Below are 144,179 nucleotides of genomic sequence, written 5' to 3' on the forward strand. Positions count from 1 at the left end.
TAATTTCTTTTTGCAGTACTGGGGATTGAGCTCAGGGACTCCTTGCTAGGCAGGCACTCTACTGCTTGAGCCATGCTCCCAGCCCCGTATATAAATTGATGAACAAAAATTGTTTATAGTGTACATGATGTTTGATACATGTCTACTTTGCAGAATGGCAAAATCAAGCTAATTAACATATGCATTACTTCCCAGGCTTACTTTGTTTTTGTAGTGAGAACAGAAAATCTACTCTTGGCAATCTTCAAGTATAAAATACAGTTATTAGCTATAGTTACTATGACATACTAGTAATAGCTTAGTGTCTTCTTGTTAAGAATTTTTAAAAAACAACTGTAATTATACAGTTTTGTTTCCAAAACCTTTCCCTCAATGCAACGTTTGCATTTTCCAATTTTATTAAAACCAACTTTATTTCATTTTGTGGTACTGAGAATGGAGCCCAGGGCCTCAACTCATGCTAGGCAAGTTCTCTACCACTGAACTATACCCCAGCCCTAAGCACATAACTTTTAATAACCATTCAATATTCCAGTGTAGAAATTGAACATGGAACCCCAGTTCCTCCATTTGGGGACATTTGAGTTCAATTTTTTTCACTTGAGCAAACTATTTAAAATAACCTCAGAGCAAATGCTTTCTATAAAGTGAGGCGTCCTTTGAAATACAAACAGCCACTCCCAGACCCAGTTCGTTTTTATAAGTTTGAGTTCTCATTTATTGGAGTTGGGCACTGCTTAAACACTTGGAGTTTACTTTTGAAGACTGGGGATTGTTTGAGGTTTCCTACAAATGTAAGTTTAAAAAAAACACCACCACAAAATTATTGCTTAAAGTGTTTTTCTGTGACTTTCCACAGTGTATCAACACCATATGTATCAGATTCAGTGACAGGAGTGAGTTAATTTCCTTCCCACTGAGCAAAGAAGAGAAACTTGAAAGGAATGGGTGTCTACTAGGATAGGAATTAGGATTGGGACACAGTGGGAGAAGGGGACTAAGCATCAGGAAAGTTAAGAAAAATTACAGGCAGTGCTGTGAAAAATGGGCAGGAAGAGGAAATTTGAAAGAGAGAGAGGGAGAGAGAGAGAGAGAGAGAGAGAGAGAGTGTGTGTGTGTGTGTGTGTGTGTGTGATGGGGGGAGGGGTCAGTATTAAATAGGGTAGTTAGGGCACTTGTTAAGAAAGTGACAGTTAAGCAAACACTTGGTTGGTTTTGTCTGCCTGGAACATCTGAATATAAGAGGGAAGCATGTTCCAGGCAGACAAAACCGACCGTTGTTAAGGCTCTGGAAATTAGAGTGTACCTGAAGAACAGAAGGGAAGCTCATGTTGACAGAGAGGAGGCAAGCCGATTGCTGAAATGAACAATGTCTAGAAGCTGGCCAAGGTAGTGCATGCCTATAATCCCAGCATTTGGAAGGCTGAGGCAGGAAGATTGAAAGTTTGAGGCCAGCCTGGGCTACATAGCGAGAGCCTGTCTATAAATAAATAAACAAACATATGCATACATAAATACATAAAAGACTAGATACGTGATTCCAAAGCAAGATGTTAGTAAGTATGAACAAGGCTCCACCCAGACTGCAAGTTGAGTTGGAAAGAAGTTATCAGCTGAAGATACATCTAGGCCTGCTTCCTGAAACTTGGGCTTCAGAAGGGAAGGGAGGGGAGAGAAGAAGAAGGAAGGGTTCTAAGGGGCTGTAGAATGGAATCAGGGCCTCAAACTGCCCTGAAATCATTATGCAGGCTTGTAGGTTTCCGGAAGATGAGAAACTTGTCTTGAGACTACTGAAGACTAGTCATATCCTGGGATGCTTAAGTGGAAAGAAAAAAATCTGCATTTTCTGTTGACATGTTCTAAATGCCAACTTCTGGGGCAAAATGCTCAAAGACACTTCTTTATCCCTAAAATCCACTATTTTTTCCTATAGGGTTTGTGTTTATTTTCTAGTGCTGATACATCAAATCACTACAAACTTGGTAGCTTAAAACCATACAAATTTATTAATTTAATCTTTTTTTTGTTGGACTGGGGTTGACTCAGGGTCTCATGCTTACAAAGCAGACGTTCCACCGCTTGAGCCATGCCTCCAGTCCAAAACCATACAAATTTATTAGCATATTATTTTCGAAGCTTGAAGTCCTAAAATGCAGGTGCCAGCAGGGCTGCATTCCTTTTGGAGGCTCTGTGGGAGAATCCTTTCCTTTGCCTTTTCTAGTTTGTATAGGCTGCCTGCAGTCTTTGGCTTGTAGCCACTTCTTCCATCTTCCAAGGGAGCAGTGGCTGGTGCAGACTGTCTCACACAAAAGTATTTTGACCTCTGCTTCCATCATCACATCTCTGTCTCTAACTGACTGCCTCTTCCTTCTTTTACTTATAAGGACCCTTGTGATTACATTAGGCCTCCTGGAGAATGTAGTATAATTTCCCTATTTTAAAGCAAGATGGTAGCAACCTTAGTTCTCCCTTTTACTGGAGATTAGGATATGGGCACCTTTGGTAGGAACATTGTTTTGCCTGCCAAACCAGGTAACTCCTGGATAAGGGTAGAGGATCTGTCTCTACTATTATTTTTGTTGTTTTGTCATGCTGGGAATGGAACCCAGGGCCTCTCACATAGAAGATTCTTCAACTGTGCTACACATCTAACCTTTTACTAGTCAAAAGTCAGCTGGGTGCTGGTGGCCTACACATATAATCCTAGGTACTTGGGAAGAAAATGTCTTATAGAGTTCCAGAGGAAAAAAGCAGAAACAGTAGTTTGAAATTAGAGGCTGGGTGCTGGTGGCTCATAGCTGTAATCCTAGCTACTTGGGAAGTTGAGATTGGGAGGATCGCAGTTCAAGGCCAGCCTAGGCAAATAGTTTGTGAGACCCCCCATCTCCAAAATAACCAGAGCAAAATGGACTAGAGTTGTGGCTCAAGCAGTAGAGAGCCTGCTTTGCAAGTGCGAAGCCATAAGTTCAAACTCGGTAGGAGGAGGAGGAGGAGAAAGAGGAGGAGGAGGAAGAAGAAGAAGAAATTACATGAGCTACCAGCACCCAGCCTCTAATTTCAAAGTACGCTTTCTACTTTTTTCCTCTGGAACTCTATAAGACATTTTCTTCCCTCTTCCTTAAGCTTGCCTATAGGTATTTGAAAATGGTTGCACTTCTAAGACCTCTTCTCCAGTCTGTTCATGGCCCCACGGGAAGATTTTCTAGAATTTTGCCATTCTGGTATCCTTTCCAGAGGCTGTCTACTTTGTTAATGTTCCTCAGCAACTGTGGAACCTAAAAGGGGATATAAAACTGGCTGAGTCCACAGGGATACCACTGCCATTGATTTGACCGTTCCACCTAAGTGGCTCCTGCTTGCACTTTGCACCTTTTTTGAAGAGTCACACTATTGACGCACATTGAGTTTGTCAGTAATCAAATCTGAAGATCTTTCTCCTCATGAGCTTTGGTAAGTATAATCTCTTCCATCTTGATTTGTAAAGCAGATTTTTTTTTTGTAGAAAAAACACCCCTAAAACCACACTTTATCTCTTTTCAGTTTCACTTTTTTTTTTTTTTATGGTACTGGGGTTTGACTCAGGGCCTCACACTTGCTAGGCATGTTGCTTTACCACTTGAGCTACTCTGCCAGCCCAACCTCACTGGTTTGAATCCACTATTCAGTACAATTCCAGATAAATAGAAATATTGATGCATTTAAATCTGAACCATGAGACTAGCCTGTGCTCCTAATTTTGATCATTTAATTTTTCCAATTTATGATCATTTAATTTTCAGAAAAATGTCCATTTCCTTGAAAATGTAATTCTCTAGCTAGGCACAGTGGTACATGACTGCAACCCCACCACTCAGGGGTCAGAGGCAAAAGGATCCAGAGTTCAAGGTCAGTCTGCGATATTAACCAAGTTCCAGGCCAGCAGACCAACCTCAGCTATGTAATGAGACCTTGTCCCAAACAGCAACAACAAAGCTAGGTGTGGTAGCACAGGTCTATAATGCCAGCTACAAGGGAGGTGTAAGTAGAAGAATCATGGTCTAAGGCCAACCCTGAGCAAAAAGTGTGAGACCCTATCCCAAAAAATAACTAAAAACAAAAACAAATGGGAGCTGTGGCTCAAGTGTTTGAGTACCTGCTTAGCAAGTGCACAGGCCCTGAGTTCAAACTCCAGTACTGCAAAAAAAAACAAATAAACAAAACTTTCCCAACAAAAAATCCGTCAAACAAAATCCAAGACTGTAATTGTTATTTTCTTTTCCATACTTATTCTCACTTCTAGCACATTGGAAACGTCATTGAAATCATCAGTGTAGCCTAAGAAAATCTTGCTTTGTTCTGTTCTTTAGAGCAGAGAAGCATAATTGTTTTCCCCATATCTGACCATATCAGTTACAGGACAATTTTCTGTCAAAAGTAAAAAGAAGATTCTGTCAAAAGTTAAAAAAATATTTTTAAGCAAGTAAAAGAAAAAAACAGAATTTTGCAGATTTAAGTTCATTTAGACTAAAGCTTCTCAAAATATCATGAACAGACTACAAATATCTTTATCACTTAGCTATTTCCTAAAAATGTGGATTGCTGGGCCCTAGACCTTTATATTTTTCTGGTAGTGGGGATCAGAAATCATTTTGTGTAAACTACAGATGGTTTTTGTGGATGCCAGAGTGTAATAAATCTGTCTTAGCACCTCAACACAGTGATCTGTAACAGTGTCTCATCCTGGGCTATACATAAAATCACCTGGAGACCGCTTAAAAATTCTATCAAACCACATCTGGTATTGAGTCAGAATCTTGGGGCTGGGGGCCCTGGCATCTGCTTGTTTAAAAACATTCCCTAGCTAATTCTAACATGTAACCATTATGAAGAAACATTAATTTATGTGTTCTACAATAGAGATTTGAGTATTAAATGTAACACTCAAATCTCATAAAAATCTTTCAGCTCATAAAACACCACATTATTTGCTTTCCATCCTTGTGAGGGTTGACCCCACATGCCTCTTGTTCAGCACTAAGAGTTCCAATACCAACTGCCATCATTATTCTCCAGCCTAGGAAGGTTGGAGGACTGCTATGTGCATGGCTTAGTGCTAGGCATTGCTGGCAGCACTAGGGAAAATAAAACTAGTCAAAGGGATGGTCCTCAAGGAAACCAGTTTAGTTGGAGAGGCAAAGGCACCTGGGAGAAGCCAGAGTAAAAAGTTACACAAAAGCACATTGTAATGAGGTCCCAAACTACAGAACACCTGTGAAATGCTAGTTTGGAAGTTCACAGCAGACTAGGAGGTTGGTGAGGTTTGCAGTGGTCAGGAAGAGATTCCTTGGCAAGTAGGGTTTCAGCTGCTTCTTGAAAACTTTTCAGGATTTGAACTGGTGGTGGAACAAATGAGCAGCTTCCAGGATGAAGCTTGTTGTATTAATTCAGATGACTTAAAATGCAAGTAACAGAGTTCCTCAATTAGCAGTGACTTAAATTTAAACAGATGTTTATTATCCCACTTATCTTTCTTTTTTAGGAGGTCCTGGAGTTTGTACTCAGGGCTTCATGCTTGCTAGGCAGATGTTGTATCTCTTGAGCCACATCCCCAGCCCTTATATCCCACTTATCTTAGTGTGCTTGGACTGCTATAACAAAACACCATGAACCGGGTAGTTTAAACAACAAATATTTATTTCTTAGAGCTCTGGAAGCTGGAAGTCCATGATCAAGGTGCTGGTACATTTGGTGTCTGGTGAGAGTTCTCTGCCTTGTTTACAGATGGTTGCCTTCTGCTGTGTACTCAGTTGTGGAGAGAAACAGGGCTTCACTGCAACCTAACTACCTTCCAAATGCTCCAGTTTTGAGTACCATCACATTGAAATGAGGCTTCCATATATGAATTATGGGAGGATATGAATGGTCAGCCCATAGAACCACTTAACAAAGGTTTTTGTAGCAACTCAACAGCATCATCAATACTTTTGTTTTTGCTCTAACATCCTCAGTGCAATAGTTATTTCTCTTCTTTTGGTTGTAGGATGGGTGCCACAGCTCCAAACATCACATCCTAATTCTAATATGTCAAGCAAGTGATTTATGGAGATCTTTTCCATATTTGTCTCTGAAAAGGAGAGAAAAACAATCTTTCCCAGAAGCTCCGAGAGAGTCTTCATGTCTCATTAACCAGAAAGTCAATTGGTCATCCTTTATATCTATCTCTAACAAAATTTTCAAGATCGGCTTAAGATAATTGTGATTCATCTTTTGGGGCAGAATACATCGTCACCTGTAACATAATCAAGGTTCTGTTGCTAAGGGAATAGGGAGAATTTCTGGTAAGCCACAAGCTGTAGCTGCTACAGATGTAATGTGAATGAATAACTATGCAGCAATAAGGACACCAGTCAAGTTAGAGCAGGGAATATGTAATGCAAAAATAAGATTGGCTTGTGTGTTAGTCACTTTTGTCACTGCGACCAAGTACCTCACATAAACAACTTGAAGGAGGAAAGATTTATTTTAGCTCTTGATTTCAGTCCTGGGTCATTTGACTCCATGTTTCTGGGTCTGTGTTGAGGCGGTACATCATGGCAGAAGGGTGTGGTGGAGGAAAGTGGCTATGTTGTCAGATTTTTTGTTGCTGTGACAAATACCTGAGAAAAACATTTTAAAGGAGGAAAGATTTGTTTTGGCTCATGGTTACGATGTTTCTGTCCATGGTTGATTGACTCCATTGGTTTGGGCCTTAGGTGAGGCAGAATATCATGGCTGTGGGAGCATTTGGTGGAGGAGGCTACTCACTTCATAGCAACCAGGATGCAGAGAGAGCAGACAGCATGCCTGTGCTGGTGGTTTTCACCCTCTTCCACTTTTGTTCCATCTGGGCCTCCAGCCTATTGGATGGTGATACTCACAATTAAGGCAGGTCTTCTCTCAGTTGCTGTCCCACATGCCAATCATCTCTGGAAACACCCTCACAGCTACACCAGAAGTGTACTTGAATAATCTTCTAGGTGTCTCTCAAGCCAATCAAATTGTCATACAGATTAACCATCACAGCTGTTCATCTCATGGCAGCCAGGAAGCAGAGACAGAGCAGAAGAGACTGGGGACAAGCTATACCCTCCAGGGTATACCTCCCTCCCAGTGACCTACTTCCTCCAATCAGGCCCCACCTTTTAATTTCCATCGCCTTCCCATAATGCCAGCGTGTTTAGGATGGTTTGGAATCGAGGATACCAGGTAGATGATGAGGGCTTTGTCTAGGGTGGGAGTAGAATCTTCAGGATGGGACTCAAGAGAAACAATAGAAGAAAAAAATCAACAGAAGTTGGTGAGTGGCTATTTTGGGATATGGAGGAGCTGAATTAAAGATAACATCAAGATTTCTAGACTCAGTGATTGGGAGAATAGTGGGAACAAAGAAAATTGAGAGAACTTTTGGCTTGGAAAAAGGAGAAATAATGAGTTTAGTTTAAGTGATACTAAATTTGAGATCTCTGTGAGCCCATCAATGGGCAGATGGATTTTCAGACATTAGAAATAACACCTTGTGCCACAAGCTTCTCACAATAGTGTAATGGTTAGGAACAGCAACAGGAGGAATAGACTGCCATGGTTTGAAGTCTGACTTGGCTCCACCACTTACTAGGCATGTGACCATGGGTAAGTTACTCTCTGTGTTTTATTCTGCCATTGATAAGGTGAATGTACTCCTGTGAGAGGAGTAATACATGTAAAAGTCTTATAATAGTCTCTGGCATATAGGAGGTGCTAGTTATTATCATCATTTGGGTATCACCAGTTTAGAGATGATCCTAGCACCCAGCCATGAATGTACTCTTTGGGTGTTCTCATTTGAGTTGCAGTTGTTTAAGCAGAACCCACCAGAATTTTTCATTATAAAACAAGCCCATGTGGCAAACTCAGAAAGAACCCAGGATTATATATTGTTGTCACTGAAAGTGACCTTGGCTAAATTCTAGCTCAGCATTTCTTTTAATTTTTTATCCACAGGGTCTTTTGTTCCAATGAAATTTCACAGAAAAACCCACTATCTAAAACAGAGGAAACTTGAGCCATTTTGCCTGTGGTGGAGTGAAAGGCAGGGTACCTTGCCCATATATCTCTTTTTTTCTCCTCTTTTATTAGCATATATAAATTGAACAAAATAATGGGTTTCATTGTGAAATTTTCATACCTGTGTATAACATACTTTGATCATATTCACCACCCTCTCTTTTTTGGCATTTTTGCTAGTTTGAGATAAAGATAGCTACACAAGAGTTTCCTTGTGTTGTTTCCATGCATATGTGTATTACAACCCCAATTGTTTCATCTCTCAGTCCTCTTCACTCCCCATTACCCTCTCTTATCCACTCAATCTCTTCCTCATCCCCTCTGACGTCATATTCCTTAATCCAAGGACTCCATGGAGCATACTTTGAGAAACACTGATGTAAGCACTTTAGCCACTACCTGAAGAAAGAGAGCTTCAAAGAGATCAAGTGGTCTGAAGAGGCCACCAGGTGAGTAGTGGCTCTCTAATTGAGAGCAGTTACCAGCTCCCCTGAAAAGAGAACTCTTGTACATGTTGGTGGGAATGTAAATTAGTACAGCCATTATGGAGAACAGAATAGAAGTTCCTCAAAGATTAAAAATACTACCATATGATCCAGCAATCCTTGGGTATAATCCAAAGGAAACAAAATCAACGTACCAAAGAGATGCCTACATGCCCATGTTCATTGCAGCACTACTCACAGTAATCAAGATATGGAATCAATAAATGTGACATATAAATGGATAAAGAAAATGTGGTACATATAAACCATGGAATACTATTCAGCTGTGAAAAAGAAAAGAATCCTGTCATTTGTGACAATATGGATTGAACTGGAGAACATTATGCTAATGAAATAATCTGACACGGAAAAACATGTGCCACATGATCTCACTTAATATTGTGGAAGCAAAATTGTTGATCTCAAATAGAGTTAATAGTGATTATTAGAGGCTAGGAAGAGTAGGGAGATAGATGGGTTGAATAATGAGTACCAAAACACGGGTAGGTGGAATAAGTTCTAGTGTTCTATAGCACAGTAGGGTGACTATAGTAACAACAGCCTATCACATATTTTCTGAAGAACTAGAAGACAGGAGTCCGAAAGCTCCAAATACAAAGTAATGACAAGGAGATGCACACATTAATTATCCTGATTTGATCAGTACACATTGTTTAAACATACCGAAATATCACACTATATCCCCAAAATATGTACAATTATTATGCTAATCAAAAACAATTTTAAGGTATAAGGAGATAGAAATGCTAATAACCTTGACTTGATCAGTATACATTATATAGGTATAAAGTTATCACACTACATCCCTTAAATATGTATTTGTCAACTAAGAAAGAAAAAAGGACCGGGTGCATACTTGTAATCCCAACACTAGGGAAGTTAAGGCAGGAGGATTACAAGTTCTAGGTCAGCCTGGGAAAAGTTACTGAAACACTATCCTTGAAACAAAACTAAACAACAAAAGACCTGAGGACTGTGGTTTAAGTGATGATCTACATGTAACAGTACAGTGAAGCCTCATCAGGCCTGTGAGATCCATCTGTTAAATTTTATCTTGATGGCTGGTGTCTCCATTCTTATTCACAAATCTTCAGGTGGGTGTGTCTCTCCTTGGAATTTATTTCAAATCTCAGAAACCACTGTGTCTGGGCAGAAAGGATTGGAAAATCTGACCTGGAAAGGGATGGAATCAAGTGAGTTGCATTTATTTTTCTTTTGTGTATGTGTGCATGATAATGCTTCCTTAATATATTAAATACTATATATCTTGCCACTAACTCAGAATTCTACCATAGTGAGGAATATGAATAATATTTCAAGTTATTGGCAGTAGATCCATTATGTAAAAATACCCACAATTCTATTGCTAGCAAATTACAAGTACTGAAAATATTGTTTTGGTTTGTTTTCTACATTAATAGTTGAAGGACTACTAAACTTTAGTTAGAGGTTGCAAACTGAAAAATGTAATCTTTTCCCATATATCTTCATAAAATTCTAAATTCTATGTCTGGACACCAGATTAAAAACCCCTGAATTTAAGGGTAAAAGAAATTCCATAGACAACTATTTGACATAGGAAAACAAATTAATGATGTGTAGTTTATAGCAATTTGTCAAATATTATAGTATATTTTTTAGAGAATAAATGATTCTTTTTGCAGATTTTTGAGGTATACTTGACAAACAACATTGTATACACTTAAGGTGTACGACATGATGTCTTAATGGCATACTTTTATTAACTCCTATTAAGTTGTTAATGAAGGAGTTGGCTACATGGATTTGTCTTCCTGAAAACCCACTATAAAGCCATCAAATGCTATGTGAACAGTCAGCAGGAAAAGGAAATAAATAACATCTGGAAGAGTGAAGTTGCTAGAAAACTTACATATTTCAATTCATAAAAATGCTAAGACTTCCATCTAATAAATTCTGTACTAGAAGTGAACAAGGACTTCAGTGTTCTCCAGGACTTTTTCACTAACATGAGACTTTAATGAACAGGACCTTTTAGAACACAGAGTTTGAGCCAATCAAGAACAAAATAGTAGACAATAAATACAGACGTTAAGAGTTCTAGTTCCAGCTCTGATGTCTACTTAGGCAAGTAACTTGACCTCAGTGAGCAGAATGATGAGGCTGAAGTAGACAAGGGTTCTTCTGATCTTAAAAATGTCTATCATTCCACCACTCCTGGGCATATACCCGAAGTAATGTGCTCCAGTATACAATACAGCCACTTGCACACCCATGTTTATTGCAGCACTATTTATAATAGTCAAGTTTTGGGAACTGCCAAGATGCCCCACAACTGATGAGTGGATTAAGAAAATGTGGTATTTATACACAATGGAATTTCATTCAGCCTTACAAAAGAATGAAATTATGTTGTTTGCAGGTAAATGGATGGAACTGGAGAATATCCTGTTAAGTGAAGAAGTCCAGGCTCAAAAAGTCAAAGGTCACATGTTTTCCCTCATATGTGGAAGCTAGACCTATAAGTTAAATGTATATATAGATACATATATGATCACATATATAGTGAGAGAGAGAACAAAATTGTATTAGTGAGTCTGTCTGAGGGGACTGTGGGAGCCAGGAGAGGGAAAGAAAATGCTAGAGAATGAAAAATACTGAAACATCCCATCTACATATGAATATAATATAATGTACTATATACTTTAAGCTGCTTAATATTAGGTGATAAAGAGTAAGTAATGGGGAGATTAAGTATATTAAAGCATGAAATATACAGGCCTGAAGTACCAACATAAAACCCCCTTGGACCATCAATATACACTTTAAAAAAATGAAGGGCAGAAGAGTACAATAGGTCTTTTCTGGGAGTGGATTCTAGTGGGAGGGGTTGGGCAACATAAGAAAAGGGTGAATGAAGGTGAATATGGTGGGTATATTTCATATTCATATGAAAATAGAAGAATGAGACCTGTTGAAATTGTTCTAAGGAGATGGAGGGGGAACAGTGAGAATGATAAAGGGGGTAAATCTAACTAAGATATATTGTAAGCACATATGTAAATATCACAATGTATCCCCCTGTATAACTGTTGTATGCTAATAAAATTTAAAATTGTCTATCATTCCATATCAAGAGTCTGATACAAGTGGCTGTCATCTTATGTCAAAGAGCTGACTTCAGTCTTTTCAGTCACACTTGCAGAGTCAGGTTACTGTCATCATCAATAGTGTCATATAGGGCAAGGTCAGAATTTTTGCAAACATGAGTTTGCAAAAGGAAGAAGATAATATGACCTCATCTATACATTTCACAATTCGGCAGATCATGTCTTGGGATCACTCTCTTTTATAATCTATTGCGTTGAAAGAGAATGTGGGAGTTACAGATAAGTAAGGCTGGCATGCAAATTTGTGTGTGTGTGTATCTATGTATATGAGGCAGAAGGAGAGGGAGAGAAAGAGAGGGAGGGAGGGAGGAAAGGGAAGAGACAGAAACAAAGTGTGGTGTGTGTGTGTGAGAGAGAGAGAGAGAGAGAGAGAGAGAGAGAAAGACAGAGAGAGAGACAGAAACAGTGTGTGTGTTAGAGAGAGAAACTGTGAGAGAGATATATACAGAGAAACAAAGGTTCAGAAAGAGACAGGATTAAAAACAGACATAAATTGGATGTGGTGGTGTTCACCACCATTCCAGCATTTGGGAAGCTGAGGCAGGAGGATCATGAATTTGAAGCCAGATTGGCCTACATAGTGAGACCCTGTCTCAAAAAAACAAAGCAAAGCAAAAAAGCCCATGGAAAGAACATTTGCTTTGCATTCAGAGTTGCTGGGTGAGTATGAGTCCCCCACTTACTGGCAGTGGCAGTTTAGGGAAGTGGCTTCATCTCTGTGAGCTTCTGTATCCTTGTCTATAAAATGAAATAGTGACACTAGAGCTGTTTCTCAATCTAAGCTGCATGTTGAAGTCACCTGTGGATCATTAAAAACAGAGATGCCCTTGCTCCCTTACCTTGAGATTCTGATTTGGTTGGTGTGGAGTCAGGCCTGGCATGGTATGTTTCTCAATCTCCCCCAAAGGCAGTGCTAATGGACCACAAATGGTCTCTCAAATGGCCCCAGCTCTACAATTCTAGAATTTTATATGAGTAAATGCTCACTTATTTAAAATATTAGGAAACTAGCTGCCCCAGCTAGCCAAATATCTAGCTTAATAAATTGCTATAGTTTATGTCATTAAAATGTCATCAAATTTTTAAAAACTGGGGCTGGCCGAGTGACTCAAGTGGTAAAGCACCTGCCTAGCCTAGCAAGCATGAGGCCCTGAGTTCAAACCCCAGCACCACCACGAAAAAAAAAGTAACAAAGGAAATCTTGTAAAAATTTAAAAAATGGAACACGGGTCTGGAGATGTGGCTCAGTGGTAAAGTGCTAAAGTGCTTGCCTAGCGTGCTTGAGTGTCCCCAACACTGCAAAAAAAAAAAAAAAAGAACACAGTAGAATATGAGAAGCCTTATAAGCTATCCCACCCTCATTACAACTTTTTCCTCAGACAAAAACAAATGCTGCTTCTTTGGGACAAGCACCTTCAAGAAACAAAATGGTGTTTTGGAAGCTGTAGATAAATGGTGGGCATTTTGTCAGAATAAATAGACTAAAAGTTCTCAAATCTTTGTTTGGTCTGAGCTTCTATACTTACAATTGTTTAATTCTTTACTCCCAAAACACTCTGAGAACTATTCCTTTCTTTATGAGTCTCCCAGCACCCCATCCTGGGTTGTAGAAGCTTTTCTGTGGTACAGGCACATCCACACATGGGGCTGGGATTGATGTTTGAGCAAATCAGTGTGATCCCCTCCAAACCAAGCTTCCTATCTGAAGACTTGATTGCTGATGCTGCTATATTCAGAGCACTTTTACATGCTCTCCTGACCATACCTCGTACCTTCCCAGTGTACAAAAATCAGCAGCCCATCCTCGCCCCTACCACGATAGGTAAATTAGGACTCTTCAGCAGCTTTATGGGAACATGACTTTTAGATCAAAGAGCAGAGAACCAACGGCAAACACTGACCTAAATGTCAACACACTAAATGGTGTAAGAATGACCCTATGAATATGATCAATCCACTTTCTATGCATGTATGAAAGTATTACAATAAAACCCATTATTTTGTAAAATTCATGTGCTAATTATTATTATTGTATATTAAATATATATAAATAATGATCCTATCGGGTCTGGTAAATGATAGTCAACAAAATGTAGACTGGGGGAAGGAAATGAACTTAAAGTTGCAGAGATCAAAAATTGAAAAATGGCTGGGTGCCAGTGGCTCATGTCTTTAATCTTATCTAGTCAAGAGGCAGAGATCAGGAGGATCATAGTTCGAAGCCAGCCAGGGCAAATTGTGCGTGAGACCCTCTCTCAAAAAAAACCTTCACAAAAAAGGGCTGGTGGAATTGTTCAAGCAGTAAGAGTGCCTGCCTGGCAAGCATGAGGCCCTGAGTTCAAATCCCAGTGCTGTCAAAAAAAAGGGGAAAATGATAAACGTTTATAAAAGAAACGAACCAGTGACCTTGAGTTGATAGCATCATCTACTTGCTACTATGTGATCTCAATTATTTGATTTTCATTATCTTACATGTTTTCCTTTTCCCTTCTCCTTTTTGCATTTCCCCCTTTTCTGGATAACATCTCCAAGCTGTGACAGTATGGTCACCACTGAATCCCACAGAGCAGTCACAGTGGGCTCAAGGGGCTGCCAGCCTTTGATCTGGAACTCTCTAGGTAAATGGAGACATGGCATTTGGACTTTTCCCCAGCAGGATCATCCTTAAACTCCCCTGAGAAAAGGATCTGATCTGATCTGCTAAAATGAAAGGGTTCTCAATTTTGAGCATGATGTCCTATGACAACACAGATCACTAGGCCCCATGGTGGAGTTTGAGCAGGTAAGGAAATCTGCATTTCTAGCAACTTCCCAGTGGTCCTGATGGTGCTGGACTGGGGACCACACTTGGAGTGGTGATATGTCAGACTCTTATTATTGGTTCCCTATCTTCTGGGGAATGTAGAAGTGAGGGAGAGGGATGGTGGAGTGGCTCAAGCAGTAAGAGCTCCTGTCTAGCAAGGGTGAGGCCCTGAGTTCAAACTCCAGTGCTGCCAAAAACAAACAAACAAACAAACAAAAAACAAGTGAGGGAGACAGGACTTTTATTAACTTCTGCAGTAAATTTGTAGAACAAATTGGTTGATTTTGTAATAATGATTCTTAAATTAAAAGGAATTGTTTAAAAAATCAAATAATTAAAAAACATAATGGGCTGGGAATGTAGATCAGTGGTGGTGTAGCTTGCCTATCATGCACAAGGCCCTGGGTTCCATCCAAGTACAGCAAAATAAATAAATCAATACAAATGAAAAAAATATAACATTAAAAGAAAACATTATTTTCCCCTTCCTTGCACCCTAGTCTCACTCCCCAAAGTGACATCTATTACCAGCATTTTTTTCTACATTCTCAGGAAAAACACTCTGCACACACCAGTATATACGTATTTATTTCTTTTTAAAAATTTGACAAATATGACCATGTTCTTCATGTTGTTTAGTGATTTGTAACATATATTGAAGATGTTTCTTATAAGTCATATAGCTTTATCTTATTCTTTTAAATAGCTGAATAAATTTTATTTGTATAGCTGTACCATAATTTATAAAAATAAACACGTTCTTAAGCCCCTCTCCCCCAAACAAATCCCTAGGTCTATCTCCAGCATCACCATGTACTTAGGACAAAAGTTGTGTCACAGAGCACCACTATTTTATTTTATTTTTTTTGCTTGAGACAGGGTCCTGCTGTATTGCCCAGTCTGGTCTCAAACTGCTGGGTTCAAATGATCCTCCTGCCTCAGCTGCCTCAGTAGCTGGAACTGAAGGTATGTATCACTGTGCCTGGCTTACCATCACTTTATTTTTTTAAATTAAATTAAATTAAAAAATTTAAACTTTTTTTTTGCTATATAGGGTTTTGAACTCAGGACTTTGCACTTGGGCCATGCTCCAGCCCCACTGTGGATTTTTTATTAGGATATATTAGCTGTACAAAGGGGTTTCATTGTGATACTTCCACACATACATACAAATTTATCTCAATCAAATTCACTCCTGTCCTTCCCCCTCATCCTCCCACCCCCCTCTTAAAACAAGTTCAACAGGTTTCGTACATGAGTATAAAGTACTTTGACCATATTCACCCCTCTTTGCCTTCTCCTTTAACTCCTCTTTCTTTCTTCCTTCTTTCCTTCCTTCCTTCTTTCTTTCTTGGTGGAATTGAGTTTTGAACTTACGGCATCATGCTTGCAAAGCAGGCACTCTAGCACTTGAGCCATACCTCCAGCTCTTTCTGCTCTGGTTATTTTAGAAATGGGATCTCACTTTTTGCCCAGGTCAGATAGGACCACAATTCTCTTATGTTTTTATGCTTTCTGCCTTCACCAAGATGGCAGGTACATGCCGCCATGTCCAGCTTTTTTCAGTTGAATGGAGTCTTGCAAACTTTTTTGCCTAGGGTGGCCTTGAACTGTGATCCTCCCCAAGATCAGCCTCCCAAGTATATACCACGTTTTCTTTATCCAGTCACATCATTTTATTTTATAGGAAATTTTAATCAAGTAATTAGACTTATTTCACTGTTTTGGAAAATGAAAATGTATCACAAGATAGGCATTGTTGGTGTGGACACGGCAAAGCAGGGTCTGATAGTTATGATGCTGAATTACATTTTTGGAACCTACTTTGCCATCAGATTATCATGCAACCTTATGATATCACTTCCTCCCCTTTGAGCATCTGATCACCATCTCCACATATAAATTAAGATACCCATGCTGGGCGTGGGTGGCTCATGCTTGTAATCCTAGCTGCTTGGGAGGGCTGAGATCAAGGAGAATTAAGGTTTGAGGTCAGCCCAGACAATAGTTCCAAGACTCCATCTCCAAAATAACCAGAGAAAAATGGACTGGAGATGTGGCTCAATTGGTAGAACACCTATGTTGAAGTGCCTGTTTTGCCCTGAGTTCTAAACCCCAGGAGAGAGAGAGAGAGAGAGAGAGAGAGAGAGAGATCCAGGTTGACTTGAGAGCCATTTATATTTTATAATTCACATCTTATAATTACTTTATATGAATGTAATACATGTTGAATGAAGAACATTTATAAAACCCTGCTAAGTAGAAAGAAGAAAATTAAAATAACCTATAGTTCTACTTCTGTCTAGCACATTTCTTCTCCTTCCACCACTTCCTCATCAGGCTGGCTCCTGCTCCTCCTTCCTCCTTCAGGTGACATGATTTTCTGCAAAGAAACTCTCTTTAACTAGCCAAGGCAGAAGTGGAGGGATTTGGTCTATGCATTCCTTTAGGACCTTGGACTTCCCTCCTGTCTAGCCCAGACCGTGTAGTAGCTGTGGGCTTCTTCAGGGGGAGAACATGGCCATTTTAACCAATCTCTTCTTATAGTAAGTGCTCAGTAAATGTTGGCAGATTTAATGGTTAAGCAGAAGATACAAGAATAAGCTGTAGCTTTTAGAGTCCATATGACCTCAGCCCTGAGCTAGTGGAATGATCTCCCCAGCCTATTTCCTGGATTTTTTCCCATCTGTGCCACACTAGGGAAAGTGGCTGGATATATACTTTTTCCCTCTGGACTAGTCAGCTGACATCGACACACTTCAACTTCCACTTTGACCACTTTCTCCTTGTCTATATGACTTTTTCCCCCTTTTGAAACAAGATCTGGCTATGCAGCTGAGGCTGGCCTCTAACTCACAATCTTCCTACCTCAGCTTCCTGAGTGCTTAGATTATAAGCATGCACCACCACACACAATTGTGGTGTTTTGTCTTTTTTTCTACAATTTAGGGTTTTGTGGAACATTAAAGTTGCACAATTTAGAGCTGAGGGACAAGGGCCAGAGTCTATCAGTAAGGATTGGTGGGGCAACTTCTGAGAGATCAACTCAATCATGTGTTCTCTGAAGCCTGCTTTATCCAGGACATATTTCTAGCCAAGTCTTACTGATGGTAGGGTAGTCAAATGACATTTTACTAAAGGCAATGACTAATACTTTAGTGTATCTTAGTTCAAAATTGGGCAAGTCATTTTCTCATGACTTAGTTTCACCTGTGACAGAAATCATTGACAAGTTTTCTCACTGTCGGGAATTAATTACATTAAAGCAAATGATAGTGGGGGCAAATCAGTTGTTCTTAATATTTGGGTTGGAGTTAGGACTATGGTGGGGAGTCACAGGCCATCTAGTTAAAGCTAAAAACTTGAGAAGTAATTAAAGCTATAAACTTGCCCATAAAAATACAGACACATAAATGTTGCATGTAATTTCTGAGAATTCACTTAGCCTCCTCACCTTCCAAACCCCTACCCAAGCTCATTGATAGCCCTGGATTTAAGATCTCCTGAACTACATGATTTCCAGGCTCTCAAAGTGCAGTACATGAATTACAGAATCACTTGGAGTATTTAAGAAAACAGTAGATTTTGAGCCAGGCATGGTGCATATGTATATAATCACAGCCCTCCAGAGGCTAAGGTAAGAGGATTGCTGTGAGTTTGAGGCCAACCCGGGCTACATAGTGAGACTCTGTCTCAAACAAAACAAAACACAACACAAAACAACAAAACCCAAATAAACAAAAGAGACAAAAATAACAAACTTGTAGGACAGTCCACACCTATTTCAGAATCTCTGGGAATGAGATGTAGGAATCTGTGTTTTTAAAAACCATGAGCTTATTCTTTTGGAAACTAACATTTGAGAGTTGATACTTTATTTGAACTCTCCATTTTTATGTTTAAGCTGGGCACCCTTGGCTCATACCTGTAATCCTAGCTACTCAGGAGTATGAGATTCAATGCCAGCCTCGGAAAACAGTTTGAGACACCATATCTTGAAAATCCTCAACACAAAACAGGGCTGTCGAAGTGGCTCAAGTGTAAGGCCCTGAGTTCAAACATCAGTACCGCCACAAACAAAACCCAAAACCTAGTAGCCCTTTTTGTGTGAGTGTGTGTGTGTGTGGTACTGGGGCTTGAACTCAGGGCCTTCACATTGAGCCACTCTGCCAGCCCTTTTTTGTTATGGGTATTTTCGAGATAGGGTCTGGAGAACTATCTGCTGGAGCTGGCTTTGAACCACGATCCTCCTGATCTCTGCCTCCTGAGTAGCTAGGATTACAGGCATCAGCCACCAGCACCTGGCTCCAGTAACCCATTTTTATGTTTGAATGCTTTCATGTGGTGGCTTAGGTTTTGTCTGTTCACTGTTCATTTGATCTGTATACCAAATATTATGTTTATTATAAGTCTATTACAGGGTATGTGTGTGCATGCATAGGAAAATATCTGGAAGGATAAACATAATGTTAGCAGTATCTCTCTCTTGGTAGTGTATGGATGATCTTTATTTTTATCCCTTTATCCTTCTATTTTTATTTCTCTCATTTTTTTTCTTCCTGTATTTAAAAAAGACGCTTCCTGTTTCTGAGCTCAATGTCCCCTTCTGAGGAACAGGGTGTTGTAACTGGGTGAAGTTGAAGACCACGTCCTGCTCTGGTGGTCAGTAACTCCACATTACCCCCTGGCTTCCTGGTACATCTATATAGCACGCACCACACTGCATAGGGAACAACGTTGTTTGGAGAATAATCGTGTATTATTTTTGCATGAATTACGTTGAGATGCCTAACAACAGTTTTAGCACCAGAAATATCACTCTTTTTCTTCCTCAAGAAGCTGGAACAGAAATAATCTACTATCTACCGCCCTCAGAAGTTCTTCCTCTGCCTTCAGCCTTAGAAAATGCCGTCCGCACGTATCTCTTGGTAAGGTAACAGTGGCTGTGAACCAAAAAGCCAGGGCGTGGTTGCCCCCTCCCACGGCCCCTACATCACCACCCCTCGCGGGCTTTCAAACGTGGGGATTGGCTGCAAGCAAGACAGAGCTCCGCCTCTGGTCTTATGACTGGGGCCGAACCGGCGGTTCCGGGCTTTGAGGCGCTGTGGTCGGTGGTCATCGGTGGTGTAGTTCCAGGTCCAGAGCCTTTAAGCTGCTACTGCTGCTCTTGCTGCCGCCGCCTCCGCCTTCTGCCTTTCGGAATCATAATGTGCTTCCGCCTCTCCCTGATTTCGGGCTCGGGGCTCGTTCTGCTCTGCCTTGTCTTGGGTGAGTTATCAGGCCCTTGGGATTAGCCTCCCTGCTTGGGCCTGGGGCGCGGGTTCAAAGGCCACAACCTGAAAGACTGGTGCGGAAGAGGTGTTGAGAGACTGAGCAGCTGACTGTGGGCGGCGGCGCTTGCCCCCGGGAGGCGAACTGTGACCTGGAGAAGGCCTGATGTAGGGATGGCCAGGAAGAAGGGCCCTTGGGAGTAACAGGGGACAAGTAAGAGGAGCAGCCGGCAAGGGAGTGGGCAGGGAAGAGTGAAGAGTGGAGGAGATCGGGGTAGAAAAAGAGCAACTTGGGAAGACACTCAGGAGCGTGCGCAAGAGGGCTGTATATGCAGATTCTGGGGCGGCAGAGACATTTAGGGGAGTCTTGGTTTCCTGGGTCGGGAAAGAGTTTTGAAGATGGTAGAAAAACCAGAGTGAGAAAGAAATAGAGAGGGAAGACACTGGACCTGCGTGAAATAGCTGGTATGGGGGAGGGAAGAGAATGGGCGCGGGTGGGGTGGGGCAGAAGGGACAGTAGAGTTTGAGGGGCAGGGGCAGGGTTGGGGTCTTTGAAGGTAGGAATTTCAGGCTGTGCGGAAGGGGAGACTGAACTGATGCATCAAATGATGTTGCATTTGAGTTTGGTCTCCGAGTTTTGAGGGTGATGAGAACTAAGGTGACAGGAGCAGTTTTCAGGAGAGAAAACTTGGACCCAACCTCTGGAGACTAAAGGAACGAGTAGGACTCTGCTGGAGTGTGAATATCTGACTTGGAGGTGTTGAGAACCACGATTTTCTATGAATTTTGCTACTTCCTCCCGCAGCCAGACCCTGATGCTTCAGTTAGGGGAGCTTCCCAGATGTGAGGTTTTGGAAGTTGAGTATCTGAGTTTTGTATACTACTTCCTCCTCTTGAGAGTGTGTTGTTTTCTTCTTCCTCATCACATAATTGGCCTATTCGGTTTTGGAGGAGGGGTAGGTAACTTCCTAAGGATTGGGTTATTACTAGGTCCTAAGGATAGCTGGATGAATGTTGGCTGATTGTGCTTTGCCTCAATAAATGGTGAATCTGACACCTTTAATGCCTAAAAGTGAACTTTGATCAGAGTGTGTCTTCCTGACCTGATTCATCCTGTGCTGGTTGTTACACATTGGCTTTGTTATTTGTGACTTAATAAAAGAACAGAAGCAACAGACCCAAAAAAGAGTGGGGAGTAAATAGACACTTAAGGGATCTGAGAAGGAAAGTAAGCATTTTGTAACTCATATTTCATTATAAAAAATCAGCACTCTGGAATAGTGGGTTCTCAACCAGGGATTATTTGGCAATATTTGGAGACATTTTTGATTGTCACAACTGGGGGATTGCTTCTTTCAAGCATAGGACAGCCCCTCTCAACAAAGAATTATTGTCTTTAGAATGTCAGTAGTTCCAGAGTTGATAAACTGTGTTTCAAAACCATAGCATTAGATTATCTAATTCAGTAATTCCCAAACAACTTGTCTGGGGGCCTGTGAGATCAAAACTTTTCAGAACAGTACTGAGAAGATATTTTTCCTTTTCACTCTCAAGCTTTCACTTGTGTACTGTGGAGTTTTCCAGAAGCTATATAATCTGTGATGACATCATCACTCTGAATGTTCTGATGTTCTTTTGTTTTATTTTTCAATTTCAATTTCTAGTACAGCAAATATTAAATACAATTCATATAAATCAAAGCTCTGTGAGGTTTTCCATGGCTAGGAGAGTAAAAGGGTCCTGATACCAGAAACATTTTCAAATACTTGATCTAGTCCAGCTGGCCACATGGTGTAAGAAACTCATTTATAGCACTTGTGAAATGGACCTATGAGGCTTTGCATGAACACCTAATTCTAAGCCTTACCTGTACTGTGAAGCACTTACTGAGAACCAGCTGGCCCTAAGAGAGGTTTGTTTACAGTGGGAAGCACCTTATCAGTGACTAGAACACATCTGACAAAGGCATCTATTAACCAGTAATTCTCTGCCAATTGAATCTGTGCACAAACACAAAACTTACTGTTTAGAGAAAGTGAGAAAAAAGTAATAGTTGTCCTACTTGTTGGCTTTTATGTCATTAATTTTTTTTTGTTTTTTAATAAAAGCTTTTTTGTTTTGTTTTTATGAAAGCAGTGTTTGCTCACTGTAGATAATAAACAGGCAAAAATAAGCACATAAAAGAACCTAGCAACTCATTTGCTAGCTTGCCGTTTATTGATCAGAACTACAGAGAGATTCATCCTCCTGGATGATATCCAAGATTGATTCCCTCCACCTCCAAGTTCAGAACAGAATTTGGAGGAGTAAAAGATAATAATGGAGCAAGATCCAGTTTTTAAAGGTTCCAGGATGCAATGGAAACTCTGTACAGCTACTTTTTCCTGATAGCTCTTGGTTCAGTGTAGAGCTCAAAATTCTCCTGGGTACCATGTTCTGAGAATCTAGCAAGTTTTAGTTGCTTGGTGTGTTTTGCATGTTACTTTTTATTTTTGCGGTACTGGGGTTTGTACTCAGGGCCTATACCTTGAGCCCTTGAGCCATTCCACCAGCCCTTTTTTTGTGATGGGTTTTTTTGAGAACTATTTGTCCAGGCTGGCTTTGAACTGAGATCCTCCTGATCTCTGCTTCCTGAGTAGCTAGAAAGTGGATACCAAAAATAGATTTTTGAAAACAATAAATATTTGTCAGGTACTTACTATGTATCTGGTACTTACTGCTGGTGCTGATGAAATAGGGCCTGTCCTGAATTTACAATCTCATTAGCATTAATGTTCTAGCTATGCCAAGTTTCACTTTGTAAATTTATAACTCTATCCCAGTTCTTCCAGTAGCCATTAAAAAATAGCTGCTTTAGTGTTAGGAATGCAGCTCAGTGGTAGAGTACTTGTGTGAGGCTCTGGGTTCAATCCCCAGCACCATGAAAAAAAGGCAAAAAAAAAAGCTGCTTTGGAGTAAGTATAGAAAATTATTCCTAGATTCTATATTGATATTTTTCACAGAAATCAAATTATGCTGATATTTATTTGGATGAATTATAACTGTTCAGAGAACATTCTGGAAAAAAGCTATATTGACTTAGAGGCATTACAGAAAGGGCAGTGGATGAAAGTCCGTTCCTAACATCATTGCTTAATTATGTTTTCTTTGTGACATCACAGATTTCAGAATTCTTCTATGGTTATTGATTCTTTACTAGGTTGACTTCTGGGTTTTTTTTTAAAGGATTAAGTGAGGCTTAAAAAAATTGAAGGGCTGGAGGAATGGCTCAAGTGGTAGAGTGCCTCCCTAGCAAGAGTGAGGCCCTGAGTTCAAACCCCAGTATGATATTCTTCTAGATGAGAAAAACCTCCCATAAATATCCCTAGTGTGTAGTTCACTGATAGGAGCCCTTCCTTTCTGCAAATGTTTATTAAAAGCCTACTATTGTGTCCCAGTTACTATACTAGGTGAAAGAGAAAGAGCAATGGACAAGACATGTGAGGGCCTCCTGTCATGGAACTTAACATTTTAGTGGGGGAAGATAGCCCAACAGGTAAATAATATAATTCCACATAGTGTTAAATACCATAAAGAAAATAAAGCAGATGAGAGGAGTGGGTGATGGAGGATGACCTGTTTTTATATTATATGTTCACAGAACTTTCCATTGTTGAATGATGTTTGGGCAGAGACTTGGGTGTTAGAAGGAGGCCATCCATGTGACCATTTGGGGGAATAAGAAAAGTTTTGTCTTTCTCAAACTCCTAGGTTATTACATCAGTCTATTTTCCATTTCCTTTTTCTCTAAGTTCTAGTCTAGTCAAGACTAATTTTTTTTGGTGGGACTGGAGTTTGAACTCAGGACTTCATGCTTACAAAGCAGACAGACTATCTTACATGATGTTATTTCCTATGGCCTACCTAGCAGCAGGCCTGATACATGGTTAACCTTCATTAAATCTTTGTTTATTGCATTCATTGGTGGGCACTGGGGAAAGGATGGTGAACTAGACCCAACTTAGTCTCATTTTTTCTTCTGTGAACCTTAAATGATGTTTCACAAGTTCTTTTGTGCCTTTGGATTGAGAACTTCAAGACCAATGCCAAGAATACAGGTAATTATCGACCACATTATGAAGGTATGATCCCATGTCATACTGCTAGTCTCTTACTTGGGCTCCTTCAGATATAACTGCATAGCCATGAAGATTAGTGTGGATACCTAGAAAGTCCTTGGTGAGACACAGAGTTAAGTTTTCACAAAGTACCAATACCTCTCCTTTTGGAAGATAGCTGAAAAAGAGTATGTACGCACTGAGATTTTTCTGTTAGCTTTACCACATTTTGTTTAACTGATAGCTTTGACTTCAAGGTTCTGTCAAAGTTAATCTAATTATAGTAGAGATACTTGAAAGGACAGGCTTGTCATTAGTCCATTAGTCACTGGTTATTATATCTGCCAGGATTGTAAATATATCAAATATATCCCATGTGTACAGATTTCTTCCCTTATATCCTTGGGTAGACTGTAACCACGGATTGATTCACAGGATTGGACCTAACTTGAGTGACCATTGGTTCAGGAAGGCTGCTCTTTCTAGTGTAGTGACAAAAGCATTCTGATTATAATTTCATATTAAAGTGATCAGAGATCCCCTCAGATCCAAGAGAATTCTACAACTACTTGTTGGTATCCTGTTGTGCATTGCAAAAGAACTCTGGAAGTATGCCAAACACCACTCAGCAATAAGCATTTTCCATTAGTTGACTAGAGTTGAATCTCATTTCCTTACCTATTACCTGATCTTAAAAAATGAAACCATTTTATGGCTTGAAACCATGTTTTAATAGATTTTTTGAGATAAAGTCTCACTATGTAACCCAGTAGCCCAGGCTGGTCTGAAACTCATGATCTCCCTACCTCTGCCTTGTGAGTGCCAGGATCACAGGCATGCATTGCCATGCCCTTTTTTTTTTTGCAGTACTGGAGCTTGAACTCAGGACCTACACCTTGAGATACTCCACCAACTCTTTTTTGTGATGCGTTTTTTTAAGATAGGGTCTCATGAACTATTTGCCCAGGCTGGCTACGAACCACGATCCTCCTGATCTCTGCTTTCTGAGTAGCTGGGATTACAGGCATGAGCCACTGGTGCCTGGCTTTGCCCTGCTTTTGTTTTTTTTAAATTAATTTGTTTTTTTGTGGGATTGGGGTTTGAACTCAGGGCTTTGTGTTGGCAAAGCAGGCACTCTACTTCTTGATCCATGCTGCCAATCCTGTTTTGCGCTGGTTATTTTGAAGATGGGGTTTCACGAATTATTTGCCTGGTCTGGCCTCTAACCTCGATCCTTCTAATTTCAGCCTCCCAGGTAGTTAGGATTATGGGCATGAGCCATATTTTTAAAATTAATCTTTAATTTTCCTTTTCACATGTCCAACATTTATAGCTTAAAATCATATCATTACTTTTCTGTTTTAAGAGACTTACCAAAAAGCAAGAGTGTAAGCAACTGAATGTAGCGAGTAAACCTATTTTAGGAATTGTGAATGAGGAACAGTTAATCTGACATAAAACTAAAGCCATCACTGAACAGAAAAGAAAGAGTAAATAGGTATTGTATACCTCTATGGATATGTTTATTAAGACCTTTTGGCCAACATCATTCTGAATGGATAAATTTGAGGACAAGATTTAGTAGGATGAAAATAAGCATACACCTAAAAACTGGGAAGGATCCCTTTAGTGTTTACTGGAAGGAGGCCTGCAAATGGAAGTCTTTAACTTGCTTGGAACACTTCTCTTATCTCTGAAGGGTTTGTATGCTATCAAAGAACCTATTAAACAGGTATGCACTGCAATTCTCAGCAAGAGTAACTTGCCCAAAGTTTCACAGCTAGTAAGTTGGACTGCCTGATTTGAATTCTGGCTCTTTAATTCCAGGGATAGGTGTGCATAATCACCTCTTTATATTGTTTCTTAGGTCATTGTGTATTACTGATTTTGTTTTCTCACTAATATTGCAACTTCTCCACCTCAAGTTTTGTTTCCAGATGTATACTTTTTAGCTACACTTTGGGTCAAACAGACTTGTAAAAACCTAGTCACATCTTGCAGTACCTCATGCTTGCACAAATAGGGTCTGAATTCTAAAAGAATCTATAAGTGATCTTTTTGGAAATAGGATTGAGATGTTCAAATTTGCAAATGTTGATTTTTAAGGTGTGACTTCTTTTCTTTAGAGGACAAACTCTCAGCTCAATCATCACATATTTTAGGATATATTCAGCTATGGCCTTTAAAGCCTTTAATGCAAAAATGGTTTGCCTATTCTAACATCAATCATAGCAGTAGGGCTGGAAATCACATGCTAGAGACTTTTTACCACAGTAAATATTTTAACCATAACTTTACTTTATAAGAAAAAAAATTATTCTAGCTTGAAGTCCATGTCGAAATTTTTTGAGGAGAAAACTGGCATGAGATTTGAGGGAGTATTCGGAAGATTGATAGGTTCATGATTTGGAAATGCTAAAGGACTAGCCTTCCTGCAATTAGATGAAGGTCTATTTCAGGTCCTTATTGCAGGGTATTTTCACTTTGATATAATCAACCAGTATTTATTGAAAATCTAATATGTATTCAGCACTACTAGGAATGATAGGAGATAGTGGAAAAGTAATAGACCTGGTCTTCTCCACCATGACACCCCTGATAGATTACATTCATATAAAAGACATACTTCTAGGGGCTGTGGCATAGATAAGATCGTCTGATTAAGGGAGCATATTGGGATTAAAATGAGTGACAGAAACATTATTTAAAAAGAATCTTGAATCTATCCATATGTATCATTCATTTACAGACTTTGATACTTTAAAAAAATTAGTAGTGAATTACTTGCTATGTACTATAATTTTCCAGGGCATACTAGTTTGTTGCAAAGTGACAGTTGAAAACTGCTGTTTTGGAGATTTTTATTTATTATTTTTATTTTTTTGGTGATGGGGACTTAACTCAGGGCCTTGTACTTGTCAGGCAAGAGCATTCTTCCACTGAGCTAAATTCCCAACTCTGTTTTGGAGATTTTGATAGTAGGGGAAACAGGATTTACTGACATAAAATAACTTTGATTTGCATTTTCCTGATTGCTAGAGATGTTGAAGGTGTAATCATGTATTTATTTGCCATTTATATTTCTTCACTTGAAAAGTGTCTGTTTAGTTCATTTACCCATATAATAAAAATGTTGAAAAAATAAAAATAAAAAAACTGAGCAATTCAGGATAGTATAAAATATACTGAAATATGGAAATATGCGTTGTGACTATTCCTTCAGGGCTTCTATAGTCAAGGAAAGGTTTGTGGAGAAAATGGCCACTGAAAATGAATAGTGTATCAGTCCAGGTTCTTTCTTTTTTGAGGGGCAATACTGGGAATTGAACTCAAGGCCTCACAGTTGCTAGGCAAGTGCTGTACCACTTGAGCCATGTCCCAGTCCATTTGCTGTTCATATTGTTTGAGATAGGGTCTTGTACTTCTGCCTGGCCTTGGACTATGATCCTTTTTCCTCTACTTCCTGCATACTTGGGATTACAGGCATGCACCACCATATTTTTTTTTTTTTTTAGCTGTACTGGGGTTTGAGCTCAGGGCCTCATGCTTGCTGGGCAGGTGCTCTACACTTGAGCCATGCTCCCTAGTCCCTTGCTTGGTTTGTTTTTGAGATAGGGTCTAGCTAACTTTTGCTCAGGCTGGGATTAGACCATGAGCCTCCTACCTCTGCCTCCTGAGTAGCTGTCATTATAGGCGTGAACCACCACATTTGGTCTTCAGTCCAGCTTCTTTATTGGAAACAAGAGAAATAGAATTTGGTCTATTTTAAGCAGAAAAGGAATTTATTAAAAACATAGTGAAGCATATTGTATACTTTTGGACCCCACAGTTTCATTCCTAGATCTATACCGAAGTCTCAAGACACACACATACACACATTACCAATATGTGCAAAAGTGTTTACAGCATTATTTGTAATAAAACCAAAGTGGAAATTGTTCAAATGTCCATCAACAATGGCATAGATAAGTAGTGTAGTACTCACCTGATAATTGAAAACTGTACATCAGTGAGAGAAAATAAGCTGCAATTACACACAACATAGGTGAATCTCAAAAAATCATAACATTGAGTGAAAGAAGCCAGATACAAAAGAGAACACAGTAAATGATTCCATTTATATCAAGTTGAAAACCAGGTAAAATGAATCAATACTGTTAGAAGACAGGATGGCAGTTACTTCTGGAAGGGGAAGACTAACTGAAAGGGAAAACAAGGGACACTTAGGAAGTATTGTTGGCCTTTCTTATCTACAGGTTCTACATCCACAGATTCGACTACCTGTGGCTCAAAAATAGTAAGGAAAAAAATCATAACCGTATTGAACATGTGCAGACCTTTTAAAATCACTATTTCCTAAATAATACAGTATAACAATTATCTACATAGCATTTTGTATTAGGTATTATAAGTAATCAAGGGATCCTTTAAAGTATACAGGAGGATGTGCATAGGTTATATGCAAATATTATACCATTTTATATAAGGGACTGGAGCATCTGTGGATCTTGGTGTCCGTGAGGGTCTTGGAACCAATCCCCACAGATACTGAGGGACAACTGTATTTGTGATGTTTTATTTCTTGTCACAAGATGATTCAGTTTGTGAAAATGCTTTGGACTATACTTAACATTGTGTGTATTTTTTCCTTACATATATTAGGCTGTGTATTTTTTTCTGTATATGTTACATGTCACTAAAATGGTTACTTTATAAAGCTGTGTATCAGATAACTCAGAATTCCTGGCAGTCCTGGTTGTATATGCCAAAGCACTATTCAGTACTGGCCCAAGTCATGCCACTGAACCACATTACCACTACCAAGCATAAAACTTCAGCAGGCACCATTGGCTGCTGCCACCTTGTTGCATGGGGACTTGATTCTGCTGCAGCTATTCCATTGCCCCTGGGGTGCCTTTTCCATTACTGGCTCCATTTTCAGCCTGTCTGTTTAAAAAATGAGATAGATACCTTTGTTAGGCAGAGCCTAATACAAATTTTCTTGCATGAAGGGAGGCTAGGAAAACAAGGATCAAATATTTTCAGCTTCTGTAGCAACCAGTAATAGAGGCCAGAAGTTATAATCAAGTTGGGGGCAGGTTGGTTCAGATTTTGGGCAGTCAAATAGAGGGGCATCTTTAAAAAATTTTTTAATTAGGATATATTCATTGTATGGGGAAGGGTTCGTAGTGACAATTCCAAATAACCCCCCTCCCCACCCCATTTAAAGCAGTTGCAAGAGATTTCTTTGTTCTCTTTCATATAAGTATATGAAGTCCATCGACCATATACCTTCACCTTAATCTCCTTCATTCACCCTCCCCTCTCCTACTAGTACCCCCCGACTATACCTATTTTATAGTCCTGTCTTTCATTATTAATATTTAAGTCATTGTTCAAAGTGGTTTCTTGATGTATCCCTGTTGTGAGTATACTTTACTTTGGTCTGTTCACCCCTTTCCATTACTCTCCCTGACCCATTTACCTCTCACCCTCCATTTTTCCACAGCTTTCGGTACATATCTTTATATCCTCTACCTTCACAGATGTTATGTTTTATGATATTGATGCTGTATCATTCTCTTTTCCTGTCCTAGAGGGGCATCTTTGAGGTGAACATTTTAGTCAGCAGAAGAAAGTAGATTTCAAGTGTTAGTAACAATAGAAGCCTAGAGGTAGAAGTTGACTAGAGTGTTGGGTCCAGTGCAAACAAGTTTAACTGGATTAAAGGGTGTGTTCTGGAAAAATGCTTTGAGAGAAGTTGAAGGAATAGGGTGGAGCAGGATTAAGTATTACTTTGAAAGTCAGGCAGAGGAATTTAAATTTAATACGGGAATTTTGGAGCAAGTAAACATATTTGAACAAGAGAATGTCTTGGGAGGAAGTAGTATTTATGAACTATGAATCTGGCAGTCCTTTTAGGGCCAGCACTGAGGCATGTGTTATAGTTTATTTATGTACTCATTTATTTTTGGCGGTACTGGGGTTTGAATTCAGGGCCTCATACTTGCTAGGCAGGAGCTCTACCACTTGACACACTCTGCCAGCCCTGTTTTGTGTTGAGTATTTTTGAGACAGGGTCTTATGAACTATTTGTCTAGGTTGACTTCGAATGATCTCTCAACTAGGTTTATAGGCATGAGCCACTGGCGCCTGGCCATCTATTGTAATTTAGAGGTGGAGTATAGATTAGGAGAAGAAATAAAAGTCAAGGATTAGATTTAAGAGAGAGCTTGAAGGAAAAAAAAGTCAATAGGATTTCATAAAGAGAATGAGGTAGAAGTTACTTCCAAGTTTCTGAGGCTGAGTGCTTGGCCTTGCCTTTCATTTAGAAGTTGTGGGCTTGAGGATGGAGCCCTTTTGGAGGGGGAAGTAATAGAATGAATCTTAGTTTTAGAGTTGTGGAGTTTGAGGTGAGAGGTATTTGAGAAAAAGTGATCCTTTTGCAATTAGAGATGGAAACTAGGCGTGGAAAGAAACACTGTCTCAGGCACCAAGGCTGTGGGGGAAATGTATAGGTATGCTGGAAACCTCAGGGCATTTCTCTTGTCATAATTATAGGCCATGGGCCACCGGGTAGATAAACTATCTTGTTTTTAATTTCAGGTGATGAATGTGAACCACAACCTGTACCTTCTGCTTCATAAACCTTCAGTTCTCCTACCTTGGGACACATTGATCCTATTACCATTTACACAGCTTTCTTCCTATTACTGTAATATTTTTGTGAAAAAAACAGTTAATGCATCAGAGGCTTTTTTTGTGTTATTTTTAAATAGTTTTTAGTGCTTTGAATACAAGGAGAAGAGTATCCTAAAGCTAAGGGCTTTATTTTTAAAGTGATACATTAAAACACAAAATTAAACATAATAATGGAGTATTGTATGATGCTTCAGTACATGTATACATGTGTAATGTTAAAAAATTATATTAAACATACTGATCTCAAAGGTTGATCATTACTTATGGTGAAAACTTTCAAAATTCTTTCTAGCTTTTTGAAATTTATATTGTATTGTTGTCTATAGTCACTCTCCTGTGCAATAGCACATCAGAGCTTCTTACTCCTGTTTGTGACCTAGTACTAAGAGGAGAGGAGGGGAAAGAAGGGGAGGGGAGGAGAGGAGAGGAGAATGGAAAGCAAATCTGCGATTTTTTAGTTCTGGGTACCATTTTAGGGTAGCCGTGGATCTGCGTGACAGCTCCATTCCAGACTGTACCTAGAAAAGAATGGTAATAAAACCTACTTAAGTCTCACAAGGACTTTTTGAGCCTTAGCCAATACTTAGTTATTGTCAGTAACCACAAGCTTTAGCATACCATTCGGGCTTGCTCGGGTCTCCAGAGCATGGTGGTAGGCTTCTGTGTACTGTTTGAAAGCTGTTGCTGAGGCACGCCTGCTTGGTATTCCTCTTAGAACTTTATTTTCTACAGTCTGTAGCATGCCCCTACCTGTCAATGACATTGAATTGCTCAGATATCATTAAAGGCTTGTGCAGCTATCTTAACAGGAAACAGCTTACCTTTTTTGGATAATGTGTGAAACAATGAAGGAAAATTTCAGGTGGTTGTCCATTGTTTATGCTTCAGGTGTATTTGCTGGCATGTTTCTCCCTTCTGCATTAGAATATTGAGGACTTGGGCTCTTCAGTTCCTGTGAAATTTAAGTGAAGAAGATTAGAGCCAGGTTAAATGAAAAGTCTCAAAGCTTTTCTGTTTCCGTAAGGTTTCTCTGCCTAGAGACAGCAAAATTGAGAATGGAAGAAGTAATTTTGAGTCCACATGAACAATTCATCAGCCTTTCTAGTTAGTTTGATTTTAAAGTGAAACAAAGTCTTGAACTTTGCATTTATAAAGATTAACCTTTTTCTTATGGATCTAACAGCCCTTTTCAATGTTGCTTCTTTGGTCACATGATACACATGCTTAGAAGAGCTATCCTTTGTTCACATCAGATAAAAAGCATTTGGGAAGAAAACGGTTTGTCCTAAATTACCAGTTTGCAACAGGATTTAAAGCAACAAGATCATAGAACATCAGCTTATCATTACCACTGTAGAGAAACTTTTCACCAATTGGTTTGAAAGAAGCAAGAGTTTTAACACCCTTGTCAATCTTCCCCTTACCTCATTTACTTCAAAAACCAGGCTAACCTTTGCCTCATTTACTTCAGTGGTAGAGCTCATGCCCTGGATTCAGTCTGTAACACTGCAAAAAAAAGGCAAATTATAATTGCCTAAAACAAAACTAGCAAGGCACCAGATAAGTGTGAAATTGATTATTAGGAAGCAGAAGGTAAACATTACTACTCTGCCATTACCCAGGTGTAGTAACCATTCTTTTGGTTTTTTGGTTATACTGGGGTTTGGGGTTTGAACTCAGGGTCTTTCGCTTTCTAGGTAGGTGCTCTGCTACTCTGCCAGCCATTTTTTGTGTTGGGTGTTTTTGAGATAGAGTCTCACAAACTATTTGCTTGGGCCAGCTTTGAACCATGGTCCTCCTGATCTTTGCCTCCTGAGTAGGTAGGATTGCAGGTGTGAGCCACCGGCATCCAGCTATAACCATTCTTTTGGGGAGGGAAAATGCTACTTTTGTCAATAGGATTTTGTTAAAAATTACAAAAAAACATAATAACAGTCGGGTATACTGTGTATGCCTGTAACTTCAACTTTTAGGGGACAGAGTTCAAGACCAATCTGGGCTACATAGTGAGACTCTGTTTTAAAAAACAAAAAAACAAAAACACTGTGAAGTGTAGCTCAAGTGGTGGAGTGTTTACCCAGTAAGTCAAAAACCCAGGGTTCAATTGCCAGTAATGCAAAATAAGTAAAAAAAAAAAAAAAAAAAAAAAAGAAAAAAGAAAAGAAAATTACCAGGAAGCCATATGTATTTTAAAAATAATTTACTTCATTTATATATAGTTAAAATACATTGCTTCATTTTAGAGCTTGTTGAACTTTAGTACTAGATAGAATTGTTTTATCTTTATATATATACATTTATAGTACAATTTTAAAATGTCTTTTAAAAAAATAAATCCAGGAGCTGTCCGGTCTTATGCATTGGAACTTAATTGGAAAGATTCAACAAATGCCACTTGCCTTTATGCAAAATGGCAGATGAATTTCACAATATACTATGAAACTACAAACAAAACTCATGTAAGTAAATTTATTTTTCTTTGAGTTTTATAGTAGCGGTTTTAATTCTGACTTTTTTATCCTTTATATCTACTTATACAAGTAAGATTTTTATATTAACTGACTTAACACTTGAATTCTGTGGGTTTTTAAACATTATACTGTGGTTCTTGTTCTGTTTCATGTTGGAATGAATATTTCTTCTAATTCATTGGTTCTTTGGAGTTTTTCGTGGAGATGGTTAAGGAAAAATGATCTGAAGACTGCATAGCATTCAGATCTAACCACTGTGTAATGTATTTAAAATGTACTAACATTAAAGCTTGCCCTTTTAAAAAAATAGCCTGCTATTAAAATCTCCCTTTTGGGTGGTCTCCTTAATCCTGTTGCCTGATTTTTCATTAAGGTCCTACCTAACACAGCCTAATTTTATACCATATTTTGTGGTGGTACTAGGGTTTGAACTCAGGGCCTTGTGCTTGCTAGGCAGGTGCTCTACCACTTGAGCCACTCTGCAAAAGCACACAGCCTAATTTAAAAAAAGATCAGCTAATGAGCTGGGGATGCAGTTCAGTGGTAGAAGTTCCTGGCATGTGTGAGGCCCTGAATTCTATCCCCAGCACTACAAAATAAACAAATAACCCAACCAGATAAAGAACAGCAGTTCAGGCCAGTTTTCCTTTTCTTAGTCATACATGAACTTGTCCAGACAACTAGTGTGTAGCTGAAGAATCTGAGACTGGTTTACAAAGCACACCAGTAAAAGGCCACCTGATATGGGGAACATGTGATTTAGACTCAAGTGCCATGCCCAGCTAGTCTCCCCAGGGTTGGTGTTCACTGCTGCCTATTTGTTTCTCACTTCCAAAGTTCTTTTTCTTTTAGAAAACGGTAACCATTTCAGACGTTGGCAAAAATGTGACATATAATGGAAGCAGCTGTGGAGATGACCAGAATGGTCCCAAAATAGCAGTACAGTTTGGTTCTGGTTTCTCCTGGATGGTGAATTTTACTAAGGAGGAGTCTAGTTATTTAATTGACAGCATCTCATTTTCCTACAACACTAATGATACCACAACATTTCCAGATGCTAAACATAAAGGTAATGTTAAAAACTGGATTTATGTTTTCTTCTCTTGCTTTTTATTAGTAATAAAAATGTATACAAAAATCATCAAACGTCTGTCTTCCTAACTAGAATAGAAAATCAAATCTTCTTTGCATTTGCCCTGTCCCCTACGCTACGCGTATTGTAGCATCAGACATAGTAATGGCACTGTCTGTCATTGGTTGGATACTTTACTCTGTGTGTTACCTGCTGCATCTTAGTTAATCCTTAACAGCAACCCTGGGAAGTGGGTATTATCTCAGTTTTACAGCAAAAGGGAATAAGCTTTGATGAGATTAAGTGACTTTCCCAAAGATGACAAATTTAGTAAGTAAGTGAGCCATTAGTATTTGAACCAAAGTGTACAGAGCTGCAGAATTTATGCACTTAGCTGTTATTATTTATTTTGTCTATTAATAATGAGCAATCAACAAATGTTGAATAAATGAGAAAATTCTTTAATAATAACTATTCTAAATGTATACAAGTTCAGTAGGTTTATACCAAAAGAAATGCTTCCTCTTTAGGTATTTTTACCATTTAGATAGGATTTTAACTGAGAAATAAATAATGATTAAAGTTTAAATGATGAAAATCAACATTTGCTGCTATTTTGAGACAATTTCAGATCGAAACGAACTTGGGAAGGCATAGGCAATTAGGCCATTGTCATTCCCAGAACTGAAATATGAGAAAGGCCAAGCTAGCCTTGAACTCACAGTCCTCCTTCCTCAGCCTTCCTAATGCTGGAACTACATATGTGTGCCACCACACCCAGCTTGAGATTTAATTTTATTAAGGATGTAATTCTCTTCTTCCCTCTTCAGTGATACTGGATTAATACGGTATTTGTAGTAACTTAGCTTTTCTCACAGATGGTGTTTGATTCTGACACCAGAAACACAGGCAGATCAGCATTAGTTGCTTAGAACTGTGAATTAATAACTAATTTGGACTTATGGATAACAAAAGATCACATTTTAGAGACCTAGAAGTAAGAGCTTTATGTTAAACTTTTGAAATAGCACAGACTGAGACTTGAAAATCAAATCCTAGTTTTCATTTTGGCATTCTTTTAGTTTGAGAGGATAACTGAAGCAAGTAGTTATTGAATATCTTAGATATTTGTCTTTGTGCACTGCACTGTCTTTGAGAACTGTAAGATTTGCCCCCCCACCACCACTTTCAAGAAGCTTAGAAACTAGTTGAGGAGATAAAGCTATATTGTGTTCCCAAGTTATATGGAAAAATTGGAAAATATTGAACTCATTTTTTCTGTTGTTTATATATTTTGTTTGAGGGGGTATAGTGTCCATAAGTCTTTTTAGACAATGTGAAGAAAGCTGTACATCTGTCTCTCCATAAAGACAAAGTACACAGTAAAGTCTGCATGTGGTCCACATTCCCTGAGCTCATCTGTGGATCCCTGTGGCTAAGAGTGCCTGCTTTGAGAGTATTCTCACAGTGGTTCTAATTAGGAGCAGAGAGAAAGGAGAATTCAGTGTTTGATTACAGGAGTGAGAAAGCTTGGTCAAGAAGCGAGACCTGACTGAAATTCAGCTAATAGTGGAATTTGAGTAAGCAGAGGGTTTTGAGCAGGATGTTTCCACCAGGGGGAAGCATAGTATGGGCAGCAGTAACTGGAGAGCTGCCCGTTTAAAACAGAGGCTGTGTGTGTAGCAGAGAGAAAAGAAAGTTGGCCAAGTGCAGTGGGTCTAAATTATAGGGGGCCTTGGAAGCCAAGGAAAGGCATTTAGCTTGATGAGGTAGGCACTGGGGAACCATTTTAAGGTTTTTGAGCCAGAGAATGATATAACAAAAGCAGAGAGAGTAGTTTATAAAGAATATTCTGCAGGATTAATTTGAAAGTGAATAGACTACAAGCAGAGATGCCAGCTTCAGAGTTTAGAGTAAATCAAGGGGTGATATAATACATGCCGACACCACGTGGATAGTAGTTAAAGGAGATCAGATTTTGTCTGACAAATTTGGGTAGAAAAGCTAAAATAACACCTCTCCCCACCCCTTTTATTGTAAACAAAGGGATGATTACATTTTCTATTGCTAGCTTCTATGTAATAAGATATTTGAAACTATTTGGTGCTTCCTTAAATGCACTATTGATAAATGTTTTTGAAATAGTTCAGTATTTAGAAATACTCATTTGTTTTTAGACATCTGATAATTGAAGTAACTTTGAAGCTGCTGTTTTCTTTTTAAACATGTTTTCACGAAGTGGAAGTAGGGCCCAAGCAGTAGAGGGCCTGCTTTGCAAATGTGAAGCCCTGAGTTCAAGCCCTAGTCCCACCAAAAAACAGACTTTCATGATTAAAATACAAAAAAGTGCAGAGAATACTAAAATAGACCCACAGGTACCCATTACTCAGAATTAATAAGTGCCATTTTTAATGTTTTCATTGTTTTATTTATTTAGGGAAATAAACTCTTATAGATACTTATGAGGCTTCCTTTGTCTTCACTCCCAACATTGTTTTTCTCCCTGCCTACTAAGAGGCAACCACCCCCTTGACTAAGATATAGCCTTCTTGTCCATGTGTTTATATTTCACTACATATGTGTATACATAGTTAAAAACACATAGTTTCATATGTATAACTCCAATATATCCACAGCTTTTTTTTGCTAATTTGTTTTTGAGGTCTATCTATATTCTGCCAATTCATATATCTATTCATTTTTTTAACACTGAGAAACAATTTTTGGAAAAATGTTCAAGTTAAAGAAAATGGTCTGACCATTAGAGGGTGCCAAGGCAGCATTAAGTGGCTGCCTTATTACATAATAGAGAGACACAGAAGGCAGCCTATAAAAAGGACCTTAAAATATCTTCATTTCTTGCCTGTTCTCCAAAAGAAACTAAGCCATTTAGATAAGGGTGATCATAGTCTTTTGAAGTTTCTCCATGGGAATTCCAATAAAAGCTGTACAGAATGGCTGTAATTTACTTGTTTTTATCTGTAGATTTCCTGAAATGGAATAATCTTTAAATTCCATCCAGGAAGAGGTTCTGTAAGCTCATTAGAATTGATGTAACTTACTTTTGGATAGTAGCACAAAATAAAGATTTATTATAAAATCTGTAATTTGTCCATTTCTCTTTCTTCCTTACTTATAGTCACTAAGTCCTACCATTTCTACCATAGATAGGTATTTTCAATTTGACCTCCTTGCTTTCTTCCTCCTACCCTTCACCACCTTAGTGTAGGCAACCTCTCACTTTTCACCCTAGTCAGATCATTGGCTCTTTAAAGTTTTATCCTCTACCTGTTGCCTACAAAATGCTATCTTCCTTAAAGTAAATTGTGTGTCTTATTTCCTCTTTGAAAAACTAAAGCCAGCCCTCTATTGGTAACAAATAAAGCACATACAATCCTCAGCTTTAAAGTGAGAGTACCTGCAATTTGTTTTTCCTTCTTAACTCCCATTACTTCTTCCTCTCTATTCCCTATGTTTCAGCCACAGTGAATTTGTTGTTCTCTTTAGCATGCCATACCCTCCATCACTTTGGGCATGAAGTGGAACAGACAGAGAAGAGAAGAAAGTCTATGCAAACATATTCAAATTGTTACTTTTTTCCTGCCTTCTTGGAAAACAACTATTGTTCATCTTGTTTTATAGGAATTGTTCCTGTTAATAAATCTGCAGCAATCAAAATTCCATTGAATAACATCTTTAGATGCAATAGTTTATTAACTATAGAAAGTGATAATGTAATCCAGCATTATTGGGATGTTCATGTACAAGCTTTTGTCCAAAATGGTACAGTGAGCAAAAAAGGTGAGTATTTAAAGTATGTATTTTTATACTTGTGTCCTAATTTAAGGGTAGAGTATGTGTTCATTGAGGTCATTATCTGAAAGCATTTATTAAGACTTATTTGTAGTTTCCACTAGTTTTTGTATATAATAGCAATTCTTATTGCTAACTGCAAATGGAACTTGCTGTTTAAAGTTTATGATATACACGGAGAATGGTCTTTTACCTATGATGTTTTCAGCTGGTAAAACATAATCTATGTTTGAACAGATCCTCAAATAGCTTGGTTGTCTGCTCTGAGCCGCAACAAGATCAAAGCTTAGTAATTAGATTTCTGTGTTCTAATCTTAATTTTTATAAGTTAATTTTAAAACTTTATTTTATGTTATTTTGGGGCAGTACTGGGGTTTGAACTTAGGGTCTCACACTTGCTAGGCAAGTGCTATACCACTTGAGCACTCTACCATCTCTTTTTTTCGAGATAAAATCTTGAGAACTATTTGCCCATGCTGGCTTCGAACCATGATCCTCCTGATCTTTGCCTATTGATAGGGTTACAAGTGTGCGCCACCGGTGCCTGGCTAATGATTTTAAAACTTTTATGTGCAGAAAACTGCTAAGAGGTTGAAATGCCTATGATTTGTTGTAGGGGTAAGTAAATAAAATGTTCCTTCATATTTAAATCCTTTCATGATTTCTACACTTTTTCTAATAAGCAGTATCCTTTGGAAATGTGTTGTCTGTTGTGTCATAACTCGTTGAGATTGTATATGAAGCAGTAGTTTGAGAACTTCTGCCTCATTTAGTTTAAAATACACTAAGAAGGTATTCCTTTCTCGTACTTAACTCTGTTAGACTTCTATGAAAATTTTTTGCTCTTCCCTTGCCTAATGAATTGAGTAAAAGGCCACTTTGTTTTGTCCTTTGTTTTAGAATATTTGTGTGATAAAGACAAAACTTCTACAACAGTAGCACCCATCATTCATACCACTGTGCCATCTCCTACTACAACACCCACTTCAAAGCAAAAACCAAAGGTTGGAACTTACTCAGTTACTAATGGCAATGGTACTTGTCTACTGGCTACCATGGGACTGCAGCTGAATATCACTCAGGAGAAGGTATGGTTGTCTAGTTGTTTTTTTTTTTTACCAATGTATCCTTTTGTATTTCTTTCCAAATACTATGGATCCTACTGTCCACTCAAGAGTGGTGTTACTAGAACGATTCAGTTTTAAATGGAGATTTGATATTGACTTGTTGAATTTTGATTAGTCTGGAGTTACTGTAACCACCAAGAGTTAATGTCACCTGCAAGGCGTTACTTGGCCAGCAGAAAATCTAGCAATTTAAAGGTCTTTTGGGGGTTTAGATTCTACAAGTCTTCAGGAACTCAGAATATGCATAGTTGAGCTTTACTTCAGTCAGTTTAAAATATAACTCCTGGGCTAGAGGTATAGCTCAGTGGTAGAGCACTTGGCTAGCATGCACGAGCCCCTAAGTTCAATCTCCAGCACTGCCAAAAAAAATAAGAAATGACTCCTTCACACTTTTATCTGAAGCACACTGTAAGTTTGTGCGCGGGAACAGTGCAGCTATTTTGTTTCTCCAGCTAGTTGATGACTCAGATCGCAGAGACATGCTCAAGTATGTGGTGGCTCTTCCAGTTGCAGTATTTCACTGGGACTCCAGAGGGAGTGCCAATAAATAAATACCATTTCCAGGATTCTGTGATTGAAACAAGCTAGACAGATGGCTCTTGTGCTCTGTAAAAATATGTGTTTTCATTTGGCTCATTACTGAGGAAGCTTCCTTCTTGTTGTTGTTGTTGTTGTTTAAGTCGTCTGAGTCATAGCTTGGGGGCCTGTGCCAAGTTTGTTTGAAAGTAAGACACCATGAATTCAAGTATCCAAACAAAGAAGATTTTGTTCTACATTGAAGTTGGTGTTATTAGAGTATAAGGCTTTGCTGTCAACCTTTATAATTTATCTCTCCCTCCCTTCCTTTCCCCCTGAAGGTTGCTTCGGTTATTAACATCAACCCCAATACAACTGACTTCACTGGTAGCTGCCATCCTCAGACTGCTCAACTTAGGTTGAACAGTAGCATCATTAAGTATCTTGAGTTTATCTTTGCCATGGTGAGTAACAGATTTTCTAAAGTTCGGTTTATTCTCTGAGAAACATATCTGGAAGCCTAACTAGTGGTGTGTGGATATATGGGGAGATATTTAGATTTGTTTTTTATTTCAACACTACTTAATTGTAAATAAAGTATAGTTCACTGATCCCTGTTCATCCGTCAGAGACTTTTTGGTGGTCTCTGGACTGGACTTTTGTTTTAATGACCACCAAGGGTGGGCCATTCTGCCATTATACAGACTGTAGGGTAGGAACAAGAATGAATGCATATTAAAAAAAAACTACCTGTCTAATCTCTGCATATATAGGTAAATCCATGATAATATTTTTCTCTGCTATTGGTTAGACAACTCTCATGTTTGTCTATTATAATATTTTAAACCTTTTGGAGGTAATATTGTTTGTGTCAGTAATAATAATAGCTAATATCTATTGAGTATAGTCGGTTCTCTGTTTCTATAGGTCCTGCATCCACAAATTCAACCAATCTTGGATCAAGGATATTAATAAGCAAAACAATATTGTGGGTGTAGCTTAGTGGTAGACCGCTTCCCTAGCATGTGTGAGGCCCTGTGTTTGATCCTAGCACCACAAAAAGTTGCATCTGTACTGAACATGTATAGAGTTTTGGTCTTGTCATGAATCCCTAAACAATATAGCACAACAACTACTTATGTAACATTTACATTGCATTATGTATTATAAGTAGCACAGAGATAATTTAAAGTATATAGGAGAATGTATATAGGTTATATGCAAATACTATACCATTTTATAAAAGCGACTTGAGCAATCTCAGATTTTGGTGTCTGAAGTGGGTCCTAAAACCAATCCTCTGAGAATCGAAGGATGACCTCTTATAAACAAGGCTCTGTGTAAGTATATATACTAATTCATCAAATCAGGATTATTTATAATGCCAGCATTCAAGTATTTGTTGTTCATGTTTATATCAAAAGCTGAACCCTAAACAGAAGATTTCAGGTTAGGCATACCTGTTCTACTTCTTGCTGGCATAAAGTAATCATTGGAAGCCTTTATTTCCACCTTTTCAGAAGCAATTATTAGTTTCATAGTTTTTCATGAGTGGATGTATAAATGTATATGTTGTAGCAAATGGGAATGAGGAATAGGGGATAGCTTTAGGTGAGGGAAAATGTTGACCACCAACAACTGTCAAACTAAGAGCTATTATATAATTGGATAAAAACAAGTTCTGCTTTTAAATCAGATTACTGTATTTAGGGATGAGGGGACAGTCTCAATATCTGTAATATAAAAAGTAGGTATGGCCAGATGAGGTGGTACACACCTGTAATGAGGCAGGAGGATCATGAGTTTGAGGTTAGCCTGGGCTATGTAGTGAGGCTCTGTCTCAAAAATACTAAGTGAAAAGAGGAGATACAGGATGGAGGTATGGTTCAAGTGGTAGAGCACCTGCTTAGCAAATGCAAGGCTCTGAGTTCAAAACTCTGTTTCTGCAAAAAAGAAAAGGATATATGTTGTTATTTTGTATCTGAACTTGGTGTCTTGAATCTAAAGCCTGTTTTCTCTAAAGAACATATACTCAGTAATTGATTATATTAGGCAATTATATTTTTTTAAAAGTTTATAAAATTATTCCTTTTCCCAGCATTCAAATAATCCTGTTATATAGTATATACGTGACCATTGAATTACTATTCAGTGTTCATTTAGGGCCAGGCATGGTGGTACACACCTGTAATCCCAGCACTTGGGAGGCCAAAGCAGGAGAATCTTCAATTCAAGGCCAGTCTGAGCTACATAGTGTGAGACGTTGTCTCAAAGAAATGTCCAATTAAGTAGGGGGTATATATCAGTTGTAGAGAGCTTGCCTAGCATGCAGGAAGCTCTGGGTTCCATCCCTAGCACTATAAAAAATGTAAAAATATCTAATTAAATTTATCCTTTTCTGGCTGGAGTTGAAGTTCAGTGGTACAATGCTTTCCTCACTGTGTGAAAGGCTCTGGGTTCAATCTCTAGCACTGCTCTGTGCAAATGAAAAACAGCAGCAGCAACAACAAAAATCCCAAACCAAAATCTTGTCCTCTTCAATATGATAAGAGCAGGCCTCCCTAGATATACACATCACTCTCATATTCATATATTCCCCCCTCCCTCTTTCTGTGCTGTGGATTGAACTCAGGGCCTCACAAATGCAAGGCAAGTATCCTACCACTGAGCTACATTTCTCAGGCCGACATGTTGTCTTCTAAAGTTATCTCAAAGAATGCAGGCATGCTGTCTCTCTGCATGCCGGCTGACATGAAGTGAGCTGCCATGATAGACTGAAACCATGAGCAAAATAAATCCCTTCTCCCTTAAAAAAATGAAGTTATTGGCTGAGCACTGTAATCCTAGCTACTTGGGAGGCTAAGATTGGGAAGATTATGGTTCAAGACCAACCTAGGTAAATAGTTCGAGAGACCACCATCTCTAAAATAACCAGAGCAAAATGGATTGGAGGTGTGGCCTAAGTGGTATAGCACCTGCTTTACAAATGTAAAGCCCTAAGTTCAAACCCCAGTCCCACCAAAAATAAATAAATAAATAGTTATCCCATAGGAATTATGGTCTATAAAAATAAGGAAAGTAGTATTTTAGCTTCATTTCTTTTTGGGTGATTGGGTCTGATCTTTCTAGGTGTTATAGGTTCCTCCTAAAAGGATCATGGGGTATGTTTAATATTAATAATTCCAATATATATTTTGCCTAGCAGACTATTTTAAAATGTAATCCAGAATAATGACATTTTCAACATACTTCAGGCACTTTGAAAATTTAAGAAATACTTGTAGTGTCAGTAGAATTCAGGAGGCTCACAACAGCTTCAACCCTGTCATGATAGATGTTTCTTGGGAGAATTTATAAAATTGAGTATGTCAACAAAGAAAGAAAAAAAAAAAACCGAGGGTGTCATGTGTAGGTTGTGATGGTGGAGTCCAAAGAAGAAAATCTGCATTTTTTTCCCCAAAAGAATGATACAACTTTTATTTTCTTTGGATTTTTAAAGATATTTTTGCTTCATAATTTATGTATTCTTATCAGATTACATTTTTCATTTGTATGAAGTTCAGCCTTCTGTAATTTTAAGGCGATATGTTTGGTAGTGTATCTTCAACCTTTAAAAAGTTCAGAGTTTTTGAAACGTGCAGTATATGAGGTAAAATCAAAATTACATTAAAATTGTTTTCTGCACTGTACTAATTTTTCAGTGAAGCTCAAGTGGCAAGCACACTATTAAATGACATTTGCTACCAAAAATAGGAGTTCATTTGAATTACTATGAAAAACGTAAATACCTGTAACTTGGCACAGTAGCACATTTTACCATTTTAGACATTCAACTATATAAACATTTCTGGGCTTTTATACTCAAACTCATTTGCCAAATGAAGTACTTTTAAGAAGTTTCTAGAAAAAAATGGCTATTTGTTGTTTTGGGAAAGTTACCACCCTATACTTTAGAGATTAAATTTAAGTAAAGTGTAAACATACAGTATATTATAGTGACAGATCGTTCTCACCACTTGGAAAGACCAAGTTTATCTTACCGTTTTTTCTACAGCACAAATCTTTTGACATAAAACAGTTACAATTCATGCCCACTCTATTATAAAGGAAAATTTTCAGAGATCATTAAAGCACAAAACTTACATTCCTTTTTGCAAAGACTGACAGAAGTGCTTAGTAATCACTAACATGCTGACTTCAGCAACTAAAAATTAGTTATTTATGATCCTGAAATTCAAATAACAAATTTAAAAAGCTATTTGCAGGTGTTTTACAGATAACAAATGTGCTAAAACATGAATTTTAGATAATTTCATTATAAACTGTATTATTATGAACAATCATAGACATTCAGGCAAGCTGTATAATGTGATACTTGACAAAATTCAATCTGATCATCCCATAACTCCAAAATGCAAGATTACAAAACATTAAGAAATAAAAAAACTGGCATTTTTAAGGAACCCATAGTTTCATGGTAAAAATAGAAGTACACAAATAATTACCATTTTTATAGAAGGCCTGAGTGCCACATTCAGGCTTTTGAATTTGATTCTGTGGGCAGCAGAGTATCAAGGAGTGTACATATAAAGTAGGATGAGTGACAGACCAGATGTTAATATATACAAAGAGCAGTGGGAGAATAAAGGAGGGAGAGGTTAATTCTGGTTGTAGGAGACTCAGGAAGGTTTAATGAAAGAGGCAGCATTTGAGCTGGGCTTTCAAGGACAGGTCAGATTTGTACATATGGAGATAAGTGGAATAAGTGGGTAAGTATGAGTCATCCCTGGATACAGGAACAAAATCAAGACCACCTAGCAGAATGATGGCATGTGGCATGTTTAGTGAAAGTATGGTAATATAGTTGGGAAAAATGTTTGTTTGAGAGCATTTTGAATGCCAAGGTGAGACATTGTCTAAGCAGGGGAAGAACGTGATGAGGTTATCAAGTCCTCCTTTATGCTTGCTCCAGAAATTTTCTCTCCAGTCTTTTCTCTCATTTTCATTCTCCTCTGCCTTTGGTCTGGTTCCAGCTGGATTACCTCTTGCCTAGACTGTTTAAATAGCCTCCTACCTAATCCCACCTCTTCTTCATCCTCCTGGGTTTAATCTTCCCAGGGAGCACAGCTCTTCCTCACAAATCTTCAGTGCTTCTGTTTTGCTATCAATCTACACTCCATGGCTGGGTAGTTTCAGCTCCTTTCTCCCCCATGCAGCAGTGCAGCCTGCATTCACAACCTTTATTTCCTTTGTTTCTCTTGGTGAATCTTATGCTTTCTTCATCTTGACTTCTGTGTGCATCTAGTGAAGTTGGAGACCACAGCAATAACTTGTTGAAAGTCTCTGCAGCCAGATTTACCAAGTGTAAACCCCAGCTCATTGACAACTACTGTATACTCATGGGGGACATCACTTTGCATCTCTGTGTTTCAATTACTACATCTCAAAATAAAACAGCACAGGGGCTGGTGGAGTGGCTCAAGTGATAAGAGTGCCTACCTAGCAAGCAGGAAGCCCTGAATTCAAACCCCAGAACCACCAAAATAAATAAATAAATAAATAAAATAGCATCAGTACCGAAGGAGTGTTGTAATTATTTAGTACAGGTTCATATGTAAAGTTGGAAGAACAGTGGCTGGCACTTAGTAAGTTCTGAAATGTTTCCTTGAGATTATGCTTATTTTCTGACTGCTTTTATTAATGCTGTTGCCTTCTGTAATATACCTTTCTGCTAGCTTCCTAACTGAATCTTATCCAATTCAAATGACCCATTCCAAAGCTAGCATATTACTTCCCTCATTGGAAGTAATTTCTTTCCTGTCCATTGTCATGAAGTACCACTTTCTTTTTTTGTACTGTGAATATTTATTTATTTATTTATTTTATCTTCTCGGGTAAACTGCAAACACAGTGAGAGCAAGATTCAAGTCTGGTTCATTTTTCTAGTTCCCTGAAGCACTTAGACATGTTCTTTGTACATACTAAGCACTCAGACAATTAGAATGATTGGCTTGTCAATCAAGTGCTTCAGAAAGATAATAACAGGGAAGCGAAGGATAGCTAGAGGCGGGTTGGATAACAGGTACCAAAGCACAGTGTGACAGAAGGATTAAGTGCTGGTGTTCCACAGCATAGTGGGATAAATAGAGTTCACAATAACCTATATTTTGTGAAGATCTAGAAGAGGGGAACTTGAAGCTTTAAGCATAAAGAAATGGTAGGAAGAGATGCCAATTGCCCTTATTTGATCAGTGCATGCTGTATATATGTGTTGGAATATCACACTGAGTCCCATTAATATGTATAATTAATACATGCTAATAAAAAATGGTGCTGGGGTATGGCTCATGTGGTAGAGTACTGGCCTAGCATGTACAAATGCCTGAGTTTCACCACTGCACCTCAAAATAAAATAATAAAATAAAATAGAATGGTATCAGCAACATGAAATAAATAAAATAAATAAGTAAATAAATAAAAGAGATCATAAATAAAAGAACAAATAAAAGAGATAATAGCAATGAGAAGGAAAGAGTAGAACTAGAGGTGATGAAAGACAGGGAGCCCAGTTAAGAAGATATTGTGATGCATGCTAGAGGGCGTGTGGACTAAGCAAGGGACAGTAGGAATAAAATAGAGGAGATAAATCATTAGGTGTCCAGGAGCCACATTACTACTTCCACAATTTGACAGTTGGAAATGTAGAGGAAAATATCACTTAAAATGTGATCAAGCTTAATTACAGTTTATTCAGCTGGCCCAGGTCTAATCCATATTTTCCTCTTCTGTGAAATAGTACTACATTGCTTTTCTTCTATAAATGTTACCTGTATCTTTTGAGAGTTGTGGTATGTTTTTAACTGGAAGCTCTTTTTCAAACAGAAAAATGAAAACCGATTCTATCTGAAGGAAGTGAATGCCAGTATGTTTTTGGCTAATGGCTCTGGTAAGCAAAGCATTGGCCTGGGTGGAGAAAACTTGGGTTATACCAAGGGAGTAGAAACTATAAATTATCTTATAAGTACCTTATTTAGTGGGACAGAAGATGCTACGTAAAAAGTGTACTGTGATCACAACGTAAATCTGTAACTTAGAACTGTGTGAAAAAAAAAACTGTGTGTATCTCTTACAGTATCTCATCTTTTCAAAGTATGGTGGATAATAGTTAAGACGTAACTGATTTTTAGACTAGAAATAGTTATAGAAAGAAAAGAGAAAACTGGATGTGTTGGTGTATACCTGTAATCCCAGTGCTTGGAAGGCTACTGAGTTCAAGGCCAGCCTGGGCTATATAGTGATTTCTAGGTAAGCCTGGGATACATAACAAGACTCTGTCTCAAAAAAAAAAGTGTAAGGGATTCTAGTGGTGTTAAGAATTGATTTTTGTGGGTAGACCTTATCCTCCTAGCTCTCATACTTCACTCAAAACCCTGAGGAATGTCCCATTTTTGATGTTGATAGGATAAGAACTTACTAACCTATTTTGTTTTTCTGTAAAGTTTTCAGCATTGCAAATAACAATCTTAGCTACTGGGATGCCCCCCTGGGAAGTTCTTATATGTGCAACAAAGAGCAGACTGTGTCAGTGTCCGGAACATTTCAGATAAACACCTTTGATCTAAGGGTTCAGCCTTTCAATGTGAAGGAAGGAAAGTATTCTACAGGTAAGAATCAAGCAAACTTTGTTAACAATTTATGTTCTGTCGTCCGATAGGTGTCTTTTCCTTTGAACCATGGAAATTTGCACATTGAAATAGAGAAATATGAATTCGCTTGATTCTGATGTAGTGTTCTCATAGCCTCTAGTGAATTGTGTAACTATACTTGGCTCATCATTTTCCTCAGACTAGGTGTTTTTTCTTTAATTTGAAAATCATTTGCATCATTGAGGAAGTTTGTTTAAGGTATAGCTACCCCACCCTGGGTTTAGAGTTTGGGTGGGATGGCACTTGGAGTAGCAACTTTGAGTATTTTGTATCTGCCTTCTTAGAGGCCATCTTCTCTATGTACTGATTTTGTTAAGGCATGATAAAGAATGGTAGCAAAGCCTCAAATTTCATGACCTGTGGTTTTGCAAGCCAAATGATCTGGAGAGTCCTCAAGCATGTGTCAGTGCGAATGAGGCTTTTTGAAGATGTATTCTGATGTTATTTATCAGATTTTTAATGAAAGCTTCGTGCAGGGCTCATTATAATGTTTATGTATGAATACGAAAGATATACTTGGCATTATAAGATTAAAATTTGCATAAAAAAGTACATAAAATTCCTTAAGTGACCTGTCCTTTTAAGTCAATTACTTAAAATTGGGGGTTTGTGGATCACAGCTTTGCTGAGCAGAGCTACTCTAGTTGTCCACATCCTTTTAAACAATTAATTCTACAGTTAGAAGGAAAGGTAGAAGTTATATATGCTGTGAGCCATTTAACTGCTTCTGCAGTGATGCCTCATACCTAGTCTGCCTTGATTAGGCCAAAGTAAACTCTTCACCTTACCATTCTTTTCACTAGAGGTTAATCACAAGTTTAAAAGTAAAAACCTTTTGTTGGTTTTGCTTATGTATTTCAATTACTTTGATCCTTTAATAGATTTATTTTGGATCCTCTGTCTAGCTTCCCTACGTCATTACTCTAATTTTAGGTCCAGATTTGTGTTTAGAATTTAAAATAATTTGTAGTGTTATTACTAGTTGTCAGCTGTAGTAAAGATATATAGCATTAAATATTAGTATTGACTGTATAATCTATTTATGGAACTAGGTTCTTGGCTATGGGTCCCTATAAATATAACACACAAGTAATACTTGAGTGTATTTGGGGAGAAAATAGAATTGCAATAAGGTAGAAGAGGGTTGATTTGATTTGACCGGATGACACCACGCTCTAGAAATAGAGGAAATTATCCCCATGGGCCACCAGCTTGTACTACATTGGTTAAGAAATATAAACACACTCAAATTAGTAAGAGGTCCAAGTTTCTTGACTCTTACAGCCACTAAATTCACATATTCTAAGTCAGGGATCTGCAAACTTTTCCTGAAAAGGTCCAAACAGCGTTGTTTTAAACTTTGGGGTCATATGGTTTCTATCACAGTTATTCAGTTCTGCCATTGTAGCATGAATACAGCCATAGGCAGTACATAAACAGATGAGTGTGGCTGTGTTCCAATAAAATTTTGTATATTGATACTGAAATTTGAATTTCATTAACTCGTGTCATCTATATATAGTATATATAGATATATATATATATCTTTATATATAAAGATAGTATATATACTATCTTTATGCCTGATCATTTAAATTTATGATTGCCATTTTTAACTCTTAGACCAGATTTGGCCCATAGGCTAGCGTTTGCTGACCTGTACTCTAAAGGAACTCCAGAGTCAGCCTGACTTTTCCAATCTCATGATATTGTGATGTGCCTATGGATATTCACTGTACCACTGAGAGGCTCATCTCTTCAGCTCTATAGAAATAGGGCTAGATTAGTTCTCTTCATTCTGATTTTTGACAGGACTTGGAATAAAAACAAACATAAGCATAAACGCATGTATGTATGTGTATATACCACTTAATACAGTGTGTGTTTGTGGATATATATGACTATATATGTATTGATAAATATGAATATCTCTGAATGTACACACAAACATAAATGAAAGGACAAATACATTTTAGGATTTTAATTTTAGAACAGCTTTATCATAAAAATATACCTGCCTTAAAATTGATTTTATAAGAGCATTTCTAACTTTTGAATCAGCATCTTTTATTTTTAGACATTCTTTTTTGATTATACTCATTATTTGTTACACACTTTTTCTCACTTACAGCCCAGGAGTGTTCGCTGGATGATGACACCATTCTAATACCAATTATAGTTGGTGCTGGTCTTTCAGGCTTGATTATCGTTATAGTGATTGCTTACCTAATTGGCAGAAGAAAAAGTTATGCTGGATATCAGACTCTGTAACACTAATCCAATACTTGATCTGTTATAAAATAATAAGCAAGTACAAGTTCAAATAAGCAATACTGTTCAGTTTAAGGTACATGTAGTTGTAGTCCTGCTTTTAGAATGGGTGGTATGAGAAATTTCAAACTTAATTTAAAAAAATCCAAAAAGCAATATATTACAAATTAGGCATGTGATTTTGGCTCCCCTAACCAAGAAATTTAAAACTGTTATTTCTTCAACAAAAGACATGTGCAAAATTACCTGGATTATAGATTCTGTTTTACTGTTTTGAGTTAGTATTTCTGTGTTTTCACTTGTACATTCTGACTAATAAACAATTTAGGAAAAACAGATTTTAAAAAGACTTTTCCTGCATGAGGTTGAGTTGCGACAATATATCCTACAGTGGATTTGTACTTGCTTTTTTTGCAATTCTGTTTGCAGGTTAACTTAGCTACTTTGGCATTGCTGCATATTTGACCTATGAAAGGGATGCTAGTAGATTGAACAGGGCTGAGTAGTGGCATGTTCTTACCAATAAATTCTTTTCTCATGCTTTTTTGAATATATTTGTTTTTAATGTGGCTGTAATGTCAAAAGATACAAAAGATTTTTAAAGGTTAGCAGAGATGTTAATCTTACTGTTTAATCTTTTTTTTAAATGGACATTTCAGTCTTTTAAATTACAAGACACAAGACTATTCCAACTGGGCATTTCAATGTGTTTTTTAGGTGCTTTAGAGATAATTGCTAGGCAATGCCAATTGAGGGCATTAGTCCTTTGTGCCCGTAAATTGGCCTCTACATGTAGTACTAAAATTAATGCAGATTTCTCTTTAACTTTCCAGTCTTCTTTGTTGGTGGTAATATGTTTCTTTCACTTCTTTTTCTTAAAGAAGAAATGCCAGTATGTCCTAGAACCTAGATAAAGAAGTGCACTTACATTTAGAAAATAACTTGCACCTAATCTAAAAGGTCTTGGTCTTCCCTTACTCCATTAAAATGTTATTCATTTCCAGTTTGCATTGATTGCTACAGCATTTACTAATTTGGCTTTCACATTTAAATGGTTTTGTGCTAATCAAAACTTACATTGTTATTGTTCATTATGGTAGAGTCATTATTAATTCATGTACTTCGTATTCAGTTTTGTGCTCAGAGAGATGTACCAATTATCCATTTACTGTGCATGCCGTAGTGCTTATATGAGAAAGCAAAATATTTCAGTTTGATAGTTAACACATCAAGTATTCCTTACATCATCTACAATGTCTTTTATATATATATATATATATATATATATATATGGGTGCACATACACACACACATATATATAGGTATGGTTGAGCAAATATTTTAAAAAATATTAATATGCAGCCATGTATGGGCAGGTTCTTGTGGTTATTTGGGGAGAACAGAATATATGCCTCCCATTTATCCAAAAATGAGGAACTATGTTGGTTCCAAAATGTTGATGGGCTGGTGGTGTGGTGCAAACAGTAAGAGCACCTGCCTAGTAAGTGTGAGGCCCTGAGTTCAAACCCCAGTACTGCCCCCTCCCCAAAATGCTGATGTTGAATGCATCAATACACACATGCACACATACATAGGCAACTGCATGCTAGCATGTGTGTGTGTGCAACTGTCTTTTGAATTAGATTGGCGTGACAAATATTTTCTCTCACTTTTAAATTTGCTGTCTGTTTGACCTGAAAACTTTACTGGCCCAGAATCATATTCCTGACTAACCCCTCTCCTAGAACTACATTGAGCTGCATTGCCAGCTTAAAACACTTCTTGGAAGCCAAATATAAATCTTATTTTTAAAAGTTATTTTTAATTAAGATGTGTTTTAGTACAAAGTACTAATCTTATAAGAATGGATTATGTTTTTAATAACATAGGCCTTAAATATTTCTCATGAATCAAAACAAAGCAGCTTTTTTTTAAAGAAAAATTGGAACCACAAATGGGTGGCACTGGCTTAATGCTGTTAGTTTCTAAAAGTTTCTATATTTAGATTATATATCTGAATCATATTAAAATACCTCTAATAAGCACTGTTTTATAGAAAATCTGACTTCGTGAATATTTTTGTGTTTTACATGGGCCAGTTTGTATACTGCTATTTATACTATTATTTCCTATAGTCACATGATCTTTGTACCTTTTGTTATTTTTTTCTTTGTTTTATTTTACTGGGTTTGCCCCTTGATGGTAATACTCTATGTGGTTTTTGGTGTTTTTCATGTTTTAGCATTTGTATAAAGAAACTGGTCCATGTAAATACATGCCTTTTCCTCAAATGTTTAAACCACTAGTCGATGTATGGTAGCTCTTTTTAGATATTTGCTTGTCTGTTTGCTCAACATTGCTTCGAAAACAATAAAGATTCTTTTTATTTCTTAAGGAAATTTGCTCACATTTTTTCCTGTTGGTTAAATTAAAGATTTTGTGTACTACATAATGGCAATTTCTTTCAAAAGGAAAAACTTTAGAAATGCTTGGAAGTAAAACTAAATTATTTCCAAACTGTTCCGTGTATTATTGTCTGGAAGAAGGGTCCTATATGTAGGCCTTGGATGATGCTAGGCTGGGTGCAGAAGAAGAATTGCCTGGAAAGTATATCTTTTCCTTGGCTTTATCCCTAGAGGATTTCACTTAGCAGGTCTAGGATAAGGGGTTGTGTGTGTGTGTGTGTGTGTGTGTGTGTGTGTGTGTGTGTATGTGTATGTATGTGTGTGTAAGCTCCCCTGCCAAATCTGATGAATAGTCAGTAAGGGTAACAGTGATCTAGAATATTCATTTCATATAAATACATATAAAAGTTTCAGAGTATCTTTTCTCAATTCCTAGGTTGAGGCTGATATTTAATATCTGTACATAGCTTTATATTATAATATTAAATATAAAAATAAATATATAAAATATAATTTATATTATGTATATAATATTTATATTATATTATGTATATAATATAATTTATATTATATTATGTATATAATATAATTTATATTATGTATATAATATAATATATATCATATTATTTTATATTGCAGCCATCCAAATTGATCTATTGGTCTGAACCAAAGTAGGGTTTTGTGCAGTGTAATTCTTAGATCACCCCAAAATACTCGAGCTGTCCAATTTCCAACTACTTTCCCAGTCACTTTAGTATATTGCACAAGAAAACTTAGCAGCCTAGCTGGTAATTTTCCTCTGGGATCCCCAATTAAGCTATGTAAATGCAGGTATCATGGCTATCAACATGGCTGCTAGCTACCATATGACTTTGGCCATGTTGCTTTATTTCTGGGGATCTCAGTTTTCTTTATGTAGGGACTGCCACTCATTTCCTTGAGTGATAGTTTCCATATCAGAGAAGATAAATATAATTGGAGCATTTTAGAAGGAGTTTGGTAAGCTTCTGGTTATATACCAGTAACGTACTTTACATTCAGTATAGTATGTACCATCTTAAGTTTCCTGCCTTCTTTCAGGAAGAATTCTTGTAAGACTCAGATATTTTTAAGATTATAGAATTTCATCTATCTAGGTAGAAAATGTTAAATTGTGTTGGATTCATCTTTTTCCTACCATCTTCTTTTATTTTACCTGAGTAGCTAACTTCCTACATTAATAATTATCATATCTTGTCCTTAAAGTTGGTGTAGACATGCATAAGTTATACTGAGTAGCTTCAATTATCTTTTCAGATTCGTGTGACATACTTCACAGAATATAGAACTAACAGTTATATAAATAAGATATCACATAAGAATGTGATTCATAAAGCTGACTTCCAAAGAGAAATTTTGATTGTTTTAAAGGAGTATTTTATATTTTGCTATAAGTGTATATCTCAGCTTTCCAATTTTTTTTTAAAGATTTAGCAAGGATTTATTTTAGTATAACAGGATAAAGTATAGACAAGTGGAAGGGTGGAGAGAAAGAGAGAGAGAAACATTTCCTGCCCTCATGCAGGAAATAGAAGCAAAGACTCCTCAACTTTCCAATTCTTATGCTGAAAATTATCTTTGAAAAATTTCTGAACAGACCATTGAAGAACAGTGTTTTTAATGTAAATGAAAATTTTCAATGAAATTTTAGTGGCCATGAAACTTTTTAATGTTTTTTTTTATCATTTCTGTAGCTATTAAACTCTTCCACAGGGCTGGGGCATAGCAGAGTACTTGTCTACCATATGTGAGGCCCTGAGTTTAATTCCCAGCACCATAAACATACACACATCATTCCCACATACACACTTTTCCTTCAGAAATATTTTCACTATGGTATTAAGTGTACATTAGGCAAAAAGATCAGGTCAAAGTGGCCTATAAAATGAACATGCCTTTTCTTCTGGATACAGTTATATTAGAATTACTGTTTTACCAAAATTTATTTCCATTACCTAAAGAATTTTAAAAGATAAATTCATAAAATCAATAGTTATTATAAATTAATATTTCACATACTAATTGAGAGCATTTTAAGTAAGTGACAGCATCTAGAAAGATCTTTGTATTAGTGGAATTGCCTTTTTGATCTACTCTGGGAATATTTGCCTTATGTGAAAGCCTTATTGGCAGTATTTATGAAAGTCATTTCAATACTAGGTCAAATACCCAATTTGGGAAAGAGGACTATGAGTCTGTTGCCAGAATAAGAAATTAATCTACTAATGAATTTTTTAAAAACCAAGAGATATTTAATCCAAGGCATAATACTTTACGGTACGTGTTGCCTAATAGCTTATAGGATGGATGGTAATTTGGAAAATTGAAGGGGAGGAGCTAACTGGGGACTGTTAATACCATCTGTTCACAGGTTACATCTGGCAACCTCAGCTATCTGGATTCTTAATAGAACCAAGTTTTAAAAGTTCATTGAGTTGGCAGCCAAAGTCAATGTCAAAAAGTCCATAAACGCCAGGGTTGCATCTTGTTCCCAGTTATTGCCCCAGAGGCTAGCAGGCCAAAAAAAACCCTGGCACATTTCTTGAATGCAAGCACAATCAGAATTGCCTTGCAGCCTGTTCATTCTTATTTTTGACACAATTCTAATAATTTTAATTACCTGAGTTACTAGTTGCTGGTAGATTGCAAGCTAGGAAGAGAGCTAGGGCAATAAGAGGTAAGGAAGTGGGAAGTAGAAGTGGCACTTCAACATTCTAGATCTCTTCTTTTGTCTCTGCAAGTGTGTGTCCATATGTACCATTCCCTCCTTTCCTCCAGTGTCATAGTAAGTTCTTCTCCTGGTCAGTACTTTGAAATCTCATTCCTCCTACCTCTTAGGAGACCTTGTTCAACATTTTCAGCCTGTCATTTACTAATGGCCCTTTCCCTTGTCCTATAAACATTTATGTTTCATTCTATAAACATTTAAGTCTCTTCCACCCAGGTGCCACCTTTTCTTTATGTCTCCCTTCTAACTACCTCCATATTGTCTTCTCTTTTCTTCAAAATCTTAAACTTACTGAAATGAGTATGTGTTCACATTCCAAGTTTTTGATGCCCTACCCAACCACTTATCATTCACTCCTAAATCTGAAGCAACTTGACTCATACCCTCTACCCTTCACAAGATCCCATGGACATTTTTCAGGCTTCTGTAATATTTTATGCTATTCTTCCATACTAATTTAAGTTATTCCCTTCTTTAGTTTCAGTGGCGCCATTTTCTACCTACCATTTCTACTTCCTTGTCCTACTCCTTTGTTTATCTCAAATATTGATGTTCCCAAGAGTTTTGTCTCTGGTCTTTTTATTCTAATTGTCCTGAGAAATACCTTTGTCTATGAGTTTAACTACCACTTAGGTTAATATAACCACTTGGTTGGGACACAGGCATCTTAAACTCAGCCCAAAACTTCCTTTACCACTCTTCTTCCAACCCATCCTCAATACCTACAAATACAACAAAACTGAAATGCATATATTCTTCCTCTTGGATTACTGTCATGGTGAATAGCACAAGCATCTACACATCACTCAAGTGTGGAATTGGAAACTGTCCTGTTATTACCTTGTCCTAACCCTTCTAAATCTATTTGGTCAATTCTGCATTTTAAATGGATGTGCGGTCTCCCCCTTCTGCATCTGTACTTCATTAACCCACTTGAAGACCATTTATTAGTCACTGGACTGTAGTAATAGAGGTGCCACCTAACTTAACTACCTCTAGTCTGCCATCTGACTTAACTTCTGAAACAAATATCCTGTTGCTGATTTTTTTTCCATCAGGATAAGGCAAAACTACCTATGAGCACACAGTGCTTTTGTGAACTAATCCTAGTACACTTTTTCTGTCTCCCATCCAGCCAGTCCATTGTTCTAGCTATGGCAATGTGTTTCCATTGCCCCCAAAGTGCCATGCTTTCTTACCCTCCTTATTTTTGTTTGTGCTGTTTCTTAATACCTGCAATTCCCTTCTATCACCTTCATGGTTAATTCCTAGTCATCTTTTAAAAATTAACTCAAATGTTAACTTTTCAATGTGTTTTGTATAACAAGGCTGAGTTGAGTGTACCTGTGAAAACACTCTCATGATACTTTGTGTATTGGTTGCCCCTCCATAGAGCATTTTGAAATTATAACTACTGATTTCCTTGCCCAATTCTCATAGTATATTGAGCATATTTAAGACAACAGTTATGCCACCATATTTGGTTTATATCTCTTCATTACCACATGCCTCTGGATTGCTATGCAGTGAGTTCTTGCTTTATATAGTTGTTCATTGGTGAATGAATACTTCATAATGTGCAATATTCCAGGTCATGTGCTTTTTCAGCATCCTGATACTTTGCTTCTTAAAGCTCAAAGCCTGATCACCAAGGAAAGGCTAATTATATTTATTCTTTATCTTCTATTTAAGAAATATAGGAAGTATGTAATCACTTTATACATCTTACACTCCCAAATGACTGCTTTTTCTTTTTTTTGGTTTGTAAAAGTGTATGGTTTGGGTTATTTGGAGAGTAGAGTCACTTTGGTGGAACATCTTGTTTGCTGATAATGAATGCCAATAACTTGTTAACTTAATGTTAAAAGCAAAATATGGGGCTGAGTGTGGTGGTACATGCTTATAATCCTAGTTACTTGGGAGGCAGAGATTGGAAAGATTGCACTTCAAAGCCAGCCTGAGTATGGTGGTTCATGGCTGTTATCTCAGCTGCATGGGAGGTGTAGGTAGGAGGATCATGAGGTCGGAGGCCAACTGGGGCAAAAAGCATGAGACCCTATCTGAAAAATAAAGCAAAAAAGGGCTTGGGGCATGGCTCAGCTTACCTCGCAAGCATGAGGGCCTGAGTTCAAACTGCAGTACCACCAAATCAAACCAAACAAAATAGGTGTGTTGGGAAGTGTTGTCATTTTTAACTTAAAATGGACAGATATGAAATTTTGTGTTTTTTTCTGTTCTCAATTGTCCTTTCTCCACATCTAGCTCAAGACTGCAGTGCAGATGATGACAACTACCTTGTGCCCATAGCGGTGGGAGCAGCCTTGGCAGGAGTACTTATTCTAGTGTTGCTGGCTTATTTTATTGGTCTCAAGCGCCATCATGCTGGATATGAGCAATTTTAGAACCTGCAATCTGATTGATTCTATAAAAATATATGCAAATAGCAAGGTTTTCTTGCCTCAGTGTATGAAACACTTTGTTCCTTTAAACTGATACGCTGAAACTTAATTCTTAAATCAACCCCAGCATTTCGAGATCAGTCTTTATTAATAAAAACTGCTCTCCTTTGATCAGCTTAAAGTTGAAAGTGGTGTGTATTTACTGATCCTAGAGACAAACTTGTTAAAAAAAGACTGATGTACAACATTTTAAGGTATGTCTTTTAAGAAACTTTGGCAAAATTTTTTTCCTAACCTAAGATATCTTAAGCTTATTAACATGACCATTATAAGAACAAAAGACATAATTGTATCTTGCTGGAATTAATAAATATTGTTACACTATCCGTGTTCTGTTTCAATATATAAGAAATATCCCAGTTTATACTTATCACAGTGCCTTTGCATATAGTTTATTAAGTAAATATTGATATGGTATAAACGCCCATCAGATATACTCAAACTTGGTTTTCAGTGGAACAAAGTAGAGACTGTCCTCAAGACCATCCACATTTTTAAGTTTGTGACTTTTGCTGATTTTTTTGATTCACAAAAATTTTTTAATTGTTTTATTTTTTCAACAATATAGACTGAAAAGATTGAAACATAGTTAACCACTTGTCTTGTTTTCCTCTTCTTTGGATGCCTGATTAGCATTGAAAGATAGAAATATTCTATGAACTAATTAAGACAGATTGTGTTGTGTTTCTTTACCGCATCTTGTTGATCTCTGGAGCATTAAAATTGATTTAGTGTTGTCATCATACTGGTACTTATGAAATGTAAGCTAACAGCAATCTTAGAAGGGAGGCAGTGAAGCATAGCAGCTAGGCTCTTGCTTCTTCAAGATGGGCCCTGTGGGGCAGATCATAGTGGGGGTGTAGACAGAGGCAAAGATAGATAATCAGCCCTTATTGAAACATAGACCATAGTATGTGAAGTACAGATATTGAATGTATAGATAAATAAGAAGGAACCCTAAACTCTAATAGATGAGAAGACTTTCACATTGAAGTGATTAATTCATTTTAATGTGTATGTTGGTTTGTTCAGGTTTCTGTTAACTTACTGATCAAAAACACATTGTATCTTAGAACCCAGCTCCTGGTGTGTTTGAGGGCTTTCAGTAAAATATAGCAAATCCAAAAAAGGCTAGTGTGGTTACTGAAATTCACATTATGTTTTCAGAACAATAGCAACTTTTTTGTGAGTAACAGAGAGATAAGAGGAGGAAAAGTAAAAAATAAAGGAAATATGCGAGTTGTGATCATAAATCACACCAACTATAATTTAGGTTAATTGCTTTAACCTTATACTAGAAAGGACCTTAGGGATTATTTACTCCAACTCCTTAGTTTTACAGAAAGGGGAGTGCGTTCACTAAGATTACATGTCTAGTGGGCAACACAGCCATTATTAGTCTTTTGCTAAAAACTGCCTGAATGAAATCTAATCATTCAATAGTAAAACAACTTCTTGCTTAAACTTGAAATTATAAAATCAGCATTGGGCACTTTGAATTGCTGTGCTGTTTTGCTTAAGTGTTTTTAAGTAGCAAGTACTGGCCTTCAGAATAATAACACACAGAAACACTTCTGTTATGACCTCTGTTAATTTAAAACCTTAACCTCTTTGGAGGGGGTCACAAACGGGGGAAAAAGATAAGGGAGTAAACACTTGTGAACCACCCGATGTTTATCAGATGCTTTAAAATATATATTTCTCAATAATATAGGTATTATTTCCCTTTTATAGACAAGGAAAGCAAGGCCCAGTTTAAATACCATAACAAGGTCCTTTGGCTAGTACTTGAAAAAGTCAAAATTCAAATTCAATTCTGTCAATTCAGAGCTCAAAATCTACCTTGCTCACATTGCCTTTCTGGTGGTCCTGTGAATGGACTTCTGTGAATTACATTCTGCTATTCTAACAGGCCACCACTCATCTGAAAGTAATTACATATAACCTGATCATTACCTGATGTCTGGGTAAAATTTATACTTCATTTTCTTAACCCTAAGTTTTTTTTTCACTTAAATTTTATTGTTTATACAGAATTATTTTAATGTAGTACTAAGGGTGGAACCTAGGGCCTTAAGCATGCTGGGCAAGCCCTCTACCACTGAGCCACACTCCCAGCCCCACTTATGCTGAATTGTTATTTTTACTTTAATAATATATGTGGCAAGCAAGTGGGGAAATATGCAGGCAGTTGTTTTAAGTGTAGACGTTTGCTCTTTTCCTTAGTGCCATTAGGTAATTAAACCTAAAATCATCCCATATTGAGCAAGCATAATTCTGTATTTGGACTCTTTCCCATTCTTTCCTTATGTTCTTTCTGGTTTTTGGACTGAGGAATTTGGTGTAATTTTAAATGAAATGATAATAAGAGACATAGGATGATCAGTTGCTGTGAAATGTTTGGGTGGATTTGAGAAAATAATAAAGATAATGCTATAAAAGACTAACCTGTGCACACTGTCAAAATGCCTGTTTCTTGTTTTTGCTTGTTCTACTTAATTACATTTTTTACTAATTTCCTTTCCTTGCTCTCTGTCTGTTCTTTTCTAACAGCTGAAGAATGTTCTGCTGACTTTGACCTCAACTTTCTTATTCCTGTTGCAGTGGGTGTGGCCTTGGGCTTCCTTATAATTGTTGTATTTATATCTTATATGATTGGAAGAAGGAAAAGTCGCACTGGTTATCAGTCTGTATAATCAATTTAGTCTAGTGCTATTTTTTTGCAATGTTTCCATTGGCTGAAAGCCAGGAAATGCTGTGCAGTAGATTGTTTAAGATACACAGACTAACCTCAAAGAGTTGCTAGCTAACTTGGGCATGAGTAGCACTTATTTAAGAAAAAAAATGTATTAGGACCATTTTCTCCATTTACTTTTTTCCTTTGTTAAAATGTAATTGAAAGAAAAAGTATGGCTTAGCGTATGTCTTTTCAAAGTAAATAATGATTTTAAGCCTCTGGATCCAGTTATGAAAGCATTTCTACTGAAGTATAATTTTATATGTTGCAGTTACTTGTATTTTGCTACTTTGATGTTATTTGCAAAATCAAAATTGTTAGAGAATTTCACATGCTTCTGGAAAATAAATTCAAGAACATAATGAATTCATTTTTATTGGTAACAAACAAATTTGGTTCATAGTAAGATTTCTTTTCCTCACCTCCTAGTGAGGATTGTTTAAATCTGTGTTTTTCTGATCGTTAAAAGAAGAAAAAAGAGGGCTGGGGGTGTAGCTCAGTGGTAGAGCACTTGCATAGCATGTGCAAGTCCCTGGGTTCCATCGCCAACACTGCAGGAAAAAAAAAAAAGTATTTCGCAATAATGTATTTAGTAGCAAAGGTCTGGCAGTCCTCTCTCTCTCTCTGTCTCTGTCTCTCTCTCTCTCTCCATGATTGTTAGTGGCCACTATATTTTTGCAAGAAATTTTTCTTTTGCCATTTGAGTTTTTTAATATGTTGATTAGCTCAGATTTAATATTTTTGGTGAAAGATGAAATAAGACCATCAGCTTTTTTTAGGGTGTTGATTTAGTATGGGTTATGGTTTTTGAAGGTTATGATTTAGAATTTTTCCCCTTATAGCCTTAACTTGTTTAGAAAGTTAAGTCATCCTGAACTAAAAAACTACGTTCTTTGTGTGCCTCCTCCTGCACGCTTCAGTTCCCTATATGAATAAGCTCAAATTGATATTTCTTATGCATTGATTTCTTTTTTCTCAAAGCAGCAACTGCTAACTCTAGAGGCTAGGGGGCCCTGACATGTTATCAGTCAGGTGGCTAGCCTAACCAAAACTAGACCAGGATTATTCTGTAAAATTGTTGATCCTGATAGAGACTTTTATCCCTATAGGGACCTCTAATGGCTCTGGCTTCAGAAGTAAGGTATTAGAGACCACTCATCCTGGTGTCTGCTTGATTGTTTGGCTGCTGAGTTGCCCTTTTATTTGGAGGCATGGTGCTGTGGTTGTCTAGGACCCAAATGGCAGCTTTGTACACTTGTCAATAGTATTAGGCAGATATTTATTTTCCTCAAGCTGTTTTATTTGTACAGTGAACTAAAAACAAGTTCCCAAAGATCTGCTTTCACTTCATAAATTTTCTTTGGATTAAGTAATGCTAGTTTGTTATTAAACCCAAGAATTAAGTTCCAATCTACCTCTTAGCACAATGCACATGCTCACCACTGTATTGTTAGCATTCACTAATGCCAGGACTCTTTATCACTGACTGGAATTAACAAAATGTTAAGAACAAAGTTCATCAACATGCTTCCTTATCTTATCTATATGTACATCTTGAAAGCATATATTCCAAAGTGAGGTAGAAAGTCAGATTGTTCGGTTGTATCGCCTTTAGAACTCTGTAGCTCTGTCTTGCAGATTCAAGCTCTCTGTTTGCCCTAATATATAAGGAATGTTTTCTTTTAAAACATTTGCTTATTTGTTACTTGGTAAAAGGCATTTTGTATCATAAAAAACAGTGGCATTGTTTCATGCATATTTTGAGATGATTGTTTAAAAGCCAGCTTCATTAAATCAGCTTGTGATCTTGCCAATTATATGAATTGAACATTCCAGATACATTAAAAAATATGGGTTCATTAAAAATTTTTCTGTTTTTTGGGCCAGGAGACTAATTCATTAATTCTTTACTACGTATCATGCCTTACTCTTAGATAATTAGCAAACGTGTTTAATTCTTTGAGAATAAAATACAAAATATTAAAAAGGATTAAAACAATCTGCTTCAACTCCAATAAAATACAGGAAGTTTAAAGTCTATGAACTGATTATTCAGTTAGGTTTGCTCACTGAGTTCATTCTCCGTTAATACAACAGTGGATCCGAGAGTAGGACTTAGAACTCATGAATGGAATGAATCATTTTTTACCTAAGCTTCTTTGGGAGAGCTGATGCTTGCTGCTACTATAAAGTTTTGGATTTATCAATTTAGAGAACTACTTAATACTTGCAAAATAAAGCATACTGTGGTACTCCTGTTTGATCTGATGTGTAATTTAGATTGATATATCAAAAAATAATAAAGATGATACATTTCATGCCACTATGAATAACTTCATTTTTATTCCATATGCTCAGCCTTAAGAACTTAGATTGATTTGCATAATCTAAGTTCTTTAAATTCTGTTTTCTTGAATTGTAAGCATGAATCATGATCTCATAGGTCACAACTTAAAAATCATTAGTTAGGCATTAAAACCTTTTTTTAAAAACAGAAACTTCAAATATGGGGAGGTACATGGTCATGAAAATTCCTTGAGAAGAAAATATGGAAGTCTAATGAGTAGAAGGACTGCTTAATAAATGTACTTTAACATATATATATATATATATATATATATATATATATATGCCTGTTTGCATAAGCAAGACATGCTTCATGGGGCAGAAGAGGAGCTGTCCATTTTCTGAAAAGTCTCTTAAATTCAGTTGTTATATGATTGTATTAAATAGCACCACCTACATAATTACACTCCCTCCTTTTTACATAAGTTAGGATATTTTTTGTGAGAGAAGGAATTGAACATCGACTGTCCGCATACTTCCTGAATAATAGTTACATTTTCTGATCGTTACACACTTAACAGCTTTGAATTAATAAAAAGTGGCCTTACCATGCATTTGTAGGACTGGTGAGGGAGTGTCAATAGAACCTATCTTTCTCGTCTCAGCTGTTTCATTGAATAGACTTCACAACTCTGCACTTTATTTTAAGATTGCTGCTAGTAAGAAGAGTGGTTCTATATATGTTGCTTGTGAAAATTACCACGTATCTAATAGTCAACTTGAAGGTTCATCCTTTTAAGTTAAATGTGTATAATTTTTGAATGCTAGTACAGTCTTTAGAACTCTGAGGAAATTTTATTCCCTTTGCTTTTACCTTCTACATGTTTTCAAGGCAATATAAATTTGGGTTCCTTTGTTTCAAGAGGTATACACAATTAAAAATAGAAATCATGGTTTACAGTGCATAATTAGGAGGAAAAAAGCAGTTATAGTTTGAGCAGTTCCAGTTCTATGCACTTCACATACATTATTTCATTTAATACTCATAGCAGCTCTCTGAGGTTGGGCAGTATCATTCCCAACTCACAACAGATGAGGAAACTGAGAGGCTTGAGATACTTAACCAAAGTAACATGGAAGTGGCAAAATTGACATTTGAACCCAGCTTGATTTGCCTCCAAAGACCATGTTGTTAATTAGTATATATCCTGATGTTCTAAAAGCAGTAAATTTATAAAAGCATATGTCTTACATTAAATAGTTACAGAAAAATTTTTTGTGGGACTGGGGTTTTAAAGCAGGGCTTCATACTTGCAAAGCAGTTGCTCTACTGCTTGATCCATACCTCCAGTTCATTTTTGGTCTGGTTATTTTGGAAATGGGGGTCTCAGGAACTATTTTCCCAGGCTGGCCTTGAACTATAAATCTCCCGATCTCAGCCTTCCAAGTAGCCACTCGCGCCTAGCCAGAAATCTGACTTCTGAATTCCACTAGCCTGTTTGTAGTCACTTTATAAATATTCTTCAATATTCTTAAAATAACAAGATTAGTCCAGTCCACTTGAGGGGTGGATGAATGTTCTGGCAGCAAGCTTTTTGAAAGATCAAAACTAAGGGTATTTGTGCTGTACCTCATTAGTTGTGTTAAGCCTTGAATACCACTTTTTTTTCAGGGTAGCCTCATCTAATTATTCTGATCACGTATCATTGTCATTTTGCCCTCCAACTGTTCTGCACCATGAATCATTTTGACTGTGCATTAGTGTGTTTAAGAGACTAAATGGAACTGTCTCTCTCCTCACTTTCCTTAAATTAATGTCTTCCCTATCCCCCAGTCATCCCATGGATTTAAGTGCAGAGTAGCCATGGCTCTTGGCAACCTGAGCCTTAATATACAGTTCCTATTCCCAAATCTAGAGCCTTTTTGAAAAGGTTTCAAGAAATCTTTGCCTGCATATTTAAAGTTTCCAGCCATAATCTGCATCCTCACTTCAGCCTTATCACCTACTTTCCTGTACTCACTCCACTCCAGCCATACTGGCTTTCCTGGTGCTCTTCAAAGACCCTAAGGGTTCTCTCATCTCAAGGCCCTTGCACTTGCTCTGCCTTCCACCTGGAAAGATCTTTCTCCAGCTCTCTTCATAGTTCACCCTCTCACCATAGGCAGGTTTTTTTGTCACCTTGTCAGTGGAGCATTCCCTGACCACCGTGTTTAAGATAGCAATTCCCACACTTCCTTTCCCTGTTTCACTTATTGCCACCATCTGACATGCTGTATCCTTCACTTAATCTGTGTTTCATGTGTATTTCCCACTAGAAGGTAGATTTTATGAGAGTGGTAGTTATTGCTGTGTCTACTACTCTGTCCTAGTCCCTAGAACAGTGCCTGGCATATAGTTTACACAGAATAAATACTTGCTGAATGAAGAAATGGTCATCTTGTGTGTGATAGCTAAACACTAAGCATGTAATGCTGTATTTCATCATTTCTAATATGCCATCAATTGTAAGATAGTTTTTGTCAATTAAACTGTGGCCACGTGAACCCTACTGATTCCAAAGACGTTAAAATGTGAAAAAAAAAGTGATGTACATTTCTAGTTGATATGTTCCAGGCACTGTGGCGAATGCTGTACATGGATTATATCATCAACCACTAATCATTAATTAATGATCAATTAATAGCTAATCAGGTATCATCTAATTGTATCCTCCAAGCAATCCAAGCCAATGCCTATATGCACTCTCATTACAACATACTGCTTCTTGTGCCATTTTCATTTCCCCCAAATAAGTCCATACCTGTGGTTGCTATAATTCTCAATTTGAAAGCAGAGAAAATATTTAATATTAATTTTTCCTTTTACGTGCTATATATTATGGTATGGTAGATATGTCAGAACAGAATTTGAATCTTTTCTCTTAAAACACAAAATGGCTGTGTGACCTTGGATAATTTATTTAACCTCTCTGAACCTAGGTTTCCCCATCTCTAAGATGAGATAACACTACTTTCTATCTTATAGGAACTTAAAGAGAATTAAGATAATGCTACCAAGTACTTAATAAGCAATAAAAGCTAACTTTTTAATGATATCAATCTGAATCTTCTTTCTAAAGAAAGAAAAAATGTCAGATGTTTAGATAAGATCACAGAAGGAGGAAGTGGAGACAAAATTGGGCTGAGATGAAGAGAAATCTACTCAAGCTAGTTTTAAAAAGAAGAATGAATTGTGAAGTTACAGAGTAAGTCTCACAGAATCCAATCAAAGAATGCACCCCTGCAACAAAAAGGAATAGAGAATTAGATTTTATAGCTTCAACTGAGAGAATACACAGGTGATGACTACAAAGAAAGTTTAGAAAAAGAGAAATAATGACAAAACCACAATAAGATACCACCTCACCCCACCTAGAATAGCTCTTATCAAAAACACAAAAATGGCTTATGCCTGTAATCTTGGCCATTTGGGAGGCTGAGATTAGGAGGATTGTGGTTCGATGCCAGCCTGAGCAAATAGTTCATGAGACCCCATCCCCAAAATAAGCACAGCAAAATGGTCTGGAGGTGTGGCTCAAGCACTAGAGTGTCTGCTTTGCAATCATGAAAGCCCTGTGTTCAAACCCCAGTCCCACTAAAAAAAAAAAAGACAAAAACTAACAAATGCTAGTAAGGATTCAAAGAAAGGGAAATTCTCATACACTGTTGATGGGGTTATAAATTAGCACAGGCAGTGTGGAAAACAATATGGAGGCTCCTCAAAAAAGTAGAAGTAGAATTCTCTTTATATGATCTAGCAATCCCACGTCTCGGTCTATAACCAAAGGAAATAAGATCAGTACCACTGTATACTTGAATGTTTATTGCAGCAATATTTACAAAAGCCAAGATAAGGAATCAACCTAGTTGTCCATTGACACATAAATGGATAGATAAAATATGATTCACATACACATTAGTAAAAAAAATGAAATTCTGTCATTTTCAGCAATATGGATGGAACTGGAGAGTAGTGTGTTAAGTGAAATAAGTCAGGCATAGAAAGACAGTTGCTCCGTATTCTCACTGCTATATGGAAACTAAGAGATTGTTCTCATAGAAGTAGTGATTAAAATAGAGATTACAGATTGTTGAAATGTGGAGAGAATATGATTAAGAGGTACCAGAGTACACTTGGACAGGAGGAATAACCTCTAACGTTCTATAGCACAGAAGGATAACAATGGTTGGAAGTAATTGACTGTTTTGAAGTAGATAGTAGAGAGGATGTTCCCAACACAAAGAAATGATACATGAGGTGTTGGACATAACAATTACCCTGATCTGCTCACTAAATATTGCATAGTGAAATGTATTGAAATGTCACAATGTACTCAAATGTGTACAATTATTATGTGTCAATTAAAAATTTTAAATGAATAAAAGGCATTGTTTGGATTAATAAAAAGAAAAGGATAAATAATGATAATTTATAGGCATTATTTTAAAAGTGTTATAAAGCTAGTGTATAAGAATAGACCAACAGTTCAAAGAACAAAATACAATATATGCACATGTATACTGTATTTGTGCTTATTTGGTATTCGATAAAGATGCTCATTTCAGATCAGTGAAAGAATGGAACATTGAAAACTGAGTCCAATATAATAAGATGCTAGGTAATTATTTTGGGGAAAATAGATTTAGACACTGACCTCAAAACACCAAAATAAATTCAAGTGTGATTAAAGAGTTAAAATTTTAAACTAAAATGTATAGAATCATATAGATGGCTGTACATCTTATCTCAAAATACATAAGACTGTGGGGCTGGGCAATGTAGCTCATTGGTAGAGTGCTTGCCTAGCATGCACAAGGCCCTGGATTTGATCCCTAGCACTGAAAAAAATTAGGGGAACCAAAGAACAAAACATAGTGAAAGTGGAAATATTTCTGATGATTAAAATGCCACCAGACACAAATTTAAAGATAAAAACAAGAGAAAATACTTGTTAAGTATGACAAAGGATAATATCCTCACTGTGAAATACTGACAAAACATGGTAAGATGAATAGTTCATGAGTGAACTGGATCAAAGACATGAATAGGTGAATCATGACAGAAGAAATACACATGGATAAGCAACTTGAAAAATGTACCATCTTCCTAGTAAACAAAGGAATGGGTAAATTAAAACAAGATACCTTTCAAAGTGGCTACAGTATTTTTTGATGATAATATTCACTTTTGGCTTTGGTATAGAAATCTACACACTAACAATGTTGAGAGTGAAAATGAAAATTTGAAAACAAAGTGTCCAATAAGGTAGAACTAGTTAAGTATATTATGAAATATTGGCAGCAGAACTAGTCAAGTATATTATGAAATATTGACATGACAGAATGTTAGACAGCTGTTTAAAATCACTGATCTCCTGGAGTGAGTTCTTAGAAGAACAACTTGTTATAAAAGCCTGAGCCTCAAAAAACCAAAAATCGTATGTTCTCCCTCATATGTGGACATTAGATCAAGGGCAAACACAACAAGGGGATTGGACTATGAGCACATGATAAAAGCGAGAGCACACAAGGGAGATATGAGGATAGGTAAGACACCTAAAAAATTAGAGAAACTAAAGCAGATACCTTAAAGCAACTGAGGGCCCCCAGTGGCCTAAGGACCTCCCTGTAGGCCCCACCTCTTAAAAGCCCCAACTCCTCTTAATACTTCCATATTTAATAAGCCTCAAACCCATGAACCTATGAGGGAACAAATAGCACCCAAACCTTAGCAGTCACCAACAGCAAAATGGTCATGAAGTTTTATGAAGAGTACATTCTACATAGGTCCTCAGTTGGTGATCCCTTATAACATTACCCTATCATTACAGAGGGTAAGGGAAGAACCAAAACTTTGGGGAGCTTGGAAAAATTCAGTAATTTATTTGAAGTCTCATCCCTAGTGAGCAGCAGAGCAGGTATTTGAACCAAGAATTGAGGGCCAGTTTAAATAATTCTAGGTAATCACATTGAGCTACATAAAAGCTATTCAGAGACCTACAAACATAACAGATTATAATTGTGAAGCGCTAAATAATCATAGTGAGATCTAGCTTTGGGTCTATTGTCTCTGATGCACCCCGTCCTCTCCAGTGCTCCTCTCCCAAGTAACCAAAACACTCCAAATAATCACAACTCTGGGGATGGGAGAAGACTTAGGAGGCAGAATCAATTTTGTTCTCTGACCCCATTCCTGTCCCTGTACCAAGCAGATTACCAGCCTCCACCTTCTTTAATCTCATGGAGTATTTGTCTATGAGCAGGCAGTCTATAGCATGGCTGCTCTCCAGAAGCCTGAGCATCTTGATAGGATAATGCATAGGAGGGAAGGAACAGTGCCTTGAAGGACAAATAGGCAGGAAGGAATTTTTTTATTAGCATATATAAGTTGAACGGGGGGGGGGGATTCATTGTGACATTTACATATGTGCTTACTATATAGCTTTTTTTTTTTCCATTTTTCTTTTATTATTCATATGTGCATATAAGGCTTGGTTCATTTCTCCCCCCTGCCCCCACCCCCTCCCTTACCACCCACTCCACCCCCTCCCGCTCCCCCCCTCAATACCCAGCAGAAACTATTTTGCCCTTATCTCTAATTTTGTTGTAGAGAGAGTATAAGCAATAATAGGAAGGAACAAGGGGTTTTGCTGGTTGAGATAAGGATAGCTATACAGGGCATTGACTCACATTGATTTCCTGTGCGTGGGTGTTACCTTCTAGGTTAATTCTTTTTGATCTAACCTTTTCTCTAGTTCCTGGTCCCCTTTTCCTATTGGCCTCAGTTGCTTTAAGGTGTCTGCTTTAGTTTCTCTGCATTAAGGGCAACAAATGCTAGCTAGTTTTTTAGGTGTCTTACCTATCCTCACCCCTCCCTTGTGTGCTCTCGCTTTTATCATGTGCTCATAGTCCAATCCCATTGTTGTGTTTGCCCTTGATCTAATGTCCACATATGAGGGAGAACATACGATTTTTGGTCTTTTGGGCCAGGCTTAATTAGATTCACCCCCTCCGTCATTTCCCTTATTCCCCGTCACCCCTTTCTTAGAACAATTTCAACAGTTTAATTATTCTATTTTCATACACCTATATAAAGTACATCTACCCTCTTTGTTTACCAGTCCCTCCCCCACTACTTACCTCCCCCAGACAGGATTTTATCTTCCTGACCATTATTAAGTGTACACTGATTGTTCAGGGGGGTGTTGCCTTGGTATTTCACACATGTATATATTGTACTTTACTCAGATTAACCCCCTCTATTACTTACTCTATTGCCCTGCTCAGGAGGGAATTTTTTTCTCCTACCCCAGGTCTCTCCATTTACAATAACCAGGCACAGGGTCTGGGCTGAGGTGTATTTAGGATAGGTTTGCTTTGCCTCCTCTTTCTATACAGTCAGCACAAGAACACAGTCTGTGGTAGGTACCAGGAGGCCGGAGGGAAATTTTTAATTGTAGGACATCAGGAGACCTTAGGAAGACAAGGCCTTGGGGAAATGGCTTCTTGGTACACAGAGGGAGGCTGGACCCCAGACATCAGGACTCCATCCTGAGTAGAAACATCCACCCCACCTTTCCACCTCTCTGCCCCTCCTTCCTACTCCTCCCCCACCCTCCCACCCTCATGCCCCACCTGTACTGGAACAGCAGCCATACCTACCTTCAAAGGATTGTATGGACTTGGATAGTGAGGGTAGCAGGGAAATTCATGATGATTGAAGGCCCCACAGAGGTGCCTCCAATTCTTGAGTAACTTGTGGGAAGAGGATGGAACTAAATTGAACTTTCCTTCACCTCAGTGGGATGAAGGGAAGATGAGGATTTGAGCTGCCACTTCTGTGCAAATCTACCTCAAGATACACAATACACAAAACACACATGAGGCAAGTTCAACTCTTTATTAATATTAGCATCAGAAAAACCCTGACAAAAGCGTATCTTGGTGAGCAGAGAATGATCTCACAGGAACTCAAAGACACCCTTAGTTCACACTGGAGGCAAATCTAACCTCCCATCCCTAGCCCCATCCTAGCACCTCCTTGTCTTGTAGCAGCTGCCGTGGGGGAACAGAGAGCCTACAGGTAACAAACCTAGTGGAAGAGAAGGGGCCCAGGGAAATTCCCAAGAGTGCTGGCCCCTAACTAGTTCTACTTTTAATTTAATTAGTCTTCCAAACAAACGTACCATCCATCAGGGCCTAGTAGCCCTGATGTCTGTCCTTGGAATCCATTTTGTTCTTTACCCACTGCTGACTGAAGGGGTTTGTGATGGGGACAGCCTGAGGCTGAGGACAGGAGTGTATAGCCAACATTCTCTCAAGCACTATCTTTCTTGAAGACAACCCAGTGGTCTTTCAGGCAGGTTGGTGCGCAGCCAGGAAGACAGCTGTAACTCTCAAGAGAGGAGATCAAAAGAGGATCAGAAAAACTCTGTCTGTACTTTCATGAAGCCACTTTTTGGTCTTTGCCACTGCTCATTTGCTTCACTTGGGACCAAGGAAAGGAACAGTTTGGTCACTCAAGACCTTTCATGAAAATCTCTTTCATGTTACCCCAGAACTACAAAACAGATCTGGATGTTATTTCAATTAGTTTTACCTAAGGTCATACTATATGCAAGGCATATATCAAATTATCTCAAATAGGCTCTGAAATTGGTATCTCAAATTAGAATCTCCCCAATCATTTAACCAACCTCACCCAACTGGGTTATGTGTGTACCAGACAATAATGTAGTTTCTAACACATAGTAGGCCACCAGTCTATTCAATGAACTAATGAATGAAATTCAACAAACTTGTTAAAATCTGTAAAATTTTTAACACTATCCTCCCAACCCCTTTGAACTCTGTGATGTTAATCCCTTTTTTCTAACAGAAAGATTAAATTCTAATAAAATCTGTATGCTCTCCCTTGTTCCAAAATATGTGCCCAAACATCTCCTCCTTGATTCTTTCACATTCTTTGTAGCTACAGCCAGTTGAGGTCTTACTGAGGTGAAAGCTGCTGAGAGCCAGAAGGGCATTTCACGAGGATTCACACACTGGGAGCTGGAACTTCTTCAGCTTCCTGCAAAGTTCCTGGACCTTAGAGACACAAAGAATAGATTCTATGAATGTTATAAAAACAAATCAAGAAACAAATATGAACATTGCTATGGCTTATATTATAATAGCATTCTCAAGGAAAAAGCATTGTACCTACAACATAATGTATCCTATGTTCTAAAAGCATAACTAGGCCAGGGGCATGGCTCAAGTGGTAGAGAAACTGCCTAATAAGCATGAGGCCCTGAGTTCAAACCCCAGTACTGCCAAAAAATAAAATGACAGCTATTCCCAGCTGAAGACCTGGTATTACGGAAGAAAGAAATTGAGGATAATGCAGAAAGGAGAAAAGAGAATGTTAAAAACATCAGCTCCACCAGTGTGTTTACCAATAGATAGCAGCCATCCAGAATCTAGCTGTGAGCATAAATGCAATTAGAGAAAATTTCCTTTTAAAGATTGACATATTCTTGGGCTAGTGGAGTGGCTCAAGTTGTAGAGTGCCAGCCTAACAAGCACAAGGCCCTAAGTTCAAACCCAAGTGCTGCCAAAGAAAAAAAAAGGAAAAGATTGATATATTCAATAGAATCTCATCTTTCTTGAAAACAATACAAATTATATACACACATGTATAATATGAAACTGGAGAAAGAAACCCATATGTGGAAATGGGTATATTAATGTTTTAGAATGGTTAGTGCAGGCTATAGCTCAGCGGAAGAGTGCTTGCCTAGCATGCACAAGGTCCTGGACTTGATCCCTAGTAAGGTGCAAACAAAAAAATGATTATTGTTTGATGGTGGGATAATAATTTTTGTTTGATGAGTTTCAAAATATTCTATGATGTAAATAAAAGGTTTTTTTAATTAGAAAGAGGCTTCAAGAAATTGATTTCTCTTTGGAACATAGCTTCCCTGTTTTTCTACCTCCCTGGATTCATTGAAGAACTTGTTTTGGGTCAAGGCTTCCCATATTACCTGCTATCTAGATTTTCTTGCATTTATAGAACATCAAGTGTCAAGAAAAATAAATCACACTTTACATCTTGGCCAGTCTCAATTCCTTCTCCTGAGGACTAGGGCAAGTTTCTCCTTTCTGGGATTCAAAGTGTTTATCTTTTGGTAGCCTGGCCATCTGTCTCTGAGGCTATTGTTTCCTTAGGCTTTTTTAGTTCCCACTAAGCTCAGAGAAGTTTCTGAAGTGTGGGATCACAAGACTCTGGCTTTTTTTTGGCGGTACCGGGGTTTTGAACTCAGAGCCTCACGCTTGCTAGGCAGGAGTTCTTATCCCTTGAGCCACTTGAAGCACTCCACCAAACATTTTTTGTGATGGGGTTTTTTCAAGATAGAAAACTATTTGCCGTGGCTGGCTTCCAACCAAGATTCTCCTAATCTCTTCTTCCTCCATAGCTGGGATTACAGGGATGAGCCTCGGGAGCCTGGTTTTCCTGGCTTTTTGTTGTTGTTGTTTCTGCTGTCAATCACTGGGGCCATCCTTTAAGGCCTCACTGGACTTCCTCCCTGACCTTGGGTGTGATCCCACCACTATGCTATGTGTCCCAGATTGCACTGCTGTCGACTGCAGACCAGGTGAGCAGATGCCCCTCGTAGATATCTGGGGTGGATCAGAAGCTTCTGCTGCCCCTTCTGAGGTTATTCTGTGTGGGGGAGGGGGTGAGTATGGGAATGCTATTGGGAAAGACTGGAGAATGGCATTGGCAGAGGGGGTTGAACGACCGACCGGGACCCAGGGACTTGCCACACCTGTTAGGGATGCCTTCTGGGCCTCCTCCTTCCGGGACGCTGCACTCTGTGCATTCAGCGACCATGCCTCAGTCTTGGGTTGTTCATCTTGCGACCCAGAAACCACTTGCTGGGACAGCTCGAACTGGAGCAGCCTGCCGCGGAGCTCCTCTTGCTCCCGTAGCGTTTGCTGCAGGCTGTCTCTCGCTCTACGCAACTGCAAAACCACTTGCTCACGCTCCTCACGGACGCGCTCCAGCTCAGAGGCCAGAGCCCAGGTGGCCTCCTCGCGCTGTTCCACCTGCTCCTGCAGATGCCGAACCCGGCGGGCCTGCCGCTCGCGCTGCCTCGCGGCCACTCGCACACCCAGGGCCAGCGCGCTCCAGGCGCAGGCCCGCTTGATGGTGCGGGGTACCTGCGAGTCGGACACGACAGATTTCAGGCCATCTTCGATCTCGTTCCACGACCGGGAGCGGAAGGTCAGGTAGAAGTCAGGCCCACCGCCATTACTGAGCACCTCTTCGTTGATGAACACAACCACCTCGCTGTGGCGGAAACCACTCCTGGGGTCCCCAAAATCTACAGCCATGGCCGCCGCGGCCTAGTCAGCCGAGCTGCCTTCACTACTGTTACAAGCGGTGGGTTGCCAACTGGCCCACCCCTCGCCTCCTTACTCAGTCCTTGGCCAACCCTAGCCTCTTCCTTGGCCTCTATCCTCCCTTTCTCCTCCTCACAAAATCTGTTCCCTCACGCACCAATTCTTACCACGGCAACGGATTTACACGTCACAGATGTGGGCTTTGAGTCTTGCCGCTTGGCCTGCTGGGACTAAAATTCCTCCACAGGTTTGTCGCAAACTGGGCTGCTGCTCAAACATGACAGGCCCTTGCCTGACGACTGTCCTGAGGACTACGATGAGTCCAGAGAGGACTCAGGTCCAGATTATTTGGACCACACCCAGACACATGAAATGAATTTCGTTTTTCTTTTTCATTTTTTTTCCTGGTGTTTTGAGACAGGTTCTCACAAATACGTATTGCAAACTGACCTACAACTCATGTTCCCAGGCTGGCCTGGAACTCATCATCCTGCCCCTGACTTTGGAGTGCTGGGATTACAGAAGTGCACCATCATGCCGAGCTGTCACATGACTTTCTAATCAAGAGGTGGGCGCATGTTGTGGCTCTTTTTGGCTTTGCTCCCCTTCCCATAACTCTCATTTTTTTATATCTGTACAGTCTCATAAGATTTTCTCTACACAGTGCCTTCCTCATCTTAAGCACATGACCTCGGAGTCCTATTCAATAGGAAAACCAAATAATGGAGGTATGAAGTCTTTCAGCTTTCTCTCTCTCCCCATGCTCTAGATGTCAGTAACCTACTATTCCATTTCCTTGGGGATTTTCTTTCTTTCTTTCTTTCTTTACTTGAGACAGGGTCTCAGTATGTGGCTCAGACTGGCCTAGAGCTCTATGTAGGCCAGGTTGGCCTCAAACTCTCAATCCTCCTGCCTCAACCTCTCCAATACTGAGATTAGAGGTGTGTACCATTACTCCCTGCTCTCCTCAGGAATTTTAATACATCTATTGCCCATCTTTCCTGCACCTCCCCCATCTCCTGCACTACTGGCTATGTATTTTTCCCATACAGTATATCTGTTCAAGTTCTTTCTATGCTTAATATCATTGCCTCCCTCTATCCTATGTCTTACCCTTTTCACACCACCCTTTCCGTCTTCTCATTACACAATAGTTTGTACCACACCCGCTTCACCGTGCTGTGTCAATCTGCTGTGTTTTGTAATCCCCAAAACATTAGTGAAAATTCTAAAGGTTGCCACCAGTCTCTGCCTCAGTACAAAATCTAGTGGATACTTTGAAAGTTAGTTCTCACATGATCTTTCAGTAGGGTATGGTTCTGTTGAACATTACCTCCCTGACATTCTATCCTGCTTTGGCTTCTCTTTTTCACTTTTTAACATTAGCATTGACTAATTGTACAAAATAATGAGTTTCATCATGACATTTTCATATATGTGTATAGGGTACTTTGATCTTATGCCCTCCTCATTATTCTCTCATCCTCCCTCACCCCACCTCCTCATTCCCTTCCTCTTCCCAAATAGTCTTCCATCTGTGTTCAAATCTTTCTTTTAAATCTAGAGTCCACATATGAAAGAAAACATGCAATATTTGTCTTTCTGTGTCTGGCTCACTTTGCTTAACATGGTAATCTTCAATTCCATCCATTTTCCTGCAAACTACATAATTTTGTTTTTTGTTATAGCTGAATAAAACTCCATTGTGTACATATACAACATTTTCTGTATTCATTCTCTTCACGGGCACCTAGGCTGATTCTGCAACTTGGCTATTGTGAATAGTGTCACTATAAATATGGATATGGAGGTATCTCTACTGTATGCTGATTTTGACTCCTTCAAGTATATATCCAGGAATAGTGTAGATAGATGAATCATATGGTAATTCTATTTTTAATTTTTTGAAGAAACTCTATATTGATTTCCACAGTGGCTGGGCTAATTTACATTCCCACGTCCTTGTATTGGAGTTCTTTTCACCAACATCCTTGCCAATAATTCTTTTTTGTTCTGTTGGTGATAGCCATTCTGACTGGGGTGAAATGGGCTCCCAATGTCATTTTGATTTGCAGTTCACTCTTGGCTAAAGATGACGAATACTTTTTATGTATTTATTGGCCATTTGTACTTCTTTTGAGAGCTGTGTGCTCATTTGCTCACTTATTGGTTGGATTATTTGTTCTTTTAGTGTTTAATTTTTCTTTGTTCAATTAGCTTTGAGACCGGGTCTCAACATATAGCTCATGTGGAAAAGGTTAGATCAAAAAGAATTAACCTAGAAGGTAACACACATGCACAGGAAATTAATGTGAGTCAACTCCCTGTATAGCTATCCTCATCTCAACTAGCAAAAACCCTTGTTCCTTCCTATTATTGCTTATACTCTCTCTACAACAAAATTAGAGATAAGGGCAAAATAGTTTCTGCTGGGTATTGAGGGGGTGGGGGGAGGGGGGCAGAGTGGGTGGTAAGGGAGGGGGTGAGGGCAGCGGGGAGAAATGACCCAAACATTGTATGCACATATGAATAATAAAACATTTTAAAAAAGATTAAAAAAACATATAGCTCATGCGGATCTGCAACTCTCTGTGTAGCCCAGGCTGACCTCAAACTGTCAATCCTTCTGCTTCAGCCTCCTAAGTGCTAGGATTACAGGTGTGACTACCACACCCAGCAATAGTGTTTTTTTCAGTTCTTTATACATTCTGGATATTAACCCCCTGTCAGATAAATAGCTTATAAAGATTTTCTCCCTTTTTATAAAGCTTTTTCTTTTTGGTGGTACTGTGGTTTGAACTCAGGGCCTCATATTTGGTAGGCAGCGCTCTACCACTTGAACCACTCTTCCAGCCCCAAAAGATTTTTAATTTAACACAATCCCATTTGTAAATTCTCAGTATTATTTCCTGTGATAATGGAAGTTATCTTGAAGTGTTTTCCTCTAGCAGTTTCAAAGTTTCAGAATTTAAGATCTTTGATCCATTCTGAATTGATTTTTGTACAGGGATCTAGGTTGTTTTTTCCTTAATATATGTATCTAGTTTCAATCTTCTACATACAGCTATCCAATTTTCCCAGCACCATTTGTTAAAAGAGGCTGATTTTTCTTCAACATATGTCTGTGGCACCTTTGTTGACAATCAGATGGCTGTAACTGCATGCATTCATTTTTGGGTTCTCTATTCTATTCCGTTGGTCTATATGTCTGGCTTTTTGTGCCAGTTCCATGCTGTTTTTGTTACTATGGCTCTGTGGTGTAATTTGAAATTGGCTATTGTGATACCTTCAACACTGCTCTTTTTACTGAGAATTTCTGTGGTTACTCAGTCTTTTGTGCTTCTATATGAATTTTAGGATTTGTTTTCTAGTTTTGTAAAGAATGTTATTGGAATTTTGAAGGTGAATTTTTTTATTCCTTTTGGTAATGTAGCCATTTTCACAATATTCATTCTCTCATTCCATGAACATGAGAGGCCTTTCCATCTTTTAGTGTCCTCTTCAATTTCTTTCTTTCATATGCTTTATAGTTTTCATTGTCTTTCATTTCTTTGCTTAGGCTTATTTGTGGTTACTTCTTTTTGAGGCTATTGTTAATTGGATTGTTTTACTGGTTTCTTTCTCAGCATGCTCATTATTGGTGTATAGAAAAGCTGCTGGTTTTTTGTATTCTGCTACTTTGCTGAAAGTGTTTATCAAATTTAAGATTTCTGGGGGAGTCTTTAGGGTTCTTTTAGCTTTAGGGCTATGCCATCTGCAAATAGGAATAATTTGCCAACTTACTTTTCTATTCTTACCTCATTTATTTCTTGTTCTTGCCTTATCACTGACTAAGAATTCAAGGAATATTTTGAATAAGAGTGGAGAGAGTGGAAATCCTTGTCTCACTCCTGATGTTAGAGGAAACTATTTCAGTTTTTCCTCATCAGTATAATGTTGGTTACAGGGGTATTACATATAACCTTCATTATGTTTGAGATTTGATCCTTCTACTCCTGGTTTCTTCAGAGCTTTTATCATGACAGGATGTTGAATTTTGTCAGGATTATTTTCTGTATCTATTGAGATGACTGTGATTTTTGTTCCTGAATTCTATTTATTTTCTGTACTATGTTTATTGATTTGAATATGTTGAACCATCCTTGCATTCTTGGAATGAAACCAACTTGCTCATGGTGTATGGTCTTTTTAATATGTTGTCAAATTCAGTTTATGAGTATTTTGTTTAGGATTTTTTATGTTCATCAAGACATTTTATCTATAGTTTTCTTTTTTGACTGTGTCCTTATCCAGTTTTGGTGTCAGGGTAATAATGATCTTATAGAATGAGCTTGGAAGCATTCCTTCCTTTTCTATTTCATGGAATCATCCAAGGAGCATGGTGTTAGTTCTTCTTTAATGATCTGGTAGAATTCAGCAATGCATCTGTCTGGTCCAAGGCTTTTCTTTAATGGGAGAATTTTTATTACTGCTTCAGTTTCACTAGCTGTTATTGATTAGGTATTCTATATCCTCTTGGTTCAGTTTTGGTAGGTCATATGTGTCTAGAAATTTAACCATTATTCCAGTGTTTCCAATTAATGGGATTATCAGTTTCCAAAATATTCCCTAATTATCCTTTGGATTTCAGTTGTATCTATAGCCTTTTTCATCTCTAATTGTACTTATCTGGGTCTTTTCTTCCTTTTGGTTAGTTTGGGTAAGGGTTGGTCAATCTTGTTTATCTTTTCAAAGAACCAATTGTTTCATTGATTCTCTGTATTATTCTTTAAGTCTCCGTTTTGTTCATTTTTGCCCTGATCCTGATCCTTTTTTATTTTCTTTCTTTCTTTATTTTGCAGTACATGGGTTTGAACTCAGGGTCTTGAGCTTGCTAGGCAGGAGCTTTACCATTTGAACCACACTTCCAGCCCTTGCCCTGTTCTTTATTTTTTTCTTTCTGTCTACTGCTTTTGGGTTTGGTTTGTTCTTGTTTTTCTAAGAGCTTGAGGTGCATCATTAGGTTATTTATTTGAGAGCCCCCTGATCTCTTAATGTAGGTATTCACAGCTGGTACTCATAGCTATGAACTTTCTTCTTACTGCTGTTTTGTTGTGTCCCAAAGGTTTTTTTGTAAGCTGTGTTTTTATTTTCATTTGATTTTAGGAATTTTTAATTTTCTCCCTTATTTTTTCAATGACTTACTGATTATTCAACAGTGCATTGTTCAGTCTCCATATGTAACTATGAAGTTAAAATTAATAAAGGTAAACATAAAAATAGAATGAAATAAACAGGAGGCAGGGAAAGGGAAAGAAGAAAAATGAAGCAAGGTTAAAGAAAAGAAAAGGAAAATAATACATGGAATAAGAAAAGAGCAAGGGATAAAAATCCAATTACAAAATAAAGAAAAATATGTAAATAAAATTGCATAAAAGAAAAGGAATAAAAAATAAAAACAAAAGATTTAAAAAATAAGAATAATAGAAAAAATAATAGCAAAAAGAAATAAAAGATTTTTTTAAAAAAAAAAGCAAAAAAAAGACAAAGAATTGGAGATGCTTCTTTTTGGGTTGTCTAGTATTGGAATCCACTAGGTGTGTGGGGGGAAATCCCCCAGTTTTGTCCTCAGACCCCTCTTTTTATTCTATGTGCTCTCCTCTTAAAGGTTCCACCCTTTCTCAATACCATTAAATTGGTTGGGAACCTTTGAGGGACAAACCATATCCAAACCACAACACCATGATGTCTGTCAAGGAACTGAGGATTGTGGAGGCCACCCCTCCTGCATGTGAGATGTGCCACAGGGCCTAGGTTTGGAAGTGTGATGGCTATGGCAAGCTTGTGGGGTGATGTTTCTATGACCCAATGTATAGTGAGCATCTGGGTATGGAGAGTGATGGATTCAAGGCATGTGGGACCTCTGGAGAAATTTTGTATACAGCCAATAGTTACTGCTCTAATGACATGGCACAGGGTTGAGGAAGGCAGGATTTTTTTGTCTTTTTTTTTTGCATCAAAAGCCTATAAGCAAATTACAGTCATTGTAAGTGATCCAAAGACAACAGGAAGCATGAGAGATGACTAATGCTTCTATTATGTAAGGAATCTGGTGGAAGAGCACTAAAAGGAGGGCTGCTGAATTATAATTTGGGCAGAATCTAGAGCCTTTTGCTGTAGGAGGGCCCATATGTAAATACTTGTGTAAGTGGGTTTAAATGAAATTTGTAAAGGAGGACTATGTTGCCTCCTAAACCCCAAAGGCCTAAAAGATATTGGGCTTGTCATAACATCTTTTATGTTATGACATAGGGGCTGAAAGTATCAATAAGCTATTTCTTGATAGTGTCAACTAAGCAACACTTGACTTGCCAAATAATCTTCAAGAACTTACAGATTTGTTGGGCTCATTCACTCTTTTGAGCTACTTTGTATATCCTAAAATGAGTATGTCAAATGAATGTCCTCAGAGGATGTCATGAATATAATTTCATATCTGTGCCCCTGGAGAAAGTTAGATGCAATTACAATTGTGTCTGCAATGACACTGGGTAATGGCATGGGTGCTGAGGTATCCAATGGATAGCTGGGTAAAGATGTTATCATGTCCCTTAGGATGTGAAGTCAAATTCTAGCTGAGAAAGTATTGAAATAAGCATATTATTATTCAAATATATTATATTCAGTCAGTTGCCGATTGGATAGAGTAACTAATTTCAATTATTTTTGTATACACAACCTTAGTGGATGGGGCTACAGTACTGAAACGGCAGTAGTCTACTGTAAGGTACCATTCATTCTCTCTAACTTTAAGAATAGGTCAGATTGGAATGTTAAATAGAAGTACAATGATAACTGTTATCCCTTTTCTAAATAGATCTTAATGGATTTCAATCCTTGAAGGCCCTTTTTTAATTTACATAGGATCTTATTAATTATTTTAATGAGGGGGAGAGAAGCAAAGGTCTGTATGGTCCCATTTTCTAAAGCCAATTTGTAAGTGCCGAGGACTGAATTTTAATTGATTACTAATTGAGGCAGGGCATCTGTGTCCACTATCGGATATTTTAGGACAGTTGTTGCTACAATCATAGGGAATTTAGGCAAAGCAAATTTTTTTTTTCATTTTTCTTTTATTATTCACATGTGCATACAAGGCTTGCCCCCACCCCCCCCTTACCACCCACTCCGCCCCCTCCCTCTCCCCCCCCTCAATACCCAGCAGAAACTATTTTGTCCTTATTTCTAATTTTGTTGTAGAGAGAGTATAAGCAATAATAGGAAGGAACAAGGGTTTTTGCTGATTGAGATAAGGATAGCTATACAGGGCATTGACTCACATTGATTTCCTGTGCGTGGGTGTTACCTTCTAGGTTAATTCTTTTTGATCTCACCTTTTCTCTAGTACCTGTTCCCCTTTTCCTCTTGGCCTCAGTTGCTTTAAGGTATCTGCTTTAGTTTCTCTGGGTTAAGGGCAACAAATGCTAGCTAATTTTTTAGGTGTCTTACCTATCCTCACAAAGCAATTATTTTAACAGTTAAAATGTGACATAACTGTTTTCTAGTTTGTGTTCAGTGGCTTCACTAAGATTATAGGGTATGTGTTATTCAAATGTAGAAGGACTCCCAGGATTACTGTATATTTAACCTAAGTATTGATTAGGGCCACTAAGATTTGCCAATTGATGCATTTCAGCATATATTAAAGTTAATTCAGAGGCTATGTTAAAGAAGTGCAAAAGCAATTCAGCACATGTTAATCTTTGTGCTTTATGAATTCTTTAATTAAATTTGGGTTTTCAATTGAGTCAAACTGTGGGCCTCTGTTTTGGTATGCTTTCCTCCCCTATATCCAGATTCTTCCCTCCCTTTCTTCTTTATTGCTTTGCCTACATGACTTTCTTTCTGTCTGTTCTTTTCTTTTTTGTTCTTTCTACCCTTCATATGTTTGTAAATTTCTTTCTCCAGAGAGCTTCAAAATGGTATCATCAGTGTTAGAGCCTACCCCGTGGCAATCATTACTTTATATTGCTTAAGGACCTCAGGTTTGAATTTACCCTTTTCCTGTGGCACAGAGGTGCTTTGGGCGAGTTTTCCCTATAACTTTGAGGGTTAGAATCTTTCTTGTGGATTGGCATTGGAAACTATAGCAAAAAAGACACTTTTAGGGTCCTAGTGAGTTGTCTGCTTTTAGGAGTATGGCTTCAGTAATTAAAATATTCAAATAGTAACTCTTTTTCAAATAGTAACTGCATTTCTGCCCACAAAGCACTCATCCAATGGGCAGTTTCACAGGGCATATATATTCTTTCCCATGAGCACTCGATGGAATGGTATTCATTGCTTTCTTGATACATATAACCAGTCTCAGGGTAATATCTTTTCCACTGAACCTAGCATCAGTCACTGTTTATGATGGAATCTAGACATATGATTCATTCTAAGACACACAGACAGGTCTGGGCCAAGACACACAACTCAAGGTCACTTTATGGAGGGCCCCAATCGCATACTCCTGATCTTATTAATAATTAACGACTAAAACTTCTGACTTAGGTCAGTTAAATGTCTAACAGAGGCTCAGCAGAACTCAGCAAATACATCACAAAGCAGCACAAATCAAAGTGCAAGCTAGTCATCAGGTAGCAGCTCAAAGTGCATGCTAACCATCAGGCGACAGAGTCAGTTAGCAAGTCAAAGCATGAGAAGAAAGACATCTGTTGTAGTGGCCATTTTCTCAGCATCCTTCTCACAGTACTAATTATAGACACCCTACAGAAGTAGAATGGCTTCCTACTCAAAATGTGGCTTTGATGTCAAGACTGATGATGCTACACACACATCAAAAGGATGTGAAAGGTTTATAACTTACACAGTGAGGCTTTCTGGGGCAACCAGTGCAGGCATCCCAAGATGAGCTAGAATGGCTTGAAAGAGCAAGGAAGGGAAACTAAATTGGGATTTTTATGGTGGTTAGGGGGAAGGCTGAGGTGAAGGTTTTTATGTGGGGGTGGAGCCTGCATGGTTTGTATCTGTGGCTAGTGACAAAAGAAGGAGAACCAAGGTTTTCCGATGAGCTTGCCAAGATGTAAAGCACAGGAGAAGGGGATTGGATGAGGCATAAAAGCTCTCAGAAGTCAAACACTGAAAATGTGATCAGATTCTTATTATAACCTACTTCTGATAATAGTATGGGAAAATGAGAGAGGTTGGGTCCTTGATGATGTTATTCAACATCTAAAATTGCCTTGAAGCCTGCTCCAGAGTTCTAGTAGTGCTGAATAATTCAATGTCTTTATGATTGGAGGATATTTTCAGCTAGGCTGTCTGTTACTTTTAGCCCAAAGAATTCTGAACTGGTACAATGTTGAAGAGATAATCAATTATTACCATGTTGGATGTATTCAGGGAATATAAGAATGGTTCAATATAAACAAGTCTGTTGTGGTTTATATAAATAAATCTATGAATGTAACTCATAATAAAAATTAACTAAAGGAGAATATCATAGGGTTATATTAATTATATACTTAAAAGCTTTCATTAAACCCTGCAAGTACTCCTAAAAAAACACAAAGTTGGGCATGTTGCACATATCTATAATCCTAACACTCAGGAGGCTGGAGGAGGGAGGATCATGAGTTTGAGGCCATTCTGGGCTACATACTAGCCCAGAATGAACCTATCTCAAAACAATCAAAAAATTCCTAGATTAATGAAAAAAAGACTTAAATAACTGAAGTCAGAACAGAACAAGGGGACACTACAAGTGATGCTATGAAATTAAAAATTCTAAGAGAATACCATGAACAATTATATGCCCCCAAATTGAGTAACCTAGAATAAATAAATAAATTCTTAGAAACATACCATCTACCATGACTGAATCTTAAAAAAATAGAAAATCTGAACAAATAATGAGTAAGGAAATTGAATTAGTAATCAAAATCTCCCAATAAAAAAAGTCCAGGACCAGATAATTTCACTGACAAATTCTATTAAACATTTAAAGAATTAACACCCACCTTCCTGAAATTTCTCCAAGAAATTGAAGTGGAGGAAACACTTTCAAGTTCATTCTATGAACCTAGCATTACCCTGATACCAAAGCCAAAAAATGACACTATAACAAAAGAAAACCAAAGACCAATCAATATCCCTGATGGATATTGACACAAAGAATTTAACAAAATATTAGCAGACTAAATCTAACTCCATATTATAAGGATTTAACACCACAACCAAGTGGGATTTTTTTGAAACAGGGTCTTACTATGTAGCTCAGGCTGGCTTGGAACTTGCTATGTAACCCAGGTTGACCACAACAAGTAGGACTTATTCTGGGGATATAAGGACAGTTCACCATGCAAAATCAATCAGTGTAATAAAGCATATTAACAAAATGAAGGACTAAATCCACATGGTCATCTTAATAGATGCAGAAAAAGCATTTGACAAGATTCAACACTCTTTCATGATAAAACAACCCAACAAGCTAGAAATAGAAGGAAATTACCTTAATGTGATAAAGGTCACTTATGGAAAGCACACAAGTACCATCATACTCAATAGTGAAATACTGAAAGCTTTTCTTCTAAGATTAGGCCAAGACAAGGATGCTTGCTTTCACTACTTCTACTCAACTTTTTATTGGTAATCCTAGCCACAGCAATTAGGCAAGAAAACGTTTAAAACTTTAAATGAAGAAAACATTAAAAGTTTCACAAAAAACTGTTAGAAGTAATAAGAAAAGTCAGCAAAATTGCAGGATACAAAGTCAATATGCAGAAATCAGTTGACTGTCACCTATGTAAAAATCACAGTGTATCCCCCTGTACAACTATTATATGCTTATAAAAGAAAAATCAGTTGCTTGTCTATGCACTAAAAATGAACAATCTGAGAAGGAAGTTAATAAAATGGTTCCATTTAGAACAGCACAAAAAGAATAAAATTCTTAGGGATAAACCTATCCAACAAGGTGAAAGACTTGTATGCTAAAAATTACAAAGCCTGCTTGAAAGAAATTAAAGACACAAATGGAAAGCCATACTGTGTTCAAGTTCTGGAGATAATACTGTTACATATCCAAAGCAATACACAAGTTCAATGCACTCCCTACCAAATTACCAATGATAATTTTTGCATCCTAAAATTTGTATGGAATCTTTAAGGATTCTGAAAAGCACATTTTTCAAAATAAAAATTTGGAGGATGTACACTTCCTGATTTCAAAACATACCACAGAGCTACAGTAAGCAAAATGGGGGAACCAACATAAATGAATAGTCCAGTGGAATAGAATAGAGAGTCCAGAAATAAATCCTCCTGTATATGATCTAATGATCTTTGACAGAGGTTTCAAGACCACTCCTTAGAGACAGAATAGTCCCTTAACAAATATTGCTAGGAAAACTGGATATTCCATGAAAAATAATGAAACTGTATCCTTTTCTTACACCATATATAAAAGTTAACTCAAAATATGGTAAAGGTGTAAACACAAAACCTAAAACTATAGAACTCCTAGAAGAAAACATAAAGGAAAATCTTCATGACATCAGATGTGGCAATGATGTCTTGGTTATGACACCAAAAGCACAAGCAACAATAGTAAAAATGGAAAATAAGACTACACCAAACTTAAAATATTTTTGTGTACCAAATGACACAATTGACAGTAAAAAGGCAATCTACAGAATAGGAGAAAATATTTGCAAATCATATATCTGACAGAGTTAACCTCCAGTATACATAAATAACTGCAATTTAATAACTGAAAAGTCAGACAACCTAATTAAAAATGAGCAGGCTGGGCACAGTGGTGTGCCTGTAGTCCTAGTACTTGAGAGTCTGAGGATGGAGCATTGCTTGAGCTCAAGAGTTCATGGCCGTCTAGACAACACAGTGAGACCTGGTCTCAAAAAAGAAGTGGGCAAAGGACTTAAGTAGATATTTCTCCAAAGGTGATATACAAGTGGCCAGCAAGCATATGAAAAGATGCTCAACATCACTGGTCATCAGAGAAATAAAATTCAAAACACAATGAGGTATCACTTAACACTCGCTAGAATGGCTACTATCACAAAAACAGAAAATTGCAAGTGATGGTGAGGATGTAGAGATATTGGAACCCTTGTGCACTGTTGGTGGGACTATAAAGTGGTACACTTACTATGGAAAATAGTGTAGAGTTTCCTGAAAATTAAAATTATAACTTCCACATGACCCAGCAATTTTACTTTTGCATATATATCCAAAAGAATTAAAAGCAGGGACTTTAAGAGATATTTGCACACTTGTGTTCATAGCAGTACTATTCACAATAGCCAGGAGGAGGAAGCAGTCCAGACATCCATTAATGGGTGAATGGATAAAGAAAATATGGTATGTGCATACAATGAAATATTGCTCATTCTTAAAAATAAGGAAATACCATCACATGCTACAACCTGGATGAACCCTGAGGACCTTAACCTAAATGAAATAAGCCAGCCACAAAAAGCAAATACTAGGCCAGGTGCCGGTGGCTCACACCTGTAATCCTAGCTCCTCAGGAGGCAGAGATCAGGATAGCAGTTTGAAGCCAGCCTGGGCAAATACTTTGTGAGACCCTATCTCGAAAAAACCCATCACAAAAAAGGGCTGGTGGAGTGACTCAAGGTGTAGGCCCTGAGTTAAGCCCCAGTACTGCAAAAAAGAAGCAAATACTATATGATTCCACTTCTACGAGGTATCTAAAATAGTCAAATTCATAGAAATTGAAAGCAGAATGGTTATTACCAGGGTTGGGGGAGTGGGTGAGAGAGAGCTATTGTATAATGGGTATAGGATTTCCGATTAGTAAGATTTAAAAGTTCTAGAGATCTATCTCACAGTGTGAATATACTGTATACTACTGAACCATCTATTTCAAAATAGTTAAGATGATAAATTGTGTTTTATTATAATAAAAACATAACCTGAAGAAATAATCAGAAGCATGCAAATAAATTTTTGCACAAGAATGTTCATTTGTAATGTCAAATAAAAATAGGAAGCAAGTTTAATGAACAATTTGGAAGTGGTTAAATAAATTTTGATGCATCCATACTCTGAAATTCTATGTATCTATAAAAGTTCTGATGCAAAAAAGTAATCAGTTTAAGTAGACATAATAACAGTGTGTGATATTTATAACATATGTAGAAGAAAAATATATGAAAACAATAGCACAAAGATGAAAATGAAAGTATATTGTTTTAGATTTTCTGTCTTGTTCTATTTTATGTTGCTATAACAAAATACTCAAGGTGAGGTACTTTATAAAGAAAAGAGATTTGCTGACTCAAAAAGACCCTGAGTTCAAACCCCAGAAATGCCAAAAAGAAACAAAAGAAAAAGAAAAGAGAACAGCTTTATTTATCTTATAGTTCTGCAGCAGGGTGCTGGCATCTGCTTGGCTCTGGTGAGGGCCTCATGGCAGAAGATATCAAAATGGTGGGAGTGCATGGGAGAGATTACTTGATGAGACAGGAAGCAAGAGACAGACAAACTTGCTTTAGAACAACCCATTCTTGAGACTTCCTGCATATAAGCCCTTGGGGGACACACTGAAACAGTATGAAAAACAAAGAAGTTCCTACTATGTATGTAAAGTGATATGCCTTGAAGGTAGACAGTAAAAAGTTAAAGATATCTACTATGAACCCTAAAGCAATGTCTAAAAATACAGACAAAGCAGCATAGTTAGTTAGTTAAAGGGGATAAAGTGGAATCATTTTTCAACTTAATCCAATTAGAAGGCAAATGAAGAAATGGAGAACAATGAATAGATGAGACAAACAAAACAAATAACAAGATGATAAGTTTAAACACATTAATAATCACATTATATGTAAATAATCTATACACTGGAAGTAAAAGAAATTGTCAAGATTTAAAAATATACAGGACCCCTGTTTTTTTAAAAAAATCAATGCAGTTGACCAACCAGACTCATTAGGAAAAAAGATAAAAGACACAAATTATCAATATAAGAAATGAGAGAAAATATCACTACAGATTCATACCAATATTAAAAGGATTATCAGGGCAAGTCTTGGGGGTGTAGTTCAGAGGTAGAGAATTTGCCTAGCATGCACAAGATAAGGCCTAGGTTTGATTCTCAGAGCTACAAAAAGGGAGTATAAGAAGGATTATACAGGGGTGTCATGAGCAACTTTGTCTAAAATGACCATGTACAGTATATTTTGACATACTAAGATATGCTGTTTTCTCTAAATCTGTGTCTGCTATAGTTTAAATATGTTTCCTCCACAAATTCATATGTTGAAACCTAAGCCCTTATGTGAAAGTATTAACATGCGAGGTCTTATGAGGTGATTAGGTCACGAGGACTCTGCCTTTATAAAAGGGCTTGAGAAAACTATCTGGACCCTTTTGTCCTTGCACTTTCTACCATAGGTCCTCACCAGATCTTGAATCCTGGCACTTTGATCATGGATGTCCCAGCCTTCATAACTGTAAGAAACAGATTTCTATTTGTTATAAATTACTCAGTTCATGATATTTTGTTATAACAGTATGGACAGACTAAGATAAGATACAAACATCATGGATGGTATTGCAGTTTGGGTTCTCCAGAGACAGATGCTGAAATGGAATTGAGGATGCAAAATGTTTGTTAGGGAGCAACACCAGTGGAAAGGGGCTGTAAGACTGGGCCAATGGAGAAGTTAAAACATGATGTAGGCCTGCATCATAGCCCAGCAAAGATCTCTAGAATGAATATTGTCAATCAGAGTGGTCCCATGCCAAGCACATTCAGTTTTTATATGTGGGCTTCCCCAGGAAGGATGTAACTTGGGCAAAGGGACTCTGCAGCTGACAGGTATATCCTGTCTGCCAACTGCTCTCTTCAGAGCTAAGTAGCATATTCTTCCTTGAAGGGGGATCTGGGTACTGTATCTCTGTGTCTACCACAATATGTCATCTGTGCCCCTTAGGCTCATTCCTCTCTGAATAAAGGATCAGCTCTACAGGACTCCAAAGGGCTTTTCTTTTTCAGGAAAAAAGAAGAGGGAGGCTAATGGTATAAATTAACAGCAGTACTAAGGGCTGAGAATGTAGCTCAGTGGTAGAACACTTGCCTAGCATGCATAAGGCCATGAGTCTCATTCCCAGCACCACAAAATAAGGGAGGGAGGATAAGGGATACAATGGAAGGGGTGAACTTGTTCAAAGTACACCGTACGCATCTATGGAATTATCACAATGAAACCCCCTCAAACTATCAATGTATGCTAATTTAAAAATTAAAATTTAAAAACAACTTGTTCCTTCCTATTATTGCTTATACTCTCTCTACAACAAAATTAGAAATAAGGGCAAAATAGTTTCTGCTGGGTATTGAGGGGGTGGGGGGGAGAGGGAGGGGGTGGAGTGGGTGGTAAGGGAGGGGGTGGGGGCAGGGGGAGAAATGACCCAAGCCTTGTATGCACATATGAATAAAAAAAAAACAATACTGTTAGAGTTAGGTTCACAATTAATAATTATCATATCCATCTCTACTATCCATTATAAATTCTTCTTACCTTCAGTTAACCACATTTGCTGATTTAGTGGCCTAGCTAGTGGTATGATCCAGGACTTGTGGGGTCTGATTCTCCATCATCATATTCTTCTCAGCCCAAGATTGCTGTACCTACCTATTTATATACATAACTGGGAAAGATAACACCTTGAAATATTCACACACTGCAGAAAAATAGCACAATCATGACAACCTAACATCCTTGTAGGATGTTAGGCATGTAGGCAACACTGAAGTAGTGGACCTAGGTTTTGGCAGAATCTACTGTGATCCTTTTAAGAACACACCAAGAAAATAGTCTTGTGTGGAGCCATCACAAAGCTATTTCTCATCAGTTTGTCTTTGTTGTGGGAAGATGCCACGAATCAGGTTCTCATGTACCTCCCTGTTCCCAGTGAGGCATGAGACTATTCATCTTGGCCCTTTTAGTATACAGCTGCAGGCTGTAACTCCGGTTTCAGTTTTACTTGTATTCTAGAATTGGTTTGTCCATAACAAAATGATCTACCAGTCATGTCATCTGTCATCTGACCCCTATGGTTTAGTGTCATCCTGTGGGATTAAGAATGTGGGGTGCTGACACTATACTGATTTTGCTTATGCTATCTATGTAAGTAATAAACTGTGTAAGTAATAAATTCCATTGTGGCTTGTTGTCACCTTAGTAGTCAAATCTCTGACAGATTGGCCAGCCAATCTTGCAGCTGCTTATGGTCACAGACTGACTGACCCCCCTAACAATTCCTCCTTGTTCCCATTGTATGACAATCACAGTTAATTGACCAAGTTAAGACTGTGACTTTTCTTGCCTCTGAGTCCCTGGACACAAGGAGATCACAATGCCCAGCAAGCAGCAACAAATTGTAGTTCATATGAACCTTTTTTACTCCATTGGTTAGAGCAGTAATTCTCAAATCAGGGTAATTTAGTCTCCCAGGGAACATTTGGCAGTATGTGGTGACATTTTTGTTTGTCACAGTTGGGAGGAGTGTATACTGGTATCTAGTAGGTAGAAGCCAAGGATACAGCTAAATATCCTACAATGCATAAGACAAGTGTAACAACTAATGATTTTTCAGCCCAAAGTGTCAATAGTGGCAATATTATTGACTAGAGGAAACTCCCTTCAAGCCAGGACTCTAGCTCTAGAATGTTCAGAATGGCAGGGATGAGAAACACAAAGTCCCTCCTTGTGTTACTGATAGTGATGGTGTATATCACTATTTCTGTTTCTATGCCTTTTTTTGGGCTGTACTGGTGTTCGAAATCAGCACTTTGTGCTTGCTAGGCAGGCACTCTACCACTTGAATCATGCATCCAATCCTTTTGACTCTGGTTATTTTGGAGTTGAGTTCACTTTTTGCCCAAGCCAGCCTGAACTGCAATCCTTCTATTTTGTGCTTCCTGCCATCACTGTGATAACAGGTATGTACCATCACATCCAGCTTTTTTTCCATTGAAATGGGGTTTCACAAACATTCTTACCTAGACTAGCCTGGAACTGGGATCCTCCCAATTTCAGCCTCCCACGTAGCTTGGGATGACAGGCACATGCTACCACACCCAGCTATTGGTTGAGATGGGGTCTCCTGAACTTTTTTGGTCTGGGCTCATCTTGAACATGATCCTTCCACTCTCACCCTTCCAAGTAGGCATGAGCCACCAGAGACTGGCTGCTCCTTTGTTTCTGAACCAATATATTCTTCTTTTTTCTTTCTTTTCTTTTCTTCCCTTTTTGAGCCAATGTATTCTTTTAATTGAGGAAATATACCATGTGGAATTCTTTGATTCAATGAATACACTCTATTCTAAAGAACAGAACCCTATCCTCACAGAGTATTGACTTTGAGTTGGTGTTTCAGGTGCCCTTCAACAGGAAATTCCACTACTGTCAAAATGTTGGCTTTCTGAGTGGTGTTACGTGATATGGATAACATCATCATAGGCACACTCCTGTATCTTCCTGTAGAATGAACCCCTTGGTTCAATGCAACATTGTGTACTATCACATGCAAATTGATCCAGTACCCTGCAAGATTTCAGATAGCAGTGTTTTTATTAGAATGGTGTTAGACTTTAAATGTATACTGATATTTAATCTTGCAACCTTGATGAACTCGTTCATTAGATCTAAAGTCCTTTAGTATATTCCTTAGGATTTTCATCAGCTTGAAGATTGAAAGGAGGGAAATGATACATCATCATTCTGTTGATCACTTGTGAACATTTTTTTTCACAGTATTGGGGTTTGAAATCAGGACCTCACACTTGCTGGGCAGGTACTCTACCACTTGAGCCACTCCACCTGCTCTGTTTTGTGTTGGGTATTTTCGAGATAAGGTCTCATGAACTATTTGCCCAGGGCTGGCTTCAAACGACAATCCTCCTGATCTCTGCCTCCCGAGTAGTTAGGATTACCAGCACCCAGCTTAAGAACATATTTTTGATTTTGCTTTTGGTGGTGCTGAGGATCAAATCCAGAGCCATGCACATGTTAAGCAAGTGCTCAACCACTGAGCTATACCCCCAGCCCACATGTTTATTCTTGATGGATGTCAAAATACTTTTCTAATTCAAGTTAACTGTTTTTATGAAGGCTGTAGCATTTCTTACCAGAAAAAATAACTTATACGAGCTGGACTTTTAATACGATAGATTTTCCTCGGTAAAGACAAAGCCGAGTAAATCAAGGTAGTCCTCTGTCTTTCTGTATCTCTCTTTCCCCTGCATTTCCCCCCTTTTTTCAGAGCAAAAAGTGTTAACAAAATGCTAGGTTGGGGTGAAAGAAATTCTGTGGAGATCTTAATGTAAAAACTTGAAAAAATTAGTCTAAAAGTTCAGAACTAACCATATAAAGGTGTAAGATTTGACATGACACTGACAAAATGTATTGAACTTCTATCTGCCACTTCATAGCTATTCACCCTTCTTGGTAACATCACCTCAGTTTTCCTCAGGAGGATCACCTATCCCTGACTTGTAATTCAGGCAGCTTTTGAGGGTGTTTAGGCATGTGACTCACATCTAGCAATTAGAAAAATTTCTCCCAGTGGCCACAGAAATTGGTTCAAGTATTAGCACAGGATGCAATTCAAGCCAATTGGAGACTCAATTTTTATTTTATTTATTTATTTATTTTTAATTGTTTTATTATTCATATGTGCATACAATGCTTGGGTCATTTCTCCCACCTGCCCCCTCCTTTACCACCCACTCCGCCCCCTCCCTCTCCCCTACACCCCCTCAATACCCGGAAGAAACTATTTTGCCCTTATCTCTAATTTTGTTGAACAGACAGTATAAGCAATTATTTTTCATTTGAAATTTCAGGGAAGAGAAGCTTCATTTTCAAGTGGACTTTAGCCTTTAAGGATGTAAGCATGGTATCGCTGGCAGCCATGTTGTCTATCTTGATTGTGGAACTGAGAACTAAGACAGCATGATGGAGAACAGAGAAGAGGAGAAAAATAAAAGACTGGTTCCTAGTAACATCTTTGAGTTTTTGGACCTAGCTATGCCTGAAACCAAATTCAGTCTCTTTTTTTTCCTTAAGTCAGTTTAATTTTTATGTTCATTTGTTAGTTTTGTCATTATCAAGCAAAAGAGTTAGAAATGAAGTACCAAAGAATACTAGATTAGAAAAGTAAGAACAGAAAATTTAAAAAGAAAATGAATACTAAAGAATACAGGGGGAAAAGTTTCTATAACAGTTAGCTCAATACTTTGACCCCATAGCCACAGAGCAGAGTATATATGAAGATAAACTTGGCCCAGTGATTAGAGTGGGTTTAGTAAATGATAATATACTGTATCAGGCTCCAAGGAGTCTGCTTACATAACCTCCACTTGATGGCTGTGCTAGGTATCTCCTGTATCACCCTCCAAAAGCACTTTCTACCCTTCTCCATGCTGTCTTTTTTCTTGGGAGGCTGGCCTGTAAGAACCACATCAATAGCCTTTTTTGCCCTACGGCTTTGAGCTTTGTTTGACCAAAGAGAATTACCAGCAGATTAAGTATTTTTCTCCTGTTCTTCTCCCTGCAAGATTACTTGGGCTAACTTAGTTGTTCAACAAGGTCACCAGTCCTCTCAGGGTAGCCCACTATACATGCCTCACTCCTGGGTTCTGTTAACTACAAGAGGTCAGATCCTACTAGCTGGGTTACTGTGTGGTTTGTGATTACCTATGTCTATGCTTTTTGTAAGTAATCCCTTTGTAAATAAGCTATCTCCCAATTTTTATCAAGTGCCATCTATTTCTTATTGGATCTCCAACTAATGTTATAATCATCCAGAAGCCTGCAAGGAAGTATATTCTTGACAGTAAGCTGCCAGACTGAGAGCCTATCATATGTGCCTTTTTAAACATTTGGCTCCCCTATCAACCTTTTTCCCTTCCAACATGAACTAAACAAACTTTGTGAAGTAGTCTTTTAACTCCATTGTCCTTCTACTTTGCTTCCATTCATCCTCTCCACCCATCCCTTTCCTCAACACACACACATACATATGCACACACATACGCATATACAAATACTGAAACCTCCATTTTCTGCCTAGATAAAAGACAGTGTAAATCATGCTTCTGTATGATTTGCTAAAATTACTTTATTACATATGGAGAATTTAAGGGGAATTCAGTAAAGAAAATAACAAAGAATCCAGATACAGGGAAATATATTGAGATCATGAGATTCTGACCCAAATCAAACAATATCACCCTAATAGATCTTAGGCCAGGATAGCTTCCAAGGAAAGAACAGATTCCTGCTGAACTCTAGCTTCTGAATTGAATGAGAGACTGGAAATATTTGTTTTTAATTGCAATTGCCATAAGAGATTTGCTTTGGGAGACAGTTCGTGGTCAGATTTTCCCTGAAGTCTCTTAATCTGGCTTTCTTCAAGCATTTGCAGAATTTCTTTTTGGATCCTGGTTCCGTCCCCTACCTCAGAGTTTCTCTTAGTGTCCATCTATTACATAAACAAACAGAACAATTTATACCAAAACTCAGCCTTGATGAAGAAAAGAAGGCTACTGTGACAAAACAGTCTTTTTAGAAACTGGAATATGAAGACTGCAAAAGGAAAAAGCCCAGTACTGAAACAACTTTTAGTTTCACCCTCCTGTGGGTGAAACCCTAGGAATCAAAAAAAGTTAGAGTGAGAAGCAAAATGGCCTTCAACTAATAGTTTGTCAACTGTCAGGTTTTCCACCCACATGGCTGCCCAGTACTCCTGTGGAAAAATCAGTGATATGATCTAGAAAGAGGAAGCCATAAATTTCTTTTTTAAATTCAATTTATTGTTGTCAACAACTCCCCAAGACAATATAAATATTTTCTACTTGAAGACCCCTAATAAATGGATGCCTAAGAAACATTAGGATAATGATTTCAGAGGAGTGGAAGGTGAAAAATCATAACCAAAGTCTAGCATGGAGAAAACCATGAAAGCATTTGGAAGTAGTACTTCTCACTGACAATCAAGTAAAATCAAGAGCATTGCAATAGATGTAATACAAATCAAATCCTGATTCAGCACAGTGTGGAATACTATCTAAATTAATTCACTAGAAGTTTACTGAACAGTTAGAATCTAACATTAATGAATATATTCATTAATCCAGTTATGTGTAATATCCAGTTCTATATAATAAAAATATTTTTCCATGTCATAGCTAACAGTCTAAACTTAGTACTCTTTGATACTTCTTTGAAATTGTGGGCATGGCAAATTGATTCCATTTAATGAGAAATACTATATAACATAAGATTCATAATTCCTTGCCTAATAGTCAACGTTTTTGACAGGAGACAGGATAATATATTATATACAAAATATAGCACCAGTAGTTGAATTCCTGTGAAGTGTCAACTATTTTAACTCAAATTTGACATATGTTTCAAAATGTTTGGAGTATAATTCATTGATTTTTAAAAAGATGGCACTTCCTGGTAAGCAGCAGCTCAGAGTAGAAAGAGCACTGGACCTGGAGTCAGATGCAATGCAGGTTGTTTTTTCTAAATGCTCTCTAATATCCTTTCAAGATCTATGGTCTATTATCTTTGGTATTGAATCTTGAGAGTGTGGGGACATTTATAAATTGTCTTTAGTTGTGGTCTTTCATTTTCTTTTTAAAGGTTAGTTTTGAAAATTGAACTTGTTAAAAAAATGGGCTGGAAAGAAAGTTTCATTGCTTTTTGTATTTTCCACATATGTTGTCATGTATATTTTCTAATTATTTGTTAAAAGTGGTCAGTCACCCTCTACTCTGTTGATAAGACATTGGAATGTGTCTGGGAAGAAGATTCCAAAGAGCAATAGCAGTCCATTCTGCCATAAAGCCAAGAGAAGAACACTATGTTAGGGACTAGATTGGTATAGTGTGTTTACATAACTGGCTGAAATTCCCAAGATTAAATAGCTTAGAATGTCTTATGTGAATTTACTTAACCAAATGTTGCTTTTTTTCCCCTCAGCTTTTCTTCTTTCCAACTTTACATGTTTATTTCTCCACATCAGTGTCTGACCAGTAGAAACCACACGACTCTCCATATTTGCTTCTCTTTTATATCCAATATTGATCAACAATGTCACCATCTCACTGGTTTTAGTGAAGCTCAAAACCTTGGGGTCATTGTTTATTCCTCCCTCTTTCCATTCCGTAGTCTTGTCCCTCTTCAACCCACCCTTCACAATTATGATTGCCAAAGTGCTTTTTCTAAAATGTAAATGTGATCAAAGGGCTTCCATTACCAAAATGCTTTAAAGACTCCTCTTCACCTACTGAATAAAACTCAAAGTCCTCAAATACCTGTTTAGCCCAGTCTCCCAACACTTTCTATCATTCCTCTGAGTTCTTTATACTCCAGTTATATGAACTGCTCACAGTTAACAAAACACATGATGATCTTTTCATAATTGTGGCTTTGCATGTGAAATGTCCTCTGCTACTTTCTCAGTTGGAGATAGCTATTTCCCCTCATCATGTTCCCCATAGCATTTCTACATACTAGTTATAGCTCTTGTCATACTATATCATAGTATGACACTTGATCACTTGTTCACTACCAGCCTAACAGTTCCATGTTTGGAGAGAAAGTAAGCACTATAGAAGAGATTCAGATTCTGGCTTCTAAGAGGCATTTAAGTTTGCTTTGGACCCTGAGACACTGCTATTCTCTGATGCTTGCCTTCTCTCTTTGTCCCAGCCCTCCACCTGGTGGAGGTGTTAAGAAGCAATGGAATGGTCACATGGCCAGAGATAAGAGAAAGCAATTTGGCTGATTCACAACCTGGATAAACATCTGCCTCATGTCATATTTAAAGTAAATGCAAAACTGGCCAATGAGCCTTGGCTTCAGGGTAGCCTAGCAGGAGCTTTCTGTCGTGCCATGTTTTCGTTGGCAAACCCTATTCTGAATCTCAAGGCTATAGCTGGGGGTCAACATACCATCCCTGATGGTCTCAAAGAAAATCAACTACTGTCAAGCAAATAGCCCAAGAAGAATTGGCCAATGGAGAACTTTCATGTTTTCTCTTCTTTCTGAAGCTGAGACAAACCTTTTTGTAGGTATGTTTGCCTTTGGATCATTATATCATGGAGCAAGGAATCAACCATCAATCACACCCATATGCTAAGTATTCTCCACAGTTGCACTGGGACCCATCTCATAAAAAGTCATACAGAATGTCTTCATCTGTATCCCAGAACAATAACCAGTTAGCACTGTTTTTTTGTCTCAGTTGAATAATACCTTGTCTTTGAATCGGTATTTAGTTGCCTGTGGGAGGCAGCCAATTTTTCAAGCTCCCTGGATATAAAGTACTATAGAAAGAGTGACCCTAGATGTAGTCTGGGTTGGTGTGAGTGGAGATTCCCAAGGGACAACCTTTCCAGGCAGTTTTTTAAGAGGAGGAGTTTAGATTATCAGCCTGGTTGGAAGGAATCTTACCTCTAACCAGAAATTTTTAAAATTTTTAAATTTTAGAAAACATGTTGAATTTATAAGCATCATATACATTCTCCTGACCATGGCTATTGTGAATTTTACCAGATACTATGTTTATACTATAGTAAGCCTTCTAGAAGCAAGGATGGGTCTAGTTTTAAGTAAAGGGAAAGGAAATTAATATAATCTTTTTGTCATCAGGAGAGACTACCTTTAAAAAAATCAGACGGGTCCCGCAATATCACTTCATACATATGTCAAAGGCAAGGAAAGATGATCTTCTGACTGAGGCGTTCATCTGAATGTATCCTAAGTTAAGTAAAGGAACCCAGGTGCTACCAGAATAACATGAAATAAAACAGAAACAGAAGTGGTAGGAGTGGCGCTCTGAAATTCTTAGGTTTCTATGTTCAAGGTAAAGATGACCCTACCAATAAAACGATCATTGATGACATCATTTATGATGCCTTTGCCCTTCAGCTGGCATTGCACAGGCACCACCTGGTTCTTCACCACATCTGTAAAGTGCATTGCCACCAGAGGGGAGGTGTAGTTAACCTGTAGGTGAGAAGACAATGAATTCTAAGTGGGTGAAAATGGCAGTAGGGAATGATCAGATATTCAGTTTAGTATAGGATAACCTCCACAAAGGAAACTGAACTGAGTAAATCTCATGATGCCAAGTCACAAATGACCACAGCAACCACATGCTGTCTCTGCTTGGGGAAAGTGTGGAGAAATTACAAATTTCTCATAAATCACTGTCAGATGTCTGACTGTCCTCTGGGGGAAACCAGTTCTTACTCAGAGTGATTTGATTTTCTGGATATCAGACCATGAATCAAGCCAGAACTAGTATCTATGAAGTCCCCACACTGGAAATAAAGCCTTCATTGCCCCAAGGTTTCAAATGGGAGAAGCAGGAAAGTGTGATTATTTGGGCATGATTAAGCACAATGGTAGTGATTTGTCTGCTTATGGCTTTGTCACTAATTAGCTATGTAACCCTGGGCAAGTCAGTGCCTCTCTCTGAACCCCAATTTTCTCATCTGAAAACTGAATGGGGTTAGATCAGACTATATATGAGATTCTTTCAGATGTGGAAGAGCATCTAGTTCTGATAGAAATTTGTAGAAGGAGGCCCTTGTTATGGCTAGTAACTCTTCTTCTGTCTAACTACCTGCTGCTCCCTAATTCTCATAAATCCAGAGCATTTCTTCCTTTGTCTCTGAGACCTTTTGACAGCAAAGAAAGAAGGGGATACAGCTTACGTGAGTCAGTTTGCCATAGTAAGGGTAATAGCGGAGGTCAAAAGAAGCTGACTCTGGGTAGTAACTGATGGATCGAATGTCGTTTTCATCACCTCTCTGCAAGCAAAAGCAGGTATATGTGGGTTATACAGTGATTTGGAGTCTGAGTTAAAGCAACTTGTAACCCAAGTGAAATCACAGTGTGACCCATAATCAACTGTCCCACGAAGACCACAAAAGCAGAATGGGGCAGAGCTCAGCCTTGACCTATCCCCAAAGGAGCACTTTCAGGGAGTTAAGTGGCTTTTCAGTTCAAAGAATACTGAAGAGAAAGGCTGGGCTGAGGAGGCCAAAGGTGCTCAGTATGGCTCTGTTCTGGTTTCTCTGGGATCCAGGCAGAAAAGCTCCACAGGGCTTTCAGTACTTGGTGCTGCTCTGGGAAGAGGGTCTATCACTCTAGCCCTTCTTCAAAGAATCATACTAGGCCTGGCACCCAGTCTTAGGCTTTGAAGCTGAGACAGGTATGAATTAGAACACATTTATTAAATCCTACTTCACAACTTGGACACTGCAGGCTTGGTTCTATTGGAAGTTGGAACAGATATGAAGGAACCTGGTGTATAGTTAAATGGTCTATAGTTAGCTCACCTAAACTCATGTCTCTCATCACATTCTCTGCAGTGTTTAATTATAGTAAGTGGAGTCAGCAAAGTAATGAAGAAAGACCCAAGTAATGGAAATGATTAAACAAGGTTACTACCATCCCATCATGCCAGATAGGGGACTGCCCATTTTGCTTATGCACTAACCTTGCCCTAAACAGCAGAGGTCTGGGGGCAATATGGACAAATAGTGCATTACTACTAGCCAATTACTCCACAGGTTCATGTTATTACTTCTGTCATAAATTATAATTGTTTTAGGTACAAGTTGAGCTCCCTATAATTTACTCTAGTTATTGCCTCATTCTGCTTGATTTTCACAGGTGGGTGTGGGCTTCACCAGTATTCATTATTATAGAATATATACAGACTCTTAATATGTCTTTTTTTTAGATAAAAATGATAGTTCTCCCGAGGTTCAATGTAAGTTGAAAAAGGAACATCTTACATTAAAGAACTACAAGCAGAGCTTAGTCCAATTGACATGTTAGTTTAAGGGCTGGGATGTGTCTCAGTGATAGAGTACTTGCCTATCATGCACAAGGCCCTCAGTTCCATCCCAGAACTGCAAAAAGTGCTACTTTAAGACTGAGTTGATCTTTATGATTTCTTTATATCTTCTAAAAATGACATTTATCTTTCACAAATGACTGTGGAATCAATTCCACTAGTTTGTAGTCACACGTCACATATGTGACTGTTTACACATACACATATACTTGTGAACACAGTGAATGTCCTTCCTACCTTGTTCCCCTGGTAAATACTACTTGACCTTTTAAAGCTCATCTTCGCAAGCATCACCTCCCACATAGAACTGATTTATCTCTCTTTAATGCCCCCACTGTACTTTTCATTGTGCCTTAATACTTCATTGCCCTGATTTTAGTCAGTCATATTTATATCAGCACCCCAACACCTAGCAAAGTACCTAGTATATAATAAGTGATCAATAAAGACTTGCTGAGTGAAGAATATTGCCTGAATAAATGCTTTTTTGCAGCTTTCTGATTTTCTACCACGAAGACTATAGTTTTGAGCTTTATTTCTAGTACTGACAAAGGAATTACCTGGTCTCACATACTTGCAAAACAACTGTCCAGAGCTAGGGGGTGCAGTTGATGTCATTGAACAGGAAAGAGCTACTGCCTATTTAAGCAAATTCAAGATCTAGGGCTTTTTCCTACAAAGGAGCTAATTGGTGCAGATGAGATAGGAGTTAATGGTTCCTCGTAGGACAGTTAATTAGCATATTAATGGAGCTCTGTTTATACTTCCCTTGTAGTCATTTGTTATTACAACACCCAGTGCTACTGGTCATTGCTGCAAAATGTGAAATTCAGTTTGAAAATCAGGGACTAATGACTCTAATGAAAGCTGTTTGTTTAGTTCAAAGAAACAAGTAATTAGAGCTAAAAGGAAAAGTATAAACAGAATCCCAATTAATGATTTGGCACATTGTTGTTTCCTGCTGTGGCCCCTAGCTGAGGTTCAGTCTTTGGCTTTCACAGGTGTAAATCATGCCATGTGCACACACACACACACACACACACACACACTCACAAAATGAATGTTTTCTGGAAGTAGGAAGGCCTGAAGGCACTAAAGTAAGTATAGTTATGAAAAGAATTAATGCTTTCCCTGTCTTATCATCCATGTGTAAGTCTTTGGAAGGGATGAACTACATTTTTGCATGAAACATCAATACTAACAGCGCTTACTCAAAATAACAGTTTACCTGAACTTTGCAGGAAACCTTCACAGGATCTCCAAGCTCAGGACAAAAGCCTACAATCTAGCAAAAGAAAACCAGTGTTTAAAAAAATGACAATAAAATTTTTCTCACACCCCCTTTGAATCATCCTTCCTCAGGCATAAACTTCATTGATTTTGCTCTCTCAGAAATGTTACAAACAGAAAATGTAAAACAAAATCAAAATTGTGCAACCCAGTTTACTCCTTGTTATATTGGTATCTTGTGTCTTGATACAACAACTGCAGCAAGATAACCCTAAAGATGTAAAGAACTTTTTGGTTTCAAGTGGAGTGTGCCTGGTAAAGGTTCTGCCATGCCATTAGTAAGGCATGACAAAAGAGAAGGAAAATGCTCTTGAAAAATAATATAAGCGCTGCCCCTACTACACCCCCATGTCAATCCTCTGTTCCAAAGGGTACAGGACCCCTCCATAACTGAGATTACAGGCATGTACCAACATGCTTAGCTAGGACCCCATTCTTACTAGAGGTCATCAAGTGGTAGGTTTGGGAGTAGGGAAGAAGAATAACAATAGGAAATATTCAGGGAGAAAAAGGAATTGATAGATCTGTCTGACTTTTCACTTTTCTGATGCTGTTAGTAAAAATGGACAAACCTGTCATGTGTAAAGACCAGAGAGCAAAAGAAATGGAGGGTTCACAGCCCTCCTACCCAGCTCACCACTTAACACAATCAGATATCGAAAGCTAATGTACCCGGTTCATCTTCAGCAGGATGCAAGGCTGTCCAGTAGAGTATCCAAAAGTGGGGTCCTCCAGACCAGAGCAGTTCTTCAGGAAGGAGCGCTTAAATTGGCAGGCTTTCTTGTCCTCATCTTCATTTCCATCTTGAATGAAGTACTGCCCTGGGGGGCAATCTACATTCATTTCCTCTTGAAGGCTGTCATTATAGCCTAAAGAATGTGTGGGTGATAAATGATCATGTAAGACAAGTGCTACAGGAGAAGGCCATGTTTTCAGTAGTTCTCCTTCCATAATTTCCCTATCTTCAGCATGTTTGTACACCTATGAAAGTCTGCTCAAACTACCTGAAGCCATGTGCTTAAGGACTTTCATTGGGAGTATCCCTCTAGGAAGCCTTCTTGGCTAGTCACCTGAGCACTCATGATTACCTGCTTTCTTGATTCTCATTCTCTCAGAACTTATGGATGTTCATCTCTGGGTCGTATGTTAATCACCTTAGAACTTTTCTCTATTTTCCATTATTCCTTTTCAGATGGGGTGAACTGTAAGTTTGTAGGAGCTGCCTCTTCTGCTTCTGGGAGAAGAATGGGCATATAGTTGGTAGATTTTGGAAGAGGGACTGAATCATGTCAAGGCATGACATATGTAAGGAAGCTAAGTTCCTAGTTTAAGTCTACTTAAGATCAGTTTAGAATATGTCTACCTTGGAGGTCAATGAGAGGCATCTGATGTAAGAGAGTGAGAGATAGTGTTGTGGAACCAAATGGATGTGAAAGAAGAGGAAGGGAATGAGAAGGAAGAGGAGGAGGAGGAGTAGGTAGAGGAGTAGGAGGAAGAGAAAGAAATAAACCACCTCCTCATCCTTTACAGTGAAAAGTTAGCACTGCAAAATAGGAACTTAGGTTGAAAGATAGAAACCAGTGACAACCATAGGCTCTCCATCAAGAAAGTGATGTGATGAGAGCTTGTCTACTGAGACCAAAGATACTCAGGGTTAGTGTTCCTTAATTTTGAACAGAATGCAAAGGGTTTTCAAGGTACATAGATCATATAGAGAGCTGAAAGGGGATAATTGAGTGTTCATTTTTTTGTACCAGATGCTGTAAAACTCATCTGCAGTTTTGGAAATTACTGCACTATTTTCAACTTGGTTTTAAGTGATGGCACCCAGTCAATTATGATGCACCCAGACATGTATTCATGTTCGAAGTAGCTTCATTTTTCAAAGAAGACTGTACACCTATGACCCACGAGAGGTAAAACTCAAAATGTACTGCTAGACCCATATCTAGACAGGTTGTGACTTGGTTTGATGTTATTAGAGGCAGCTGGGAGTTTAAAATCTGTACCAATCACAGCTATGCCTTTATTATTCCTTTGACAAAGCTACATTCAACTTAAGACCTGTTTTAATCTTTTTTTTTAAAGAACAAGAACTATGCTCAAATAGTAACTTTCTAAATAGAGCCTGCAATCATGTGTTCATTGTTTCCCTTGAGGTAGTTTCATTAAAAATAATGTGACATGGGCATGACCCTTATTGCAAAATCCCAGTCCTCATGTGAATGAAACTGATACTCTGGGATATCTATTTCAGATATGTGTTCCTTTTTAGCAGGACATATTATCTACTCTTAGTAAAAATCCAATGCTTTTCCTAATATTTTCTGCCTCCACTATCAAGTCAGAATTGGTGTTTCTCCATCTACTAGCTTCTTGGGGGAATTTCCTCAGCAGAAATTCTGGCAATATATGTATTTTTAAAAGTTCACAAACATTTTGAAAGAAAGGAAGATACTGTGCTGGCTATGGTGCCCAAAATATTTTTGTAGCCAAAAATGCAACTACATGGATCAGAAAGAACCCAGCTCCCCCATTTTACAGGTAAGGAATCTGAAACTCAATTTTACCAAAAATAGCACTGAACATTACTGATTTAAAGCTGAATTTGTAATTCCTGCTTAGAAGACCACAACATGATAGCACTTCTCAAACTTTAAAGTTCATATAAATCACCTGCAGAGTTTGTTAAAAGGCACATTCTGATTTGATAGCTTTGGGGTAGGGCCTGAGATTCTGCCTTTCTAACAAACTCCCAGGTAATACCCATGCTGTAGGTCCCTGGATAATGCAAGGGAGTCAAAACATGTTAATTCAAACACTGGTTCTGCTGCCAGAGTTTGATCAAGTTACTTCACTTTTCTGAATACCAGTTCCCTTATTTGTAAAATGAGGACAGTGGACTCTATCATGCTGGTTAAAGTTAAATGACAAAATTTATGTACTTAAATAACACTTCCTGCTACCCTCACCCCTCTACATGAGTCAGGCCAGGACAACCAAACCATCTGGCTTGCTTTTTTTCCATGAAGATTAGGTGTAGCAATGCAAAACCCCATGGGGGAAACCTCTTTTTTTTCTTAAACAGGATCTCACTATGTTGTCCAGGCTTGTCTCCAACTCCTAAGCTCAAGTGATTCTCCTGCCTCAGTCTCCCAAGTGCTGGTATTATTGGCATGTGCCATCATGCCTGGCTGGAGGCTCTTCTTTGATAGCTGGAAAAATACAGAATCTGTGTGCTTTAGGTTTAACCATAACCAAGCTGCTACTATCTCAGCTTTTGCTATGTGGAATGATCTCCCACAAAGTCATTCATTTGTCCTTGAAATGTATCTGATAACACTATAGAAACAGCCATCTCTATAGCATTTTATTGAGATGAAACTGTTGAAGTAATACTACCCAGAGATTAGTCTTCTGACTCCTTTCTGGAATGTTGTTATACAAAGGTACTTGCTTTCTCCCTTCAAGATAGCTCATCTGCAAGAAATAAATTGTTTTACCTTAAGAAAGTATAGGAGGCAGGAATCTTCCAGTTCTCCTTTACTCATAATTATGTTCCCACAGAATTATCTGTTATAAGTGATCACTTATAAAGGAGATCACTGGGATGTACTCAGGATTTAACTAGGTGCTGTAGGGTGTTCAGGAAGAGAAAACAAGTTCTGTGCCTCAAAGAGCTTACTGTAGAGTTAGCTGGTATTCTTTCAAGGCAGCACACAATCACACACTAGAGCATTTTTGATTATATGAAGGGGGCTTAGGGGAGTGCAAAGTAAGGAAAGACCATGATGGGTTGGGGTTACTAAGACAGATTTCTAGGCCAGATGAATTTTGAATTTTGAGTTCCCACCCATCTCCTTTCAAAAGAGCTTTTTCATTATTCAGAGGAACTTACCCTGGAGAAAGCCATTTAGGCTAATCACATAATGTTGCCAAGTGTCAGGTTCAGAAACGTTGAAGTTGAAGTTAAGGCTGTGAGCGAAGGGTCTGATCATAACTCCTGGCAATGAGAACAGGTCTTGGATATATTAACCCATTCTTGGATTTTTTTTTGTATTGATTCCCATGAAACCATTTCCCCCCAGGCAATCAAAATGAAAAGGATCATAATTTGCCAAGTATCATTTTACTTTTACTCTTAATAATTGAATTTCTAAGTCATTACCGGAAAGGACCAAAGTTAATTGAGGCCAAACATGCTGTGCAAGCAGATTGCTGTCCAGTGAGTTCTGACAACACAGGGCATTTGGGTACACTCACCAGGAGGCTTCACTCGCTCAGTGAACGTCGGCATGTAAGGATTGATGGTCAGAAAGAGCATGTACATACACAGGGTGACCACAGCAGCCAGGGAGGCATAGAAGAAGAAGTAAATGACTAAAATCAGGCCTGCAGAGCAATAAAAAATGATAGTGGTCAGTGCTTGCCTGCAAGCCCTACCTCCCCACTGAACTCATGAACCAGAACCAACCCAGACATGAGATGGCTTTTTCAATTCCCCAGATTCGGTATATCCTTGCTTATTCAGATTTCATCAATCTGGGATTGGTGAGGATTGTGTTGTGGGCTGATTGAGGTTTACCTTTACATCATTTCTGATGGAAGGGCTTGCTGAGCACATGATGACCATGAACAAGATTACAGGGGAGTGGAGTTTAAAGTACTGCAGAAGGCAAATTGCTTGAGAATCATTTGGGTAACAGTTGATGTCCTAAGCACAAATCATTCTTCTCTATTCGTTAAGGCAGATGCCCTGAAGAGTCCTAGCAGCTTGGTTGCAGTGATTATATGTATTTGCAAGTGATGAAAACAGCATTTCTTTTTCACATAATCTATAATTCCAACTTTTGATTAATTTCCACTGGACTTGCCTCTAATCAAGGCAAAGCAAGGTTTTACCCTACTTATCTCAAATCTTATTTATCTTTAGCAAAGTTTAAGTTGCTCTGCTTTTCAAAGAAAACACTGATGCAGGGCAGGGGAGGGAGGCAGGAGGAAATGTTACTTCATCACTGACACTTGCTGTTTGTAAACTTGGGCAATTTACAGAATGTCTGCCTGATTGCTCATAGGTAAATGAGAATAAGTTTAGCACCTCCATAATATCCTTATCTATATCCCTAACAATATCTGAAATTCAAACTGTTCTTATATCTTGTTCTAACTGTACCACTTTCTAGGTTCTTAATCTTGGACATGCTGTTTGTCACTCTGGGCCTCAATTTCCTCATCTGGAAAATAAGGACAATAGTACTACTTATTTCTTCATTAAATAATACATATGAACACAATAGCACAGCGCCTGGCAGATACTAAGTGCTCTATAAATGACAGCCATCATTAATATTATTGTTATTATTATTATTATTATCATTATTAGGATCAGAAGCACAGTTGTATGAATTGCCCCTCTGTGAACTGTATTAGGACTAGGTTTACCCCAGGATTAGGCAGCAGAGAGGTGAGTGAGCATGAAATAGCTGCTGAGAAGCTCTTTTCAAGACCTCCTTAGGGACCTCTCAGGCCACAATATTTGGCTTCCCTCAGAGTGGTGAGATGATGCTGGAACTAGAGATTTGAACTGAATCATGAACCAGAAACCAGAACAAACCACATAACTTTGCTGTGCCAAAAACAATTCAAGTATTAATTTTTAAATTGAACCATGAACCAAATAAAATTAACAGAGAGAGAGAGATATGTAGTGATCCAAGTAGAAATGGAACTGACTCATTATGTTTTAGAAGATGAACTAACACAGAACTGGAACATAAGCACATGGATTCAGCTGGAGTCCCTGAAGAAGAAAAAACAGTGCCTATGTGCTTGTCATCTGTGATTTTCAGCTATTGCCCACTGGCTATCCTAATGGAATGTACTCTGTGCTTCCTTCTCCATTCCTCCAACCCCATCCCTGTCCTGGGAATGGATCAACATCTAAAAGACTCAATTTCATGCATGAAAGGGGAAGAAATGGAACACAGGTGTATTCCTTTGGGAATATCTTCTTTCTCAGGATGTATGTCCAGGATGGGAGAATGGCACTAGCAATAAGTCCCCTCAGCCTCACCCAGGAAGGGATGCCCTGGGCCCTGTGATAACCTAATTATCTTACCTCTGCCCAGGTAAAACCAAGCATGGTCCCCATTTGAACTCATTTATCCCTCCAACCCTTTTAGCTCCAGATATTCAGGTTTTGCTTGGGGCTTTCCTCTAGGTAATTTAGGGTTCTCTTCTGTATGCTCCCCACCCCAGACCACTTATTTAAGTACTTAGATAAGTACTCATGCTCCCAACTCTTCACCCCTTCCACCAAAACAGCCCATCCAGCAGTCCTGAGGTCTTACACATCAGGGCCTTACTCATTGTTGGAATTCATACAGATTGTGAGATACTCCAGCAAGAGAATACACTCTGGTGTTTGAATCCCAGCACTGCAACTTAGTTATTGTGGGACTTTAGACAAGTTACTTACCCTCTCTAAGCCTCAGTTTCTGCATCTGTAAAATGGGGATAATAATATTACTACCTCATATGGTTCTTGTTAGTATCCAATAAAATAACCTAAAGTTCCTAAGAACAGGGGTTGCCCAGCTACCAAAGAAAAGGTCCAGGGTATATTAATAGGCTGGGTAAATAGGTTGAACATGTTGATGTCCAGGTTGGAACAGAGTTAGCAAATGCTCAAGTGGTCACCTAGCTGTCAGAAAAGAGGGCAGCAAGGCATGTGCTTTATGGCCTAGGCACTCATATTACCATTTGCCCTTTGCCCAGGAGTAGTCCAACAGACAAAGCCTGAATTGCTGGGCTCTTCTTAGACCTGCTAACCAGGGATCTGGCTATGGCCTACCATGTAGTGCTCCCACTATCATATCTTCCCCAGGTACTTGAAACTTCTTCCCTCATCCCCATTAATTGTCTATGGATTGCCATCTACCAGAGTAATTTAGATGAGCTCATTTGGTGAAGTTCCAATGGCTGGCTGTTTAGGGGTTAAGATATGGTTCCCCCTTCCCAGAATCACACTTTACAAGATCAGAATCATTTACAAGATCTGTTTTTTCCAGTCCTCTTTAGGCAAATATGGAACAGCTGTGCCCCGTTTGGAGCACCCCCCCACCCCTAGTGAGTGCCCAGCATTTGTCTGCAGCGTCTAGAATGTTGGAATGTCCCTTAAATGGTACATTTGTTCCAGTTGAGAGTTTGACGGATGGGCAAGGGTGGGGCTGGGAACTGAGGAGGGGTTCTGGGAGATGGGTGTTGTTTAGAGCCCCACACCTGCTATTCCTAATTCCAGGAAGTAGGGCTAGCTATTTCACCCTGATGGAGCTAAATTAGCAGCATTAACTATGAAGGACAGAATTCTAAGCCAAAGGGATCTTTTGAAAGCTTGGTCATCAGCTTCCACAACCTAGACCTTGGCAGTAGGAAACTCTTATTTCATCCATGATGTCGTCTCTTTTTCTTCTGTGGATTAACTGAATTAAAAATCAGCAGCTGCTCTTTTTCTGGGATGTGCAGAGTATAGCAAGTGTGAATTTTACTACAGGCAAAATCTCCAGAAGAGACCTAGCACTAATAGTTTAAGAAGTGGGTAGAACCCTGGGAAAGGAAAAGTAGGGAACTTGTGAAGTAAAAATGGTGGCAGCAGTGGCACAAAGAAGAAAATCTAAGGAACAAAACTCTGCCATCCATTAAGCAACAAGGAAGTTCAGCCTTAATCTCCAGTAATGATCTTTTTAAACCCAATTCCTTTGTGTCTACCATGGGGGAATAAAAAGCACCCACAAACAGGCCAGGGACAGGCTTTTGGGCTCTCGTCTGAAATTACTAGGTGAAGTGATAAGGCTTTGTTAACCCTTGGTCAGGTTAGCAGGGTCTTGTGTCTCATACCCCAGAAAGGGACTTCTGCAGAGTACTTTTAACCTTACATTTTAAACATCTTATTGGAGCCTCATGCTGATCCTGTGAGAGAGGGAAGGCAGGGATTTTCCCCTCTTTTTGCAGGTGCGGTGGCTGGATAGAAAGTGACAAAGCTGAGACTTAAAAAAAAAATCTGTGTTTTTGAGCTTATCCTGTCTCTCTACATTGCATACAAAGCCAAGTGGATTTCAGTTATACAATCGAGATTGTTCATCTGTTTGGGGATTGTCTTGATGGGTCTGTTCACAGTCCAGGCATTTCCCTAGGCACTGATGCCTTTATGTGAAATGTTAAGAGAAGTTTGCAAACAAGCCCATCCAGTGTATGGTAAAGGAGCCCTGGACACCGCACCAAAAGCAAAGGACACCAGACTGGGGCATTGGGATGAATGGGACTTACTCCAACTCTGACCTGTTTGGGCCAGAGACATCCTTCTCTCTGGATCCCACAGGTATTCATTCATGAGCTGCAATTTCTGCCACCAGGCATTGCCTGTTGGCCGACCCTGACCCTCTTCCTCCTTCTTTTCCTCCTCCCCCTTCTCTTCCTCCTGCTCTTCTTTCTCCTCCTCATCTTCCTCTTCCTCCAAATCAGGCGTCAACACCACCCGAGCCTCTTCTTCTGCTTCCTCCTCTTCATCAGCTAAGTAGTTCTGATTCACTTCATCCTGATCATCCTGGAACGGTGACAAAACACAATCCATTTTTTGAAAAAACTTTTCAATGGCATCCCACCAGCCAAAAATAAATGGAAACAACACAATATTGAAAGATGCATCAAATTTCCCCTTCCTTATAAACATACACATTATTACAAGAAGTGAATTTTCTTTCTCTCTGTTCTTTTGGAGGAAATATCCTTTCTATGACCCATATTGAACTGGTATTCTTTTGATAGAGGTGCAGATTTTATTTTCAGCTTTAGGCATTTGGGCTCTTCCTCGTGACATCTCATTCCACTTCTCTGTCCTGGGGCCTTGGCCTCCCACTTAACTTTGACCTGAGCTCACAGTGGAGGACAGAGTAGTCTTAAACATTTATGCCTATGATGACAAATTCCTAGTTCAAGCCAGCTTGTGCTAACACTCTGTATACTTTCAGCTGCTCAACCTCGCCATCCCAAGTAATGCCTAAAAATAGCCTGGGACAGACATTAGGAGGAGAAGCCAACTGCTACACCCTTCCTCAAAACTTAGATTGCCTCCCAAACAGTCAGGAACTTATTTTCTGCTTGCTGCCTTATGCTGCATGGACAGATCACCTGACAGGTGGGACTCCACCTTATCCTTCCTTAGTGCCCCCTGTACCCTGGGCAAAAAACTGGGCACATAGTAAATGTTCAGCACATTGATTGACTGCAGTGATTACTTGAGATTTTAAACTAATCTTCCGATAGTTCTAAGAAAATTAAACCAAAAAAAGAAGAAAGAAAAAAGCCCAGAATCCACCAACTGGTGTTTCAAATGCCTCCCAGCCACAGGCTGGAGAGCTATAAAATTGCTCTTTGGGAGTCTGCCAAAGCTCACTGCAGCAGCAGAAAATGAGGCCACCCTCTCTCCTCTCTGATTCCAAGTCTGAAGAGTGTTGGGGCCTCTGCACCTGTTGGGGTTAGATGAGTCAAATGCTAGAGGCCAGGGGTCTGTGCTGCCACCTTCCTGCCCAATTCTTCAAAGGCCACTTACAGGGCACTCAGCTAAAAATGCTGGCTTTGGTGGAGAGTTCAGCAATTTAGATTGCTCAGAATCAGTAAAAGTGATACAAAATGACAAAGCCCTACTCTCAGCATTTAGCCTGCCCAGCATTATCTAGCTCTTGAATGTAAGCATTCTCAAATTACTCTCTAATTTGTTTAAATGTACAGCTCTATATCACACACCATATCAGAACTGGCAGGGACTTTAAAGATTTGCTTGTCCTAGGGGGAGAGCACATAAGGGAGGTATGGGAATAGGTATAAAACCCAAAATATGAAAGCATTTGATGTCCCCATTCCAGAGGAACTAATACAGAAAACTTAAAGCGACAGAAGTTAACATGAGAAGGGGATCAGGAACCAGTGTAAAGATTGGTTAGAGATGAATCAATTTGGGTTGTAACACATTTGTACTTGGAAGCAATGCTAGGAATCTCTCTGTAGAGCTATCCTTAACTCAACTAGCAAAAACGCTTTGTCTTCCTTATTAATGCTTATGTCTTCTCTTCAATAAAATTAGAGATAAGGGCAGAACAGATTCTGTCTGGAAGTGAGGGGGAAGGGGGGAGAGGGTGGGGGAGGGGGGCAGGGGGGAGAAATGGCCCAAACAATGTATGCACATGTGAATAAATGAATAATAAAAAATTTAAAAAAAACAAAGCACAGGTCTCCCTGAGTAATTATTCAGTAAATAATATTTTTTCCATCCTGTTAATAAGAATACAATTTTTAAAAATCCAATAGTCATCTAGCTGGCATCAAAGTCTCCTCTGTATCACTGAATGCCAAAGGTCATGATTTCTTTTGATTTAAAAATTTTCTCCAATAAGGGCAGAACAGGTTCTGCATGGAAGTGAAGGGGGGTATTGGGGAGAGGATGGGGGCGGGGGGTAGGGGGGAGAAATGGCCCAAACAACGTGTGCACATGTGAATGAATGAATTAAAATTTTTTTCTCCAGCTTCAAAAAAAATGATTTGATTGTCCATCTAAGGCCCAGATGGGGGCCAGGATCTGGCCAAAACCATGTAGCAAATTCATGACAGATTTGGTATTCTCAGATCCTAGATCTCTTGATACTCTGGACAATTATGCTTCTCCTCCATCATATTGAACACAAGTGCCTAGAGATGGCTTGCAGATTTATGAAGCATGGTAATGTCTTAGGTTATGGGTTCCCAAGAGATTGTAGACACTTTTAATTAAGGATTTCTGACTCTAATATGGATTCACACATAAGGACTGGGAAAATAAGTCTTGTTTCTCACTAAATGTTGGATCAATGCATGTTTTTAAATCTCTTTCACTTGTATGTGAACTTATGTACATATTTGTTCTTCCAAACTGTTTTGAGCGCCCAGAGGGAGGGCCTATATTTTCTCACCTCTTGCTGGCTATCCATAATGTGAAGCCCACAGCATCACACAGTACCCTATGGGTACTGACCAAATATCAAGGACACTTGCCTGACTTTGGGTGAATATTCTCAGAGCCTGTCACCTTAACCTCAGTAGTCACATGCATTAGATTGGGTAGTCACCATGTGTGGCCCTTATTACACCAGATTCTCAGAATTTGAAATGTAACATTTCATCATGGAGGGCTTTATATTCTTTTTATATTTTATGAGCAACTCCCCTTTCTCTCCTTGTTGCCTATGCCTGCCTTCCACCTCTGCTCTACAGAGAAAGCAGCTGGCCATGGCCTCAGTCTGATCTTATTTGTAGATATAAGATCTCATGATAATCCTATTAAAAATGGCTTGTCATTAAAGCCTTTCCCTCTAGGGAAGAATTAATCTTCTCAGAAATAATTTTCCTCTACAGATCTCACACCACCTGAGCCTTTCTTCAGGAACCTCAAATATCTTTTTTCTTTTTCCCTGCTTCCAGGGATAGGGCAATGTTTCATTGTGCAAGAGATACCTTCCCCAAACGTTCCTCAATTAAATTCTGTGTAAAATGCACTTTCATGCAACTATTCAACAAAATCCAGTCTTTGGTGGTGAGAATCATTATCCTCAAGGTTCTGTTTTTGTCAGTTTCCTAAAGTGGCACTACCCTCATGTGATAGTGTGGCTGAGTATGCTGGGATATGGTAGTGGGTGTGTGCTGGGGCCATCATGTTTCCCTAATAGGGAAGTCTGACGGACAGGGGGTGGCTCCATTTTGAGCAATCTAAATATATAAACAAATATTTAAACAAACAGTATGAGCCAAAGGATAAATTTGTGTCCTGCATTGAATAACACCCTGTAAACATTTGAATGGTTGGTTGATTTTTAAAAAGACAAATTAAGTATACAACTGCATCAAATAATCTCTTTTTAAACTTGATCAAGTTCTATAAAAAACAAGATCCTCTTGTATACATAAAATCCAAACTTCTTGACCAATAACTGAAATTATGCACACTTTTATTAAAATTACTTAGAAAATCAGCCAATTAAATATAGTTGCATATGCCGCACAGACTATGACTACATTGAAAGCTAAAAGTGACTTTCAGGATGTCAAAAGTCATTCTACAAATTGTCACAAGAATGCTGAGATAAGCCCTCTGTTGGCATGGGATTAAAAGAATTTGTGTTTTCTTCTGCTGGCTCTTGAGAGTCTTTACTTAGTTTCCTGGTTATATAAGTGGCCATATTCAAAGAAAAATGGATTATGCTTTTTCTTTCTGGGACTTGTATTACAATCTTCTCGGGAACATTTCAGAATACTCCCCAAAGTACTGTGTATACTATATATTAGTGATTTATGGCAAAATAAATGTGAGAAACTTTTGAATCAAATAAATTTGTAATGCACCCTGGAGATAAGTGGTGACACAAAAGGGGTGTGTGTGTGTGTGTGTGTGTGTGTGTTATGCAGGGTGAGGTGACAGGCACAGTGGTAAATGAGTGGGGGGTGAATCATGGGCTTAGGGAGTTGCATGCTGCAAGTATAGTAAAAAGAGCACAAGGTTAGAAATGAGGAGACTTGCATTCTGGCATTGGCGGGGCTCCACTAACTTGCAAGTCACTCTGGCACTCTGCACTCCAGCAGCCTTCTTTACATGATGAAGTGTTCTGAAGAGATGACGTTTAGGCTTCCTTCTAGCCCCTATCAAGGATTCTATGGTTTTAGCTATAGTTTGGAGTTTCTGCCTTAGAAAAAGAGCAGCTGGGCTCTAAGAAATTACCACCCAAAGGGACTGAGACAGCTGGGTAGGCAGTGCCTTTCATTTCCTGTTCCCCTTCCCTTCTCTCTTGGCTAAATATTTGCAATGAAACCTCTACTTCCAGACTCCAAAAGGTCTGTTCAAAGTCTATGCTCCGAAGAAAAAACTTCAGAAGGCCACTTATTCTCTGGTGTCTTCCCTTATCCCTTATTTTTGTTCCACAGGAAGAAAGGCTTCCTACTTCCATCAGGCAATTTAGGGTGCCCAGGGGTTCTGGGAATCACTGTTCTTTCTTGAAATGCTGGGCTTCTCTAAACTTTGCTGTTTCTGCCCATCTTAAGGAGAGGCAGCCATAAACCAATGTCTACATAGCCCCCAACCCGACAGCAAAATATTTTGCTCCCTGGAACTCACAAGTCTGTAGCGATAACCGTAAGGAAAGGCCGGAGCCCTTCTGTACCGGAGTTGCCTTCTCATGGCTGTTCAATGGGTAAACACACCGCGGAGGCAGGCAAGTGGGTGAGAGTTCTGGAGCTTCTGCTGGTTCAGGAGACACTGATTGCTGGGGACACTTGGCGCCTGGTAAAAGTGAACCCTCCTGGCATGAGCCCTTCCCCAAAATAATCTAACATGCCCCTCTCTCATTGGTTGGCCCCTTCCCCGAATCAAAGGAAAGCCCTTATGGAAAAGTAAGATCATCATTACAGGGAGGGGGAGATATTCTGGGTCACGAGGATGAGCGACTCACCACCCCTCTTCATGTGTCTTTCCACCCTTGCCCTTCCCCAGCGTCTGAGACATGATGGACCCAATGGAAATCTTAAGTCATATTCTTCTCAATTGAAAGTTGCCTATCAGTATGTGTGGGGGGGGGCGTGGGTGGGAGTTGGGGTGAGGGGAGATAGCCAAGAATAACTTGCTTTATTCATGAGGCTGATCTCATGCAAAAGGATCTAGAGTGTCAGAGAAGATTCCCTTTGCTCTCCCCACCCCCTTCCCCCCACACACACTCTAAGCCACCTACAATATTCCTTATTGTGTCAATCCACAAGCTTCTTAAAATGTAGATTATGCCTTCCGATTTTAGAGGCAAGGCTCCTGCTTTAACCCTTCTTAGTCCAAAGAGGGTCCTGAACATAAAGAAGCATTTTTCTAGCCCACATGTCAGAGTGGCCCCATCAGTCCCTGCCCCTCATACACACACCCCTTGGGATCCCAGCCAAACTTGTGTAGTGGTTGAGATCTATAATTATCCCGTAGCATCAAGGCAGGGAACAAGCCAGAACTTTGCAGTGTCAGTTTCCCAGACATATATAACTCCTGAAGCCCAAATGGGAAGAGGCAAAAGAAAAAAAATAGTAGAAACAGCTAAGAATATTGTGTAGCATTTTTGGTCTATTTGGTCCATGCCACTTGGAGCCTGAGTGGCTAAAAGGCCTGGATGGAGTTTGTGATCCTTCCTTCAAAATTAACCCTCCCCCAATACACACAGGTGGCTAAGAATGTTGTAGAAACTGAGATTCTGGACATATTCATAAGCAAGAAAATAAGCACAATCAGTTGGATTTAGTCATAACTCCAAGTTTAAGCTATTCTGATGAAAATGGCTTCAATTCTGGTTAATGTTAAAAAAGGACCCCATTTTTTATAATGTTACTAATCAGAATTCTTTCTTAACAGAGTCTCTCAAACCTGTCTTTGAAAAGAAAGAAAAACTCTTGCCTTTCTTTGTATTTTAATAAAAGCAAAATATATTCCAGGAGATAATCTGGACTGGGTAGATGTTGAACTTCTCCATTCCAGTATTTTCTTATTAGTGTATATTACTCATACACAGGGGTTTCGTTGTGACATTTCCTTACATGCATATAATGTACTTTAATCACATTCACCCCCTCTTATTAATCTTTTGTATCCCCCTCCCATCCTTTTTTCTGCAAGTTTAATGAGTTTCATTATGCTATTTTCATACATGCATATAACGTACTTCAGTCATAGTTACCCTCCCATTATCCTCTGTTTTCCCCCTTTCCCTCCTGCTGGGTTCCCACCCTAAGCAGTCCCCCTTTTACATTGATGTTACACACACACACACACACACACACATACACACACATACACATTTGGTCTAGATTCTGCATATGAGAGAAAATATGTGCTATTTGTCTTTCTGAGTTTTGCTTATTTCACCTAACGTGATGATTTCTGGTTCCACACATTTCCTGAAAAATGACATAATTCCATTCTTATATATGGTGGAATAATACTCCATTGTGCAGATATATTACATTTTCTTTATCCATCATTGACGGACACTTAGGCTGATTCCACAGTTAAGCTATTGTAGATAGTGCTGCTATACACATAGGTGTGCAGTTATCTATTGTATGTTGACTTATATTCCTTAGGATATATGCTCAGGAAACATTCCAGTATGTTGTGCTTTTCCTGATGCAGAGTATGAGAATTCTGAGGCCCATGGAAGCTTCAAAACCAAATAATAGATCAACTGAGCTTGTCTTACTAAAACAGGAAAGAATATGATCATTTTATTGACATTTCAAAATAAAAAATCTGTATGAGTTCACATTCAACTCTGGTTAAAGAAGAAACCATTCCTGCCAATTTTGAAAGAAAAAAGCTATATGCTTAGTAGTGCAGCAGAATGGAGTCATAATTGGCTAATGGGGCTGCAAATGGAGCAGTGGCTACAAAAGCAAGAGAGGAGGGAGAAAAAGAGGTGTTAACAGCATATTTAAATGAGAATTAGCCAAGTCTCTAAAACTACATGCTCATTCCTTGGACACAGTATTAACAACTGATTTTATAAGTTCTTTGTCCTGGTTACCTGCTATAGTAAAACCTATGGTTGCTGACAACAGCAACTGGGACCACAAACAATCTTACAGACTGTTTCGAAAGAGATGGTAGCACCTTTCAGAGAGTCTTTGACTTTTCCATGAGATGTATTAGTTCATGGCATCTGTTTTTGTGGATCATTTTCACAAATGTGTGTGTGGTGGGGGGGAGCAGTGTGTCCCAAAACCTTCAAACAGAAGTTGTGAACTTTCACTACTCAGGAATTGATTAGATCCACAGAGAGACTGTGAGAGGTCAATGTAGTGGAGCTTTGGAGTTGTTTGTCATTGGAGTCATCCAGACATTGTTGAGTACTCTCTAGAACCCCAGTCCATTCTGGAATTAGTGACCTGTGAACTCTGAAGTCATTGAGTAAGGAATCTCTGTGTCAACCTAGGGCCTGAGGCTGGCCATAAGTGCTGCCCGGTAAAGGGTGTCCTTTTCAAAGTGCATGGAGGAGAGAGAACTCACTTGGGGCTACAATGATCAGGGAAGGTTTCCCGGAATAGGCCAGGTTTGGGCTGGACCATGAAGGGCAGTCCTTCAAGCTTGGACAGTTACTGCCTGACTTTAATGATGCCAGCCTTGTCCCCAGTGCCCAAAGTTCCCCTCCTGAACAGCTAGCCTCTGAGTAACGTCCAGAAAGTGTAGCCAGCAGGCTCACTGGCTAAGGCCATAGGGTTTCCTTGACCTGAATGGTCCAGATCCTTATTTCACTAAGTTCCAGGAAGATCCCTTTGCACATCACATTCCTGAGCAGTTTCCATCTGACGAGTACAGTTGTACAGTGAGAGATGCTTTCATTTTGAGGGACTGAAGGCCATGGGTTTATGACTATGTAAGCCTAGACCTCCAGGGAAAAAGTGAAGGCTTTGGAAATTGTGAAGTCCTTTCTTGTGGAAATTCAAGCTTATTTCCAATAGTTAAAAGGCATTAATGGGTTTAGTGCAGGCAAGAGACATTGGTTCAAACAAACAACTAATTGGAATTAAGAGAAGTGTGCAGAGGCCTGTAGTGAATGGATATGCTAATTGGTCTTCTTTGCTAGCCTCTTGGGCTTTGGCTGTGACATAGACTAGCCTATTAGATGCCTGCTCTGTAATAGCTGCTGAACGCTGGGGCCCTTTATTGCCATGGTAACATTGATGTCTAGAGCCTCACTGAACCCCAGATCTCTTAATTTACTACTCAGGCGGCTACAATCGTGCTCCGAGTGCCAGAGTGGCAGTGAATCATGCTTATTCATCCTCTGCACTACCCACAGTGTCTTTGAATAAGCCAGGGTGTCTTTACTGCATGTGATGAGCAGATTATTAAGTTAGAGCTTCTTTTGCCTTAGCTAAACTGGTGCCTCTCAGGAACCCAATGCACCTGCCTAACTGTTTAGTTACCTTTTTCCTCAAATAGCTTTTGGCAAGAAAAGTGATCACACTGCAGTGGTCCCATAGGTGCCTAGCCTCCCAGAGCCTTTGCTTGGTTGGTGGACAGGGAGGAACAGTGTAATGTAGGTAGGGTAGCAACCATTTGGAGAACGAACCTTGGAAACACATACCACCAAAATGGAGTAGTTAAAAAGGGCAAAGAGTCATTGCAAGAGACTCCTGACTGGGAACTGTGATGCTAGAAGTTTTAGATACAGGGCTTGGGCCTGTGTGGAAAAGAACATCTCTTATTCTGAGTAATTCTAAAGGAAGGAAGTAGCCCCTAAAGGCAAGATGGCACAGAGCACGTGATTTTACTTTATTTTATATCACCTTTGTTAAACAATGCTGGTCAGGGAGATCATCTGCCTCTGAAAGTTAGTAAGCAACTTGTCACTGGAGCTACTCAAACATTGGTATCACAGTACAGAGAGGCTCTAAGCATCCACTGCCAAAGGGTGAGAAGTAGGATGGAGAGCTTTGCTGGATGACCTCTTAGTACGCTTCCAACCTTGAAATCTTATGTGTCTACATATGATGCTGTTTACTTTATTGGGACATATGCTAAACCTGGATGGTACTTTATATGTACATGTACTTGATTCAACTGCACATATGCTAAAATTGGAATGATACTCAATATATGTGTGTCCGTGTCTGCCTCCAGCCATAAATGAAACTTTGAAAAGGTGCAGAGATGTTTTCCTGACACCTCAGTCACTAAGAAATGGGCAACCTGAAGCTAAATGTTCAATACAGCACCAAATTACAAATGACTCTTGAAAAAGAAGTTTTAGGGTTTTTTTTTTCACTGCAGCACTTAAAGCATTTCACTGGGCATTCTCATAGGAGAATCAGTACACTACAGTGAAAAGTGTGGGCTACACAAATTTGGAGCACATTTAAAAGATTTTTCCACATTTATTGGGAATGATGGATGTAAGATGAGGATGAGAGGTCTTCTTCAGCTTGCTAGATTCTAAGAGGAGAGATTTTCCTTGACAGTCTGGACAGGGAGTTGTGGATCAAAGGACAATCAAGTATTCCAAGTACAGAAGGGGCTGTTAGGCAACACTGGTCTTTTCCACCAAACTCTTCAAATCTGTTTATTATCAAGCAGTTTCATTTTTCCACACTGAGGACAGCGATATTAATCCAACCTGAACTTATTCTGGATTCAGCAAGCACTAGTCAGAAATCACAGTGACTCTCAGCTGCCTCTTAAAGCAAAGTCAAATTCATAAGCAAGAGCTAAAGACCTTTCCATCAGCATCCCGGTTCAGTTACTCACTTGCTGTAAGACCACAGGAATGCCAATTGATTTCTCTGTTGCTTTATCCACTCTTCTTCTCTAAAAGCCCAGAGTCCCTGCTTTCTCACTCTCAGGAATGCTGTGGACTTGGAATTATTGCTTATTGAGGGATATATTATAGTGTTTAAAGGCATGGACTCTATAGTTGGAACTGAGTTTTAAGCCAGTCCTCCCTCTCTGTTATGCATGCTAGACAAGCACTGTACCACTAAACTTCATTCCAAGCCTTTAATTTTTTAGACAGGGTCTTGTTATGTAGCTCTGGTCAGCCTCAAACTTGCTATGTAGTCTGTGTTGGCCTCTAACTCTCGATCCTTCTTCCTCTACCTCCTGAGTACTGGAATTATAGGTATGTACCACCACACCCAGCCAATTCCCACTCTTTTTTTTTGTGGTACAGGGGCTTGAACTCAAGGCCTTCACCTTGAACCACTCCGCTAGCCCGTTTTTGTGGTGGGTTTTTTTCGAGATAGGGTCTCTTGAACTATCTGCCTGGGCTGGCTTTGAAATGCTATCCTCCTGATCTCTGCCTCCTGAGTAGTTAGGATTACAGACATGAGCCACCGGCACCCAGCCCAATTCCCACTCTTAATAACCATGTCACTTTCACCTCTCTAAGACTCAGTTTTCCCAAGTGTAAAATCATTAAATTGGTATAAAGATAAAATTATTTGATTTGTATAAAGTATCTGGCCTAGTTCACTCAATAAAGGTGAATATTATTATTAACAGTATTATTATATCTTGTGTGAATATTGTTAATACAATAGCTCCCAGAACACATGACTTCTCAGGGCTCTTCTTTGTCGAGACAGCAACTGAATCAATAGATTATAAAACTATTGGTGAATGTTTTATTTTGTATTTCTCCAAAGATTGCTTATTATTTTCAATGAGAAAATGCACCTTTATATGAAGAATTCCAACAGACATTCATTCACCTTAGCTAAATCATCAAATTTAGCATCACTAATGATAGGGAAATGGGTAGGGACATATGGACCTCCTGCTGTGATGCAATGGGGCATCAAAAATATTACTTCTATGGTATTCTTACCCCCAAAAGTTTAATCAGAATGCAATCATGAGGAAATTGTCAGAAACATCCAGATTGTATATAAGACAACTGAGTTGAACTTTTCAAAAGTATCATTCATAAAAAAGCCAAAGGTACTGTTTTCAGAATCTCTATTAAAGGAGACTAAAAAAAGAGAATTAAATGAAATCCATGATTCTTTTGTATTTCTTTTGGTGGTACCAGGGTTTGAATTCAGGGCTTCTTGCTTGCTAGGCAGGACTCTACCGCATGAGCCATTCCCCAAGCCCTGAAATCCATGCTTCTTGACTGAACCCTGTCAGCAAAAACAGCTAGGATGTTTATGAGCCACTTTGAGAAATTTTAATTTGGACTCAATATTGGATAATGTTATTGTCATATTAAAATATTAAATTTCTTAGATGTGATAATGATATTATGACTATGCAAGAGAATGAGAGACTGCTCTTGCTCTTAGGAAATACATGCTAAGTATTTACTTGTGAATTGGCATGCTTGCAACTTTATTTCAAATGCTATAGCCAAATATATACATGTGTGTATTACATATATATTTTTGTAAGAGAGAGCATATGTGCAAATGTTGTTAAATGTTAACAATTTCTACATGAAGAGTATGCTTGTATCTTCACAATTAACTTTCAATTTATAACATTTTTCCAAATGTTCTCAAATTCACCTTCTCATATCCCCAACAGGTACCTACATTCCAGTTCTTATACTCTCAGTATCTTCCATTCCCTCCTTCCTTTTCAACTGAAGATTGTTAGAGTTAGGAGACATGAAATCAAGGAAAGCTTCATGAAGGCAGCTACATCTGAGCTTGCATTAGGGATGGAGCAAGATTCACCAATCAACAAATGAGAGAGAAAGAACGTTTCAGAAAGAGGCAACAACCTAAGTGAAACTTAAAGAATATAGAGCAGAAATTCTCAACCTTAGTGTGCACAGAGATATGTGAGGAGCTTATTAACGATGCTGATTCCTTGATCCTAATTCCAAAGTTCTGAATCTGTAGGTCTGAGGTATGGGCCCAGTGATTTGAAGTATTAAGAAGCACTAAGACGAATCTGATACACTGGTTTAAGCGCCACACTTTGCGAAACTTTGACACGTAGAGCTGCTTATTCTCTGTATTCAAAGAACTGGCCCTGTCTCTGTCCTGCTCAGCTGAATCTCTTGTAGGTGAGTTGTTACCAAAGCTGATTTGAACCCTTAGAGAGAAACTGTCTATACCAGACCTGTCAGTCATGGTTTCTACCATGCCCAACACTCTGCTCACTACCCTTGCTCAGGAAGTAAATCCAGTTAGTTGTGGCATGGAAGTAACCCTGAATATGCCAGGAATGAACCCCACAGTTTGATGACAGATAAAGTATCCTGGCACAAAAAGCTCTACCCCAAAGCATTGATAGTAACAAGCTAAGAGAAACATACTTGCACGCTGTAGAAATGTTTCTACCAACTATGAAGAGAATTTTCCAGTCCATGGCAAGAAGAAGATAGGAAAAATAAATGTAGAGATGGAAGCACGGACATTATGCAAAAGGAAGAGATCAAGATACTGTTGCTTAGAGCTGATTTGGAATCTAGTGATTTCCCAGGCCATGTGTATACTCCCCATAATCTTTCTTTCTTTTTTTTTTTTTTTGAAGTATATTGAGAGGATCTCTGTTATCTGTTATTTTAATTTAAGAATTAAATTAAAATGCACACTGTATGAGGTTTCCAGTTCTTAAAGAACTCCTAATGCTCCACAAAAAGTACCTGTAGGGAAGGTTGCTGCCCACCTGAGGAGCTGGCAGGCCAGAAACAGTCTAATTATTTTCTTTTCTCTTGCTGCTTTGTAGAAGACACACAAATCAAGAAAAGGAACTCTGAGCCAACTTTAAAGACCCTCCTTACCTTAATAGTGCCTGTGTTCCAAGTGCTGCCCTTTCTTATCTTCAGTCCTCTTTGTTGGTTCAGGCTGGTAGAAATCTCAACTTACATAGTCCTTTTTCAAACTGTTTTCTTTCCACCACCTCTGGCTCCAACTCAAGCAGATCTCATCTTAGTGAATCTATGCCCAGAAATGAAGAAGTTAGGCAATCATTCTCTGTTCAGATAAGAGGAACAGCTGCTAGGGGGTTAAGGCCATGGAGAAGTCCCCAACCCTAATGTCTTTGCAGTGCACCATTCCTTAAATAGCTCAAATGATCCCTCCACCCTGCCTTTGTGGAAGGAAGCATGGCATCGCATGGCTTTGAATTGACTTTATCCTGCTCTGCCCTCCAAGCTTCTGTTTTCTGGGCAGGATCACAAGAATCAGTCAGAATAAAAGAATCTTTGCCCTCAGGTTCTTACTCTTCTACCATGGAAACTGTCCTCTGAACTTGCTAAGTATCCAGGGTGGGGAAAGGAATTTTAGCCCTGAGCTGCTGTAAAGGCAGTGTGGTGCTGAATTAGTCAGTTAGTCTCTTTGAACTTCAATGTCTGCAAAGGACTGTTGTGAGGATAGTATGCAATCATTTTGGTGAAAGTCCTAGACAAATCATCAGGCCTTCTGGTAGAGCAGTACTCTGAGGACATGATAAGTGAGAATAGCCTCACTCCATGATCTCCTGTTTCTCCTCTCTCTGACACCAGGATGGCAGCTCTCTAGCTTTAGTGAACAGAGAGAATGATTGTCTAACACCTCAACATTGTTGAAAATAAAAGGAGTTTGCAAACAATGAGATCAAAAGACCTAGGTGAACAAAAGGGATGCTTCAGACTCTTGAGATTAGAAATGTGTACTGAACTGCTTTATACAATTAATTTTGGGTTTAGAAATACATGAAAAATGTGATGTTGGAATCCCATCATTGTACACCACCTGAACTACCTACCACTCAGGTGGCCTAGCAGATATACAGGAGGCCTAGTGTCTTTTAATGTAGCATTTGGGAATTATCCCCAAAAGAGCTAAAACTAGAGGATTATTTATGAAGTGTCTAAATTGATCCAGTTGTGTCCTCTGGGAATTTTTTTCATTAATATGAATCTGACTGTCAAAATCCTGACTATTGTAAGAACTAAAGTCCTGGGAAAATAGCATGAGTAAGAAAATGAAATGATAGATTAAGGACTTCCATTAACTTAGAAGATAGAAGGAGAGACAATCAGATACTTTACTCAGATACTTTACCTCTTCTCTCTGTTTTGCTTAGTTGGGCACCCACTCATCAATTTTGAAAAGTAAGATCAGGTCTAGTGATACATAGGTATAGGGGGAAATGCAGTTTGCAGTGACATCATATAATGTTGTCACTACCCTGAAGCAACACCATCCTGGGAAAAGAGTGTCCGTTTCAGAGTGAAAGAGGCATTGGTGCAATTCCTGTACTTTTCTGTTGTGTGACTCTGAAGACTTGTGAAGATTCTGAGATTTTTATATTGCTTGCAAGCTAACAAGTTATCTGACCATATTTTCCTAGATGCTGGCAGAAGACATGAGACTCCTGGGTCAGAGATAAGGAGCTTCATTTTTCCACAGCAATAGTATTAGCTAGAATGTAAGCAATTTATTCTATCAGAATCTATTTCCCCTATGTCCTATAGTAACTACTCAAAGACGACCAAGAAAATCTGCACATGCTGTGGATTTGTTCTGGTGAGCAACACTGGGCTTAATAGATCTGAATTTTTATGACAGACAATAGTCTCCAGAGGAAGACATTCTATTTTCCAAAGCTGTTCACATAGCCTTGTAAAGGTAGTCTGGAACAATGTCAGCCAGTTTCTGCTCACAATATGTACAGAAACATGACAGACCTGTGGGAGAATTTCATGCAATAATGATGATGAGAAAATTTTCTAACCTCTTTGAGTCTCATTTTTTTCATCTGTAAAATGTGTATCATAATAGTATACTTACCTGTGGAATTGTGAAAATTAAATCACTTCACACTTGTGAAAGTACTAGGCACTTAGAAGATGCTCAAAAAATGTTAATTTCATTCTCACCAGGGTTGTTAGACTACCCTATTAGTCCGCATTTTCTGTTCTGTTCCTTTAGTAATTCCCTAGCTCCCAAAAAATGCCTCAATTTATTTCTCACCACCTTTATTCACTAATTTTACTAGTTTCTATCCACATTGTGTCAAGATTTTAAAATCCCATTTAATTAATCAATCAATTAATTAACCCATTCATTTGTTTAACTAATAGTTATGTAACACATTATGTCATATACTATGCTTAGTGCTGAGGATATAGCAGAGAATGATAAAGACATGGTCACCACCCTCATGGAGTTTGTCCTTTAGTAGGGGAGATAAACATTAAATAATAAATATAAAATTACTGGGAACCAGGAAAGCTGGAATATCTGGAAGAGATGACTATCTCCATTTTCGCCATTTGATCTGTAGTGGCCCACTGAGTTAGACACTGTCCACATAGGTTCACATCCCTTACCATTTTCTCTGATGGAGTCAAAGTTCACTTCTGGGCCCTAACTAGGTGAAAAGTCAATCTAAACTGTGGAACAGCTAGTGTGTAGAACACTGTCCAAGGAGTGGAATCCTATTACTTTGTAAGACAGGCAGTAGCACTGGTGATGGAAAGGAGGGTCAGGGAGATGAGACTTCTAAAACCTGGTAAAGACTTTAAAGAACAAATCCCTATTGGCATTAGCAGAGCCATTCTTTAGGAGAAAACACAGCCTGCCAAGGAGGTGATCAAAAGCAAATCAGTTGGCCTTCACTCGTAAGGAGCCTACACAATGTCCTCAATTTTTTATTTTTGGTTTCATCTTTCCTTTTTTGAGATAGGATCCCATTATGTAGCCCCAGTTGACCTCAAAGTCTTTGTGTAGCACAGGCTGGCCCAGAACTCACGATTTTCCTGTCTCCTGAGTACTGGGATTATAGGCATGTGCCATCACACCCAACTAGTGTCCTCATTTTTTTTTTTTACCATTAATTATCTACACAAAATTTCTTACTATTTCCCAAAGGTCACCCTCACCTCTGGCAAGAAAGAACCTTGCACTCCAAAATAGTGGGATATTTCACTGATTTGCTACTATCCTTTCTCCTGAGTGAATATTTTCTCTCTCAAGTAGGATGATAAGAACCTTGAAGACAAGCACTGTACCTTATACATCAGTTATAACTCACTTCCATTCCTTCTATTCCAAGTCAAGCCTGCATCTGTTCAGTGATAAAAACAAAACCAATCTTCTCTTTAAAAAAAACTAGCTAAAAAAAGAAATGATGCTGCAGAATGGAATGGTGTTTACAAGCAGATTCATGGTTATTTTATTTATAAAAATTCCCAGACTTTTCAGTTAGTCACCCTTATGGTATCAACAGAAATATTTTTCCCAAGTAAGTTGTAAGACCAGACAGATTGATCTCTCTGTTTTCACAGATAGAAAGTCAAGTGTTAATTTGGAACAATCACATGCTAGTACAGTACCACTAGGAATAGAAGCAAAGAAACATTATCCCTAACTCTCACTCTAATCATTAGCTTGTTTTCTTTCCTAGTCTAATCCCCTTGATCCTAGTCAGGAAACTTTCCAAGTATAAAGTCAAAGCTTCTGCCACTCTTCCTCCCTGGGGCAAAGGGCAGGTGGTGATTAACTTCTGGGGAAAGTTGGGGAAGGAGGTTGTTACCTCTCAGCCATCGTAACTTAGGGGTCAAGGAGGAAAAAAACAATTCTTTGGAAAGAGCAGGATTGGAAGGAACTTTCAAATGTGGTAGCAGGGAGACTCTCACCGGTAGCAAAGAAGAAAAAGCTGTGACCAACTCTAAAATTACCCGGGGTGCTGGATCTGTCTATTCACTTGTCAGAACTGGACTTAGGAGACCTTGAAAAGGCAATAATCTCTCATTTAATTCTAGAGCAAAAGGATGGTGTAATGGAAAAACACAGAATTTGGATTGTGAGAGCTCAGTATATTTAACTAAGTCTAAAATTAACATATTGACATGCCTACTAAAAATGAAAGAACCATAGAGCACTACAACCATAATCACTTCTCTCCAGGCATCTTTCCCTATTAAAAATTGTGAAGTATGCATAACGACTTTTTTTTGCAGTTCTGGGGATTGAGACCAGGGCCTCACACATACTAAACAAGTGCTCTACCACTAAGATACACTCCTAGTCCTAATAGAAAATAATATAGTAAACTTTATTTATAGCAGTTTTAGCTTCATTGCAAAATTGAGCAGAAAGTACAGGTAGTTTTCATATACCCCCAGCTTCTCTCCATAGTTTCCTCCATTATCAACATCTTCTACCAGAGTGGTGCATTTATGACAATCAATGAACTTACATTGACACATCATTATCACCCAAAGTCTGTATTAGGGTTCATTCTGTATGGCACATTCCAAGGATTTTGATAAATGTATAATGACATGTATCCATTATTAAAGTATCATGCAGAATATGTTCACAGCCCTGAAAATCCCCTGTGTTCCACCTATTTATATCTCCTTCTTTCCTAACCTTTAGCAACCACCATCCTTTTCACAGTTTCACTGTGTCTGCACAGTTTTACCTATATATATCATTGAAACCATACAGTATATCACCTTTTCAGATTAGCTAAAAAGATGAATGTTAACATTTTTGTGCTCATATTCATAAACAGTATTAGTCTCTATAGGAGTATCTATATTTCACTGGAATTAAGTTAATATAAATTTCAAAGTGATTTTGATCATATTTGTGTGTTAATCCCTAGAAGAAGCACTTAGAAAATAACTTTAAAATATAAAGTTAATAAAAACATTAAAATGCCACATTTAAAATTCATTTAATGCAAAAAGCAGTAAAGGATGAATACGAGAACAAATGATATGGGACATGTATCAAAACAAAAAGTAAAATGGCAGACCTAAACACAACTATATCAATAATGACATTGAATGCAAAAGTATTAAATAATCCCTCCGGTAGGCAGAGGTTGCAAGAATGGATTAAAAAACAAATCCAATATATACTACTTTTAAAACACATTTTTAGATTAAAAATATATATTGAATGTAAATTGGAGAAAAAGATGCACACAGCAACCACAGAAACCTGGAATGGTTATAACAATATCAGAAAAATAAACTTTAAGGCAAAAATATTATTATATAGTAAAAAAGAGACATTTTATAATGATAAAAGGGCTGATTCATCAAGAAGACATAACAATTGAGAATATATAAGTACCTAACAACAGATCATTACAGTACACAAAGCAAATTTACATAATTAAAGGGAAAAACAGATAAATCAACTAGTAATTGAGACTTCGATACTCTACTGTCAATAATGGATAGGACTACTAAAGAGAAGATAAGAAAACAGCAGACTTGACCAACATGACAAAACAATTAAATCTAACAGTCATCTGCAGAACACTCCACCCCAAAATAACAAAGTACATATTCTTCTCACATGCATATACAGCATTTTCTGAAATAAGTCATATGCTTGGCCAAAAGTCAAGTCTCATACAATTAAAAGAATAGAAAAAATACAAAATTTGTCCTGAAAACACAATGTAATAAAATTAGAAATCAATCACAGAATATAATTTCAGAAATTCACAAATATGTGACAAACAATAAACTAAACAACCTATGGATCAACAAGTAAGACATAAGGGAAATTAGAAAATTATTTCAGGTGAATGAAAATGAAGACACAATATATCAAAACTTTTGGAATGTAGCCAACTCAGGGATCAAAAAAGAAGTTTATACCTGCAAACACGTATACTAAAATGAAAAAAGGGAGGAATATGTGTTTTATACCAAAATAGCATGATAACTACTTATAGAAGCTATTGAAGGGCTGGGGCTGAAGCTTAGCAGAGGACCCTAGGTCTCATTCCCAGTACTACAAAAAAAAAAAAAGATGAAGAAAGAGACAGCACAGTGGCACATACCTGCAGTTCTGGAACTTGAGAGGCTGAGGCCAGAGGATCACTTGAGACTAGGGGTTTGAGACTAGCATGGACAACATAGCAAGACCCTTTATTGGGGGGAAAAAGAAGAAAGATCTCAGATTGATAACTTATCTCAAATGAAAGAGGGGACATTACTATTGATTGTACACACAAGATATAATTATTAAGAAGTATTATGAACAATTGCATACCAATAAATTAAATAACATGGATTAAATGGATAAATTCCTAGAAAGACACAAATTGCTAAAAGTGAAGAGATAGACATTGTGAATAGGCCTATAACAAGTAAAGACAATAAATTAGTATTCAAAAAGTTCTTAGGCAGGGCAAGGTGGCACACATCTGTACTCCCAGCTACTTGGGAGATAGAGCTTGGGACCACTGAGGTTCAAGGCCAGCCCAGGCAAAAAGTGAGCAACACTTCATCTCAAACAACAATTCAGGAGTGGTGGTACACATCTGTAACCTCAGCTACATGGGAAGTGCAGGTAGAAGGACTATAGCAAAAAAGTGGGAGACCCTATTCAAAAAAATAACTAAATCAAAAAATGTGTAGGGACATGGCTCAAGTAGGAGAGTGCTTGCCTAGTAAGTGTGAGGTCCTGAGTTCAAACTCCAGTACCATGAAAAAAACTACCCCAAAACCAGTCTCACAAAGAAAAACCCAAGATAAGGTAGCTGCCCTGGTGAATTCTACCAAACTTAATTTTGATAATGGAGTTTGAACTCAGGGCCTCATACTTACTAGGCTCTACCATTTGAGTCACTCCACCAGCCCTCTGCCAAACATTTAAATAAGAATTATCAACAATTTTTCACAACATATTGCAAAAAGGAAAAGGAGTATTTCCTTACTCAGTCCATTAGGAATATCACCCTTATACCACAATTGGACAAATACATCACAAGAAAACTATAAGCTAACATTGCTTATGAATATGGATCAAAAATCCTCAACAAAATACTAACAATATGTATCCAGTACCATGCCCAAGTATCCCAGAAATGCAAGGTTTGGTTAACATCTGAAAATTAATATAAAATAGCATATTACTAAATTAAAGGAAAAAAAGTCACATAACTCAACAGATACAGAAAAGAGCAAACTAAGTTCCCCAGTTAGGAAACTAGAAGACACAAGTAAACTAAGCTCAAATCAAGCAGAAGGAAGGAAATAAAAAGATTAGAGTGAAAAATAATAAAATAGAGAGCAAAAAATAACAATAGAGAAAATCTACAAAACCAAAACCTGGACCTTTCAAAGATCAATAATACTGACAAAACTTTAGGTAGATTGAACAAGAGAAAAAAAGAAAGGAATCAAATTGCTAGAATGATAAATGAAAAAGGGGACATTATTATTGATCTTACACAGAAGATATGATTATAAATAGATAAACAAATCTAGCTCCCTTTCATGATAAAAAATAAAAACACACAACAAACCAGAAGAAGCTTCTTGATCCTAATGAAGACATCAACAACGAAATTCACAGCTAGCTTTGTACCCAATGGTGAAAGACTGAATGGCTTCCCCTTAAAATCAAGAAAAAAACTAGGGATTTTCATACTCACTGGTTCTATTCAAGATAGTTGATGAAAAGGAAGGAAGGCAGGAAGGAAGGGAGGGAGAGAGGGAGGAAGGAAGAATAAATTTAACCAAAGAAAGCATAAATTGAAAAACAAAATGTTGTTGAAAGAAATTAAGCACCTAAATAAGTGGAGAGACTTCTTATGTTCATGGATCAGTAGGCTTAAAATTGTTGACGACAATACTTCCCCAAATTGATGTACAGATTCAAGGTAATCTGTATCAGAATCTCAGTTGACTTCTTTGTGGAAATTGACAAGGTGATACTAAAATTCATATGGAAATGTAAAAGACCTAGAATAGCCGAAGCAATCTTTGAAAGGGAACAACAAAATAAGACTCATACTCCACAATTTTAAAATTTGCTACAAAGCAACAGTAATCAAGACCATGTGATGTTGACATAAGAATAAACATAAGGATCAATGGAAAAGAATTGAAAGTCCAGAAGCAAACCATGTTTTAAGGTTAACTGATTTTCAATAAGGGTGCCAAGATCAATGGTGAAAGAATAGTCTGTTCAATAAATGGTGTCAGGACAACTGAATAGTCATGTGCAAAACAACGAAGTTCTGCTCTTATGTTGCATCATATATAAAAATTAACTCACAATGACTCACTGACTTAGATATAAGAACTGAAACTATAACATTTTCAGAGGAAAATTAGGGAATAAATCTTTATAATTCTTCCATGACATCAGGATCACAAAATCAAACAGAAAAAATCGATAAATTGGATTTCATAAAAATCAAACCTTTTTTTCCTGTTCTCTCTCATATGTGGAATATAGACCTAATACAGATACAGCAATATTATGAAAAACAGGTCACACTAAGGAGAGGTCAAATACCAGAGTGGTAGGGTAAAAGAGGGAAACTAAGAGGGTGACTATGGTTGATATACTCTCTGTACAAGAATGAATATAGAATTCTTAAACTGACTGAAACCCCTATAAGAAAGGTAATAAGGTAGAATGAAGAAAAATAGGGGAGATGAACCAGTTGAGGTTTTAATACATATATACATAGAAACATCACAAGAGAACTCCCTGTTTAGCTATCTTTACCTCAAACAAGAAAAAACATCATTTTTCCCTTTTTTTCTTTTTTCTTCTACAAAATTGGAGAATAGGAGGGTAGAACAGATCCTGAGGGTGGGGGGGATGCTTGGTACCAGTGGGAGGGGGGAGATGGCAAGGAAAGTTCTTAGAATGATACCTGTTGAAACTATTCCAGGAATGGGGGGGAGGGGGGATAAAGGAGAGCACTGGAGAGGGTGAATTGAAGTACAGTATATTAGATACATTCTAAGAACTTTTGTAAATGCCACAATGTACCCTACCCAGCAAAACAATAAAAAAAAAGTGTCAATAAGAAAATGGCACTGCTCCACAGTTACTGCCATAATGTTAATAACTGAAAATGCTTGTTGTGTAGCAACTAGAGGCTCTTTTCTAATTGTATGGTATATTCAGTATGTTATGGTTCACTAAATTAATTCACTGCTTTGCATAAATCTCCAAAATAAGCCATCTGACAGGTAAGTTTGCCGAAACAAAGGGTCTGAGAAATGACATGTCTTACTCCAAATCACACAGGGATTTGGCAATACATCCAGCTTACTGCAGAATCACCATTCTTTGAATCACGAGTTTCAAAGAACACATCATTCTTTTTTATCATTTTTACATTTACTCACATTTGTATACATTGTTTGGGCCACCTCCCCTCCCCTCCCAGCCCTGCTTCCAGCAGAACCTAGAACACATTCTTAAAACAAAAAATAATAGACATTCAATGATAATGGAAACTAATATATAACATTTCTATCATCCAAAATTTGCCAAGTAACCTATCTTTATCCACTAGTACATAAAACTTCTCTTTAGTACCACAATACAATCAAATCAAAGTTTTATTCAAACTCTTTTTTATGATTTTATTAGCATATAATAGTTGTACAGGGAGATATATTGTGATATTTATATATGTGCTTACAATATATCTTAGTTGGATTTGCCCCTCCATCATTCTCCCTCTTCCCTTCTCCCTCTTCTTAGAACAATTTCAACACGTTTCATTCTTCTATTTTCATATATAGATACAAAATATATCCACCAGATATGCTCTCATTCCTTTTCTTGTGTCCACCCCCACTGGTACCCATCCCCAGAAAAGATTTATTTTTCCCTCCTTCCCTTCATTTTTTAAAATTAAGCATATATTGATAGTCCAAGAGGGTTTTGCATTGGTACTTCAAGTCTGTGTATATCATGCTTTTATCAAATTAACCCCTCCCCTCTGTTACTTACTCATTCTCTATCACCATGCTCCCCTAATATTCAACAGCCTACTGTACAGTGCATTGTATTATATTCATATATACATGGGTGGTTTCAATATTTTCATTCTCTAACATTTTCTTTACCTCTCCAACCCCCCCCATAGCCCTCTCTGACAGACTCACATATTATATATATATATATGTATGCATACAACCATATATGTTTCTATATATACATTTAACTTATAGGTCTGGCTTCCACATATGAGAGAAAACATGTGACCTTTAAAAATCAAAACTTTTATGCTTCGAAGGACACAATTAAAGTCAGGCTTGGTGGTACATGCCTGTAATCACAGGACTCAGGAGGCTGAGACAGAAGATTGCTAGCTGAAAGCCAACTTAGGTTACATAAAGAGAACTTCTCTTAATAAAAAGGGACACAATTAAGAAAATGAAAACACAATGTGCAGAATTAGAGAAAATATTTGCAAATCACATATCTGATAAGACACTTGAATGTAGAATACATAAATAAATCTTTTATAACTCAATAATACACAGAGAAATAACCCAATTAAAAATTAGGAAAGGGGTTTGAATAGACAGATGAAAAGGAGATCATCATGTTAAGTGAAATAAATCATTCCCACAGAAAGAAGAATCGCATGTTTTCTCTCAGTTGTAGAAGCTAGATGGAAAAAAAAAACAAGGTCATGAATGTAAAAGGGGGACTACTGGGGAAGAGGAAGGAGAAGGAAAGAGCAAAAGAGGGGGTGAAGATGCTCAAGGTATGTTATGTGCATGTATACAACTATCATAATGAAAGTCTTTACTTTGTACAATTAATATACACTAAATTCTTTTAAAAGAAGAAATGCAAATAAATAGTCAAAGACATGAAAAAATGATTAATCTCATGAATTACTGAGGAGATGCAAATTGAAATCACAATGAGATGCCACTCATTAAGACAACTGTAATAAAAAGTCAGACACTAACAAGTCTTGACAAGTACATAATAAAATTGGAACTCTCATATGCTCTTTTGGGAATGTAAGATAGTGCAGCCACGACTGACACATGAGACCACGTGAAACTAAAAAGCTTCTGCATAGCAAAGGAAACGGTCACCAGACTGAAAAGGCAGTCTGCAGAAGGGGAGAAAATCTTTGCCAGCTATCCATCTGACAAGGGATTAAAAACCAGAATTTACAGGGAGCTCAAAAAACTAAATTCCCAAAGAATCAATGACCTAATGAAGAAATGGGCAAATGAAATGAATAGAGCTTTTTCAATGGAAGGAGTCTAAATGGCCAATAACACATGAAGAAATGCTCAACATCCCTGGCCATAAAGGAAATGTAAATCAAAACCATATTTAGGGCTGGTGGAGTGGCTCAAGTGGCACAGTGCCTGCTTAGCAAGTGCGAGGCCCTGAGTTCAAGCTCCAGTACTATCAAAAAAAAAAAAAAAAACACCAAACAAACAAAAAAACAAACCACACACACATTAAGATTCCACCTCACTCTTGTTAGAATGGCTATCATCAAGAACATCACCAACAACAAATGTTGGCAAGGATGTGAGGAAAAAGGAATCCTCCTACACTATTGATAGGAATAAAAATTATTACAACCACTATAGAAAACAGTATGGAGGCCCCTCAAAAAAATCTAAAAATACGACTACCATATGATCCAGCCATACCACTCCTAGGGATATACCCAAAGGAATGTAAATCATGAAAATATCTGCACACTCATTTTTTTTTTTGTGGTCCTAGGGGTTTGAACTCAGAGCCTTCACCTTGAGCCACTCCACCAACCCAATTTTTTGTGATAGGGTTTTTCAATAGGGTCTCACAAACTATTTGCCTGGAATGGCTTCCAAACACAATCCTTCTGATCTCTGCCTCCTGGGTAGCTAGGATTACAGGCGTGAGCCATCAGCACCCAGCTGCACACCCATGTTTATTGCAGCATTTTTCACAATACCCAAGCTATGGAAACAGCCCAGATTCCCTACAACTGATGAATGGATTAAGAAAATGTTGTAATTATATACAATGGAATTTTATTCAGCCATTTGCAGGTAAATGGATTGAACTGAAAAACATTATCTTAAGTGAAGTTAGCCAGGTCCAGAAAGCCAAAGGTCGCATGTCTTCACTCATGTGGAAGACAGATACAATAAAAATACAAACATTATCATATATACATATGAATATATACAGAACATGTTTCTAAACGTGAGATTAAGGGAGGAGAGAAAGACGAAAAGAATGATAGACAAAGAATAATACTGAAATACATTACATCTGTGCAAGAACAAGACACAGTGAAACACACTGGAAACTGTTGAACAGTACAGAGTAGGGGGGAAAGGAAGAGGAAGAGCAGTGGAGGCGGTTAGACTGATTTAAGCACAACAAATTTACAGTTAAAATATCAAGGCAAAAATCCCCACTGAAAACAAATAGACTCCTAAACAATGAAGGACAGGAATGTAAAAGGTTATGTTAAAGGGAGGGCAAATGGAGGATGGGGAGGGTAAATGAAGAGAGCAAAGGAGGATGAATATCATAGATGTACTTTCTATATATGTATGCATATGGAACATTGAAACCTGTTGAAGTTATTTTTAAGAAGGGAAATGGAGTAGGAGGGAGAATAATGGTGGGGATGAACCAAACTGGGTTATCATATATGTACTTATGGAAATGTCACAATGAAACTCCCTGTATAACTACCATATATTAATAAAAATATTTTAAAAAGTAGTGCAGCCACTTTGGAAAGTCATCTGACAGTTCCACTAAAAGTTGAATATAAAATTACCACATGACCCAGAAATTCAACATATATACATATATATATATATATATATACATATATATATATATACATATATATATATATATAAAACTTGGACATAACTGTAGCAGCATTATTCATAATAGACAAAAGGTGGAAACAACTCAGATGTCCATCATCTGATGAATACATAAATGAAATGTGATGTATATTCAGCCACACATAGGAATTAAATACTGTTATGAACTAAGTATCCCCCCCAAATTCATATGTTGAAGCCATAACCCCCAGTGTGACTATATTTGGAGAGGTCATAGGGTAGAGTCCTAATCTGATAGGATTGATGTCTTTGGAAGAAGAATAAATGAGAGAGAGAGAAAGAAAGAGAGAAGGAGAAAATGTAAAATGCCAAAATATTGGTGAAAGTTATATCTAACTGCAGGGTTCATGACAGTTAATTGTATTATTCTTCCAATTTTTCTTATATCTGTGAAATTCCTACAGTAAAAACTGAACAATATAAAAGAATCACTCCTATGTGTCCCTTTCTGATCATTTCTACCTTTCCTTTTCCAAGAAGTACTTAATATCCTGAATTTTGTGTTAACCATGTCCTTGTTTTTCTTTATAGACCTATGACCTATGTATGAATCTCAAACAGTATAATTTAGTTTTGTCTGTTTTTCAACTGTATATACATGAAGTCATAGATTATGTAATATTTTATACTTGGTTTATTTTCATTAATATTATGTTCGGAAGGTTTACTCACTTATGCTGCTGCATGTAGATATAGTTAATCAATTTTTGTTGCTATATACTATTCCATTATGTGACTATCTCACATTTTTCTCTTTTCTACTGCTGGTCACCATTTTTGGTTATTGCAGTTTAATGGGTATTAAAATGTTTCTGAGAACACTCTTGGGGCTAGAAGCATGGCTCAAGCAGATAGAGTGCCTGCCTAGAAGCCTTGAGTTAAAAACCCCAGTACTGTCAAAAAAGTAACACCCTTGTACATGTCTTTCAATGAATATATATACATATTTCTTTTTTTAATTATTATTCATATGTGCATACAAGGCTTGGGTCATTTCTCCCCCCTGCCCCCACCCCCTCCCTTACCACCCACTACGCCCCCTCCCTCTCCCCGCCACCTCCTCAATACCCAGCAGAAACTATTTTGCCCTTGTTTCTAATTTTGTTGAAGAGAGAGTATAAGCAATAATAGGAAGGAACAAGGGTTTTTGCTGGTTGAGATAAGGATAGCTATACAGGGAGTTGACTCACGTGCATGTGTGTTACCTTCTAGGTTAATTCTTTTTTTTTTTTGTGGGTTGACACATTCATTTATTCATTTAATATTTGCCTAATTGTTTTCACTTTCAGTCTTTTTCTCTGTATCTATCACATTTCTTTTTTTTTTTTTGAAGGCAGGAGGAGAGAACACTTTATTTACTAGTTTGTTAGCTTGTTTTATAATTTTTTTCCTTTATTATTCATATGTGCATACAAGGCTTGGGTCATTTCTCCCCCCTGCCCCCACCCCCTCCCTTACCACCCACTCTGCCCCCTCCCTCTCCCCCCGACCCCCTCAATACCCAGCAGAAACTATTTTGCCCTTATTTCTAATTTTGTTGTAGAGAGAGTATAAGCAATAATAAGAAGGAACAAGGGTTTTTGCTGGTTGAGATAAGGATAGCTATACAGGGCATTGACTCACATTGATTTCCTGTGCGTGTGTCTTACCTTCTAGGTTAATTCTTTTTGATCTAACCTTTTCTCTAGTTCCTGGTCCCCTTTTCCTATTGGCCTCAGTTGCTTTTAAGGTATCTGCTTTAGTTTCTCTGCGTTAAGGGCAACAAATGCTAGCTAGTTTTTTAGGTGTCTTACCTATCCTCATATCTCCCTTGTGTGCTCTCGCTTTTATCATGTGCTCAAAGTCCAATCCCATTGTTGTGTTTGCCCTTGATCTAATGTCCACATATGAGGGAGAACATACGATTTTTGGTCTTTTGGGCCAGGCTAACCTCACTCGGAATGATGTTGTGCAATTCCATCCATTTACCAGCGAATGATAACATTTCATTCTTCTTCATGGCTGCATAAAATTCCATTGTGTATAGATACCACATTTTCTTAATCCATTCGTCAGTGGTGGGGCATTTTGGCTGTTTCCATAAATTGGCTATTGTGAATAGTGCTGCAATAAACATGGGTGTGCAGGTGCCTCTGGAGTAACCTGTGTCACAGTCTTTTGGTATATACACATTTCTATTGGGTTTATATCTATAAGTGGATTGCTGGATCATAAAAAATGCATTAGCTTCAAGCCTATTAGATAATGTCAATTTTTACAAAGTAGTTAAATCAAATTACATCACAGCTAGCAGTGTTACCAGAGTTGCTTTTGCTCCACGTCCCTGCCAACAGTTGGTGTTTTAAGGATTTTTTAAAAATTGTAGACATTCTAGTATATGTGAATATATCATTAATGGTGATAATTTACATTTCTCTAATAAAGTTGAGGACATTTTCATACTTTTTGGCCCTTTGGATCCCCACTTTTGGAAAGTAGCTATCTATGACATTTTTCCCATTTTTGTTTAAAAATACTTTCCAGAAGTCAGAAGTTCTGTGTATCTTCAGGTCCTAGAACTTTGATATCTCTCTCTCTCTCTCTCTCTCTTTCTCTCTCTCTGTGTGTTTCTCTCTCTCTCTTTCTCTCTCTCTCTCTCATCCTCTCATCTTCTGCTACTTTCTGTCTTGATTTTTCATTCTTTTAAAGCTGTCTTTTGGTAGATTGACTAATTTCAATGTGGTCAAAGTTATTTTTTTCCTTTACTGTTAATGCTTTTGTGTACTGTTTAAGAGGTCTTCATTATGCCAAGGTTATGAATATAATTATTTTTATCCTAAAAGCTTAATTTTGACATTAAACTTCAATTTATAATGTGCTTGTATCTAACTAGGGGTGTTAATTGAAGTATGGGGTAATACATACTCCTACTACCCAATCCTGCTTTCTTACCTTTTTGTCTTTTACAGGTGATACTTACTCCACTTTCAATAAACATTTTTATAACTCCATTTTAACATCTGTTTACCAGAGGTCTTAAAATGACATTCCATCCTCAATCTACTTTTCTGCAGCTCAATATCTGTCATAAATCAAGTGTTCACATATAGGAAGTTGTTTTCGGGCTTTCTTTTTTGTTCCATTTGTCTGTCTACTTGTGCCAATATTATATTGTCTTGCTTATTATAGCTTTATAATATATCAGATATTTGGTAAAACAAGTCTCTCACTTTGTCCTGCCTCTTTAAAAGTATCTACATTATCCCTTGTTCCTCGTATGCATATAGAATAATTTTTAAGTTTCATACACATGTACATACACACACAGGATTTTGATGGGGATTGCACTGAATCTACTTTAGAGAGAACTGATAACTTTGTAATGAGTTTTCTAATACATTTGTTGTGGTACTGGGGTTTGAATTCAGGGCCTCATGCTTGCTAGGCAGGCACTCTACCACTTGAGCCAGCCTGTTTGATTTTTGAGACAAAGTCTGTCTATTTAGCTCGGGTTGAACTTGAACTCAAAATCCTACTGCCTCAGCCTCTTGACTTCTGGAATTACAGGTGTATATCACCACAGCCAGCTCAGTCTTCTAATTCTGAATAATGTTTATCTCTTATTCTATGTGGTTTTTGATGTCTCCAAGTAAAGCATTATAGTTGCCCATATAAAGTTTTTGCACGCTTTTTATTAGATTTTTTTTCTAGGAAATTTTTTCAAATTTTTATTTTGAAATGCTATCAGATAGAGAAGTGACAAGCATATTCTCTATACAGTTCAACACACCAAATGCTGAATGTTGACATTTTGCCACATTTGCTTTTTGTCAGTCTTGTTAATGCTTTCCTGAAACATTTGACATTAAGTTGAACATATGACGTTCTTTTACCTGTAAATAGGTATTTCCTAATAAATCTAGCCTCTTACATAACCTCAGAACAATTATCAAAATCAGAAATTAACATTGATAAAATAATATTATCAAATGTACCAATCTTACTTAAATTTAAGTTTTATCAATTGTTGTAACTAGTGGCCTTTATAACAAAAAAAATCTAGTCCAGAAACCAGTCTAGAATTACTCACTACATTTAATTATTATATATTTTTAGGCTCCTTTAAACCTTTCACAGTTTCTCAATCTCTGTCTAGATGTGACTTTTTAAGCAGGTACAGGTCAGTTATTTTTAGAATGTCTCTCAATTTGGGTTTTTCTGATATTCCTCATTAGTAGATTTAGGTTATTCATTTTGAGCAAGAATATCATGGAAATGATGTTGTGTTCTTTACAGTGCATCATATTAGACACTCGGTATTACTTTGTCCTGTTGCTCAGAATGTTAACTTTGGGTGCTTGGTTAAGGAGGCACCTGACAGTTTTCTTCACTGGAAAGTTACATAATAATTTGCAATTGATACATATGATATAATTACATATCTTATATTTTAATTCATACATATCTGTGGAGAAATATTTTGAGGCTATGTAGATATTCTTTTGCTCATAATTTCACCTGTCAGATTTATCATCTGTAAGGTACTGCCGAATTAAGACCACACCACGTGTGGAAAGGAAAGATTTATTAGAAATCCAGACCGCAGGGCTGACCCCCGCCCCTAGATCAGGGAGCAGCGACTTGGGTGAATTGGGTAGTGGGCTTTATAGGAGGGGCCAAGCCATGGAGGAGGGAGAGAGTCTCTGGTCTCCAATTATCTGCGATCACCAGATGAAACAGGTCGACATGCATGGCTAGTTGAGTAACTGGAAGTTCCTGAGTTGTTTTGCAAGCTGAGAAACAATTAGGTAGGGAGAAACAAGTGGTCATAAATCAGGGGGTCTGGTTTTAAGGTGCTAGCCTTGGGTCCTTCAGCCCACCCCAAGAATGCCAGGGACCTAACATTCCAGCCTTTTGTTGGTATTATGGGGGCCGATCGATCTAGCTGCTTCATGCTGAGTGGGGTCATTGTTAAAGGGGGTTTGGCTGGAATTTGGAAATTTGTGAGGTCCCCAGGAGCAGAGGCTGATGGTTTGTCCCAGGCTTCATTTGCAGACAAGGCCAGTTGTTGGAAGAAGGTTGTAGTAGCATCTGGTGAGAAGTCTGTCTTCTGAGTTCCCTGAATGATCTTGGAGGCATCTAGGATTAAAGAGCATTTTCCTGGTTTAAGGGTTTGTATTTCCATAGCATCATTACATGTGCAGCTGTTTTTCTTTCTATAGTATCCTCTATAATGGACCTAATAGATCGTACAACCAAGGGACGGAAGCAGGGAAGTATTATGTATGCTGTTTTGAGATTAGAAAAATTGGCCAGTGGGTGGGGCTGGGGCTCTGTATGGTTTGGGGTACCCTACCACTGAGTCTTTTGGGCTGTGTCATTGCAAAACTTCTGTCCTAGACAAGTTAGGTCCCCCACTAGGGTGGAGAATTGTTTTCCATGGCAGGAGATACAGTAATTCCCAATAATGGAAGTTTTAAGGAGCCAGACACCTGTCCTGTGTCTTGTGAAGTCACTTTCATTGAAAGGCACTCGTGGGTCTAACTCCCTTGCCTCCCAGAGCCAGTGGTCTCCCATGTTGGTTCCCCTGCAAACACAGCATGAAGTGACATTTAGTGTCTGGGCTATAGATTCAGCCAGTGTGAGGAACAAGTTTTTAGTTGTAACAGAAATGGGGAATTTATCTGGCATTTCCTCATAAAAGGAGTGGAAGACTTGATATGAGGAACTCTCATGGGTAACAGTTGTTAACTCAAAGTGTAACAGAGTCCCGGTGTCAAAGCCTTGGCCATTTATCCCTATGCTAATTATCTGTCTCTGTGTCCAATCAGATGGCTTGAGTTCAGTGAAATTTACAGGGTTACAGGTGCCTTGACTGCAGTTAGGGGTAGTAGTGCCCTTTTGAAGGAGAGCTAAGTGTGTAGCCCTGTGCCATGTGGCCATGAAACACAACTCCAATAAGGGCAAAAATGATAACCCTCATTATTACACCAGGAGTTGTCTCCCCGGTACATATATTTTTCATTTGATGTATAAGTCCTTTCCCAACCCAGGCCCCTACAGCCACAGCCTGTACTTCCACATAGTTTGTCTATGGTTGCACAAGTATCAAGCAATAATGACACTGGTTTTTTAGGATCAAACACCTGGGTTTGAATAACAATGTTCCCAGCAAGGTGGCCACTCCTGAGTTCTAACCACTGCTCCATAGGGCGATAAGTGGGGTTGAAGCAGGCAAATTGATTATCATGGGAGCACACTTGATAGATGGTGTGATTGTAAGTGCATGACCCTATAACAGAGCCCACACAGGAATAGTAAGTGTGGAACAGTAAAGTCTTAGTAACCATACTTCCTGCCCTTGCAATATGCATGGGTCACAGGAGGAGGACTTCTGGGCTGCAAAGGGAAAGCAGATCAAGAGCCAGATAAGGAATAAGAGCTTATGCAGGAGTGGAAGAGGGAGAGAGTTTGCAGGAGAGGCGTAGCCACATGGGACCCAGCGGTATGCAAGAGCACTCATCCTTTCTTGTAGTGGAAGAGTCTGAAGTTGGTGGGCAATGTTTTATCCTTGAGAGGTGCTGTCACTGGGGGATCCCATTGAGCTTGACGGTGGTGGGCGTTGTGAGGATGACCAGATGAGGGCTGGTCCACTGAGATCCCAGCGGAGAGGGTCAAAGATCCTTGAGAACAAGATCCCCTGGTTTAATTGAAATTGTTATGGGGCCCTTTGTGGTATGAGATAGGATCTGGTCTGCATGCTCTCTGAGAAGTTCCCAGAGGAGATTAAGATAAGGTAGGTAGTCAGCCAGAGGAGCAGTCTGTTGGAGGCAAGTTTTTTAAGAGAAATGGGTAGCCATACATTATTTAAAACCCAAATAGGAATATTAGGAGGAGCATAAAAAGGTGTCTGTTGAAGGCTGCATATTTTTAGGGATCCAGATTCTATGAAATCCTGTAACTCCCGAGAAAGCTTTAAGCTGCTTTTATGGTATGGGGGAGTGGGAAACAGAGGATTGGGTTGATTTACTCATGACTCAGGGAGTGAGTCTGTCCCTTTAAGAACACATGTAGGTAGGTGACCTGAGGGAGATATAATTGAGCCTTCTCCTTAGAGACATTATATCCCCAGAGGCCAGAAAGTTTTAAAAAGGCTCAGTTGCCCTGCAGATGAGGGCCTCTGTGGCTCTGCATTGAAGAAGGGTGGCCTCTGGGTAGTACCAATCTAATAAGTCTCTGGTTAGGGCCTGTCCACAAAGATGAGGGTTGTCTTTAAATTCTTGTGGCAAAACTGTCCACGTTAGTTGCTGTGAAGGGTTTGTGGGACCTTTAAAGGCAAATAGAGGCTGACTGTCAGAATGCAGGTTAAATGTAACACTTTTGGATAAAAGAGAGATTTAGCTCATTATTTTATATAAACTGACACTTTAACTCTGTAAAAGTTTGTATCATATTTAGATAAAGTATAGACACAGAACACAGTTATAAGGTGGTCATTTAAGAGACCTTTGCATGAGCAAATATAAATGAACTCTGATTTAGTAGTACTTAAAGCTTGACAAGATCAACAGAAAACACAAGTCCTATAACAGTTTTTTTGTAGATGTTATTCAGAGCAGAATAGTATTAAGATAACTTTGTTATTTTATAGACATAGAGAATTTGATTTTAGTTTGACATGACCCTAAAAATCTTTTTAGGCAGCTCTTAGGTTATAATTAACTTTAACTTTATCATATATTGGAGTTTATCTGTAAATAAAATTGTCTTTTCTTTTCTGGCTAGTGGAGGAGACCGTCCACCCCCACAATGGAGATCTGTGAAGGATAAAGCTTACCTGAGAAGTCAGGTAGCACCAAGTAGATGATTGAGGCCTACCTGCTACTTGGATGGTTACCCTGGGTTCCTCCGAGTTGATCTTGAAGGGGGCCAAGTTCCCAGGGCCACATCAGTCTTCTGCTGCCAGGCACAAGAGGTTTGTGAGGCCTTTACTCTGTTGAGAGTGGGAGTGGTAGACTGACCTACCTTGCAGAGACAAAGAGGGGCAGTCGTCCTTCCAGTGTCCATTCTGGTCACATCATGGACAGGGTCCTGGCAGCAGGCGAGGTGAAGGGCAGTGTTTTCCCCAGTGTCCCGTCTGGTTGCATTTGAAGCAGACCCCTGGAGGCGTGCAGTGTTGTCTGGGCCTGTCTCGAAGTTGGAGGAGGTAGCTTCAGGGCAGCTGCCAAGAGTTGGGCCTTTAACTGGTCTCAAGCCTCATCTCAGTTATCAAATACCTTAAATGCCATTTTCACAAGATCTCCCTCAGGGGTTTGAGGACCATCCTCTGCCTGTTTAGGTTTTTTCTTTGACTATCAGGGAATGATTGGGAAATAAAATGAGAGTTGAGAATAATTGGGTTAGGTATTTAAATTATTTAATATAGGAGGCTGAGTTATTAGAGAAGGAGCAAGCCCCTTTTCAATTTGGGAGAGGTCAGTCATGGAAAAAGGCACATGAACTCTGATAATGATGTCAGCTCCTGCCACCTCCCAGAGTTAAGATAAATGAGAATTAAGATAAAGTGTAGTGGGTTAGGGTTTTAGCAGGGGTTAAGGACAAGGCTGGTGTTGTTGGTTCCTGAAGAGCCGATGGCTCAGGGTCAATAGTGACTACTGTAGAAGGAGAATAGTGTGGTGGCTGTTTGGGAGAGCCAGCCAGGGTGGAAGGAGGGGTGGTCTGAGTCATGGGAGGATGGGGTGGGAGAAGAGATTGATGTAGAGGACTGGCAGGAGGAGTTGGGAGGTGGGCAGACAGAGCCCACGAGGTCACAAATAAGAGAGTTCGGTGGGAGGGAGAGACACAGACTTTAAGAGGGGGAATTGTTGCTGGCAAGGAGGATTTGAACAGCGTTACAAGATTTGAGCAGGGAGGGTTGAGAGCAGAGAGAAAGGAAAGCTTGGGCAAATGGAATTTCGGATCACTTGCCATTGGGATGAAAGAAACTGTCAAGACATAGAAGTGTGTGAAAATCAGTCACTTAGGTTATATATCATCTTGGAGACCAAGGGGGAGGGTGCGGAAAAGGCATCCCTGTGGACACATCTAATGGAAAGTGGGAGGTCCCCATAATATAGAAGGAGAGAGAGAGACATAGAGAGAAAGAGAGAGGGAGAGAGTGAGAGAGAGAATGA

General features: G+C 38.3%; 3 protein-coding genes, 1 long non-coding RNA gene and 1 other non-coding gene across 7 annotated transcripts; 2 read left to right on the top strand and 3 right to left on the bottom strand.

Moving 5' to 3' along the window:
- Positions 1-19,567: 19,567 nt before the first annotated feature.
- On the top strand, positions 19,568-57,519 carry Lamp2 (lysosomal associated membrane protein 2). 2 transcript variants are annotated; one of them, XM_020182791.2, is made up of 9 exons: positions 19,568-19,787; positions 32,929-33,047; positions 33,912-34,128; positions 37,774-37,932; positions 38,845-39,032; positions 39,929-40,051; positions 46,470-46,533; positions 47,087-47,251; positions 56,999-57,519. In XM_020182791.2, the coding sequence occupies exons 1-9, from the start codon at positions 19,583-19,585 to the stop codon at positions 57,136-57,138; spliced, it is 1,380 nt and encodes a 459-aa protein (XP_020038380.2). In that variant the 5' UTR covers positions 19,568-19,582; the 3' UTR covers positions 57,139-57,519. The 2 variants fall into 2 exon arrangements, with proteins under 2 accessions (XP_020038380.2, XP_020038381.2); XM_020182792.2 differs by lacking the exon at positions 56,999-57,519 and adding an exon at positions 49,425-51,508.
- A 12,047-nt stretch (positions 57,520-69,566) lies between these two features.
- LOC141420153 (small nucleolar RNA SNORA51) lies at positions 69,567-69,695 on the bottom strand. Its single transcript, XR_012444839.1, has one exon. It is a non-coding gene; the product is annotated as a small nucleolar RNA SNORA51 (small nucleolar RNA).
- A 181-nt stretch (positions 69,696-69,876) lies between these two features.
- On the top strand, positions 69,877-92,665 carry LOC141419931 (uncharacterized). The gene is made up of 3 exons (XR_012444658.1): positions 69,877-72,894; positions 74,115-74,213; positions 92,529-92,665. It is a non-coding gene; the product is annotated as an uncharacterized lncRNA (long non-coding RNA).
- Positions 72,930-73,717, bottom strand: LOC109698508 (testis-expressed protein 13C-1-like). Its single transcript, XM_074063472.1, has 2 exons — positions 73,046-73,717; positions 72,930-72,962 (listed from the first exon to the last, which is right to left on the bottom strand). Exons 1-2 carry the CDS (start codon positions 73,634-73,636, stop codon positions 72,930-72,932), a joined length of 624 nt encoding a protein of 207 aa, XP_073919573.1. The 5' UTR covers positions 73,637-73,717.
- A 4,880-nt stretch (positions 92,666-97,545) lies between the features above and the next one.
- On the bottom strand, positions 97,546-114,420 carry Atp1b4 (ATPase Na+/K+ transporting family member beta 4). 2 transcript variants are annotated; one of them, XM_074064423.1, is made up of 8 exons: positions 114,054-114,420; positions 109,199-109,463; positions 105,125-105,253; positions 104,760-104,864; positions 101,534-101,730; positions 100,800-100,856; positions 98,421-98,516; positions 97,546-97,707 (listed from the first exon to the last, which is right to left on the bottom strand). In XM_074064423.1, the coding sequence occupies exons 1-8, from the start codon at positions 114,114-114,116 to the stop codon at positions 97,546-97,548; spliced, it is 1,074 nt and encodes a 357-aa protein (XP_073920524.1). In that variant the 5' UTR covers positions 114,117-114,420. The 2 variants fall into 2 exon arrangements, with proteins under 2 accessions (XP_073920524.1, XP_073920523.1); XM_074064422.1 differs by having other exon boundaries at positions 109,187-109,463.
- Positions 114,421-144,179: the final 29,759 nt, after the last annotated feature.

The sequence above is a fragment of the Castor canadensis genome, chromosome X (genome assembly GCF_047511655.1).
Source record: "Castor canadensis chromosome X, mCasCan1.hap1v2, whole genome shotgun sequence".
In the NCBI taxonomy this organism is placed as follows: domain Eukaryota; kingdom Metazoa; phylum Chordata; class Mammalia; order Rodentia; family Castoridae; genus Castor; species Castor canadensis.

Coding starts and splice junctions, on each gene's coding strand:
- Lamp2 (XM_020182791.2), top strand. CDS start 19,583: ATGACTGGGGCCGAACCGGCGGTTCCGGGCTTTGAGGCGCTGTGGTCG. Junction 19,788..32,928: donor TCTGCTCTGCCTTGTCTTGG/GTGAGTTATCAG, acceptor AAATAAATCCAG/GAGCTGTCCGGTCTTATGCA. Junction 39,033..39,928: donor TGAATATCACTCAGGAGAAG/GTATGGTTGTCT, acceptor TTCCCCCTGAAG/GTTGCTTCGGTTATTAACAT.
- LOC109698508 (XM_074063472.1), bottom strand. CDS start 73,636: ATGGCTGTAGATTTTGGGGACCCCAGGAGTGGTTTCCGCCACAGCGAG. Junction 72,963..73,045: donor TGGCAAGTCCCTGGGTCCCG/GTCGGTCGTTCA, acceptor TCCCCCACACAG/AATAACCTCAGAAGGGGCAG.
- Atp1b4 (XM_074064422.1), bottom strand. CDS start 114,116: ATGAGAAGGCAACTCCGGTACAGAAGGGCTCCGGCCTTTCCTTACGGT. Junction 109,464..114,053: donor ACGGTTATCGCTACAGACTT/GTGAGTTCCAGG, acceptor TCACCGTTCCAG/GATGATCAGGATGAAGTGAA. Junction 97,708..98,420: donor ACTATGGCAAACTGACTCAC/GTAAGCTGTATC, acceptor TCTCACCTACAG/GTTAACTACACCTCCCCTCT.